This window comes from Siphateles boraxobius, unplaced genomic scaffold, assembly GCF_051911475.1.
Source record: "Siphateles boraxobius isolate OS27281-9 unplaced genomic scaffold, OSU_SipBor_1 15, whole genome shotgun sequence".
Classification (NCBI taxonomy): Eukaryota; Metazoa; Chordata; class Actinopteri; order Cypriniformes; family Leuciscidae; genus Siphateles; species Siphateles boraxobius.
The window spans coordinates 1992841-2115000 of NW_027508755.1; the positions used below are offsets into that span (position 1 = coordinate 1992841).

Below are 122160 nucleotides of genomic sequence, written 5' to 3' on the forward strand. Positions count from 1 at the left end.
ACTGGACAATCAGATAAATCTTCTTTCTGTTTACCGTCGCCTTTTGTTTCATTTGTCTGAGAACAAGTGATTTGTTTGTGACTCAGTGTTGGTTTGACGGATCCTCTCTTCCCGTTTAGAGTTGTTTTACTCCTGATTTCCAGCAGTCTGAAGAGAAAAGAGCTGCTCTGTTCTCTCAGTTATCCGAATAACATGCCAGTTTTTCCCTCTTATAGGCCTGTCAGTTCAATTTCCACCTGCTGAAGGTATAACCTGCTCGCCTCTCATCTGTCTCTATCTGTTCATCACAGAATATCACACTGATTATTTGTGTGGCTCAGGCTGCAACAAAGAAATCAGATTTACTAACAAAGATGCACTCCAACTTTCAGGTTTCTATTCGCTTTCACTTACACTAATCACACACACACTCTCTTGCTCTCTTTCTTTATTGTTCAAATGAAGATTCCCTCATATCTGACTTCGGATCACTGAAAGAGGTGACTTTAAAATGGTAATGATCGGCAATTTCTTAAGTGAACTGTTATAGGTACACACTGTAGGGGTGTAACGGTACACAGAAGTCACGGTTCGGTACCTACCTCGGATTTGGTGTTCGGTACAACAGAAAAAAAGCAGCTAATCCCCAATGCTAGGTTTCTTTTCATTTATTTTGAACAGACTGTAGTGCAAATTACAGTTTGTTCCACCTTGCATCATTTAGTCCCCTAGTTGGTACAGTACAGCCTCCTTTAGTGTATTAAGCACTAAACAATAAAGAGAATGCACTGTAAAAAAATAATAATAATAAGCTGTTAAATCTACGTTAAAAAAACGGCAGCTGTGGTTGCCAGAATTTTACTGTGAAAAATACGGTAGCAACGTTTTAGCTTTTACAGACTTACTTTAAATTTACTGTTCATTATCTGATATAATGTTAATTTACAGATCTATTGAAGTACTAATATCTGTTTTGTACCATTGTAATACACTGACAACCACCAATCGCAGCGGTGATGAGAGTCACATGATCAATCAAAGCTCATCACAAGCAACTTTTCCACACGCTGAGAAAGTTAATACTAATATATATAGAAGCTGCACAGTGTCATTCACACAAACACTAAACACCATCATGGAATAAACATTAATTTAACACTAATAAATGTAACATAAAACCCTAATGTTAATAACTGATTAGGAAAAAAATAGGAAAAAATATAGTTATTTCAAAGGAAATCCATCATACGTGAAGTGTCATGCTGGGAATTGTGGGAAGGTCAATTAACGTTTTTGTTTTTACTGTAAAAAATACAGTATTTTGTTCTTATTCCACTTCCAAAAACTGTAAATTTAATGGTATTTAACAGTAAAAAATACATTACATGTACAGTTAGATCTATCACAGTTATTCACCGTATATAGTACGGAAACTTTCTGTTAACCAATTAACTTTTTTTTTTACTGTACATTTTGACAGTTTAGTTGACAGTACAGTTTTTGACATTTTACTGGGATCTTTTACCGTTAAAATCACGATAATTATTTACAGTGCACTGTTGCAATGAGCCAAAATCACTCGGCATTGTGCCGAATTGTGTCGTTGAAGTCGCACTACTACAGTCTAGTGATGAATTATGCGTGTCCTGGAAATGGAAAGAGATGCTTTTCAGTTTTTTAGCTGATTGTGACCAACATTTTTTAGTTTTTTTATGACCCCTACAATAAAGTATGACAGCTCTGTCATTAATGGTCATACAGAAAAGAGTAAGACATCATTCAAAACTTTAAAAGGTACTTTTTTATTAGTGTACACTCACAAAACATTGTGCTTTTTCAAAAAATAAAGAAAACAAACAGGATGCCATCTCAGTTTCCTTTCCATAAAGGGTTATGGTTCCTGTAATGGCGGTTAGCAAACAGCATTGCATTACCGCGCGCGATTGGAGAGTGGATCGTCTGTGACTGACTGACTGTATTTGTCGTCTGACTGTATTCACCAAACCGTGACATCCATTGTGGGTTCCCAAGGGTTCGGGATCAATACATGCACTGTTACACCCCTATTAAATACCCATTATGTGGCAACAGTGATGAATGGGACATTCCAATTGGATGATAATGCAATGCAAAATTAATATTGTATTTTACATGTTATATTCCGTTATATTACACAACTAAAAAGCTAAATGTATCAAATAATAGTTAAATCTATTAAATAATCACGGGACCCCTATACAAACACACACACACACACTGCAGTTGTTAGTAAATAGGCAGAGCACAGGAGCTAAAGGACAGGTGCTGATCTTTTGGCTGTTTGTGATCTGCATCGGCCATCTATAGTTTATAGAAGGCTTTCTCACACGCTGACCCTGAGCATGTTTCATGTGCATCCTGAACGAATGACCACACAATAATCCTGCAATAAACAGCCTGTTCTTGCGTCACTGCTGATGTCCTGAAGTGCACTAGTGTTTGAGTTGCATGAGCTCACTTACACGAGATCTCCAATAGAGGGCACCACATCGTAACTCTTTTACTCGTTTACTCGTTTACTATCTCTCAAAGAGAAACATGCTAATGAAATGTCAATGTTCAGTCCTAAAATGTATGCATGTAAGAATAGATTAATAATAATGCATTATTGTTACTCTGGGCAATATATAGAGTCAAGAAATACTGAAAGTCGATTATATTTGTACAGACTTTACATAAATATGGTCCCACTTTATATTAGGTGTGTGTACGTAGGTTAAAATGTACTGAGTATGTATGTATTGTGTACATACATGTTATTATATTGTAATTACAATTGTAATTGAATCTGTAATGAGATTTTTAAAATAGACAACTGATAGATAGATAAATGGTAACTTTTCCTCTGTAAACACGGGATATTTATACGCTGTGTTTATTTGGAGTCTTATCCGACCTTGGTTTCTGTGAATATAAACGTTGTTATCATGTTGTTTCTCAGAACAATATGTAAAAGAAGTGCACTGTATCTGACACTATGCTTTAATACATAGAAATAACACTTTAGTTTAGTGACCAATTCTTACTATTAAGCAGTTGCTTATTAGCTTGCATATTACTAGCAGATTGGCTTTTTATTAGCACTTATAAAGCACATATCAATGCCTTATTATGCATGATCATATTCTACAGCTCTTAATGCTTCCCCATACTTAAAATAAACTACAACAACTGGCTTGCTAACTGTTATAAGCAGTAAATTAGGCGTTTATTGAGGCAAAAGTCAGAGATAATAGTGAATATGTGTGACAAAAGGTGTCCTTGATACGATGTAATTACACAAATACGTATTGAGTGATATTGATTAACATTACTACAGGGTTAGGGTTTGTTTTAGGGTTAGTTGCTTGTAATTATGCATACATTACTGTCATTATGTGCATGTAACAAGGACACTCTAAATCAAAGTGTAACACAGAAAATCTCATTTAAATTCAGGTGACAAAACAGATTTCACTATGTTATTATTTAGCAAAAAGAAACCCAGCATTTATTAATATCTATGAAAAAACAAAATTTCCATTTTTGAATTTTTTTTTTAGCACAGAATAGTTATTTGACAACTGTTTGATGTTTATGCTAATACACTGATTTCAGTTTCCAGAAAATATGACATTAGTTTTATAATTGCGGCTTCAGGTTTCATTTGTGAGGCTGGTAAACCTAAAATCAACCACACGATGGCTCTATTCATAAGTTTATGACCATGTAACAGACGCTTTTATCCATAGTCTTTACAAATGAGGAATAAAGCATAAAAGATTGATGCTAATGAGGCACTATTTTAGGAGTGTGATGATGTGTGTATATATATGCTGTATATATATATATATATAAACATCACTGCACTGATTCAGTTATTAATGCAGCTGCAAATTAGTCACATTCTTGTGTAACGTCTCATAATTGTGTAGGACATTAACCATGCTGCACACCTGCATATGACATGTTTGTCATCTCTAGAGGAAATCATTAACAATGTGGGGGGATTTATATCCGCAGCTGCAAATTAACTGGCATCTGAAAGCTTTGATTATTCTTTGGCATTTTTCCGTCATGGTGTCGGTCAGAGGACACACGGGTCTGAATGAGAGTGATAATGTTCCTCTGTTACATTTCCATTATGAAATGGTGATATTTAAAGAAGTGCATTTTATTAGGATTTTAGAGTGTGTGTTAATAAATGGCATTGTGCCAGTTCAAGCTAAAGGTATTGGATATTAATAAAAATGATTACAAAAATATTAAAAATAATATAAAAGAAAAAATATTTAATAATAACATTCCTCAAACTTTGTTTAGATTTTTTTTTTAAATATCTAATTGTCAAAGTCATTGTTTAGACATATGAAGAACACAAAAGCACCTGTTTTGTAGACTTAAGGCCATTGCACACTGAGTCCAAAATTCCCATCTTAAGTTTTCACACTTTAAAAAAAAACTTGACCTCACGTTATGTCAATCACGCTTGCACACTGTCTACGAAACTTTCGTCCGTCATAAAAAAATCGTATCGGGTTCGATTTTCTGCGTTTTTCGCATCCGTAGCAAGCAGTTTGAATGGTGTTTAAATAGTGTTTTGAAAATTCAGAGCCACCGAATCACGAATATGAAAAAACGCATATGAAAATTTCGAACTCAGTGTGCAATGGCCTTTAAGGTCCGGAAAAAATCAGACCGTGTTCGTTTTTCTGCGTTTTTCACATCAGTAGCACACGATTTGAGAGGTGTTTTGACAATTCAAAGCCACGAATGACGAATACGAAAAAACGCATGCGTTGCAAGGACCTTTACCTTTAAGGTAAAGTCTATCCACAACTGATCACACTGGACAGCTATAAATAGCAGACAGAAACAAAATAAAGAGTGCTTTAGTGCCCGAGATGCTGTCTGTCTAACAGGATGAAGTATATTGTGAAAGTAGAAAGCAAGAGTGAGAGTGTGAAAGAAGTCGGAGGTGTAATTGCAGGTTTTGAAGGAGGGAGACGACCCCTCATTATCACTGTGGACTGTTGAGCCATGAAGAGTCTCACTCAGATCCACTACAGACATACATACATACATCACGGTCTCCATGCCTCCAGTTAACACATCTCCTCAAACATCTGACAGTCCATACAGGAGACTTGTCATGATGAAAAACTGAAGGTACATGTATCGACCTCTCAGATCTTCATTTAGCAGACTTTTTCATTATTTGGAAGATCGGCAGGTAAATTCAGCATGAAACCTAAAGGGGTGTTCACACTGCCAGTGGATGCCTTTCACAAAAGAGTAATCACAGTCTCTTCCCCACAGCGAGGCATACAGATACAGTTTGTTAGGTATTTCGGCACTCTTCTTTTTTTCATTATTATTTTAGTATTGGATATTTTAGTATTTGGTACCGTGGTACACGGTATCGGCCCGTGACAGAAGGACTCCGTCAATGTATAGATCCAGCAGTTCGGGATTTCGTAACCCTCCTCCTATGAATGGGGGAGGAAGGGGACCACGGAGAGGAGGTTCGCAAACCTGGGAGGAAGCGCCCCGGTTAAACATCTTTCAATGTTTTTCTTTATGGGCCCTTCAGACTGAGGAAGCTGCGGCAGCAAGATCTCCAGTGACCACTTCCGTTAGAGATGGTGAGTCGTTCGAGGGGACTCGTCTGGCCAAGTTCTCCGGAACTAGGGGAGGTTGCAGGGGAGGAGGTGGTCGACAAATTCCACGACACCGTCCTCCGCCCTGCCATGTTCCTGATCCGGAGCCGCTGGTCTGGTCCAGCACAAGACCTTCGTCGCGGGTTCCGCCCAGCACGAGGCCATCACCGCGGGTTCCGTCCAGCCCAGAGCCCTCACCGCTGGCGCCGTCCAGCCCAGAGCCCTCACCGCTGGCGCCGTCAAGCCCAGAGCCCTCACCGCTGGCACCGTCCAGCCCAGCGCCCTCTCGCTCTCATAGGCGGAGGAGGAGGAAGAAAGAGACGTCTACCGTCACGTCTGCCCAGCGAGAGACGGTTCACGTCCCGTCTGCCCAGCGAGAGACTGTTCACGTCCCGTCTGCCCAGCGAGAGACTGTTCACTTCCCGTCTGCCCAGCGAGAGACTGTTCACGTCCCGTCTGCCCAGCGAGAGACGGTTCACGTCACGTCTGCCAAGCGAGAGACTGTTCACGTCACATCTGCCCAGTCAGAGACTGTTCACGTCACGTCTGCCCAGCGAGAGATTGTTCACGTCACGTCTGCACGGCGAGAGACTGTTCACGTCCAGTCTGCCCAGTCAGAGACTGTTCACGTCACGTCTGGCCAGTCAGAGACTGTTCATGTTCCGTCTGCCTTCATGGACCTGGACTATCTGAAGCGTCTGGCTCGGATCCTGGACATGCCCGTGTTTGCTGTTCCAGAGCCGGAGGCAGAGCCTGTGCCCGTTCCAGAGCCGGAGGCAGAGCCTGTGCCCGTTTCAGAGCCGGAGGCAGAGCCTGTGCTCGTTCCAAAGCCGGAGGCAGAGCCTGTTCCAGAGCCGGAGGCAGAGCCTGTGCCTGTTCCAGAGCCGGAGGCAGAGCCTGTGCCTGTTCCAGAGCCGGAGGCAGAGCCTGTGCCTGTTCCAGAGCCGGAGGCAGAGTCAGCGCCTGTTCCAGAGCCAGTGTTTGTTTCTGTGTTTGTGTCTGTCCTTGTGACCATTTCTGTTCTAGTGACTGTTCCTGAGCCGGTGTTTGCAGTTCCTGAGCCGGTGGCTGCTGCTCCAGAGGCAGAGCCAGTGCCTGTTCCAGAGCCGGAGACAGAGCCAGTGCCTGTTCCAGAGCCAGTGCCTGTTCCAGAGCCAGTGCCTGTTCCAGAGCCAGTGCCTGTTCCAGAGCCAGTGCCTGTTCCAGAGCCAGTGCCTGTTCCAGAGCCAGTGTCTGTTCCAGAGCCGGAGGCAGAGCCAATGCCTGTTCCAGAGCTGGAGGCAATGTCTGTTTCTAAGCCAGTGCCTGTTCCAGTGCATGAGCCGGTGTCTGTTCCTGAGCCGGTGTCTGTTCCTGAGCCGGTGTCTGTTCCTGAGCCGGTGTCTGTTCCTGAGCCGATGTCTGTTCCTGAGCCGGTGTCTGTTCCTGAGCCGGTGTCTGTTCCTGAGCCGGTGTCTGTTCCTGAGCCGGTGTCTGTTCCTGAGCCGGTGTCTGTTCCTGAGCCGTGGCTGCCCGAGGGGTCGTCACCGCCCTGGCCGCCCGAGGGGTCGTCACCGCCCTGGCCGCCCGAGGGGTCGTCACCGCCCTGGCCGCCCGAGGGGTCGTCACCGCCCTGGCCGCCCGAGGGGTCTTCACCGCCCTGGCCGCCCGAGGGGTCTTCCCCGCCCTGGCCGCCCGATGGATTGTCTGCTTCGGCCTGGCCGCCCGATGGACTGTCTGCTTCGCCCTGGCCGCCCGATGGACTGTCTGCTTCGCCCTGGCCGCCCGATGGACTGTCTGCTTCGCCCTGGCCTCCGGCTAAACCATCACCCCCTGTTTCTGTTCCCTTTCATGGACCTGGCCCCCCATCCCTCCCCCTGATCCTCCACCATTCCACCTCCCTCCTGAACTCTTGTGTTGTCCGTAGAGGGGGGGTTATGTCACAGTGTTGGGTTTGTGTTCCCCAGGTGTCCACTAGATGTCCTCCTTCCCCACGGTGTCATCCACTTTATGAACTGCATTTCCCACATCCTTGTCTGTACCCATCACCGCATCATTGCTCTCAGCTGTTCCCCATCATCATTGCACTCAGCTGTTCCCCATTATCATTGTTAGTTCTGTGTTATATATACCCTGCCTGTTTAGTGTTTGTTACGGAGTCCTTGTTATGTCTGACACTTCCTGGTCTGTTCCTGATTGTTCTTTGTGTTTTGTTATTTTTGTATTTGGATTGTTTACACGGTATTTGACCTTTGCCTGGACTGGATTTACGCTTTACGGATTACCCATTAAAGACATCTTTACTGCACTTGGATCTTCTGTCTATCTCCCGAGTGTGTCGTGACAGCCAGCCCTAGTAAAAACACTGATTCAGATTTTCTGAAAGTACAACTAGATCTACTCTTTTAGAAAAATAGGGTGTTAAAAAAGCTTAAAGCTGCAGTCGTTAAACTTTTTTGGGTTAAATATGATTTCAAATAGAATATTGAGCAAGTACATAACCAGTTTGTGTCCAAAACTCTCTGCTTGCCGTAGCTCGATTCAAAACGCTAAGCTTGTAATAATGTTTTTAATTCCAGTGGTACTGGTGGATTTCCGTGGGAATGTATTTGCGTCATTATGTCACATCTGTACACATAAAGACGAGTCTCGGCTAGTAGGCTACGAGTGTGAGGATGTTGGAGGTGGAGATTTGGCCTTTTCTCACAGCATTTGATATAATTAAACTTATCAATTTGATGGCGTTTCCAGAAAGGTTCAAACAACAATCATCAGTGACAACTGGAGATTCACCCGCTGTAAAATACAAAAGACTTCAGACTTCGGAGTGGCTACAGAAAAGAGACTAACCGGCCCATACGAAAACAAGGATAACATCGGAAGGGCATTACATATAGTCACGCAATGCTGATGTTGTTAAAATTACAATTTGAGAACAAATTCGCACGTTTTGACGTGATATGATAAGCGTTCATTAGATTTGATCAGCGCGATTTACTGCAATGCTTTTTTCCCCTTAGTTGGTCAGAATAAAAGTGGATGTTACTTGTTCAGATTACATTTTCCGGTAAAAATTCAGATACTCTGAATATCCGTATGTTGGTCATACTTCTAAAAAGTATAATTTGTGATTGCGAATGCCAGTATTCACACTGGTGGCGACTGACTGACAAAACATTGTGTTCATTGTGCCGTGCCGAGGCACAACCCACGTAAAGTTGATCATCCCGCGAATAACTATAATTGCAGATTTCGAACAGAGATGGCGACAAAGAGTAAAAACTACAGACTGCAGCTTTAAAGATGTATTTTCCCTCTACATGTTTGTAGCACAGCATCACCGAGACAGCAACATAGTGTCGGCCCAGACTCCACACGGCCCAGATGTGGGCCGGATATGGGCCGACACTATGCTGCTGTCTGGGTTACAATTAAAATCAAGGACATAAACACTAGTGCACAGGCAATCTGGTGAAATCATGATGTATAGAAGATCACGTGAGCAGTCGGATACAGCGATCGTCTAGCAATGCCTGTAACTAACAGTGACTGGTTGAACCACAGTTAGTATGAAAGGCCTTTACTTCAACCAGTACATTACAATCAAGCATGCTCAAGTTCACTATGATTCACTTTACAGCACACTTTTAAAAGCCTGGATATTTTTTCCAGCGGTTGTGATTTGTCAGATTGGCTGTACAGCTCAGGCCTGACCCAGACAGCAACATAGTGTCGGCCCAGATCCGGCCCACATCTGGTACGCGTTGAATCCACGCGTTTCTGTCTCTCCCATAATTATTGTCTAGTTGAGCACGTAAGACCCCAGGACTTTTGTCGCACTTGAACCACGAATACAAAAAAAATGAAATGGATTCGAGGAGTTTTGTTTGTTGAAATTTAAAAAAGTAACAAATCCTTTCATTGCAGGTCAATTTGACCCCCATAGGAATGAATGGGATGCGAGGAATGCTTCAGTACACACAGACAAACCTAAAAAATGCTCAAAATTCAAACTAAAATGATAAAACTTTACCAAAAACATTATTTTATAATGTCTATATGTGTATCTGAATGCATACTGAAGAGAAACAACAACAGAAGCTTCAGTGCCAGACGTGCGTGTGAGTCTCGTGTGTGTGTGTGTGTGTGTGTGTGTGTGTGTGTGTGTGTGTGTGTGTGTGTGTGTGTGTGTGTGTGTGTGTGTGTGTGTGTGTGTGTGTGTGTGTGTGTGTGTGTGTGTGTGTGTTTGGTTACTGATCACTCTCCATCACTCTTGTAGAAAGCCAGACTCGGTCCTGGGAAGAAAGTCATCACTCCCTCGGATCACCGGCGCTTCAGTTTACCATCCGGGAACATGGACAGAGTTCGGCTCAATGACTTCCATTTCTTGGCTCTTCTCGGCAAAGGCAGTTTTGGGAAGGTCAGTCCAAGTGTTTCTGACACTTACAGGCACTCATTAATAACCCAAAACACAGAACAGTTTTTAGACTAAGAATGCTTAGTAAGAAAGTCACACTTTTTTGCATTCCCAGACTGTAACATAGTGTCGGCCCAGATACGGCCCACATCTGGTACGCGTTGAAATCTCATGTACCGGATGTGGGCCGGATCTGGGCCGACACTGTGTTGCTGTCTGGGTTATGCCTCTTAGTTTTTGTGGTCAGAATATCCATCTGTCAGAAAGTGTAACATAACTCTGCTAGTAAACAATATACATGTGTGATCAATGATATGTCAACGTTTTATTAAGTGCCTCTAAAGATGCTTGAATATCTGTCAAAGATCAACTTTGCAAAATCCAGCAACTTCCTCAGAAATACTTTGTTTCTCAGGGGAGTGATTAAAACCTCAAACCCACGACTCCCTGAAGATAACATAACTTTAGCCAATAAGATTGGAGATCGCCATGTTTGGCCTGTCACTGTGGTTTATATTGATAAAGGTGTGCTCACAGATGTTGTGGGCATAAAAGGTCCATTGTCTCTTATCAATAGTGTAGTATATAAAGAAAAGCTTACTTCGACCTCATGCGGATTCAAATTGTAATGACTTAATTTCACTTGCAAAATTTGGCCATGCAACATTAAATATGACCACTCCTGAACCTTCATTTTTCCCTCGGGTCATTTTGACCCAGAAAATATTTGTGAAAAACAATGAAAAATTTAGTGTTCATTAGAGGGGTCCAAGACCCCAGGACTTTTGTCGCACTTGAACCACGAATACACAAAAATATTGAATGTATTTGGGGAGTTTTGTGGTTGAAATTTTCAAAAGTAACAATCCTTCGCTCACGGGTCAATTTGACCCCTTTATGAATGAATGTAATGCGAGGAATGCTTCAGTAAAATTAGAAAAATCTAAAAATGCTCAAAATTCAATCTAAACATGCTAAAACTTTACCAAAAAATTATTTTATAATGTCTACATGTGTATCTGAATGCATACTGAAGATTAACTGACTTTAGGACCCAGAGGACAAGCTCATTTGCTCCATATAGAGCTAAAAGCCCATCTAGAGTCATGAAATATCATGTTAAATTATTATTTTTCCACAAGAGGTCTGCAAAGACACCCGATGTAAGATATTTTGAGCTGAATAAAAATGTTTGTGCATGAAATTGTGAGTTATTTTGAATTTAAGTTGAAAGAATGCGCTTAAATTACTATTTATTTATTGATCAAATCTAGTAATTTAACGGTAAATAAAATAAAATATCCACCAAAAAAATCGCATTAATTTTTTTTATCAAAATGAAATAAAATAAGCAACAAAAAAAAAGAAGTGTAATTTTAATGCCAGACAGATATGTGTCAAATGATGCCAAATGACTAATTAACCAATCCCGAACAGAGTTTCCACTCACCGTGTGTGTGTGTGTGTGTGTGTGTGTGTGTGTGTGTGTGTGTGTGTGTGTGTGTGTGTGTGTGTGTGTGTGTGTGTGTGTGTGTGTGTGTGTGTGTGTGTGTGTGTGTGTGTGTGTGTGTGTGTGTGTGTGTTACCACAGGTGATGTTGGCCGAGATGAAGTCCACCGAGGAGCTGTACGCCATCAAGATCCTGAAGAAGGACGTGGTGATCCAGGATGATGATGTGGAGTGCACGATGGTGGAGAAGAGAGTGCTGGCCCAGAGAGAGAAGCCCCCGTTCCTCACACAACTGCACTCCTGCTTCCAGACCGTGGTGAGACACGCAGCTCACACACTTATACTTTACATCAGCGCTTTCAACACTAGAAGGCAGCACACTCAAACAAATCTCAATTCATTTTCTCATCCTCATTCTGAAAATCTAGGACTTGAAATTAAGTTGTAAAAGTGATTATATCGAGCTACGTTAAGCAACATTTCGGAAAATAAATTGATTATTTGTATGGTATTTTTAGGGGTTGCTTGTATAATCCTAATGATGAGAGATGCGTGACGCAGAATGAACGAACAAAACATTATATTTATCTGTCTCTTATGCAAAATGCAAAATCTTATTGCAAATATATATATATATATATATATATATATATATTATTATATTATATTCATAATATTATATTATATTTCTTTCAAACCTCATTTAATATTGACCAACCATATATTTCCCCAAAGTCAAAAACATTCATATAAAGTAAAAAGATAATTTATTATGAAGACCATTTAGCTGTCATATTTAAATTTTTGTTTAGTTTAAGTCATAGTTTTTGTGTTAAGTTTATGGATTGTGTTGTATTTTTGCTCTCTGTGTTTATTAAATGTGTGGGGGTTTTTTGGTTTGTTGATTCTGGGTCACACATTTCTCACAATTTGGATTATTCAAGCAACCCCTCACAATCCCATACAAATAATATATAAAAATATATTTTCCAAAATGTTACTTAATGTAGGTCGATATAATCATTATTTAACAACTTAATTTCACCATAAACAAAAGCTAAATTAGCTTTAATATGACAGTGGATTTTTTACTAAAGATAAAACAAAAAATATTTTGTACGTCAATGTTTCATTTAGTTTGCTTATTATACATAAAGACAGCTTTAAAAGACCTTAATGATTATGGTAATATTGTGATGCTTTAAAATATTAGCTTATTTTCTCCTACCTACTAAAAAAACACCAGAAAAGTTCATAAACCCCACAATATTTATTTATTTCTGCAGTCAGTAAAGTTTTCTGCACAAAAACACTCTGGTGTCAAGAAAATATACTATGTAAACAAAATCATTTATTTTAAGTTTTTTGTGGGCAGTGTTAGTCCAGTATAAACGTGCACTTCAAATAAGTTACACACTCTTTTCAATTTTTTCAGTGCATTTTTCATATCATGTGACCAAACATAACAGAATTATGACAAGATCTTCCAGTGCTATATTTGATTTCAGGGTCTGTTCCTATTGCATGGCTTCGGAAGTCTTGAAATAAGATAATTTATTTGAATATTTTATACTGCTTTAACTATGTTTTTTGGAGTGTAATGGTGAACTATCATTTTGTGGGAAAGGTCTGGCTGAATATTCTTCAAATTCTCTGTCTGTGTCTCATAGAAAAGTGCATGTAAACAAGGCAGATGTTGTGAATACCCTAACAACACCATAGATAGATAACAACCAACCAGAACACTCTTGCAACCACCTAGCAACACCATAGCAAACAATCAGAACACCCTTGCAATACCCTAGTTACCACCCAGAATACCCTAGCAACCACCTAGCAGCACCAAAGCAACCACCCAGAATACCCTAGCAACACCATAGCAACCAACCAGATCACCCTTGCAACCACCTAGCAACGCCCTAGCTACCACCCAGAACACCCTAGCAACCACCCAGAATACCCTAGCAACCACCTAGCAACACCATAGCAAACAATCAGAACACCCTTGCAACGCCCTAGTTACCACCCAGAATACCCTAGCAACACCAAAGCAACCACCCAGAATACCCTAGCAACACCATAGCAACCAACCAGATCACCCTTGCAACCACCTAGAACACCCTAGCAACCACCTAGCAACACCATAGCAACCACCTAGCACACCCTAGCAACCACCCAGAATACCTTAGCAACTGCCTAGAAACCACCCAGAATACCTTAGCAACCGCCTAGCAACACCTTAGCAAACACCCACGAACCGTGTGTGTGTGTGTGTTTGGGTTTTTGCATGCGAAGCTCCTCCAGGAGTCACAGCAGTCTCTCTGAGTATGGGGATCCTGCTGATGAATAATGCACCAGATCCCAGCTTGGCCTGTCTAAATATTCATGAGCTGAATGCAGACAGCAAACCAGCCATCATGTCCACTCGCATTTCACTCCAAACACTGTAGATCCCTGAGGGACTGTCACAATGCTCCTACAACACAACTGTCAGTGTGCGGTGCTGAAAACACCAGTGTGTGTTGTGCTAGTGTCCTTAACACACACATAAATCATTGCACTTACTCGCACAAATACCTTAGTCTATTACCCTGTGTGGGTAACACTTGAGATTACAATCAATAAATACACAGAAATAATTCAGTAACGTTCTAGTTACCACTATTAACTATTTGTATTAACTAACATTAACAAAGATTAATAAATACTGTAACACATGTTAGTTCATGTTAGTTAACTAATGAACCTTATTGTAAAGTGTTACCATGAATAAGTAAGTATGAATGAGGTAGTTCACTATTAGCTAATTAATAACTATTATTTTTTTCATACCTCAACGAGAACTACTATATACAGGTCCATAATTAATGAGAGTACTGCACAATGTGTAATTAACTCTAAAGTAAAGATCATGGTAAGACACTTGCTTGCACTGACTCAAGTTTAACCAAATCTAAAAATATATACGTATAATGTCGTTTTCAACACATTCCTGCTGATGCTTCCAAACCGATCAAAACCTCTTCCGTTAGAAAGATGCTATTATCTTAGTGACAAATAGAATTTGCAACAAAAATGTAGAATACATCACATTAAAACAATTTGCGAGACATGAAATGAATGTAATCCGTACTGTTGAGCCAAGAAACACTTCAGTCGTGTCATTTGAGTTAATGTATTAGTCAATATCTATCGTGTTTGTTTGCTAAAGTAATCAACTTTCTAATCTGAGAAAGAAAAGAGAAGGTCAAAGCATGATCTCCTGACACCGGTTATATGTCAATATGTCAATAACATCTGAGGTCAGGGCTGAAAACAGTTAATTTTCTGCTGCTGTACTATTGATATGATTTGTGTTTTGTCAGGATCGTTTGTACTTTGTGATGGAGTACATTAACGGTGGAGATCTGATGTATCACATCCAGCAAGTGGGCAAGTTTAAGGAGCCACAAGCTGTGTAAGACATGTACTATTAATCAATACACACACGAGCACAGACTAACGATGAGCTCATTAATCAAGCCAAACACACCGTTTAGATGTGATTGAACATGCTGGCGTGTCCTAACAGCGTTTGTGTGGATGTGTTCGCAGTGTAATGCTAGCTTAATGCATGCTAAGTAGTGCCTATAATACTGTATAATATACAGATACATTAAAAAACATCATATGAAGCTGTTAACATTTCAAATGACCATGTACACATGTATAATTCAGCAAGACGTGGCGTCTATTAGTATGGTTATTTTTCCATTTATAATTCAATTTAATGTGAAAAACACTTAAAAGTGTCCTTATGCTATTTTAAAAGTTCATCATTTTGTTTTGGAGGTCTAGTAAAGGTCTACATTTGAAATAAACTGAAAAAGATCTACTTACTTTCATAAAGTTATTCCAATTAAACTGTATTAGTTCAAATATCTAAATTTGTCAAGCTGAGAAAAATACTAAGTAAATTCAACTTAACTGAGTCCATGTAAAAAGATAACTCAAAAAGTTAAGTAAAACAAAAAAATTACAGAAAATAATAATTGATTTGCTTTAGATTCTTTAAATCTGAATAAATAAAATGCAATGCAGGAAATACCACCATGTTAAATACATAATTTAAATAATATATTTGTGTCACATCACATGTGATTATTTTTATTTTATTTTAACACATGAAAGCCTGTCAGCATGTTCATATTTCTAATGCCACGGACAGAAAGCTCTGAACATTTGCTCAATAAACACTCATGAATAAAACTGGACACATACTGTATAATGAGGAAACATACGATGCCTGTGTTCATGAAAGAGCTGCTCCTGAAATAGTTCATATTGTTGTTGTAATGTACGTCTGCGCTCACAACATCTGTACCTCTGGTCAACAGAGGCGAGAAATAAACCCTAACGCTCACAATAATGAACTGGTTTGAGTTGGACAAACTTAAATTAAACTAATTAGTTCAGTCAAATTAACTTTTATGAGTATTTAGCACTCTCTTTTTCTTTCAAGTTCACAGAACTGATATATTTTAAGTAAACTGAACTGTTTCATTGTTTTGAGTTGTATGAAATTATTTTAATTTAGACGAACTTAAGTTTGACTGAAACGGCTGAGATGTCTATTTCGCAGCATGCTTTGCAGATGACACTCGAGTTAAGGAGAGTAAATGATAAAGTGTGTGTGTGTGTGTGTGTGCGTGTGCGTGTGTGTGTGTGTGTGTGTTGACAGATTCTACGCAGCAGAGATTGCTGTGGGACTGTTCTTTCTTCATAGGAAGGGGATTGTTTACAGGTGAGTGGATTTACAGTATCTTCACTTCTTTTCTTTTTTTTTTTAAGTATTACATAGTCATTCCCGAGCACAGTAGATCTACATAGTCACACCTGGAAAAAACACTTGATTGGAGCAGATGTGACTCTTCACATGATCAAATTAGATTTGCTGAGAACGGAGCCAATAACAGCTGAGAAGGTGTCAAGACAATGCTATTAAAATCCCGTTTACAGCTGTTACAGCAGGGAAAAGAGAGAAGCAATTCACCATATAATTGCAGTAAATTCAGGACAAAGATGCACTGTATAGTATTTACTGAAAATTTAAAGACCCCATGAAATTACAGGCCCTGTTTACACCTGGTATTAAGATGTGTTTTGGTAAATCGAATCACAAGTAGACAAGGGAGACACAAGCCGTGTTTCCATTACCCTTCAAATTGCGCAAATTGAAATTGCGAATTAAAAATACGACCAAAGGAAACAAGTGAATTTCACAAAAACTCGCAAAAAAGTTTTTACGCTCGCATGAGGAGGTTTTTCAGGCAATTCGAAAAAGAAATATTTTGCAAAACTGCAATGGAAACCGTTTTTGCGCATTTACAGGTCACATGACCTAGATGTTTGGTGTGTTTGGACAGAATACGAGACAGAGTTCTTTATTAAACTCATAAAAGACAAAAGAATTACAGGAATACTGGATTCTAAACCTCAAAGAAATGCCATAATCAAGACTTGAAGCAGAAATGAGGGAGAAACACCCAGAAACTCCTCATATGAGCCGCTCACTGTATAAGGGTCTTTCCTCTCCATTAATGCTTGGATAACACACACACACACGTCTCCTTTGATTATTAATAATGGTCAGTGCAGTGGCTGGGATATACGTAAACCATACAAACCAACATCCGTCGCCATGATTTTGGGAATGACTTATCGCGAGAGTTTTAGTCGGATAACATCGGTTAATGGAAACGCTGTCATTTCGCATTAGTTTTTTGTCGACATTTAGAAAAAATCGCCAAAGTTTTGCGCAAATCTGTAATGGAAACGCGCCTACACACACCAGGTGTTTTAATCTGGCTCTTTTGTCCACTTTCAACCAGTTCTGTCCTGTTCCCTTTCGAAAGGGACCTCACGCTGCGTCCCCTGAAGCACGAGTCTAAACACTTGACATTGGCAGCAGCAGACGTTACCACTGGTGCGACCGTGAGTAAAACAGGCACCTGTGAAATACGTAATCCTCTTTCTTGTCTTCAGGAGACCGTCTGTTTGAGCGTGTGGCCAGCACTAGCACTATAAAGTGTGTTGTCCGTGTCGTTACACCTGATGACACACATGATATGTGTGTGTAATGTTTCTGGGCAAGGAGCATTTCCATAAGGAAGCTGTGCTCTCGATTGTCCCTTTTCTCAAAGGAATTGGGACCACGGATTTTGAGTCTCATTGGCCACTGCCTTTAGGACCATGGGCCATTAGAGAGTTATTCTGTGCTTCACCTGCATATGTTTGGAGTTGATCAGGCTCCACGATCTCGTTGAGAAGCTGTTCTGGGCTCTCTGAGGCTCCTTATCTGTTGCTTAGGTCTGGAGAGGTCATTATGAGAATCTTCTTCCTGTGAGGCCCCTGCTTTAAATAACATTTAAACAAAATGCATGGGCGTCGGAAGCAATGTATATGGGTGGTACAAGACCCACTCACTTTTAAGACCAATGATATTGAACCCACTCACTTCTACCGTGTCTAATTCAGCGCATTCAGAGCTCTGTCAGTCAAATCCAGTCCACTTGAGGAATGCCCTAATAAATTAAACTTAATTTCTGCTGAATCTTTATATTTCTCAACGAGCCGCAACTGACGAAAATAACCGCCTTCCAGTCAAATATTGCGTTGCAAACATCAATAACAGATTAAGTTGTCCATGCTGGCAAATGACCATGGTATCAGCAGCGGGATTTCCACGGATAGCTGTGCATTTAATGCATTAAATAGTTTACTTGTTTAATTTAAAAGCACCAGAGTACATCAAATGGCATTTACTCCAGTAACGTTTTTCTGGGGGAGGACCCACACACTTTTTTTTTTTCTTCCGATATGATAAAAATGTACATATGAAGGCGCACGGAGACGACTGAAAAACATGCGGAGAGCAGCAGCTTTCGTCAAAAGTATTCACATTCGTTACTCAGGTAGAAGTATGGATACTAGGGTTTAAAAGAAGTTGAAGTATCAACTCAAGCTTTTTACTCAAGTAATAGTGTAAAAGTAATGGTTTCAAAGCTACTTCAAGTAGAAAAGTAAAAGTAATGTAAGGGAAAAAATGCCATTAAGGACAAAAGCTTAGGCCGCGCCACAGGGGCCTATAGTGCACTACCACACCTCCTCAAAAACACATTTTTTTTGGTGGGGGTTAACGATGACAAGCCGGAATGAAATGGGAGTAGTGAGGCTATTTGTAGGAGTAGAAAGTACAGATAATTGCGTGAAAATGTAAGGAGTAGAAGTGAAAAGTCGGCTGAAAAATAATTACTCCAGTAAAGTATAGATACCCAAAATTTCTACTTAAGTAAGGTAACAAAGTATTAGTACTTTGTTACTTGACACCTCTGCGTTTCACAGTGAGTGTGTGTTAGAAAGCAGGAATGGTGAGAGAACATTGTGCTTGATATGTTTTTCATCTTCAAACTAAACGTGGGTCTTCACCGAACAGTTTAAATCCCGTCTGGCTAGCGTTCTTCCCATGATGTTCACGCATGAGGCCAGGAGACGGTGTTTAGTGGATGTTTGGACACAATCGAGCGCATGAGCGTTTTTACACTATGAAAGCAACCCGATCTAATGCGTTTTTAAAACCTCTGGAAGTGGACAAGCTTAAAACACTTTACACCGGTATTTAGTGTAGTCCACTTGTGATCCGATCGACCAAAACACATCTTAATACCAGGAGTAAAGGGGTGATGATGCTGTAATTCACTTATGTTGGAAGTCTATAGGGCAAGACATTTGGAGGGTTTAAGTCAAGTCAAGTCACCTTTATTTATATAGCGCTTTTTACAATACAGATTGGAGATAACAGGAAAATAATGTTGTAATTACATTGTTGAATATAAAATTAAATGTCCCCAACTAAGTAAGCCAAAGGCGAAAATGGTGACAAAGTGGTTTAAAATAAGTAATATTTTTTTCTCATAATATATGAATTCTTCATTAAAATTGTTTGATAGAGCTTAAGTTGTTTTAAACTGTCAGTTCCCCACTGTTATTTGCGATAGCTTACATATTCACGTTCTAGAGGAATGCTAGCCGAATATGATGACATTTATAGACACGTGGAGAACTCATTTGTATGCAGAAAGAAGCTCAAGTGTCACTGAAAACACACATTACTTGAGGTCCGAGACGCCTCAGAACCGCAGCGTGTTTTATTCCTGTTGAGAGAATGAGTCACTCTGAGGAAAGGCAGTTTTTCTGCAGAGCTGTCGTTCCCCGTCTCTGCAGGGCTTCAGCGCTCAGCTCGCATTAATCCTGCTCTCTGATGATGAAGGCTGAGGTCGCCCTGACCTCACACACACAGCGAAACACCACACACACACACTCTCTGAGGGACTTTCTTTTCCTCGGGCCTCATTTATAACCGTTGCGTCGCACAAAACAGGCCGTACTTCACTTCCCATGCATCAGTTGTGATTTATAAAAACAAACTTGACGGGAGAATTTGCGTACCTGTATGCAAACTCTGAATATATTATATATATATATATATATATATATATATATATATTCACTCTGAAACATACACTTGCAATGCACCATATTCTGGTGTGGTGGAAAACAATACAATAAATTCACTTAATGTTATTTTTACATGGAGGTGATTTCTTTCAAAAAATAGCCAAATCTATTTCTCTTTGCTTTTCCTATAGAAATGAGTCATAGCTAGGTTTGGTTGTCACCACACTATATGACTTTATTGAGGCTGCACTCAAAAAAATTATGATATGTTGGCTTTAATTAACTTTTTTTATGTCAACAGGTCCCACATAACTGGGTTATGTTAAACAAACATAATTTGTTCATGTAACTTCAACATCATGGAATTAAGTAATTTTAAGCCGACCAAATTAAACTCTGAGCAGAGTGTTAAATTTAAAGTTAATGAGATAATTAAGTGAATGATTGAGCATTATTGAAGACACCTGATGTTAACAAGCAGAATCACTGAAGGAGAAAACCGGAATTTTAGGTCACCATTATGGAGATCAGTGTTTGTTTTAGTTGGGCTCTTGATACTTAAATCATTAACTTTAAATTTTGTTTGGCTGCTGTACATGAGTTATAACAGCCAGATGAACAAATAGAAAAGATGATCTGATGGTGTTGGTTGTGTTTTAACTTGTGGTAAACTTAACTCAGAAATTGGGTTCTATATGAGCTCACTGATTCAGGTCAAATGATTGTGAAATAATGATTATGTTAAAACACAACCAGCACCATCAGATCGCCTTTTCTATTTGTTCATCTGGCTGTTATAACTCATATACAGCAGCCAAACAAAATCTAAAGTTAATATATGTCAGGGTCAAGAGCCCAACCAAAACAAACACTGATCACCATAATGATAAACCGTTTTTCTCCTTCAGTGATTCTGCTTGTTAACATCAGGTGTCTTCAATAATGCTCAATCATGACTCAATTATTCACTTAATTATCTCATTAACTTTAACACTGCTTCAGTGTGCATTTAACACTCAGCTCAGAGTTTAATTGGGTCGCTTAAAATGACTTTCTTCCATGATGTTGAAGTTACATGAACAAATTATGTTTGTTTAACGTAACCCAGTTATGTGGGACCTGTTGACATAAAAAAGCTAATTTATGGAACCTGTGACAAAAAGTTAATTAAAGCCAGCATATATTTTTTTTGAGTGTGGGCTCAATCATGTGAATTAAATGATTAAATTAGGTGATCTGTTAATATTAGTCGTCATTAATATTCATGAACTGTTTGTCGATGGGCCTCATTTATAACTGTTGCGTCGCACAAAACAGGCCCTGAAAGAGGCGTACGCAACTTCCCACGCTTGTGATTTATAAAAACAAACTTGCCGGGAGAATGAACACGCACTCTGAGCCAGGCGTACGAACGTTTTGGAGACGGAGCGGTTTGGCGACACCGGTGGTGATCTGAGGGACTGATGAAGGAAAACCACTTTAAATCTTCATTATGAGTCCTAATCATACATACAGATAGATAAATAAAAGTATTATTTAAACTATGTTTTACATCTGATATACACATTTAGATGAAATATGCCGTACTCATTAATGGAGTTAAGCACTTAAATTACATGAAATCATTACCAAGAAGTTACAACTTTTTTTATATTCTAATAAATAGAAATATTTGTAGTGGATGCGATGTTTTTCTTTTCTGCAGTGGATGCAGTTTTCCTGAGGCATGCTGTGTTTTCATGTTTTAACTACAGCGAGGATTGCTTAGCGCATGATAATAGCAGAACTCATAGTCTCAGGGAATATGTTCGCGTAAATAATAATGCGCAATAAGGCCCTATCTGTTTCCATTCAAAATATAAAGCAATTAAAAATACTATTTGGTCAGTGAAAAAAAGATTGAGAAAAATGTATTTGATTTATTTATTCAAAGACAAGGCAAGTTAATGTAATGTGACGCACATTCATATGTCATATTTTCTGGTTTTATAAGTCTGAATATTTTTGGCGTATGCCATATTTGGCTTTCGGTCGCACGTACACTTTTAGTAAGGATCCTACGCACAGTTTTTATACATGAGAGCCCTGGTTTATTCTGTCCTCAGAGATCTGAAGCTGGATAACGTGATGCTGGACGCCGAGGGCCACATTAAGATCGCAGACTTCGGCATGTGTAAGGAGAACATGTATGAGGGCATGACCACGCGCACCTTCTGCGGGACGCCGGATTACATCGCCCCAGAGGTGAGAGATGACCTAAACCAGCAGTGCTTACAAACAAACAAACAAACAAAAAATTTGACTCATCCTTAGTGATGTAGTCATTATATATCGCAATACAAAAATGCTACAATATGTATCATGGATAGTGACAATATGTGTTGTGTATAGTTCACCCAAAATAACATTTGTGTGTGAAAAAAAATCAAGTTTTATTGTCAGTACTAAATTAAACTGCTATATATAATGTTGAATATAATGAATAATAATGCAATAGTGGAATATTTGTGATAATGCCAAATGTTTTATGTTACCTGTAAAAAGTGGCCTACATTATTTTAAATATATGTAGTATATATATATATATATATATATATATATATATATATATATATATATATATGTCTGTGTGTGTGACCTTATATATGTGTTTATTCTGGTGTCTCTATTGTCCTGTGCTTTGGGTTTCCAGCACCAAGTCCAAGCCTATTCATTTACACACACAAAGTAATATCAAATTCAGTATTTTAATCAAAAATCAACATTTTCGTTAATTTTTTATCATTGCATCGTGAGTTCAGTATTGTGATATGTATCGAATCGTGACATGAGGGCATCGTTACACCCCCACTCATCCGTCGTGTGACCCCAGACATGTATGACTTACTTTCTTCTGTGGAAAACAAAAGGAGGTTTATCTTGGCTGTTCGTCAGTATAATGAAAGTCAATGAGGAGTGAAGTTGTCGAAGTCCAGCTGAAGAGTGAGTGATAGTAAAGATTTCTAGTCTTTTAATGGGTCTGGGGTGAGACTGTCTGGAAACATGTGACCCGTACCCAGTTGTGATGCGTGTGTCATATTGAGGCCTTGCTGACCTCTCAACCTCATCAACACACAATAATAGACAACACGGGCTCGCTGGAAAAATCTGCCTGTGTTGACGTTTCTGTAAAAATGTAAAAAAAAAAAAGAATAATAAAAAAATCATTGTTAAAACAGATTGACAACATATTTAATCAGTAACCACTGAAACCATGCAAATGCTTTTAATGGTTATTTAGGTAAATCTTTTATCTTTTTGTTGCTAAATCTAAAAAAAAAATTTGCCAGTTTTTGTTGCTAAATCTTTTAGTGTGTGTGTGTGTGTGTGTGTGTGTGTGTGTGTGTGTGTGTGTGTGTGTGTGTGTGTGTGTGTGTGTGTGTGTGTGTGTGTGTGTGTGTGTGTGTGTGTCTGCACGTGCGTGTGTGATTTGAGCAAACGTTCATCTCTTTATATCTTCAAATAGCTGCTCTCACCACCTTCAGTCACATGGAGCTCAGTCTGACTGATTGAGGTGTTTACGTGATGCTTTTCAGTCTCAATGACCCATCGATCCAAATATAAATGAGCTACTATAAAGTGAACTACTCACTTTAACTCACACATCGGTATTCAACGCCCGTGAGGAAAATCTCTATAGGTTAAATACAATAACACAGATGTAGAATAATGCTAAGGTTTAACACACTGCTGAAAAGCCCATAAACTGCAGAACGTCTGTGTCCTGACACACTCGTTTATTCAGACCCGCAACCAATCACACACAGCCTTTATCTGACTGCAGATGGGAGTGTATTTTTAGAAACACAATGACGTTTTTATTTTTGGCCATACTAAGACTTCAAAAGTGGCTGTTGATTTTTGGGAAAAAAACTTTTTTAAAAATATTGTGGTGCAATGATGATGTCATGTCCCAGACAGCAACATAGTGTCGGCCCAGATCTGGCCCACATCTGGTACACGTGGACTCCACACGGCCCAGATGTGGGCTGGATCTGGGCCGACACTATGTTGTTGTCTGGGATGGTAAAGGCCCGTTCACACCAAGAACGATAAATATATTTGCGTCCACACCAACGTATGATAACGTTCTATTTATTCTAATATTAACGGTCTCACGCCCTGCGGTTTCAACGTCATTGAACATGTTTTTGCTGTTCTTGTTGCATTTACACAATGGTAACTTGGGGTGGTAACTTACCAAATTATTACAAAATTCAAATCCATGGTACTTCAAATACAAAACCTAAAGTACTTTTTATTCTTTGCGCTCATTGTGTTGTCACACAACTTAATTAAACATGCTGACTTTAGACAAATGATAATAAAGAAACAATCAGATATATCGACCCTTCTGTTCTAAAAACAATTGTAGATCAATAGTTTAAATTTGCTCTTAGAAACAGGAGCTGGAGAAGACTCGATCGACAACTGCACGCTTTCTGATATTTTATTGGCACTGGACGGTCGAGAGATGATGTGGAAAAAGAGCTGGAAATGACATGAGACAGATCTAAAGTCGCTTGCATGACAACCACAGCTCAATATGTCGGATCATATGACATGTTGCATACATTTTTTTTTTTAAAACTACTTCCCAGACAGCAACATAGTGTCGGCCCAGATCCGGCCCACATCCGGTACATGTCTGGAAATTAGACTAATGGTACGTTTACACAACCTTTGAGTTTTCCACGTACAGACGACACCATTGACAAAAAATTATCCCCATTGGATTCCCGTAAGTGGGCCGGATCTGTATGGGATCAAATTCCCGCAAAATGTATGCGGCCACGGATCAAAATATAATAAGCGTGAATCAAAAAATAACAAGCATGAAAAAAAACTTTAAACACTTTAAAAAATAATTTTTACAAAACTTAAACTTGTGTTCATGCTTTCTTTAAAATTGTGTTTTCCTTGGTTTTATTACTCTGTACTTTGCGCTCCTTTTCATTTTTTGCTAATAATTTATTTTTTTGTACGCTTGTGCTGTTTTCCTCTTCGCTCTTCTTTCCATGTTCTGCGCTTGCTCTTCCAAATGTTGCAGTTCGAGTTTCATGTAAATTAGGGCGGGCTTAAGCGTCACCATTGGTCCACTAGTTCTAGATTGACAGCTCCTCCTCTAGCCAATCAATCGAACAGGGGCACTCCAGAAACGACGTTACCAATCCCTGATCTTTTCAATAATTTTCATGTTGCTGTATTAAAAATTGAAGCTATATTTAAAACATTAATCCTAAAGTAATATGCAATTATGTAGCTATGTAAATGAGCACAATAACTATAATAAATCACTGCATATCAAATCCATCTGGTTTCTGTAATCTCCTTGTACACTATCATTTTCATTAATCTATTGTCAAATGGTATATCTGGTCTAGAATTAATTTGTACAGGCTACCTAGGCTATATGATCGCTTAACAACAACAAGTAAGAAAATATTTGAGGATAGCGTATTTAACTGTAACGGATCACCAGGTAAGGCTGTGCGTTTTTCTTCTTTTACAAAGGCTACATGTTTATTTTAAATTTTAGTTGTTGTTGTTTTTTGTTTTACATACTCTGAACTGTACCACAAATGCCTTTGTATTTGTCTTGCACTTTTTGCACTGTATGCCTTGTCTGTAATGGAACTAAATAATATATATATACTGTATATAAAGGTAGGATGTGTGTAGCGTTGAAAGGTCAAAATCCTAAATTCTTCAGACAGGTAAAATGGCCGTTTTTAACTACATTTTTGCAAATACATGTAGTGTTTCAAAACTGCATGATGTTTTAGAGCGGCCTTAGCATATTAACATCATGAGCCATCATATTCTGACCACAAAAATTAAGAGGCACAACATAGTGTCGGCCCAGATCCGGCCCACATCCGGTACATGTGTATTCAAAGGTTACCAGATGTGGGCCGACACTATGTTGCTGTTTGGGTATTTTTAGACTAAATAGACGTCTCCATAAATTGGACGTGACAGATTAAATCTTGGTCATATATGCGCTCAAAAATAATGGTACCAAACCAGGACTCTTGTTTACCGTATCACAATCCTGAAGCGATTTCCACTCTTCTCATTTAATCTGAGTGATATACTGGTTTGACTCTATATCGCTTGTTTTCTGACGTCACAAACTACCTTGTAACCAATCAGATCAACTTGTGATCGTCAACGAGTGGATCTCTGAGCTGAGCGAGTGAGTGGAGGCGGGGCTCATTTGCATATTCATAGAACCACGCATACTAAATGAGGCAAGGGTGTCGTATTACATTCAAGATATTTTAAGGCATTTTAAGGAAAAAACATTTAAATATGTCCTTTTGGTGATCAAAGATGGGTTTTAAGGGATAAATTATTGACTACTAAGTAAAAGAATAATATAATATTATATAGACATTTTTCTCATAATGATTTTGGTAAGGGTTGAATGATTGTGCACTCTATTAGAAAACATAATGATATAAATATTTATAAATATCTTCCCTTTTTTTAAAAAAAAAACAGGGGGAAATTAAAAGAAAAAACACACAGGACACAGCCAAATTAATAAATATCAGGCATAATATTTTTATAATAGTAATTGTGGTGATTAAATAGGTTAAGAATTAGACTAAAAATATATAATTTTTTTCAATTTATATATTAAAATAATTGTTTTATGACTTGCAAAATGGTGTGACCGACATTTAGTGCACTTCAAACTAGATACTTTTCATGCTATGCTAATTTTATGTAACACATCTCTAGTCATCTCTCTAAAGAATATGGCATAAATGACCCTATTGCTTTTAAAAAAGTAACATGGCACCAATTTGTTCTCTATTTGTGAAAAGTGACACAACTACGCAGTCATTTCCAAAACACACATGAAGATGACGAGTGTGACATGAAACATACAGTCTCTATACTTAACAAAGCCCTCATTAACTTCCCCTGTGGTTATACACACTCGTTAGTGTGTGTGTGTGCTGAATATGTGGGCGGAAATGGACTGGTGAAGGGAGAAAAAGCAATTATTATACAGCAAATGGTAAAAAATAGCCGCTTGAGCAGTGATAAAACATGCATTGTGCTCTTGACAAATGAATGGAGATCCCAAGAGCCGTGAGAATTGAATGAATGACTGAACAGAAATGATACATGTTTATTTCCTCTTCCTCCGCAGATAATCGCCTATCAGCCGTACGGTAAATCGGTGGACTGGTGGGCGTACGGCGTGCTCCTCTACGAGATGCTGGCTGGACAGGTACAGACACATGTTCATGCCAATCATTTACTGTTCTCTATAGTCCTCAAATGAAAACTTGTGATTGCAGTCCTGCTGTGATCTGACAACGCCACTGAAATGACTTACGGCAAAACACACGGTCTCCGAGCAACGGAGAACCAACTGAGACTTTTTGCACAAAGTGCTTCTGGTGGAACAAAAATTGCTTTTTCAATTTACATTTTTGAAGCCGTGTTCAATACACATGTGCATCAATTAAAAAAAGTTACACATAGCTACATAGAGGACAAAAATATCCAGGTCAAAAAACTCATAAAAATGTGAATCTTGGGAGCACAGACTTAAGTTTGGTATAATTTTAAAGAAGACCCTTGGCAGATTATTACTGAAGTAAAAAATAATTTAATAAGTAAATCCCAAAAAAGTTATATAGGTTTAAGTTTATGAAAATTATTTATGAACATGGTTTTATATAAAATATATATTTTATGAAACATGTTGAACTCCAAATCTGATATAAATTCAAAGCCATACATTTAAATAAGTTGTGTTCCAAATTTGAGGTTGATATCTGAAAAAATGAGCTTTCGGTAAGAGTTTGTTTGGGCGCAGTAACAGATTTTCCCCATTGGTTTCCAGCAAAACTCCACTTGTCACAATGGATTGCATTTTAGATTTGCAGTTGAGTTTTTCTCTCCCAATATTACATACACACACACACATTTTTTTAAACACACATACTAACCACATTCAGACATCCATACCAACACACCCCCACAAATATCGTTGCATAATTTGTCCTATTGGCTCCATAATATGCCGAAGCAGAAAACAGAAATAAAGCGAGTATTTGCTTTATAGGCCAAAACTGAAAAAATGGCACCATCTGATAATTTTTTTTTTAAATTGTAATTTTGAAGCCTTGCCAACAGAATGAAAGCCTCTTAACAAAGATTGCATAATTTTATAGTTAAATGGCCCTGGGATAAAAAATTGCAGTTTTAATGGGTTTCAATTAGGCCATTTTTTTCCAGAAGGCGCTGAGTGTGAGTATTTTGTGTTCCTAGTGCAAAAAAAGTTTTTCAAAGGAAATGGCGGTGAAATAGTAAAATTCCAATAAAAACAAACACCTGTGCCAAATTTAATGCAGTTAGCATAAACACAGGCAAAGTGATAAAAAACAACAACTGAAAAAGCCAAAAATGTCCACCCTTGTTAAACGCATACCTCAACCCAGGATGACTTCTACTACCTTCATTGGGTTTTTTTTAAAAGTCAGACAATAATTCAATTCAACAACAACAAAAAATCAGTCCTCACAGACAATTTTTCATGATAAAATTAAAAAATATACATAATAACTGAAACAAATTTAGGCTGAAGCCTATGCTTATTATGCATACCGTTTATACATATCTAATGAGCATCACTTTTCTCACTGGATTTGATTCATAAAAGAAAAACTGGAAACACTGTTCAATAAGGTCCATTGGTTAACTTCCTTACTTGACATGAACTAAGAATGAACAATACTTCTACATCATTTATTAACCTTAGCTGATATTAATTTCAATATTTACTAATACGTTATTAAAATCATATTTGTATTTGTTAGCTTTAGTTAATGCACTGTGAACTAACATTAACAAACAATGACCAGCTGGATTTTTAACAAATGTTTTGTTCATTGTTAGTTCATGTTAGTTAATACAAAATACAGTAAATACAATTAAAACTTGAAATGTCTCAGCGATTTACTGAGCAAGAATCAAATATCAGTGTCACTGATGGAGAAGCAGTCAGAGATCAGAATATTGATTTTGTTTTTCCATATTTTCATGTGCATTTTTGTAGTCAATTTGTAGTTTTCCCATGAATGTCTGCAGGTGTGTGTTGTTAAGCTTACTTGTGTTTCTCTTGTTGCTTTGTCATTTGTGGCTTGTAATGGTTCTGTTTCTTTATTCCTTGTGTTTCCTGTTAATATTATTTTTTATTACTTTATTAATAACCCTGCACTTAGATCCTCGCCTCTGCCTGCTTTCTCCTGCTCATTACAGAAAGTCTATGAGGCAAAACATTGCAAAATAAAAATAAAGGTACACTGTTTTGAAAGTATAGCATCTTTGCATGAGACTTGTGTCATAAAATTGCTAAATATCAACATATTTTTGCATTAATTTATAATAATGCATCAATACCTTATATATCTGTTTTGTGATATGTGTTCTACTACAGTTCCAATCCTAAGAAAGAATCTGGAAGCTTTTACTCTCGCAAGGAGATTATTATTATTAAACAAAATTATTTAAATAAATGTTATATAATACAATATATTGCATGTTACTACATTATTATATTCATATCCATGATTTCACCAGCCTGATCTCATTGTTTATATGTAGGTATTAGTATAGTAAGATTTAGTAGTGACGTTTACATACGTAATTACTTCTGGTTTAAGATCCTGTCATGGATCAATATTGTTAATTTCATTGTGAATGCAAACACAAGGTAAAGTGTGTGTGTGGTAGAACCCACTTTACGTAAAATACACACAAATTCTCATGAGAACACAGAAAAGTTTGCAATCGCAGGATTGGTTTCATTCACAAAGACGTTTAATTTGCATTCATTGTTTGATTGATTTGCTTTCATAATTTGAATCTGTCTTTGTGAATGAAACCGCAATTAATGATACTGCAATTACAAACTGTATGTAAAATACACACGAATTCTCATGAGATCACGTTGTATTTCACTGAAAGGTTTGTAATTGCAGTATGGGGTTCATACACAAATATGTTTAATTTGCATTCGTACACTTCACTCTGCATTGGACATGATGAATAAACTGCTTTATTAGTCTCTTCTGGCATATTCTCTGTTTATTTCAGTGAGATTCATTAATACAGAGCCGTCTATACTTCCTGCCAGAACGGTTTCCAAGGTTACGGCGTTCACATCTCGTCTTTGTCTCATTGACTCCCGGGTCCAATTACCCAACAGAAGAAGCTTGTGTTTCACTTCAGATGCTTTTGTCTTAGGATTCCTGCTTATGTAATATATAGACCCACTGCTGTGAGAATACAAAAAGAAATGACTGGGGAATCATAGCTGTGCATCGGTCCTCTTCAGAAGCGATTGCATTGAGTTGTGCGGGTAATGATCCGTCAGCATGAGGAGGTCGTGGCTTTCAGCACTTCTGGAGCACTTAAAGAGGACTGAGAACGAGACACAGCATCAATGACTGCGTTTACATGCGCATTCTTAACCCGATAATGCTTAATAAGCTAACGTGAAAGCGGTAAAACATTTCCGTTATTGCCGTGAGATCATGAACAGCTAAGGAATAGACCGAGCGGTACTGCAATTATTGATTCATTATTGAAGTGCGCATTGTGTGATATGTGACAGCAGAGCATCCTTTTACGGCAGATTGAAGCACATCCAGCCACAACAAGGGTTTTGCGGTAGGGGAGAGAAATATATTGCAAACTGACACTTTGTCTTGACCCAAGAAATATAAAAAAATTGGTTCTCATCTCGTGCAGCCAAAAGACAAGAGGTAGAGTTGTAGAAACTTCAAATACGAGAGGAAAATGAGTTTCATACAGTACATGGATGCTTAGGTTATGACGTCAGCACCGGGCAATAGCCTGTTACTTGCATTGCCGGGTTATTGATTTGTTGTAAACCGGTAAATCTGGTTATTTCAATAAACTGATTTTTGGTAGTTATCAGCGTATTAGTGTACATGCAAAGGATCTCAATCTCAAGTTCATAAATAAATATTCATAATTGGGTTTGTTGAATCTCTGACTGCTCTGATACTAGACTGTAAATTTGACAATATTAGACGGTTGCCATATTAAAAGATATGAATGTAAAAAAGGTATGACTAAGAAAATTCTCAAGTGATCCTCTGATCTCTCTTGATAACTGATTACCAACATTTAGAATAAAACTTGAAAACTTTCAAGACACCCTTTGCACTTGTTTATTATTTGGTTGATATGTTTTTATCCTAGAACATATGGAAATGTAATCACACTGCGTTTTCTAACAGCCTCCCTTTGACGGCGAGGACGAGGACGAGTTGTTTCAGTCCATAATGGAGCACAATGTGTCCTATCCCAAATCCCTGTCCAAAGAGGCGGTGTCCATCTGTAAAGGGGTCAGTCCTGACATTTCTACACATTTATATATGCATGAGATGCCACCTGTGTGTATATATATATATATATATATATATATATATATGAAAAAAAGAATAATGCAGAGGCTATGGTGGAATAAAATTTTCAGCTTGGATTTATAACTGGCGTACTTGAATATTGCTGGCAGCTCAAGTCATGGAAATATCAGCCATGGAAGATAATAATATTTCATTTAATTTCCATTCTGCTTGATTATGTTCCCCTATGAGGCCAATAAGATTAATATGACTGATGGTGGCGATATAAAAGTGAGTAAAGGCAGTGATGACACTTTATGATAATGGCCAATAAAGATCATGATTATAATGTGGATCATTAGTTAATGTAGAATAGTTTCATATATCATTCAACTTTAAATGATGTGCATTTAAATTTGATCTTTTGGTCACACTGTAATATTTCTTCATGATTACAAATGAACATCATAAACAAGTGTTAATAAGACACTAATGTTATTTAGTTAGGAACATTAGGAAAATGTTTTGTTTTTATTGAAGTGATTTCAGTTTATATTTAGCACAGCCAAATTGGAAAATGTTTGTATTGTGTTGTACTTGATTGAAGTGAATCAATCAAAAAACTTTAACTTTAGCTGGACAATAACTTTATTCTAGAGCTGCTGTAAAGCCAAAACAATCTCTGTTACTGTAATTTCTTATTATCACTGTAAGCTGCTTTGAAATAATCCATATTGTTAAAAGCGCTCTATAAATGAAGGTGACTTGACTTTATAATGACAAATAAATGATTAATATAAATTAATATCCTTCCTATTTTTCTGAATGCACACAGATGCTCTTTCATTCTTGAGTCTGAGGTAGATGGTCTCAGGTTTAATAGTCTGTCTTCTCGTCCACACACACACACAGCTGATGACGAAGCATCCATCGAAGCGTCTCGGCTGCGGTCCGGAGGGGGAGAGGGATATAAAGGAGCAAGCTTTTTTCCGCAGAATTGACTGGGAGCGGCTGGCCAACAGAGAGATACAGCCTGTTTTCAAACCCAAAGTGGTGAGTGTGAATATGATGTCTGTCACCTTTGCCAAGGCTGTTGGTGTTGTTGGGTGACAGCTCACTCTCTCAGGTCACAGTAGACCACACTGCAGATGATTCAGTTACCTGCATAACTCCTCTTCTTTGATAATAGTATGCTGTGTCATAGTCTCAGCCTTACATGATCCTTGACCAAGAGTCAGTTAATACTCACAATAGTACTCCAGTACACCATTGACATACACTGTAAAACTTTGACCTAATGGTAGAATACTGGCAACACTGGATCAGCAACTACACAGTCTCCGCCTGTTAAATAAAGCAACATGCAGCAAATCATCAATGTTTCTTGGTCTTCTCCTGGACTGAAGCACAGACTCTACTCTTCAGCACAATGGTGACCCATAAAACTCAATTTTAAAAATATAATAAATAAATAAATAAATAAAATATGTTTCGTGGGTGTGTCTTTTTATCTTACAACTTTAAGGGTTAAAGTTGTAAGATAAAAAGACACACCCACGAAATATATTTTATTTATTTACTTATTTATTATATTTTAATAAAAATTAAAATATATATTAAAAAAGACCATTCAGCTGCATAATTTATTCAAAATAGTTGTTACAGTCTGTTTGTATAAGTCATGCTGGAGTTCAAAATGTTTTAATGCACTATATGATTTCAATATCCTTCGAAAAGGTTACTGAATCATTGCTGGATCACATGCTGTAGAATCACAGATATGCTATGATCAATAAATATAAAATACTCATAAAATCAAAGATTAGACACAGGATAAGATCAGTGAATCGTCTTGAATGAAGTTCAAGACGATTATGGCATCATCACAACATCCAAAAAAACACCTGATCAATTTCCTCTTGGCTTTTTCTTGCCATAACAAATGTGTTATATAAATTCAGTTACAACAGTCAGAGAAAAAACTAATGTTAATGGGTCAAGAGCCCAACTAAAGCAAACACTGATCACCATAATGGCGACTGCACACTTTATTATTTCCATTAAAATATCAACATCTAAATCTATGTTAATTCTCAACTAGACCATTTGTACATGTTTGAAAGAAATAATGTTAAACTGGTTTGTAAACTGGTTTCACACAGTGGAAGTCAGTTGTAGTTCTTGTGCTCCTTTTCGTCTCTTCTCTTTTTTCTGTTCTTGTCCTTCAGTGATTCTGCTTTTCAGGTATTAATCTGTGTCTGAATTCACTCACTTCTTTTCATTCACTCTGTCAAGTGGACTATATAGGTAAACTAATGTAGGGAATAGTGAATGAGGGTTTAGGGTGTTATTTGGTACACAGCCTATGAGTGTCAACTTTGAGCACTGTTATTCACGGTATATTCCGTTAGGCTATTTTCTCGAAAACAACACACATTACCCAGAATTGTTTTCTACAATATATCACTGTTTTTATGGAAAATGATATGTTACTGTCAGAATTTGACAGTAGCTTGAATTGTACCCTTCCTCAAACCAAGCAAAAGCTCCACTTTTCACCTCAATGGTAACCCAGTGTAATTGAAACAATTCTACATCCCAACATTAAACACAGCACAAACACAAGTATCTCTCTTTTCTCATCTTTCTCAAAAAACAGAAAAAGTTATACTTTACTTCAACATTTTTACTCTTGCGATTAAATCCTATGCAAAGCATGCTGGGAATTACACTTTCAGTTACATCACACTGTGAGTCTGGCAATCTATCAGATCATTGAGATGAATGAATATTTTTCTTTCTTTCACATGTTCAGTGCCTGACAGGAAGTTAACAATTGGCAAAGGGAGGCGTTGATGAACTGCCTAATGAAACAATGGGGGGTTGCGAGCTCACACTGTTACAGCTCAATGTTCTGATTATAGTCTTGACCAGCCAATGAGGTCACTGATGCAAGATCAGTCTGTCCTCAAAGTCAATATGAAACGTGTTCACGTCCCGTTTTAGTTTACATTGAAGTGAGACTCGATCTGATCCATCAGGAATTATTGGTTGATGCAAAATTGGCAATATATGGCAGGTGAATGGAGGAGTCGGGTTCAAAAGAAGAAGTTTCGTGATGTCAGCTAAAAGAGAAAGACATTTTAGAGCTGGTGGATTATGGATTGAAGACAAACATTTTTCCCTTTAGAATAATGTACACTGATCACCTGCATAATAAGAAGGAATGTGTATTACGAATATATTTTGATGATCCTTTAAACATATTCTGTTGACTATTAGTAAAATTGCATCTACATGTCTACTAACGCTCATTAGACTGTTAGTAGAGTATTAGTAGACTGGTAGGATTAGGGTTAGAATAAATTGAAATGTAGTTGCAAAGTTACTTATAGGCCCAGATTCAATGCGTACCAGATGTGGGCCGGATCTGGGCCGACACTATGTTGCTGTCTGGGCAGAGAGTTTACGTAAACAGAACGCTGTGCGACCTTTACATGCATTTGATAAAGATGATCCCAGTTTAATGTAAGAATCCCGGTGTGATCACATTAAAAAATTACATGTTGAGCATGACCACAAAAAGTTTTGGTGATTAGCTCTCTCACTTTTAGGATGATTTCTCAGTATTTGTTTTGGAACCTGGCATGTTTTCTCTCTTAGTTTGGTTAATTTAGGCATATATGAACACGGCAATCACACTCGAATCCCCACCAAAACAATCGGTCGAAGATCATCTGAACGCGGTGGTCTCGGTCTGATTGGTAACTCTGGAGTGGTTTGGCTGTGGTGATTCAAGTGTAATCTGACCAAAGATAGGACACTTTTACTCAAATTTTTGTACATTTGATACTTAGTCAACTTAGCTTAATAGTGGGATTGGGAATCGAAAATCAATTCCAATTCTGAAATCAGATCCATAAGGCGGAATCATATACTTGTTATAAAATTAAAATTTCAATTCCAATTATCCTATAATTCCTATTGTGATTTTACACCATTCAAGCTGTTCTTGACTGAATAACTTTTCTATTTGTAATGTATATTTTATTTATAAGGTGTAGTGTTATTTAACATTTGATTACAGTTTCTGTACCTGAATATCTTAAAATCTTAAAAAACTCACTTTTATACTTGTAAGCGTTCTTTAGCCTGCAGATTTTTGTTCATGGTATTCAGCTGCAATCAAATGCTTTGCAAATAGACTTTGAATAAATGTGAATGATATCTACATTTTTTTTACGTATTGGAATCAAAACTAGGAATGGATAAGAATAGGAATCGATAACCAGATTCGGAATAGAATATCGCTATAATTCAAACGATTCCCAACTCTACTTAATAGAGGAGCCCACATGATAGCCCACAAGGCCTGGACTATTTTAAGAGTCGTTTCATGTGTTTGCATCAAAACCACCCACCCTGTGTGCGGATCCTCCCTCACTGTGTATAAACTGTATGTGTCTTGAAGTTTTTAACGGGTATAATTTGATTCATCTCATACTGTGGCCACCCATGAGTGTTTGCAGAGCCCTGGGTTAAAAGAGCCCCCTCAAAGGACCCTATTTGTACGTCATTTCAACCTTCAACACAGCCCTGTATATTCCCCTTCCTGGACTTGTTAATGTTGCCGTGACGGAAGTCCTACGTCAAATACTTTTCTCTCATGCACACTGCCAGCTTTTCAATTGAATCTAATAATAACCCACGTCTTTCTTCTCGCCTTCCTTTCACAGAGCGGCAAAGCAGCGGAGAACTTCGACAAATTCTTCACCCGCACGCAACCAATGCTGACCCCTCCAGACCAACTGGTCATCGCCAACATCGACCAGAGCGAGTTTGCTGGATTCTCTTTCATAAACCCAGAGTTCATCCACCCATCGTCGCTTCACAGCGTGGTATGAGACGGCCCGATGAAGAAGAGGCTCAAACTAACAACTGCATCCATGTTATCAATGAACTCATCAAATCTTTGTAGATAGTTGAATACCCTTTATCTGAACATATCTGAACTGAGGGGGGACTGGAGAAGTGGTTGTGATGTATAAAAGCATGCGTCCACATTCAGACTTTGAGGGCAATATCTAATGGAGATGATTTATGATCTGTTCCAAAGCCTTTAAAAAAAAAAATGTGTTCTTTATTGGCATTGATGGTTCTATGAAGAATCTTTAACATCCATAGAACCTTTCCATTACACAAAAGGCTCTTTAGATTTTTAAAATGTTTAAAATTGTAAGAACTTTTCAACCAAAAAATGGTTATTTTATGTAATCACTGCAGAAAACCGCATTTTGAACTTTTGTTATTAAGAGTGTAGACTGACAAATTATTATTTTATGAGGTTTCATCTCGGTTAGAATGCCCTCATACTGTCCCAGACAACAACATATTGTTGGCCCGGATCCGGCCCACATCTGGCAGATCCAGTGGTTGAATCCACATGTACCAGATGTGGCCCGGATCTGTTTCTGTCTGGGGTAGTAACGACAGTTTATCTAATGCTTGGATGCAGATAGAAATTATCTTCAGGCCTAGTATATTTTAAAAAACCCACAGATATTTTTGATGGTGGAGATAGTGAACGATCCCCTTTTCCAGTCCTCAGATTATTGTGTGTGTGAAGCATGCTGACATGAAACAGGTTTTTGTGTCCTATTCCTGATGTCCTCTACTGCCATTTCTAATGTTCTTGAATTATATATTTGTAAATCTAAATCTTGTTATAGGAGTGCCAAAATATAACTGCATCAAAAAGGTTTTTATATCCAGCTCTATATATGCATATTGATTTCCTACTAGATGGTGGTGTCCCTTATCTTGGGCTGAAACTTGAACCCTTATCGCTCTTCGAGTTTTAGCATGACAACTTCCAATCCCGTCACTGCCTGCTCGCCTGGTTCCTACTTAGTCAACATATACAGGACTTTTTCTCTTGCTCTAAATGAGTGATTCTTCATTGATAATACACAGGCCCACGCACCCGCTTGCATGTTCATTTTTATTAAATGCGTAATTTATCATATTTTACGATGCTTAAGCCCATACTGCAGATTTTCCCACACAATCAGAAACGGTCGTTGGTTTAAATCTTGCATATTATGCTAAAGAAAACAAGCACTGCTACAACATAAAGAACATGTAACAAGACCAAATGAATGCTTACTGTAGAGGTTGGGTCTCCAAAACCAAATCAGGACATATTTCACTCAAGAAATTCTTTGCTTAAAGAAAATGAATCCTGTTTTTTTAGAACCATTAAGATTTTTTTGCATTGTGACATTGCAGCACTCACTGTTAACAGGGCTATATGTGAGAATTTTCATGTATTAATCAGTTTTTTATAGCTAGTGTGTAAACAGCTTGTGATGAAACGAGACCTTCCCCGACTTCCTAGGTTGTCTATGAAAGCCTGTAGACTGATTTCTATGTGAAGGACTATTTACGTTCTATGACACATGAAATTAATGCTTAAACAATGTTCAGGATAATGTCAAAAGAGTTATTCTGTTCTGTAATATCAATGTGTCATGCAAAGAAAAAGAGTTCATTCAAACTATAGTCTCACATTGCCAGATCTATATTTTGTCATTGCGGAGCTGGTCCAAACATATCCGCATAGTTATGATCCGATGCTTTCTGAACTGCTGTTTTCTCTGTTTACTTTATTATTGAGAGGAAAGCGAACAGCACATATTTACATATTCATCTAAACACCGCTCTCAGCAGCGTGGACGGATGTTCGTTAACAGTATATTACTGTAAAGGTATTTCCAACTTCTTTTTACTTTTAAGCAAAGAACAAAAGAACTTTGGCGTGAGTATATCGGGCGTTGGATCACGTTCAGTCTCTTGTTGTACGTTACGTGTGAGCAGTAAGTTGATGCTGCAGTTCACTTAACGGCCACCGGTATCGCTAATAACAAACGTGAATTCTACATATAGCCCCTTTAAGCTATTTTTCCCTAAATGCAAAAAAACAAAAACTTTATCCTTACTGTAATGTGGCAAAATGCGAAATAAAGGTTTTTACTGTAAAATTGACTGTACATTGTTCAAATCATGGTAGTGTTTGTTGTTTGTGTTGCCTTTTACTGTAATACTTCATGACAATAATGATAATCTAATGAAAATCATCCCTGAGAATAATGAGAACTACAAAAAAAACAGTAATGTAATGTGGATTCGAGGAGAAAGTGTGCATAACTGTTTTAACATTTTTGCCACAATGCAAAAATTCCTAATGGTCTTTAAATACAATATTTTTTTCTTTTAAATCATTACAATCTATGCTCAACATGATTTTGTGACTTATGTTTGAGGGGGATGAGAGGTCAGTTATGTATAACCTCTAATATAACCCTTTTTCTGGTAGTGTTTATGTCCTCTGGTGATAAATACTCTTTCGTGTTAAATTACATGTTCTGAAGTTCTTATCAAACAGAGCTATCCGGTATTTATCTTATATTTTTTAATCTGTTTAGTTTATGATTATCATGCATATTTGCTCTCTGAGTACTTTTAAGTAAAGCACTATGTTTACTGTCACACATAAAGTACACTATATTCCATGATTTTTGTAAATGCAGAGAAAGCATAGGCCTACATTGTCCTGCAGATTTTATACTAAGAACTGAATGTGCTTTTACTAACTTAGATGGTTTCTATGTTTAGATGATCCAAAAAGGCTAGTTTGCAAACCTTTGTTATATGTAACTCTATGCTGATAGTATACGTGTAGGAGCTGTGTGTAGACTGACTGGGCTATGTGGATGTTTGTGTGTTTGAACTGCAGCTGGTGTGTGCATGTGGCGTGTCGGCAAATCGGCGCATGCGAAACGTGTTGCATGTTGCAATCCGGAGTCCTCTAGCATGGGATGATTGAGTACGATACCTGTCCCACCTTGACTATCTTCCATCATGTTGTTGTTGCTTTCTTTCCTGTTTAGTTTCAGTCGGTGGATGAAGAATTAGACTTCCATATAGATTCCTGATTTACCTAAAAGACAACAAGGAAAAGATGGAAATTCAATTTTAGCATAGTTCACACGTAGTTTTTTGGATTCTCCTTGTAATCATTACCTCAGAAATGCTGTATTTACACATTAGATGGCTTGTTTTGGGCTCTTGTCTTGTGCCAAGCCCTCGGTGGAACCGTTGAATTTCACCACTGATTCTTCTCTGTGAGCACATGTGATCCGTTATTTTTCAGTATATAGCTATTTTTTAAATTTAATAGACCTGATGTTTTATGTGCAAGCCCCTGTAGATAGAAGAAAAACAAACAGGATCAATTAGATTTTCCAGGTGTTTATTTCTTCATCCTATGAAGTAAATGAATTCATGTTACGAGTGGAAATACGAGTGGAATTCATGTTACGAGTGGACCGCTCATGTTACGAGCGATAGAGAAAGTATCTTTAAAGTCGTTGTCTTGCCGGATGCAGGTTAACACAAGTGTCTCACATTGAGAGTATTTGGGAATGTAAAGTTAATGTGTTTGGTTGTGGTTTCTGCATGTGAGTTGGCATTACAGAATTGGCTTGACATATTAAGTATCGCATTCGAACATTCCACCCAGCCATTTCTTACCAGGAATTATACAAATATTTATTATTATTATTATTATTATTAAATTATAAATTCCAGGACATGGTTTTAGCTTGAAAAAGTGCTTTCACTCTTCTTTGTATTTCTTTACAGAATGCTGTCCCTCTGTAGTTTGTGAAGGATAATGTGTATAAATAAATGTATTACAAAATGGATAATGTCCAAGTTCTGGTTTTTCAACATCAGGAAGGTAATGGGGTTTAAATGGGGTTGTGCTTTTTCGGATGTAACTAGGGCTGCAACAACTAATCGATAAAATCGATTATAATCGATTATGAAAATCGTTGTCAACGAATGTCATTATCGATTAGTTGGTCTGCTTACGTCACGGGGAGCGTTTACTGGTACGCACACACACGCAAGGTCTCTCTCCCTCAGGCGCTCTGCCGAGCGCGCGCGCTACACGGTTTGGAGCAGTCTCTTATGTCTCGCATGCGCGCTCTTGCTTGCGCGCTCTAGATTTCGGGAGTTTGAACTAATTCGCGGGCATCAGGGAGCCGCAATCAATATGCGGGAGATTCCCGGGACTTCCGGGATCTTGGGATGTCTGTATTTTGTCTCGAGCATCAGGTTGCGCAATCAGTTCCCTCGCAACGTAAGTGATGGATTAAAATAGCGCTTAAGAAATAGGTTAAATTAAAACGGTCTTTACAAAGCGAAGCACTAAATATAAAGGCAGTTAATAACAGCAGCAGTAAAATATTGTTTTTTAGTCACTGTAATCAGTGGTTTTCAGCGAATGCTTGTGCACTAATGCATAATTTCTCCTGTCCTTTACTCAAGCCTGTTAGCTTGCTGGGTAACGTTACCTCCATTCCGTTCTCTTTTTATAGCATTTGTCTACTAAGTTTTAATTGTTTTTCAAACGCGATCTACTGCGGCTCTACATTCACACAATTGTTTTCAGTCTTTCTATATTTATTTAATAAATTTATCCTTATATTATTCTTTTATATATGATATATAATATATATTATATTCGTTATCCTTATATTCCTTATATATAATTAATTTTAAATAAAAATTAAATGAATTATATATTTTAGATGTTTTTAGTTTGTTTTTAGTTCAGATATTCACATCTGAACAACATGTCTGTGTAAATTTGTTTTAACAAAAATTGTGTTAAAACATAATATGTTGGATATCATTTTTTTAACAATAATCATGTTTGTCAACTTGCCATCAGCAATTATCATTAAAAACAATGCAAATATCGATATTAGTAAAACTCAATGTGTGGCTTTTGCACTTTTTAAAATACACTTTTACACATAAATACCCTGATTTACGGTTTTATTTAGTTATAAAAAAAAAAATCTAATTTAATTTCTATCCGATTAATCGATTAATCGAAAAAATAATCGTCCGATTAATCGATTATCAAAATAATCGTTAGTTGCAGCCCTAGATGTAACCTTTCATGTAGTGTGTAATAAAGCTGTTTGTAAATTTAAAAGATCTACACAGTTTTAAAGATCAAAGTGCAGTATAAATGGAGTTATTGTCTCCTAAAAGAAAGACCAATCACATCAGACTGGGTCATCTGACCAATCAGAGCAGAGTATACCAATCACAACAGACTGGGCCATCTGACCAATCAGGGCGGAGTAGACCAATCACAACAGACTGGGCCATCTGACCAATCAGAGCAGAGTAGACCAATCACAACAGACTGGGTCATCTGACCAATCAGAGCAGAGTAGACCAATCACAACAGACTGGGCCATCTGACCAATCAGAGCAGAGTAGACCAATCACAACAGACTGGGTCATCTGACCAATCAGAGCAGAGCAGACCAATCACAACAGACTGGGCCATCTGACCAATCAGAGCAGAGCAGACCAATCACAACAGACTGGGCCATCTGACCAATCAGAGCAGAGCAGACCAATCACAACAAACTGGGCCATCTGACCAATCAGAGCAGACCAATCACAACAAACTGGGCCATCTGACCAATCAGAGTAGACCAATCACAACAGACTGGGCCATCTGACCAATCAGAGCAGAGCAGACCAATCACAACAGACTGGGCCATCTGACCAATCAGAGCAGAGTAGACCAATCACAACAGACTGGGTCATCTGACCAATCAGAGGAGAGTAGACCAATCACAACAAACTGGGCCATCTGACCAATCAGAGTAGACCAATCACAAAATTCTTTTTGAGCGCATTATTCAGTCTGTGCCAGCGCTCATCAGTAAGTGCTATATAGTAAGTCCAGTTCATGAACTCATTGTTTTCCAGCTGGTTATGGTTTATTAAATAAACCCCACTAATCCTCCATTCATCCACACACTTCCCACAGTACTGACTCAAGCAGGGATCATGGGAATCATGAAGTATTTAAAGATTCGAATGCCTCCTAACTATTCTGGTTCCTTAAGAGTTCCATTAATGATTACGTATGTACATTTAAGAAATAAATATATGAAAAATGAAATGCAGCTCCACTCCCAAATTATAAGATGAGGTAAATAAATACATTTGAAGCAAATATAGCTGCAAGCAACAATGCAGGGCCAAAGTCCGAAGGCACTGCAAGAATTATAAACACAGCAAGCACAATGATATTAAATGGTTTAATTTGAAAATATACAGAATAATGTATTGTGTTAATATATTACAATGTATTGAATAATACATAAGGAATTGCCGTATTTCATATATTGAAAAATATGTGACAATATATTTACTAATATATCATAATGTATGTCATTTTATATTCAGTAATATCAGATATATTATATTCAGTGATCAGATATGGTACTTCACATGTAATATATTGCAGATATAAACACATTTATAGAGACATATATAATGTAATATATTTCTTATATATTTTACATTATAAGTTGTTTCATATTTTCATTGTAGTTGACAATAGCCATTCATGGTCAATGCATATATTGCAGTATATTGAAAAATATAAGCACTAGTTTCACATAATATATTGAAAGGTATTATGTAATTTATCATACCACGTCACATGAGGGCCAGATCATAATTCCACATGTGCCAGATGTGTGCCATATCTGGGCCTCACAATGTTGCTATGTGGGATGTCTGGGCTCAACAAACAAACAAACAAACCAGGACTCGAACCGGGAACCTTGCTGTAAGCTCCTCTGTCGAAGATCACATTGCTTTTTTGTGAGGTGGAGGACACAATGCCTATTGGAACAGAACATGTAAAAATGCCTACTGGTAGGCATAATAGCCTGTGTATAAAACTTAATCAATCAACAAACTATGATTAAGTTATAACTAAATTCAAATTAATAATACTGTCACTATTTGACAAAATCTTTGTTTTACCTTTAAAGGGTCACATAAAATAGAGCGGTGACGTCAGAAAAAATACTTGTGAGATGACTCCATGAACTGTGTGAAATATTTCATTTGAACGAACAGAATCGTTTAACGAATCAGTCACGTACACTCTCTCTCGCGCTCGCTAGTGTTCATCAGTCTCGTGCACAGACTGGACTGACTGTACGGAGCTGCTTCACTCTCTAGCTGGAATACACACACATTTACTCTCATCAAGAACATCTACAGGTAATTATCATCCTTTCAATGTGGATGAAGGAATTCATGCAACTGCTGTCGTCATACTTATACATGTCAACACAGAAGCATGCGTCTTAAATGTACTGATGATTTCATATCCTGAAGTCAGACATATGTGTTTGCTATAATTTATTTGTGTGCTTTGAATATTGGTATTGTTTATATTTAGAAACGTTTTTAAAATTGCTTAATTGTTTGCATGTGTTTATAATACCCTAATGATAACGCAGCTGTGCAGCACATAATTAATATTGCTCGTTATTTTTGCTGCAACATGTGCAGAGTAAAGAGACAAAAATGTTTAGTTATTAATGTTACACCAGTTAAAGCGGTGAACATGTAACATCGGTGGTTCTCCTGATAATTAAAAAATACACACAACTATAACTTATAGTATAACAACTATAAAATTGTGGTAAATAGTATTATTCATCCACCACTGTCATAAAAATAAACAAAAATTAGCTACAAAAAGATTGTGAAGTTTTCTGACGCTGTAGCTTAATGTACTCTCTGATTTTAGTGTGGTAATAATAAATAATATAATAAACATTGGAATTTTGGTGGAAAACAATTAACAATAATTAATAATTGGTTCTTCACCATAAAGCAATCTGTATCGGTCATAAAGAATATGATGCACAAAAATTCTAGGTTTTGAGACACTTACATTTTCTTTAAAAGTCGAGTCATGTCAAGTAAAATCTATTTCTATAGCGCTTTATACAAAAGCTTTTTTTAAAGCACCTTTCCTGTAATAGTAAAATAACTATTAATGTTGGCATATTCTTCAATTATGAAACAAATTCAATTTCCGCTGCTGCTCTACGGAGGCCATTAATTCATTAAGTTCGATGTTGATTCAGTTTAGCTCAGCAAAGTTTATCAGTTATGAAACAAACTGATATAAACTATAAAACAGCCCTACAGAAGACAATGGTGTCATTATTAAGCTAAAAAAGTGAAGGAGAGTTGTAATTCTTTATAAGCATTTAATGGTAGGATAGGCAATTTTCGGAGAGGCTAGCAATAGCGTGTTAGCTTTAAAGATCCCATCTCCCCATCCTCGCTCCAGAGCGTCTCCAAAGACACGCCTCCTTGAAAACACATGGGCTGTGTCCCAAAACTTAACAATGCTGCCTTCAAGGATACATTTCAAGGTAGGACTTAGGTAGCGATCAGGGCACGTCCGAATCTAATGTTAGCTCCCCTTCCAGTCTCCTGAGAAACCTTCATCTGATGGATTTTTGAAGACTGCACAGATCTATCATTCACTGCCTTTGATATCCCACAATCCTCAGCTTTCAATTCTGTGACAGTTAAAATAAAGATAACGTATGAAAGTTGTGGTTAGAAAAGCTCTCTCTATTTTGCTGTAGATCATCAAACCGTTACGCTGCCTCAGAAGTCTGTTCAAAATCAGTTTCGCAAGGTAATGCCGCCTGCAAAGTCATTGCCTATAAGGACTCAGCCATGAACGCGTACAGCAAGGAGCAAACAAAAGCGTCACGAGAGACGGCGTTTAACTACCTCATGTGTCAAAGCACATAACATTACTTACAATAATAATGAACATAAACAACTTAAAGAGCTCTAGTTGTGCCACCTGACTGCTGCAGATTCATTTCGCCATTGATAGTGTTTCCATAGAAACGCATAAATTAGAGTCACGAACCACTCCTAGTTTAACGTCACAGGTTTCCAAATTACAGTAGTTATGGCGTGAACATAGCATAGGCTGGTTTTGTTTTGGTTCAGGAGGAACTATAAAAAAACGGCTGCTGTTTCGTTTGCGGCTCTCTGTGACTGTCATCTGTCTACACTCACAGCATTAAACACGCTGATGGCGTGTGATGTCCTCGCTAGCAGATGCGCGGAGGTATGAAAATATTTACGCTGACAGGACATCATTAGACGAACATTTTATGGTCCTACGCCTTCCACAGGCAATATAAATACATTTAGACCACTTAATGATTTCTATCAGGATGTGAAGAGACTTTAAAACCAGCATAACAAAAAAATGTCTTTAAGTGAAGAGTTTTACATGTGCTGTTCATAGAAGACGGTAAACTCAAATTCGGATTGTGTGGATCTTCACCTGCTTAGTTGTAGAGCTGTTTGTGGCTAAGCTTGTTTAAAATGCACACAATCTCTGAACAGTACTGTAAATGTACATGTGTCATTAAATGTTGTGTGTTTTGGAGCTCATGAATGTGTCGGCCTTTAAACAGGTCCATCATCCCGGCAGCGATGGACACTCTGGCGTTCTGATCCAGTGACAGGTACTGCATTTTATATGAGAGCTTTGTGTGTGTGACAGATATTGGCATGATTGGTTGAAATATCACCTTTAATGCCATGCGCCAAGCCAAAAAAAATTTAAAACTGTTCTGAACCATCACGTTTCATTTTGCTTTGTGCGCACAACAGTTCAGAACAGTTTTGAGGTGTAACGATACCCTCATGTCACGATTTAATACAAATCACGATACAATATTATTGTGATACTCCAAGACATGGTAAAAGGTTAACAAAAAATAAACTTGACTAAAATGCTAAATTTGATATTACATTGTGTGTCTGAATGAATAGTCTTGGACTTGGTGCTGGAAACCCAAAGCACAGGACAATAGAGACACCAGAATAAACATATTCATGATTCTGAAGATGAAAACACAGAATTATTTTAGATGAATATGCGTGCACTCTTTCACTGACTAGATATATTTAAAATAATGTAGGCCACTTATAGCATTAACATTTGGCATTATCAGGACCCACAAATATTGCATTATTATACATTATTTTCAACCTTATATATAGTAGTTTAATGTAATACTGACACTAAAAATCAGTCATTTTCATTTTTGGTGAATTATACACAATACATATCACTATCCATGATAAACATATTATTGCATTTTTATATGTTGACGAAATATATTCTTACACCCCTAGCATAAACAGTTAGACAGTGACAGCTGCAGCTGCTCAAATGACAAACGTACAGATGTGAAAATTGCAGTGTGAAAGTGTATTTTTGTCTATTGAATGTGTTTTTTCTAACTACATCTGTGTGCTTGCGAAAACACTTGTTTCCATGAGGCGCTCCATTATGTCAGATTTCCTGGAGACGCTCTCACTGACAGTGTGTGTGTGTGCTTCCCTCAGGTTGTGTGTGAGTGTGTGAGCGCCCCCTGGTGGCATGAGCGCGTGCGGGAGGAAGGCTCTGGCTCTGCTCAGCAGTGTGTTTGCGGTCTGCAGTCTGGGTCTGCTGGGCATCGCTGTCAGCACTGACTACTGGCTCTATCTGGAGGAGGGCGTCATCATGCCTCTCAACCAGAGCACTGACACACACCTGTCCATACACTCCGGCCTCTGGAGAGTGTGTTTCCTGGCAGGTCAGTCACATTCCTCAGCTACTTAGCATACATTTATAAGTGTTAATGAGAACGCTTTACAATAAGGTTCATTAGTTAACATTATTTAGTTAACATGAACGAATTATCACAGACACACACACACAAGCTCTTGAACCTTCACCCTCTGTGCCAGGAGCAGCAGCTCATTTGCATTTAAAGCGACACACACACAAAAACTGCGTTTTTGTTCACCCTCAAAAACGTGACAATTTCAACATACTATAAAAGATATCTGTGGGGTATTTTGAGCTAAAAATTCACATACATACATACATGGGGACATCAGAGACTTACTTTATATCTTGTGAAAGGGCATTATAGGACCCATTTTTCCTTTGTTTCCCTGTTAGAGTCAGTGTCTTCTGTAAATAGCCGGTCCTTTGAGTTCATTCCAATGGACTTCACACATTCAAAGGGGTTTTAATGGTTTTATGCCATTATATTTGGCATTCTGTACTGATTACAAAGGTTTCAGCTGTATCCGTGTGTCCGCCTTTGGCCGTTGTTGTCTGGTATCATTAATGATGGGATGTGTCCTGCTGATCAACAAGCTCACACTCCTCTGAATGGGCAAACAACGGCCTGCTGTGGCACAAACACACACATTAGTCTCAGTGAAGGAATGCAGTGTGTGTGTGAAGATGTGGGCTTGTTCGATCCAAACCCACGCTGTTTATATCCGGTGAGCGTGACTGCGAACAGATGTGAGCCGTTGTTTGAGATCAGCCATGTGATTTAAACACCCCAAGCTTTCAGAAGTCTCACATTATTTTTGTGCTTTAAAGTGAGAGGGTTGCATTGCATTGGGTGTTACAGTGTTGAGCGTGTTAATGTGATATCCTGTAGGTCTCACCACATGATGAAAGTGTCAGTGACTTACGGTGACTAACACACACACACGGTTTCCCGTAAGACCTTCGTTCATCTTCGGAACACGAATTAAGATATTTTTGATGAAATCTGAGAGCTGGATCACTTCTCCATACTAGTCCATAGGCTTCTTCAGGGATTGAACTTACCGGCCTCGAAAAGTTATTAAATAATAATAATAAATAATACATAAGTCTTATATAGCGCTTTCCAAGGAACTCAAAGACGCGTTACAAATTAAACAAATAAACAAACAAACAACGATGAGAGTATTTTTCTCTCTCTCTCTGTGTGTGTGTGTGTGTGTGTGTGTGTCTCAGGTCAGGAGAGAGGCCGCTGCTTCACCATCGAATATGTGATGCCCATGAATGTTCAGCTGACCAGTGAGTCGACTGTCAACGTTCTGAGTAAGTCGCACACATCTTCATGACAAGCAGAAACTAGCTTTACTTATGTCTACAGAAGTCCTTCTCAACTGGGTTTGGTCCCAGACTGGACAAGAATCTTCAGTCGATTTCATCAGAGAATGTCGAATAAGGGGAGAACTGTCACTCTCAGTAACTTCCGGCTTCTGAACTGGTTGCAGTTCCACTCTGGCTCCATATGAGGGCGCTCACAGGACGAGTGCAGAATGAATGGAGGTCAATGAATGGATTTTTATACCCCTAAAAATCCACTTTTCTCAGGATATCATTTTTTGTCTAGTAATTTGAATGTTGTATTCGAAAGGAGATGCAAATAAATTACAGATTACTGGGTGTTAGATTTTTTAGAGTCACTTATTTGCTTTAAAAAGTCTTTTAAAATATCAGGGATGTCATACACATCGTACGACCAGTGAACTGCTTTTACGGCAATCCTTCAGTCACTTTGGTGCTTTCGCGCTCTGCACTTTCTTTTCTCTCGAGGCGTCAACAACACCGCTGACACAGGTAAATACACGTGCTAGAAGAGTTTTTGTTTTGTTGTTTTAAAAGACCACGCCGAAAATACTTTGGATGCCACGATGCCATCAAGCGGTATCTCTGGACGTAATCACTCTTTCACTGACCAATCAGCGTTCATTAGCAGAATGCTAGCGTGTAATGAGCAACAACAACTCAACCTGTAAGAAATCCAAAGGACATAAGTACTCGTTCATTCAACTTTCGACCTACAACCCATGTTGAACCTGCAAAACCTACAATCAAATCTGAGATTTCTCAACGGCAATCGGTGAAAGAGACAAATTAGAGTCTAGCTCCATAGACTCCCATTCATTCTGCACTCAGGGTGATCGTCCCCCAGTGGAACTCTGGTGGAACTACAACCAAAATTCGGTACAATAGGACTTAATAGGGAGTGGCCAGGCTCTCCGTAGACGGCTTTGATTTCATCTAAGGCTGTGGCTGAAGTCAGTTGTAGTTCTTGTGTTTCTCTTTCCTTCAGTGATTCTGCTTGTTAACAGCAGGTGTTCATCATTAATGCGAAATCATCACTTCAATTTGTCACTTAATTATTCAACAATTATCCAATTATCATGCTGGGATCTAGAAATGTTCTATAACTCATTCAGTTTGAGTTCTGTTTCAGTCATTGTGTCCTCATAACTTTTGGTAATATTTAAATTAAGTGAACTCAATTTTATTTAGTACATATAACTTATGTTTTACAGTGATTTTTTTGGTTTCTGAATGACTATTAAAATTTGGTAACACTTCCATTTGTGAACAATGTTTCTAAGTATAAAGTAATAAAGTACTCACAAATCATTAACAAACTATTAGTTTATAGTTAATGTGTAGTTTATAAATTGCATGTTAATATATTAATAGGTAATAGACAAATAATGAGTTCTTCATTCATTGTCACTGTAATTAACACAATTGTTATTAAGTAGCCTAGCTCATATATAAAGAGTTGATCATGTTTTTTATGCTTTGTTAACAACTTATTAACCATAAATAGTTCTATCTTTAGATTAAGTCACAGAAAATCATGAATTAAGTGCTTTAAACCAATATTTATTGGACATTAATTGAATTAGTATTAAGTATTTCTTAAAATGTTTACAAATACACTAAGCATATATGCAGTACTATGCAAAAGTTACTATTTTCACCCCCAAAAAAGTGTTTAAGCCAGTTATGCATATCTTTGGCTGTAGTGTGTCAGTAGGAAGTATCAGTTTACATTTCCAAACATTAATTTTGCCGTTAATTGTAATAATCCAGTGAGATATTTGAATGCACAAGGAGTCTGACAACAGTCGGTAAGATCAGATCTCATCCTCATCGAGTCTGTCTGTGAAAGTTTTAGGCACTTGTGTAAAAATGCTGTAAAGTGAGGATACTTTCAAAAATAATGTCGTCAATAAATGTTATTTATCAATAAACTTCAAATAACTAAATCAAATCAATATTTGGTGTGGCCACCCTTTGCGTTTCAAACAGATTTTCCCCAGATACAGTTTTTCAGGTAGTTTTTCAGGTTTGTTTCTTCAAGCGTCCTGGAGACAATCCTGCAGTTCTTCTGAATACAAAAAAGACAAATATTTACAGAGGAAGAGTGAGGAAGTCACAGCCACCACAGATGATCATATCACACACATTATGTATTTGGTTCAATATTCAATTAATTTCATCCAGTAATCCACAAATCTTTCTGAAAGTTCACACGAAATGTAATTTTCTCCATGATAAATATATTTTCTAAAACTTCTATCCGACCAGTTGAGTACCGTATATTCAAATCCAATCGCATATACAGTCCCATGATGCACAGTGCAGGACGGGTTATAAGCTGTGAGTTTTGACAGGTGTTTGAGAGTAATTACCCCGCTGATGGACAGTGAGCATCATGGCTGTCACGCTCGAGAGCCGCTCCACATTAGCAGGAATAGCGCTCTTCTCACGACCCAGCTGACAGCACACTTCACTCCGCTAGTTAGCATGCTGCTAAGCTATTGTGCAAAAAGCATTTGAATGAAATAAAACCGCTGTTTTACTGCATTTTTGGGGCTGCGCAACCTGAATGAATGACTCGTATGTAACGATAACAGTAACACTTTACAATATGGTTCATTAGTTAACTAACATGAACTAATCATGAGCAATACATTTGTTACAATATTTATTAATCTTTGTTAATGTTAGTTAATACAAATACAGCTGTTCATTGTTTGGTCATGTTAGTTCACAGTGCATTAACTAATGTTAACAAATACAAGCTTTGATTTTAATAATGTAGGTAGTTAACTAATGTTAACTAATGAACCTTATTGTTAAGTGTTACCGCTATAGCTAAAAGGACAACTGCATTAGCACTAGGGCTGCACGAGATATCGAAATTATCAAAATATTGCAAATGCATTTTGCAAGGCATTGCAATATCTGAACGATTTTAATAAGATACTTCAAAAAGTTGTCAAAAGTCAGTTTTAGGTTCCTAAACACATTGTGAAATTTTTAATTGGGTTTATATAATCCCTCTATATTTGTGGCAGTCTTGCAATTGATCATACAACCTGCAAAACACAACAATGGTAACAATTATATTTTATTTAAAGTAAATGATCAAGTACTCTCTACAGTTCTTTTTAAGTTACTAGAACTCTTGTGTAAGTGAACTATACTAACTAAGCATTTGTCAGTACAACATACTATTCCTATTTCACTTTACTTGTTTTTTTAAGGCAATCGGTTTGCATGATTTTTTTAAATAAGTCCAACTAATTTGATTTTTTTACAGTGTATCAAATGATCTCTTTGTTTTCCTGTGATGCTGTTTCTTTTCAGAGATGATTCGTTCGGCCACGCCGTTCCCGCTCGTCAGTTTGTTCTTTATGTTCATCGGTTTTGTGCTCAACAATATCGGGCACATTCGGCCCCACCGCACCATACTGGCGTTTGTCTCTGGGATCTTCTTCATCCTGTCAGGTACACTTCTTCCTCTTCCTCTTCCTCATCAGGTCTTGTCCCTTCATTTATAAAACGCTTTTTACAGTACAGATTGTTTCAAAACGCAGCTTTACAGAGATAACAGGAAAATAATGCAACAGAGTTAGTTTCTAGAAGAAAATAGTGTCACTGTCCAGCTTAAGTAAATTCAGTGATGGTTAATTTTTGTTGTAAAAAAGTTATTAATTTAGTTAATTTATATACATACACTGCCGTTCAAAAGTTTGGGGTCGGTGAGATTTTTAATGTTTTTAAAAGAAGTCTCTTCTGCTCACCAAGGCTGCATTTATTTGATTAAAAATACAAAACAAACCCAGTAATGTTGTGAAATATTATTGCAATGTTAAACAGCTGTTTTCTATGTGTATATATAGTAAAGTGTCATTTATTCCTGTGATCAAAGCTGAATTTTCAGTCTTCAGTGTCACATGATCCTTCAGAAATCAGTCTAATATGATGATTTGATGCTCAATAAACATTTATGATTATTATCAATGTTGAAAACAGTTATTTACATTTTTATTTCAGGATTCTTTGATGAATAGGATGTTCAAAACAATCATTTATTTGAAATAGAAGCTTTTGTAACATTAAACACTAACGTTCAAAAGTTTGGGGTCAGTAAGAATTTTTATTTTATTTTTTGTGGTGGAAATAAATAAAATAAATCAATACTTTTATTCATCAAGTAGGAATTAAATTGATCAAAAGTGACAGTAAATACATTTATAATGTTTCAAAAGATTATATTTCAGATAAATGCTGTTCTTTTTAACTTTCTGTTCATCAAAGAATCCTGAAAAAAAATGTTTACACAACTGTTTTCAACATTGATAATAATCATAAATGTTTCTTAAGCATCTAATCCTCACATTAGACTGATTTCTGAAGGATCATGTGACACTGAAGACTGGAGTAATGATGCTGAAAATTCAGCTTTGATCACAGGAATAAAATATATTTTAAAATATGTTAAAATCGAAAACAGTTATTTTAAACTGTAATAATATTTCACAATATTACAGTTTTTTGTTGTATTTTTATTTAAATAAATACAGCCTTGGTGTGAGCAGAAGTGACTTCTTTTAAAAACATAAAAAATTGTACCGACCCCAAACTTTTGAACGGCAGTGTCTATATATATATATATATAGCCACTCTATATATGTGCAACTATATACTGTGCGTCTCGGCTGATGTTTGTGTGTCACACAGGTCTGTCTCTGGTGGTGGGTCTGGTTCTCTACATCTCCAGCATTAATGACGAGATGTTCAGCAGGACTAAGAGTAATGAGGCGTATCTCAGCTATAAGTACGGCTGGTCGTTTGCGTTCGCTGCCGTCTCGTTCCTGCTCACTGAGGTGAGCACACTGTGTTATTCACACTTCTCCTTCTCTTCTCTGCTGTTAAATCAGCCTGTGTGTGTTATGTGTCGTGTCTCACTTTAAACATGTAATCCCAGCCAAACAGACTTTTGTTACAAGAACGTTCTCCAAAATATTCAGTGTTGGTTCCGGGAATGTAAAAAATTTCTAGTTTTTTCTTGACGTTAGAGGAACGTGTTTTAGAAGGTGTGATGTTCCTCAAATGTTCCTTTAACTTAATATTACTATTGATGAACAATGAAATATCATAGGAACGTTGATTTGTAACATTCCAAGAGCACAAAAATGTCTGAATGTTAATATAATGTTATCTAAAGGTTAGTATAATGTTCCTGAAACATTCTTTCAATCATTCAAACACCGGCTGTGAACAAGCACTGAGAGAAAGAGAAATAAGAACACAAACTACAACTTTCTTCAGACACAGCCTTCGATGAACTGAAGATAAAATACATTAAATCTCTGAAGATCTGATTAAACAACTCCACAAAAATTGGAGTTTAAAAATTACTATTACTATTAGTAATATTACTATTGGTAATAAGTGAAGCATTACCAGCTTCACTTATTACTAACCAGACTGACTATATTTCTGTCAGACGTCTACAGAAGCTCTTATTGAGAATTATCAGAGTCTTAGATGTTGATGTTTGGTTGTAAATGCTTAGTTTTTCAGTGTTTGCTTAATGCCTGGTTCAGATTACATGATTTTGGCTTGATCTGTTTTTCATAGTGTGTCGTGGGGATTCGTAAACGACAACGGGTGTCGGGACGCAAGATTCAATCGTTTCATCTCGTATAGCGTGTCATAGTGGACGACAACAGACGTCTGCGATGCTTCACGACATTACAATAAAAAGTCTAGCATGTTTAATTTTTTTTTCCAGTCCTCCACGACGGGTTCCGTCAAGAGTGAGTGTGTGTGTATGTGTGTGTGTGTGTGTGTGTGTACGTATGTGTAAGACGGCATGCGATGACTGATCGGGAAGCAACGTGTAGTCTGGCATGTTTCTTGTCCACGACACAAGATTTTAGGAGTCAAAATCGTGTAATCTGACACAGTGACTATCGTAACAGACAAAAAATAATCGTGCAATATTCTGAACCAGGCATTAGTTGGGCTCTTGACCCTTGACTTTTAGCAATCGCAGGTGTTTCCAGAAAACATTTCTGCATTGATAAAGCAGACCAACATGTCTGCATTAATGCTCAAACGACTGCATCATTACTCAATACAGTCTGCAGTGTCACATGATCCTTCGGATATCATTCTGATATGCTGAATCTTTCATAAACATAAGAATTTTGACAGTCTTTCCCACAATTGGAGCTCTATTCCATAAAATGACAGGAGATGTCAAGCCTCCTGAAGGGTCAAATACTATAACCACTAGAAAATCCCCATAAAAACAGTCCACATTCTGCAAGTCTGCTAATCTAATCTAGACCATTGCAGAGAATAGAGAGCCTAAGCCCCTCCCCTTTGCGCGTGCTCGCTGGGTCTACGAGTCCGTAGGCCGTCCCATTCATCATGTTAATGCTCTGAAGTGTGTGTGCTCAGCAGCGCCCCCTGTGTACCCTTGAAGCGCATGGATGCAGGCTCACACACTTTAACTACCCAGGAATCCTTGCGAAAGGCCAATCAGACAACAGATGTGAGGAGATTTTGCTCATGGACTATTGTTAACATGACTGAGAAGATAATATTTAAGTGCAAGTATCATTACGGTTTTTATGACCTAGGTGTACATTTGGCCAGTTATTACCTACAGTTTATACCAACATTCAGTGGTGGATGTCTCAAACATAGGCTAATAATAGCGCGCTGAATAATACGATCGCATTATGACTCATTAAATAAATAGAACCGAATGTCAGGGCTTTACTGAGTCATATGTAAACGTAGTATGAATATTTAAACCTGTAAATTCATCTGAAACTATAAAATGTAACATTATGTATTATTATGTACAATACATCATTTAAATAAGCATGTATCTATTGTCTAATGCCCAGGTGCCATACACAATATCAAAATGTAGCATTGTAAAAGCAGGCTGTGTAGTGGACATGTAGATGAGATTTGGGAAAAGAAAATAAATCCTGTTCTCGATCGATGCTAAATAGTATAACATTTGTATATGATATTTGTGGTATGGATAAGGCTTGATCGAGTCTGTCCCAAAAATACCTCTCAATGCGCCCTCGTGGACTCGTGCCAAGGGCCCTATAGGTCTCACTACATGACGTCACCAAAGTGTGGACTCTGAGGAAGTCCGCATATCCGGAGTGTGCCATTTGGGACAGGGCCAAAGTAGCTTAACGTTGAAGGATTTGAACTTGAGTGTACTGACTAGGTAGGGCTGGACAATAATTCAATATCAATATATATTGCGATATATTTTTTTCTTCCGATAACTGTGATATGATTTTTAAACACATTTTCGATATTTCGATATACAGCATTTGTCACTGACTGACGTTAGGCGCGCAGCCGTAAGAAAGAGCATAACACAATTGGCTACTTTCGTGATGACGTTCACCACAGACACGCGGACGCAGCCAGTGCTCAGCACTAGTAGGCTGATCTCCAACGCGGCAAGTTTCAGCTACAGAATGAGCGGCCCTGACCGCAATACAAATGTGACTTAACGAGCTTCCACAAGTGAGGAGAAAGCAGACTAATTCAGTGGTATAAATTCAGTGGTGTTTCAGCTGAGATCTCAAAACTTCTCAGCGCGCTGCAAAATGTGGCAGAGAGTGGTGCCGATTAGCAGCGGGAACACATCAAATCTGTTCCACCATCTGAAGCAGTTTCACCCGATAGAAGCAGCGCAAACAACACTTTAACCGGCACAAACAAACAAGACTTTTTTGCGTTAATTTGGAGCATGTGGGGATGCTGAGTGACCTCAGAATGACCAATACATATGATTTTAATATCTAAGAAAGCGAAACTTCACGCAGTGATTGACAGAGCGGGACGTGATCGGCTCCGAATGTATTTTCAATTTGCACATTGAATTTTATTGAAAATGCAATCGCATGTCTAACTGTGAGTGTAAATGCAATTAAGAAAAATTACATTTAAATGATCATTTTGCTGTAGTTTTTGCTTGAAAATGTTAAACATATCTAATCATATCTGTAATACATTGTAATTTTGCAACTTATAAAGCGTTAAAATATGTATTCAATTTACATATTAAAACTAGTGTATGAAATGGCAAATGTAAATTATATAATTCAATTTTAATTTTGCACCAAACGTTGCACAAATGTAATGGCAAATGTAAATTTAAAAACAGAAATGCATTGTCATTTTGCATATTACATTTCAAATTGAATATTGCTACCCATGTGCTTCCATAGTCTTGTAGCAGGTATTGAGAAGAGAATAATTGTTATGATGGGTTATTTCATTGGTTCATGTAGTTTGTTATGGTGCAGTACCAAAAGACTCCAGCAGGTTTCATAGACTTGGCCAATTAATTTTTCAAAAGATTGTAGATACAGACATCTGTTGTGTCAGTTTTTCTGAGGCTTTTATATTGTTCATATTGATATCGTTATTATATCGTATCGACCGAAATTAAGAAATATATCGTGATATAAAATTTGGCCATATCGTCCAGCCCTAGTACTGACGTCTCTCCGCGGTTAAAACAACATTCCTTCTTGTGTTTATTCATGTTTTATTTGATGCTATAAATGAACTAGAAGGAAGAGATGATCGGTTCACGAGCAGCTTTAACTGAGCGATCTGTCAGACACATTAAAGAGACACAAAACGGTATTTATTGTTTAAATTTCGTTAAAAAATGACCAAATTTGAAAGTTGAGACTTTGTTTCATATCGAAACTAAGCCTGTCTGTCCTGTTTGTCGGCGTGTTGTCAGTGTCCTCTGCTCTGTGATGTGTTTTTCACTGTGTGGCGTGAGAGGGGCGTGGCTTGTCGGACATAGCAACAGTAACTAAAGGGGGCGGGGCTTTGCAAACGGTCAATTGTGTGTGATGCAGTATATGGACTGATTTTATGGTAGGTATTGAACTTTTAAGTCCAGTCACCTTTATTTATATAGCGCTTTTACCAATATAGACTGTTTCAAAGCAGCTTTTTGAGAGCAGGAACAGCAGCTCTAGAATAAAATGATCGTCCAGCTAAAGCTATTGTCCGTCGCACATTGGATCCTGTTTCAAGGTTTGCGTTCTCGAGCCCCAAACACTGTTGCTGTGCGAATGAACGGCCAGGACACATTAAAAGTTTTCTGTTTTCTGTTAAAACGGTGCCGCTAACTTAACAACTAATAACCACACCAGAGGAGAAGGAGGAATGGATCAAATCCATCAAGTAGGATTTCCTATTGAACATATTGTTAAATAGTCTTGTTCAGTGATTTAATAACTGGGTGAAACCCATTTGCTGAAGAAACGCAGCATACAGTGATAAAACTAACTTTATTCTAGAGCTGCTGTAAAGCCCAAACAATCTCCGTTACTGTAATTTCCTATTATCACTGTAAAGCTACTTTGAAACGAGCTATATTGTTAAAAGCGCTGTATAAATGAAAGTGACTTGACTTGTTAATGCTGTGCAGCAACTACAGCCTCAGTGAAGCAGAGCATAATATCTCTTCCACCGGTTCTGGTAACTTGTGATACACCGTTCTCTACTGTTAAAAGCGCTGTATAAATGAAGGTGTCTGGATTTCTGTGTGTGTGTTCAGAGTGCAGGAGTGATGTCGGTGTACCTGTTTATGAAGCGCTACACCGCGGAGGAGATCTACCAGCCCCACCCGAGCTTCTACCGGCCCCGGCTGAGCAACGGCTCCGATTACTCGGGTCAGTTCCTCCACCCAGACCCCTGGAGACGGGGCCGGAGCCCGTCAGACCTGTCCAGCGACGCCTCGCTGCAGATGAACGCCAGCTACCCCGCTCTGCTCAAGTGTCCAGACTACCAGCGGGTGTCCTCCTCGCCCTGCTGAGCGCAGCATACGCCGGCTTCAGGTCAAGCACATCAGTTACACCAGAGAATGTCTATTAGGGGAGAGCGTCCACTCTCAGTAACTTCCGGCTTCTGAACTGGTTGCAGTTCCACTCTGGCTCCATATGAGGGCGCTCACAGGACGAGTGCAGAATGAATGGAGGTCTATGGAGCTATACCCATAGATATCTATAATAAAGGCGAGATGTCTTAAGGCGGAGTCTCTATCGCCATCACCGTCGGCCATCTTGTCACAGGCAAGCTATTCTGACGGGCTCTGTGGTACCTGATGTGCTGTAAGAGGAGTGATCAGCATGAACACAAATACTCTTATCTCGTTAAAATCTTGACGGATTTACAAACGGTTTGGTTTCTTACAAACGTTGTCAACGTGGCTATAATTCTGGATGATTATTTATTCATACACTTATTATTCATACACTTATTATTCATAAGTATACAGTGTGATAACTACATGTCTGACGTTTATAACGAACCAAACCGTTTGAAAATCGGTAGAAAATTGAGCAAGTTATGGTTATTTAAAAAGTGCATGCACCATTAAAACACAATGTTACGAGTGAGCGAGCTGCCTGTGACAAGATGGCCGCCAGGTGGGGACGTCGACCTCCATTGGCCAGAAGCGCGGACGAGACATCTAGCCTTTATTATGGATATCTATGGCTATACCCCTCAAAATCCACTTTTCTCAGGATATCATTTTTTGTCTAGTAATTTGAACGTTGTATTCGAAAGGAGATGCAAAGAAATTGCTGGGTGTTAGATTTTTTAGAGTCACTTATTTGCTTTAAAAAGTCTTTTAAAATGTCAATAACGTCATACACATCGTACGACCAGAGATACTGCTTTACGGCAATCCTTCAGTCACTTTGGCGTCTTTTCTCTCGAGGCGTCAACAACACCGCTGACACAGGTAAATACACGTGCTAGAAGAGTTTTTGTTTTGTTGTTTTAAAAGACCATGCCGAAAATACACACACACATTCTGGTCCCGCTTCGGAAGCCATGATGCCATCAAGCGGTATCTCTGGTCGTAATCAGTCTTTCACTGACCAATCAGCGTTCATTAGCAGAATGCTAGCGTGTAATGAGCAACAACAACTCAACCTGTAAGAAATCGAAAGGACATAAGTACTCGTGCATTCAACTTTCGACCTACAACCCATGCTGAACTTGCAAAATCTACAATCAAATCTGAGATTTCTCAACGGCAATCGGGTGAAAGAGACAAATTAGCGTCTAGCTTCATAGACTCCCATTCATTCTGCACTCAGGGCGATCGTCCCCCAGTGGAACTCTGGTGGAACTACAACCAAAATTTGGTACAATAGGACTTAATAGGGAGTGAACAGGCTCTCCGTAGACGGGCTCTGGTAACACCATACATTCATCCAAACCTAAATAATGTACAGGAACTGATGCGTCCACAACTGACGCTGCGTCTCACTTCGCATACTTATACTACGCCCTAAAAGTATGTACTCTTTTAGTGAATAAAAAGTACATAGTTTTGCGTGTGTAGCAGAGGAGTAGACTCTCAGAAACAAGGTCACTGGGACAATGCCCTTCAAAGGGGTGCTAATATGTACCATTTAGGTGCTAATATGTACACTTTTGGTACCAGTATGTACCTTTGAGGGACTTATATGCACTCTTTAGGTACAAAGGTGTACCTTTTGAAAAGGTACCGCCACAGTGACAGCTTTTGGACCTTTTTTTCTGAGAGTGTAGACATGCTTTGAGACAAACTATCACGTCATGCAATAGCGTCTTTAACCGTTGCTCTCTGTCACAGTAAACTGACCTGTCAATCATCTCGTCAAAGAGAAAATCTTCCACATTTCATGTAATTTCCTGCAGTACCGGAGAGAAATGCAGAAGCTCGTTGATCTGTCTTTCTCTCTCTTCCGTCTTTCATGACGAGACTCCTCATATTAATGCATAACGATGCACAAATCACATTTAAATAAATATTTTTTTTTATCAGGTTAAACTTTGATTATGCTTTGGGACACACTTATTTTAGTCTCACACACTGTTTAGATGCAGTGTGAGAGATTGCATGATTGTATGATGTTCTCGTTCCAGCAGGGGGCGGTATAGGATTATGATAAGACTTTACAATATGGTTCATTAGTTAACATGAACTAAATATGAACGAGACTTCTTCCACTTTTATTAATCTTAGTTAATATTAATTTCAAGATTTACCAATGCATTATTAAAATCAAAGGTTGTGTTTGTTAATGCACTGTGAACTAACATGAACGAACAATGAACAGCTGTATTTTATTAACTAACATTAACAAAGATTAATAAATACTGTAACTCATGTATTGCTCATTGTTAGTTCACGTCAGTTAATACATTAACTAATGAACCTTATTGTGAAGTGTCAGTCGTATTATTCTCTGGAGTGATTCACACACTTGTTATTATAATCATCCAGGTTTAATGTACAACTGTGTGTCCGTCCATGTAAATATTTATGGTGCTTAATTATACAAATATGAATTGTAGCCATTATGGATCACTACCCTCCTATTACATCAATCTGCTTTGAAGAAAAGTCCTATATTTGTGTAATGTGTGTATATATACTACTGTATGTATGTAATGCAATATAATATCTATTCATATCAAATTGTATTCTTATAAAGGTTGTTGTGACTAAATTATTCGTAAATAAGTGCAGAAATCGTCTTGGTATCAATTGAAAACAAAACTAATATAGATGAACAAATGTACCATGAATTTCACAAATATGTATTGTTGCACATCTGAAATTATGAACTGTCCGTTTTGAAATATTTGTGATGAGATATTATATAGTTGTCCACAGCTTCAAATTAATTTGCTTTCTGCTACATCCTCCTACTGTTAACATTGGATAAAATCTGCACCTTCATAAACCTTGTTTATTCATTTTTCAGTCGCCACACTCAAAACCAACGTCATGAGCTGCATATCATGAGGATATATACATATAATTATATATATCTGTCAGTATTATAGACTATCAATCTGCATTGCTGGCAAGGATTTTTCAGTTAGTGACAGTAGATGGTGACAGAGTTTGCTTTAGGAGTTATCATTCAATCTTTTTTATTTACAAATATTAGAGAATACCATATATTACAATAAAATTCATCATAAATGTTACACTAAGGGGGATTAATGTATATCTACATAGAGATATTGATACATTTACACATTTTTGCTTGATAGAAAATTGGATTTAGTCAATATAAAGCTCCATTTCTTTCTTGAATTATATAAAACGGTTTATTTTACAGGAAAACGTACATTTGTGAACATGTAATTTTGACATTAAAAGAATTAAATGTATTATATAAACCTGACTGCGCTTTGTTTCTAGATCTCCGAAATACCAAATAACAAATGTTCTTTATGATAAAATCACAAACAATTAGACAAAACGGTCCTATGAATGAGCAGCGCCTGATTAAACGAGCCTCAGTTTCAGGGCAACTGACACACAAATCTAAATCACAAACAATTTGATTAAAAGTCAAATTTTGTACACAGGATTTTATACAAGTAAATCCTGTACATAATTTTGAATGACGTCTCTTTGACTTTGTAATTTTTCCACACAATATTGTCTGTCAAACAAGTCCAATACGAGTAAATATCAGGTAAAAACAATGTTTGTTAGAAATAACGCTCTTCTGGATCAGTTTTGTGAGTTAAACAAATATTATAAGAACTTACAATAGTAGGTGAGGACAATTGTTGAATGTAAATTATTTTCTGATGTCTAAACAGCGTATGATTTCAAGCGATATTACACCAAAAACTTGCGTAGTCCCCCGTGTGTTACAGGAATATTATAATGTGCAAAAAAAAACAAAAAAACATTTAAATTAAATAACTAATCCACCAATATGATACTATAATCAAAGCAATGTTTCAGAGGGAAATTTATATTTTTATTTTTATTGTTCTGTATATAATACTTATGTGGTGAAAAGTTGCTTAAAAATCAAGGACCATGATAAAAAGAGAAGTTTTGCTGGTATTTTATCATTATTATAATTACAGCTAAGTAGAAAATGTTGGTTATTACCAAGGTTTGAAAGGGGAAAAAGTTCCAACTGCAATTAGGATTTTTTTTAGCCAATTAACTTTAAATATAATATTTTATGTTTCAAATTCCAAAACATTTAGTCCACCATTTTCATAAGAAGTGTAATAACCTGTCCCACTCTACGAATCAATGCTCTAACTGCAGTGATGACAGTAATAATGCACTGGTGATGACAGTGCCGTGTGGATCTTGTTTTGTTTGATTTTTAATGACATAAGTTCGCTTAGTAAAAAAGCTCACAGGAATAAGAACGCATTGACGACAACATAGTCAGTTATTACATTTTTCACTGGTTCTCGCTTGTTTTTACACGTGCTCATAATTTCTTAGCATGATTTTGCATGTTTCGTTGCATTATCACAAATAAAACAAAAGCGTAACTACACAATATGCTTACAAAATATTTAACGCATTTTAATATTTGGTTCATTGACTTTCCAGCTGATGTTCAAACCATGCAGCAAAATCAAGTCACTTTTATGAGGATTTCGGGCTTCCCTGGAGTTTGTGGTGTGCTTGTTATGTTTATGGACATGTAACTTATGTGTGCATCATTGCTCTAACTATAAATGAGGAGAAATATATCAATAGAAAAGGATTCTGTAGCATCAACACTAACGTTTAATGCTTTTATAAATGCATTAAATGATTGGTGTCATGTTGCAGGCTCACTATTGGCTGATTCAGTGGTTGAGTTCATTTGTGTGAGTGATTTGATCATTTTGATTTCATTGAAAAGGCTAAAAATGGTATGCTCTACAATGATGTATGCTATAATCCATAAGCTAAACTTAACTCAGAAATTGGGTTCTATTTGAGTTCAGTGATTCAGGTAAAATGATTGTGAAATAATGATTATGTTAAAACACAACCAACACCATCAGATCATCTTTTCTATTTGATCATCTGGCTGTTATAACTCATGTACAACAGCCAAACAAAATCTAAAGTTAATGATATGAGGGTCAAGAGCCCAACTAAAACAAACACTGATCACCATAATGGTGACTTTAAATTCCGGTTTTCTCCTTCAGTGATTCTGCTTGTTAACATCAGGTTCTTCAATAATGCTCAATCATCACTCAATTATTCACTTAATTATTTATTAATTATTTAACACTGGAGATTTTGCTGTGTAATTGGGTCGCTTAAAATTACTTAATTACATGATGTTGAAGTTACATGAACAAATTATGTTTGTTTAACGTAACCCAGTTATGTGGGACCTGTTGACATAAAGTTAATTAAAGCCAACATATAATTTTTTTGAGTGTACACCAGATTGGAAATTCGCTGATTAATTGAGTAGTCACAGAAATCTGGTTTTCATTTTAAATGAAGAGAGTATGGTCAACATGTGAGTGGGTTATTTTTATCTCTCTATCCAGACAGGAACATAGTTTCGACCCGGATGTGGCCTGGATCTGGGCCGACACTGTTGCTGTCTGGGTATCAACAATAGTGATACCTCTCATTACACTCGATTTGAATCATGCAATCAATCCTTTTGTTCAAAAACGTTGCGTCAGAAATCTGCACTGTACATGATCAAAGTTAGTTGGATCAAATTGCCCCGTGTGATGTGTGAAAAAAAAATAACTCGTGAAATCTTTAGCTTTATGAATGTTTTATGTATTCATAGTTCATGTACAGTTTGACCAATAGCTTATACAGACATATAAAAATTTATCTGGAGCCCCAAAGGGCATTAGAGATATTATTCCACCCTTGGAAAGGGCTTTTATTTTACAACCACATATAAATTGCTACTGGATTTTTTCTTCTTCTTAAAAAACAACTAAATTTTTCCAGAATTACAAGGTGATTTTTTTTTCCCTGACAGAAGTACATTAGTTTAAGGCTGCTGAGCGAAGAGCCCTAACAATAAAGAGCCAGTAGATTTATATATGCTACAGATTGTACTTACACACACACACACACAAAAGAGGACAAATGTTTACAGTATTTACACATAACTTAGATCTATAGTTTACCAATTATGAGTAGAATAAAAATCATTTCACAAAGAAAATAAATATAAAAGGAGATATTTAACTATACTTGTAAAGAGAACACAAAAGCTAGCAAATTCATTCGTATTACATCAAAACATCATATGTAACATTAGATCTAAGAGCAGAACGGAAAGGGTTAATGGACTGGTACCTCCTGATGGACAACAGAAACGGATGCTGAATTCAGAGTAAACTACTCTTCCCATACAGCAACATAGATCCCAGATCCGGCCCACAACCGGTATTCCACACGTACCAGATATGGGCCGACACTATATTGTGGTCTGGGTTACTATATACCATTTAAAGATACCCAGACAGTAATATAGTGTCGACCCAGATCTGGCCCACATCCGGTTTTCCACACGTACTAGATGTGGGCCGGATCTGGGCCGACACTATATTACTGTCTGGGTTACTATTCTATATACCATTGAAAGATACCCAAACAGTAATATAGTGTCGACCCAGATCCGGCCCACATCTGTACCGGATGTGGGCCGACACAATGTAAGAGTAAGAGTAGTATGCAGCTCCGAATTCAGGTAAAATCTCTCTCTCTCTCTCTCTCTCTCTCTCTCTCTCTCTCTCTCTCTCTCTATATATATATATATATATATATATATATATATGTTATATATTTGCTGTTTCTAACTCTAACAACATGAAATCAGTCCAGCTGACTCCAGAGCGCCACCTAGCGTTAGCACTGGATCACATGCACACACGAAGTCTTCTAGCACCGTAAGAGGTAATGGCCATGAAGGATTACTGTCGATCACACCGGCCGTCCAAATAGGGCTCGTCTCTTCCGAAATAAATGGCTTTTCTGCAGTGAGAGTTCATAAACGAGTTCATATCGCCCAGGTATACATACCAACATCCATGCAAATACAAACATGTCAGGACAGCTGTGTTTTCATATGAATAGAAACCCCAGACTGCAACATAGTGTCGGCCCGGATCCGAGCCACATCCGGTACATCCGTGTGTTCAACGCGGCCCAGATGTGGGCCGGATCTGGGCCGACACTATGTTGCTGTCTGGGACTCAAGAAAGGAACTATAAACATTGAATTCTTCAGCCGATGGGCTCCTTTAACCCATCATCATCAAACACACATCTGCACAAAGTGTGTTCCAGGAGGCAGTGTGTGTTGCTGTGAACAGGCTTTGAGGAAAGGGTTTGGATGGAGATTTCACTTCTTGTTGGCGATGCGTCTTTTCCTGGTGGCCAGCATGTCATAGAAAGGGTCTCGGCTGATGCTCGCTCTGAAGGAACCAATTAAAAGGAGATGTGAGAGACTTTGATATGGAAATAAAGCATATAGCCTATATATGTTTGCACACACACTCCTGTCTTAACGACATCATAGGAAATAGTTTGTTCAGTGACCTAGTTTGGTTTCCATGGTTTCTGAGGACACACCCCACCCATGTTTGACTCCACCTCTCAGGGATTTTCTGCGTTTGAGTGGCGTTTCGGGATTGTCCAGTGTAAAGTGACTGCTAAGATTAAAGGCTGGTTTTATACTGATATGAACAGTCAACAATGCTCTGCTGCTGTTGCCACAGTTTTCACGCTAGAAATCTTGTTAGTGTGGCGCATAGTGTGAAACTCATCCTCCAGAAAGTGCTTCTTTTCTTATAGGGTGACTACATCTATAGTGTGTTGCCTATGTAGACAGCATTTCAAGGTCTCACAAGTGAGATCCAGAGACGAAGGCAAATTTAAATTGTTACGCTGCTCAAAATATTGGGGTATAATTCATGGATTAGGCAACATCCGGCTCACATCTGGGCCGTGTGGATTCAACGTGTGCCAGATGTGGGCCGGATCTGGGCCGACAGTATGTTTTTCTGTCTGATGCACTGCGATAAGAAAAAGTTGATGCAGTGCAGAGTGAGTGCTCTTCGTATTTTTTATTATTGCAAAGGCTGCTGGGAAATGTGTTGTTCTGAATACTATTGGCTATGTTGGACTATATTCTACCCTGCAATTTAGTATTTCTTCAAAGTTTTTGATTGGACTGTCAACCATAAAATTAAAAAATGCAACTAATTACATTTTGCAAAAACGCTAACAGGATGCCTCTTACATACAATATGATTTATAATACAGGATACACTGCACAGATAGGGTGTGACAATATATCGTGTCAATATATGGCAATATAAAAAATATGTATAACAATATGTATCGTGGATACATAAATAAAAATTATTGTGTGAGAAAAAATTCAAGTTTACAGAGTTGTAAACTCTTGTGTCAGTAAAACAATAAACTACTATATATAGCCTAATGTTGAATATAATGTATAATAATGCAATATATGTGGTTCCTAAAAATGCCAAATGTTACCAGTAAAAAGTGGCGTACATTATTTTAAAAGTATCTAGTCAGTGAAAGAGTGCAAGCATATTCATATAAAATAATTCTGTGTTTTCATCTTCATAATCATAAATATGTTTAATCTGGTGTCTCTATTGTGGTTTCCAGCAACAAGACTATTCATTTACACACACAATGTAAAACATATTTACCATTTTAATCAACAGTTTATTTTTTGTTAACTTTTTATCATATGTCTTGTAAGTATCGCAATAATATTGTATCGTGAGTTCAGTATCGTGATATGTATCGAATCGTGACATGAGGGTATTGTTACACCCCTATTAGTAATGCATTTTGAACATAGCCTTCACAATTTCTACACTGATTCTATCATATTAAGAATATTTGAGAATAAACAGAGAGTTCTAAATTCTAAATTCTGTCGGCTCACATTCTGCACTGGCAAAACCATCCGCTTCAACTCACGAGTTAAAACCTCTGAGAAGAACTTGTTTTTGTTTCCAAAGCGTGACTGAATGGTCCAATATCCCGAGCGTATAAAGCATGATTACAGATAAGCAGATAAGGATAGTGGGTCATAACTGTGCCGACTATGCAAAAAGTGCTTGTGATAAAGCCTCTCATCCTCCATACGAGGCGCCTGGATTAGCGGAGACACGAGGACCGCAACAGGTCCTGTGGAGTTGATGGTTTGTGTGTGTGTGTGTGTGTGTGTGTGTGTGTGTGGTGGGGGGTTAAGCTCTGACTAATCTCCACATGAAAACACAGGGTCGAGGATGAGACTAAACACCATCATGACTAGTGCTGTTAAAATCCACCCACATGAAAAAATACTATAGTATATTATGGTAAAATTCCTCTAGTATATTATAGTACTTTTAAGAATTAATTTTACTATAATATACAATAGTATTGTTTCTTGTGGGTATGGTTGAAAAACTCTATAGTATTTACTATAGTATTTTTTCATGTGGACACTGCTGTCCCAATCCGGACCAAACCACAGTTAACAAGATCCGTCCCAAAAGCTAGTGAGGTGAAATTCACAAAGCATGTCAGTAACATGGCTGGGAACATTGGGATTCTTTGCATTGTGAGATTATTTTCATGAAAATTAAGTAATCCCCCCATTCTCATTACTGTAATGCAACAATAAATATATAAATGATTAAATAATCCCATTTTCATTACAGTAAAATACAGTAAAACAACATCAAAAATTACGGTAAATAATGTCAAAATCACATTGTATTGCAGTAATGAGAATCTTATTCTAATTTGTATTTAAATAAACTTGGCTTAATTAAAATCACCATTAAGAGTAATGGCAAAAATAAAATTTGGTGATGAGATTGTGTATTTGCACACTTTTTGTTGATGATAATTTGATGGGAAATATGTTTAATTATAATAAAAAGAACCTCGAAAGCAAAAAATAATGGTCCTTTATTTTCTTTATGCATAAATATAGTAATATATATAATATAAAATATAGTCATATTTTTTACATTTGACTTTTGATTGTAATATGACCGTGAGCTAATCACTGTACTGAAGCGGTCCGGAGATGAATTGAGTCTCAGAAGTGTTTGGAAGATGTTTCAATGAGAGTAAAAGCAGCAAAGGTCAATAGAGGTCAATTGTAAATTGATTATTGGCTAACATACACAAATTTGAAGATTGATGCGTTTGAATCGGCAGGATGTTTTCATTGATACATCAAGAAAACGAGTGCATTTTTACACCATTAGTAATTACCAACATGTGCTCATTGGAAAAACGTCCTTCTACCGACATCTTTGCAAAACTCCAAACACTAACCTAAACATTTCATACAGATTAACACTACATGAGCAGATTATGGATTAATAAAGATATATTTCCTTGTACAATACTACACAGTTTCATTTTTAAAAATTCACAGTTTTATTAAAAAAATTAAGATTCAGAATGTTTGTTCTGTTGCAATAAATGATCATTGGTGAATATAATCTGTTAATAACAAATATTCACTTTTGGTCAGGATTAAGATTATATGAATTATTCTATTTTATGATGCTGAAAAATATATCACCAGTACATCTTTGTTTCTGGCTTCCTTTGAAACAAATTATGTGTTTTGGTAAACAGTGTTATAAAGACTTCAAACTCACGTAAAAGGCCAAGAGTCAAACTGACCAACTAAAGCAAACACCGATCATCATAATGGTAACCAAACTTTTTTTTTATATAAAAAAAGTGTCTCTAAACCTTGGTCCTTTGTCTAACACACCTATTTCAGGTCTTGGTGTCTCTCTAATCAAACAGGCTTGATTCAAGTCATCAGCTCATTAGTAAAGACATTGAAAATGTGAACTGTTGAGGGTTGAGAATCACATTCATTTCAAGAGCATTAACCTTTAAGCCCCACTCCCTGGACGTTTCACTTTGAAAGTGTAGTGAAACGTGCAAGAATCAACGTAATATTTAGCAGAGGCTCGTTTTTCTAATGAGCTTGGCTTGTTAGTTACTTTAGCTATGCTTGTTCTTGATGTTGACTGTGGCAGCTCATTAGGTTTTGTTATAGAGTTAAAGTCAAGTTACATCTATTTATATAGCGCTTTTAACAATATATATTTTTTCAAAGCAACTTTACAGTGATAACGGGGAATTAAAGTAACAAAGATTGTTTTGGCTTTACAGAAGCTCTAGAATAAAGTTAGTTTTATCACTGTATGCTGCATTTCTTCAGCAAATGGGTGTCAGCCAGTTATTAAATCACTGAACAAGACTATTTAACAATATGTTCAATAGGAAATCCTACTTAATGGATTTGATCCATTCCTCCTTCTCCTCTGGTGTGGGAGCTGATATCCTGTAGACGACGTGGTTTCCCTCCACCACCCTCCCATCGGCCTCCGTCTTGCACGCCTTGATCACCTGTCCTTTATGGTTGGGATTGTACAGCTCAAAGCAGTTCTACACGAGGAGACACAACATACTATAAGGCATGAGGTTTCCATGATCCCATACGGCTCTGACGTTGACGTTTGCTCGGGCACTTACAGGTTTCCTGGGTTCCTCCACCTCTCTGATGCTGAGGTTCTCCAGAGGGATAATTCCACGTGGTTCCTTGTCCTTAAGTCAGAAGAAACCCATTAAAAAATGCATCTGGGACAAGAATAACCCCTCAGACCCTCAGACAGGACAAGCTGTAGCTCAAAATCCTGAAATTATGCTGAAAACCAATCTACTTACTGTTGTGTACTCAAAATAGTACAAGCAGTTGTCGGTGAGAATAAACCATCTCCTCTTCCAAGTTTTTACTCGTCCACCTGCAAAGAAAAAGGAGAACCATCAATGCCAGAGACCCAATTTCTGAGCAGTAACAGACGATCACAAATAGCTCCAGTTTCTCATTTCAGGAATATCAGCGACAATATCTTCTGCTGTACACTCGTTTATTTGCAAATGATCTGTACTACAAAAAACACAACTTGAAAAAAGTTGAAATGACTGTAGCATTGTTCAGCAAAACCAACACAACAAGATCAAAGACCACAAACTCACACAAAAAGACAAGAGTCAACCAAAGGAAACACTCATCACCAAAATGGTTACCAAATGATTTTCAATAAAAAAAATCAACATCTAAACCTGTTAATTCTTAAGAACTTCTGTTTCCAATAGACAAAAATGTTTTGAATTGGCTCAACTACAAAAGATTTGTCACAGAATAGTTGCATCTCTCCAGAAAACAAATAATGTCAATTTGACTCAACTAAACTTTTTTTTATTTTTTTTGTCACAGCTTTTGTCAGTTCATATAACTGTTATTTACAAAAGTTGAGTCAACAAGAAAAAGCTAGGGGAAATTAGTACCAAGATTTTTTTTCTACATTGTTTTACAGTGTGGTTCAAGTTCTCCATTAGTTCTCCATAATCACAGTGTAAGGTTTTTCGATGTTATAATATCTTCTCTTATCTATTTTAATGTGCAGAGACATCTCTCTGTAAACATCAGTTGGTTGAGTTCCTGAAGAGTCTGAGACTGTGGCCCTGTCCTAAATACCAGCCTCATTACAGTGGCATCCCAGACAGCAACATAGCGTCGGCCCAGATCCGGCCCACATCTGGTACATGTGGATTTAAGTAAATTGTACTTTGTAATGTCCAATTAAAAGTTTGCTGTTCAAGTGCATTTTGAATCATACTTTTTTGTCATGTTTTAAAGAAGTAGACTTATTTTAATGTGTTTACCAACATATAACGCCGGATGATTCTGTCAGCTAACATCATCAACTTTAAAGACTTTTAAAATCATTTACCTCAAAACTCACTTTCATGTTTGAATGCCTTCTGTTTGTGATCTGATGTGGATTCTGATCACTGTATAGGGTAGAAATATTTATACGCGATGCAAATGACTATTCTATTAGTAAACATGGTCAATATGAACGCTTGAAGAAATCAGACAAATCATAATGGCTATCACAATCATGTTTTTATTCTATCTGTCAGTAGCCTACGTCTCTTTATACGTTATACGTCTCTATAACTTTTTCTCTGTTTCTCTGACTGTAAATATAACTGTAGCCTACTGGGAGAAAGTGCTAAAGCTCATCAGCTCGTATTTTTGGTGGCATATTTGTAGAAATGATCATTCTTTCTAAATGTGATGTAACTACCAAATAAACAGAAACATACGCGACTGAATAAGCGATCTGTCCTCTTTCTTTTGTGAAATAGACCTAACGGTAAACCACTTTATTTCTGTGTGACTAATGTGCAATTTTGACACAAATTAATTCATTATGATCAATGTATCACTTTTTATTGTAAACCTGTGGTAAAACATCGATTCCTGGCTTTTCAAGTATACAACAAAATGGCAGCAAACGGTCGCTTTTATCATGTTTGTTTTGCGATCTCGCTAGTTTCCAGTGATTTCTTTCTGATTAATTTTCTGATGAAGGGTTAGTGTGCCGTTGTTGCGGGGAGGTGTGTTGCAGGCGTGCTTTAGTAAAGCCCCGCCTCGCACTGGCCCGACAGTGGAAACATGGCTATTGTTGTATTGAAAGTAAATATATCTAAAATGCACTAAATTGCAACTTTATCTTTACAAATGTGTAATTATAAATATATTTAAATGTAATGTAGTTTCAATAGAAACACATACAATTTTAGTAGCTTGTCAGTATGTTCAGAAGCACACTTTAACCACATTTCAAATACATTAAATATAAAGATGTACTTATGAAGTCCCTCTCTAGTCTTTTATTTTATACATTAAAACTCATCTTTGATCACTAAAATTACATATTTAAATGTTCTTTCCTTCTTCATGCCTTAAAAATATCTTGAATGTAACTCGACACCCTTGCCTCATTTAGTATGCGTGGTTCTATGAATATGCAAATGGCCCCCGCCTCCACTCACTCACTCACTCACTCAGAGATCCACTCGTTGACGATCACACGTTGATCTGATTGGTTACAAGGTCGTTTGTGACGTCAGAAACACCAGCGATTTCAAACCGTGTTTTTGAGACTGTCTTTGGTTCACTGCAGTTTTAAGCAGAAAATACTCAGCAATGCTGTCGACTTATGAATTTACACATGGTTTGTCTTAAAGCATATTAAAAACACCACATAGACATATAAACAACATTAAAAACTTGATTTTCACCACAGGGAGACTTTAAATCCTACTTAAGTGGTTCAAAAAAAGCACTCTTAAATTCAACCGTTTATACAAAAAAATGAATGGTATAGTAAAAAGTGCAGACAATTAGTATTTTGTTAGAAGAGTAGATCTACTTTAGTGACCTCATGTCTTCTTTAATGCGAGAAAATGGCCTGACGGTGCAACACTGCTTTGTTTTATATGCAAAGTTGAACGGTTCATAAAAAAGAATGATACAACTACTTGCATTTAATATAAATTTAACCTATAATATATCTTTGTTCATTAGCAGATAACATGAAATTAAGTATCCAAAAACATTACACTCTTTAATAAGAGTGCTTATAACGGGAATAATATAGTGCAGTTCTTTTTCACAAGAAGCAGCGCACACAACCCTAACTCGATCTCAACTCCTGACCATAAGCAAAGCAAAAAACAGAAATGTCCGGGAGCAACGCTGCAATAACTGAGAGAAGTTATTTCTATTCGAGACAGATGTCAAAGAGAGCTTGGATCACAGTGCTACCCTTATTTGGGTTATTCCTCACAAACAATCTTTCACAAAAAAAAAAAAAAAACACACACCTTACAAGAGATTGCATTTTGCAATGAAATTAAATGAAATATCTCATTGCAAACGTACAAACGCCATTATCATGCTTTAGAAATGGTGCAAAAATACAGTCTCTCTCGCACACCCCCACACACTCACACACATGAAAGCCTCTGACTCATTTGCAGTCGTTCCCCTGCTGTATGGTGTGCTGTTTTTGGCAGTAATAACGCGGTGTATCGAGCACAGCGCTGTAGGCTTATCCACCCCCTCTCCCGACTCCAGCACGTCCCACAGATGCTGAACGCACATCCGCTGGAAGCGCACGCATCGGGAGAGATTGAAGCCGTGCTTTCTGCACTTCCCTATTCCCATGATTTACTTTCACCACTCTGACGCCACCTCAGTCTCAAAAGATGGCAGAGACACAGTCAAAGCACTGATGAAAGAAGGACACACACATGATGGGAACAAGTGTTATTCAGAGAGATCATAATGACAGAGGGACATTGACACAATCCCAATGACACAGGCCAAAGATCAGGGTCTTTCGGACAGCACGTAGTTATTGATTACAGTGAGATTTACAGGTATGGGGATATAATTGCTAATACAATATTTGTGAATTCTTTACATAAAACCATAAAGTTAGTTTAAAGTGCTTTTTCAGATATCGGGCCCTATCACACACCCGGCACGACGCAAGTGTGTTTTGCTAGTTTCAGCCCTTGACACTATTAAAAAAAATGTTTACGTCCTGCGCCACGTTGTTTAAATAGCAAATGCATTTGCACCCATTTTGCAGTGCTCAAGTATTTTTTCAAGGCAAGTTTATATATGAAAGATAAGTAATGTATGTAGACATTAAATTCGTGGCTACAAAAACGCTGAATTTCACCTCTGTTCTGTCTTAACTAATCTATTTTTTTCACTAAACCTGGTACTGTGTACTTTTAATATTAGAGACTCTACGACAGATGGTTTGTGATCTTCCTCATTTGTACGGTAAGTCACTTCGATTAAAAAAAAAAAAGTCGGCTAAATTAATAGAACATGAATGCAATGAACGAATGTAAACCATTGTTCTGGTCAACAGAAATTGTAATGAATAAACTTTAATAACATTTCAAACATATTTGTTTTTCCTTGGAATATTTACCCAGCCACACTTTTGTGGGTTATACAGAATCATACATTCTAAATTTAGCTTTTTTATTATTAAAATAGCGTTTTTAAAATGAGCACTTTCTGTTCAGGGTAACCACATGATTCAAAATTATGGTTATGCTTATAAAACTTAAAGTTATTACAGATTTTGTTCAGTGAACAGTAACGTATTCAGTGATTTTGGCCATGCCATTTTGAACATAGAGAAATAAGATTTTTTTGGTTTAGAAGTTTAGAAGTTTATTTAAACTTTTTAAATAAACACACTAACAAATAAATGAATACTGTTCTTAAATAAGTGCATGTTTGTTTAATCTGATTTAATTTCTGGAGTCCTGGAGAACAAACATTTTCCAGTGTACATTTCCACAGATCCAACCCAGGGATAGTTGTAGTGAGAAAAAGCATTATAATTTGAGTTGTAAAAAGCTTCCCACCGCGTACAGCTGAGGGAAACATATAAAAATGTGTACCGTTATTATTAGACAGTATATAGGTCTACCGGGACATTACATAGAAAACAAGGAATTTGTGTGTCCAGAGCCAATACGCCAAATCCAGCCATGTGCACTAAACCTTAATGTTGATAATCGTTATTTTACATCGGCATCTGCTTGTTTAGTGATCTACTTATTTTATTATTATTTCTTACTTTATAGTAGCTAGCAGCATAAATAATTGCTATAAATTGCACTTGCAACGCCAAGGTCATGGGTTCGATTCCCTGGGAAACCAAGAACTGACAAGAGTGTAAATGTGTACCTTGAAATGCAATGCAAAGTCGCTTTGGATAAAAGCATCTGCCAAATGCATAAATGTATGACCTTGTTTTTAAGTGGAACTATAGCAATCTGACCTCTGACCCCAGAAGCAGCCTAACAATAAGCCTACACACCGGACCTTGAGTGACAGTCAGGAGAGGATCACATGAAGGTTAAAGGAGATGAAAAGAGGGAACGATGTCCTGGTTATGTTACGTACCTCTTGTAGAGAACGCCAGACAGTCACGGGACAGAAAATGCACTGCAAACTTACATTCTTACTTAGTATTCTTGTCTTGTTTCTAGTCCAAACATCAAAAAATTCTTAAATCAAGATGCATTTACTAAAGTATTAAAAGGCCATAAGATATTATGTCTTGTTTTCCGGGGAAATAAATCAAAATGAAGTGAGTTGTTACTTAAAAATAGTAAAATGATAGACCATAGCTACTTTTGCGTCATCGAAGGGTAACGCCCCTTTTTTGGGGAAAACAAACGGATTTCTCTGAGAACAGAACTCGCTCTAGATCTGCAAAGTTTCTTGACAGCAAAAATGGCACAAACATACTTTGCCTGCCGAGGACTGTGAGCGGTATTTAAAGAAGCTACTGGATACGGGGTTACAGAGGTGTCCCTTTGAAATGGTCGAAAACTGGATTAATGACCCCACGCAGTGGCCAAATATGGACTATTCAGACATCTACACACATATTCAGTCATTAACACACTCACAGAATGACAAACTAGACGATGAGGCAATGTCACTTGGATCATATTTAACTTGATTTAAACTATTGACATAGTTTTGTTGTCGACTAGCTATACTAGTTAGCTGCTAGCAGCTACGTGATTAGCTCCCACTAGGCACGCTACCTTGGCTAGTAACTGATTTTACTGTTGAAATAGTGGCAGGCTAGGACTAAAGTGGACTTGGCTGGTTTCTGCTTGTGTCTAGAGTGCTAGGACTCTGAAAGTTGTAAAAAGGTTTAGATTGTACCGCAAAATATGTAGCGTTGGTCTATATGATCCTAACAAATTAACGTTATATCTCTATTCTACGTTCACTTTTGAATTGCCCGAGAAAGTTTTATTCGGTCATAAAATTTCTACGAAAAATTGCCCCAGAGAAACTTTGGAGAATGAAATAAAGAGCTGGGAGGAAATATGTGGCCTATATAGCTAACACAAAAGTTATGCAAGTAAACGCAAAAACTATTATAGCCTAATCTTTCCTGGCATTTCATCTTTTCCCATCACTTTAGGTTTGGTTAACATCTTTAATATATCATTTCACAAGCTATCTTGAACAAACAGAGGCATGGTCTGAGATAATAGTGTATTTACCGGTGTTAAATTCTCGGAAGATGAAGAAAATCATTTCTTCACCAAAATACAAATAGCCACAATGGAACATCCCTCATGGCCTCATCGTCTAGTTTGTCATACTGTGATTGTGTTAATGACAAAAAAAGGCAACATTTTGGTGATTCCACGAGATAGTGGTTGATGTCTGAATAGTCCATATTTGGCCACTGCGTGGGGTTTTTAATCCAATTTTCGACCCTTTCAAAGGGACACCTCTGTAACCCCGGATCGGTTTGTTTTCCCCCAAAAAGGGGCGTTACCCTTCGATGACGCAAAAGTAGCGTTGGTCTATCTGCCAATGGGGTAAGAAAAATTATCTTTTTTCTGTTTGAATTTTTTTTTTTAAGCAACAACTCACTTCATTTTGATTTATTTACCCAGAAAACAAGACATAATATCTTATGGCCTTCAACTACTTTAGTAAATGCATGTTGATTTAATAATTCTTAGATTTTTTTGATACATAGGAAACACAGCAGACTCTGTATATCTGACATCCCTGCAGGGCTTCATTTGAGGATCACAACCGGCACTTCCGGGATTTTGCTCCCATGCAAAGCCAGACACTTGACTCTCGGCATAAAGTCTGGTTCCCACCGCCGCTTATTCAATAACGACACACATAGAAGACAGGAAGAAAGCATCTGAATGAGAGGTCAAGAGACCTAGTTTTTGCATGCCATGGGTTTATCTGAAATAGATTATAGCACAGTAATAAAAATATGCTTTTAAAGTAATGATGGAGCGTCTCTGCAAAGGGTTTTACAGAAAAAAGTACTGACATAACTCAGAAACAAAGCTAAACACAGTTCTGCTAGTCTAGTTTGCGCTCTAATAATTGCGAAACGGAGTGTGTTTTTACACTAATTGCAAATATGTTGGCAGAGGCTATGTACACTAACGTCTGATTGGGACAGACACAGTTAGGGAATTAAAGTTATTATCAACCGTTGCAATCGTGTAGGGGTAAAAGCGTGTGGCAGAAAGTTTTGACGCAAATCGACACGAGATCGAATCCTCTGTTTGCCGAACTCACTCTACATCGTTTCCCCATCTCATATCAGATCGGAAAGGCATTTATTTTCAATTAAAATGAAGAAAATATTTAATAAGTGTAAATAAGGTGTTTAATGTGTGTTTAATAATAAAGCGTTTAGGGTTAGGTGTAGGGAGGGCATTATTGTCCCAATAAGGCGGCATCCATTTAATAACTTTAATAAATATATTAATTTACACTACGTTATTATTGCATACTGTTTAATGTAAAACAACACTTGAGGCGTAAATAGTATCTGCCACTATTTATAAGTATAAATAGCATCTGACGGTTTACACTGAGCCTGGGTTCTCCCAAGGTTTTTCCTGCCTCCATTGACACCATCATGGTTTAGTCCAGAGCCGCTATATATATATATATATATATAATTGATCTAAATTAATATTTTTTTACAACAAAAATGAACCATCACTGTATGTATTTAAGCTGGACTGCGACACTATTTTCTTCTGGAAACAAACTTTGTTGCAAACTTTGATAACATTTCCTGTTATCTCTGTAAAGCTGCTTTGAAAGAATCTGTACTGTAAAAAGCGCTGTATAAATAAATTAAGGTGACTTTGCTTGTAATATTGCTATTTTTACATAATGTAAATAGAATCTATCGCTATTTTAAAAAGTGTAAATAGCATATCACAAAGGAAATGATGCTATTTTCACTTAGTGTAAACAAAGACTATAGATATAGAAAGACGGTTCACACCTATTACTCATGAATGGGAGAAACTGCAACGCGCAATAATGCGGAATAAGTCCCGCCTTCTAAAGTGAATGAGCCAATCACTGATTGGAAAAATCATTGTGTCACTGCATCTCCAGTTAGAAACCTGAGACTTGCTCTTATGAATGCACATGCGCATTGACTCGTCTAGCCTTAAAAATACGTATAAAAAGCATAAAACAACATTTAAAGGATTCCCCCTTCAAGACAGGACTTGGTCTTGTATGTCCAGAATAGCATGCTAATATGGCCGCCGAGTGTACAGACTTTCCTTGAAGCGGATTTGGTGGTAATAGCCATTGCAAAATCACACTCTCAAACCATCTTTTTCAAACCTTAAAACTCTTTTCAAATCTTTTAAAGATCTGAGGCAAGTAACCTGGCAAAAATGGCAAAATACAGTAATTATTTTTTTCCCTCAGAAACACTTACTGTAAAACACAACTCTGTACCCAAAAGGACTGAAACAAGCTTAATGTTATCCAATCAGATTAGAGCCCGCCAGATTCTCTTTACATCAGATTACCGAGTGAAATGGCTCGTACACAGTGTTTCAGTAGTTTACATGCTGCTTGCTTAAAGTTACAATCGGGCGTAACAGACTTTTTCCTTAATTCTGCAGATCCGTCAAGAGCCTCAAAATGTACAAAATAAAGTCTGTGAGAGCTGACATTTAAAAAAGTAAATTGACTTGTTACAGATTTCATGTACATGTACAGCATCCAGCTTCATCTGACACTTGCACACTTTTCACGATTGCTGCGTCTTAATTCGCCTACTTATACGCCCTAAAAGTTTTTACTCTTTTTGTGAATAAAAAGTGCATACTTTTGAGTGTGTACCCACTAAGCAAAATTATGTCTTTTCAACGTCTTTGTCCGGAGAAAACCGGAATTGCAGGTCACCATTATGGAGATGAGTGTTTGTTTTAGTTGGGCTCTTGACCCCCACATTATTAACTTAATATTATGTTTGGCTGCTGTACATGAGTTATAACAGCCAGATAATCAAATAGAAAAGGTGATTTGATGATGTCGGTTGTGTTTTAACATAATCATTGTATCACAATCATTTGACCTGAATCACTGAACTCATATAGAACCAAAATTCTGAGTTAAGTTTACCTTATGGATTATTGCAGCACTGCTGTTGTAGAGCATACCATTTTATTAGCCTTTTCAAAGAAATCCAAATGATCAGATCAAAATAAAATAAAAATCTACAAAAAAACTTTCAAATAAACATTTGTATGCAGGCACGCACAGACATCAATATTTAGCGTATGAATCTCAGCAATGGTGACAAACAGATCACCTCTGAACATAAGCTCATTATTTATTCTTGCAGAAATGCATGATGGGAGCCATGAATGAGTTTTGATTGGTGGCACCCAGAATGCACTGCAACATGCTTTATAATTGTCACCATTGTTGAGATTCACAGGCTGATTCTTGATGTCTGTGTGTGCCTACATAAACAACATTTTTTAAAGTTTCTTTTTCATTCTTTTTTGTTGATTTGATCATTTGGTTTTCTTTGAAAAGGCTAATAAAATGGTATGCTCTACAACAGCAGTGCTGCAATAATCCATAAGGTAAACTTAACTCAGAATTTTGGTTCTATATGAGTTCAGTGATTCAGGTCAAATGATTGTGATACAATGATTATGTTAAAACACAACCAACATCATCAGATCACCTTCTCTATTTGTAAGAGTAATTTTTAAAAGTAAGAGTAAGAGTATTACAGTAAGAGTATAAGAGTAAGAGTATAACAGTAAGAGTATAAGAGTAAGAGTATAACAGTAAGAGTATAGCAGTAAGAGTAAGAGTATAATAGTAAGAGTATAAGAGTAAGAGTATAACAGTAAGAATAAGAGTATAACAGTAAGAGTATAAGAGTAAGAGTATAACAGTAAGAGTATAGCAGTAAGAGTAAGAGTATAACAGTAAGAGTATAACAGTAAGAGTATAAGAGTAAGAGTATAAGAGTAAGAGTATAAGAGTAAGAGTATAACAGTAAGAGTATAGCAGTAAGAGTAAGAGTATAACAGTAAGAGTATAGCAGTAAGAGTAAGGGTATAATAGTAAGAGTATAAGAGTAAGAGTATAACAGTAAGAATAAGAGTATAACAGTAAGAGTATAAGAGTAAGAGTATAAGAGTAAGAGTATAACAGTAAGAGTATAGCAGTAAGAGTAAGAGTATAACAGTAAGAGTATAACAGTAAGAGTATAGCAGTAAGAGTAAGAGTATAACAGTAAGAGTATAGCAGTAAGAGTAAGAGTGTAACAGTAAGAGTATAACAGTAAGAGTATAGCAGTAAGAGTAAGAGTATAACAGTAAGAGTATAACAGTAAGAGTATAGCAGTAAGAGTAAGAGTATAACAGTAAGAGTATAGCAGTAAGAGTAAGAGTATAACAGTAAGAGTATAACAGTAAGAGTATAAGAGTAAGAGTATAGCAGTAAGAGTAAGAGTATAACAGTAAGAGTATAACAGTAAGAGTATAACAGTAAGAGTATAAGAGTAAGAGTATAACAGTAAGAGTAAGAGTATAACAGTAAGAGTATAACAGTAAGAGTATAAGAGTAAGAGTATAAGAGTTCAACAGTAAAAGTAAGAGTTCAACAGTAAGAGTAAGAGTCTGTTTCTGACCTAACTTCAGGAGCCAGCCTTCTCGGTCCGGGTTGAAGAACGTGTGTGTGAGGTCGTTGCCGTCGTCCTCTGGTATTTTGAAGGGTTCGCTCTTGATGCTCTCGTACAGGTTCTGCAGAGACATTAGTGCTGTTAATATATGCAGATTCAGTACATTTACACGCATGCCTCTGTAAAATATTTAAGACGGTCCTATGGCTGCTACTGCATTAATCATGACTGGCTCAGAGATTTAAAGGCATTCATATGGAAACTGACCCAAATGAGACAGGAGAGTAAATATAGTTAGTGTTGTTGTTAGTGTTAGCGGACTCGATTGACCTCGTTAAAGGATTAGTTCACTTCAGAATTAAAAATTCCTGATAATTTAATAATTAAGGTTTTTGAGGAAAACATTCCAGGCTTTTTTCTCCATATAGTGACTTCAATGGGGTTCAACGGGTTGAAGGTCCAAATGTGAGTTTCAGTGCAGCTTCAAAGTCTCGACACGATCCCAGACGAGGAATATGAGTCTTATCTCGACAAACCATCCGCCATTTTATAAAAACATAAACATTTATACACTTTTTCACCAGAAAAGCTGGTCAGCATGATTACCCTGAGCAGGTCCTCTGGCAGGTCTCCTCCCTCATTAATGCCTCTGTTCATGGAGATGAAGCGCTCTACGGCCGGTTTGTCCCTGACGTTGGGGTTGTGAAGGCTGGTGTTCAGCATGATGATGGCGAAGGACAGGACATAACATGTGTCTGCAACATAAACAGACGCATAATTCATGACACATGTTTTATTATGATGATTTTATGTATATTAGAGTTTTAATAGGTTTACATGTTGTCATTTTAGTCCATTTTATTCCTCTTATCAGTTTTAATGTGTGTGTGTCTTTAAACCATTCTGGGTCTACAGGAAATAGACAGTATTAAGGAGGCAGCATGTCAAACAAAGGAGGTCGTTGCTCACACTACGACCAATGGATGATCACCAGCAAACTGGCCTGTGGACTCACATTCACTTTGGGACTAGCAATACGCCAGGATTCTTATGGACTGTTTTAGGGTACTGTTTTAGGGTAGGATTCTTATGGACTGTTTTATGGACTGTAGTAGGCCGGTTGTTACACAATAACCACACACACACACACACACACACACACACACACACACACACACACACACACACACACACACACACACACACACACACACACACACACACACACACACACACACACACACACACACACACACACACACATACCATAAACCATATAATCCAATGCACAGTAAAAAGCCCTGTAAGCATTTTCTGTACAGTAACTGGAATTGAAAAAGTTGTGAGTGACTCTGTGAACAGCAATAATATTTGTGGTCTACTATTAAAATTAATAGGCTAATAATAATGTGAAAATAATATTGTGACACGACCACAATGCCACTGTGTCGCCCTTTTCCACATTTGTTGCCATTGGCTTGGCTTGCTTAGTTGGGTACATTAAATTTAACATTTGAATTAAATTAATCACTTTTTTTAAAAACAAAAATGAAACATCACTGAACTTACTCAAGCTGGACTGTGACTCTATTTTCTTCTGGAAACAAACTTTTTGCATTATTTTCCTGTTATCTCTGTAAAGCTGCTTTGAAATATATATATATATATATATATATATATATAATGCGCTATATAAATACTGTAAATGTGACTTGACTTGTGAAATATAATTACAATTTAAACAGCTGTTTTCTATGTGAATATATAAAGTATAATTTATTCCTGTGATCAAAGCTGAATTTTCAGCATCATTACTCCAGTCTTCAGTGTCACATGATCCTTCAGAAATCATTCTGATGTTCAAGAAACATTAATACTTGATTAACTAACTGTATTTTTCTATGTACATTTCCGAAATGCAATTTCTGTAAAGCTGCTTTGAGACAATGTGTATTGTGAAAAGCGCTATACAAATAAATTTGAATTGAATTGAATTGAATTGAATTATTTGAAATAGACATATTTTGTAAAATGTACTTACTGACACTTTTGATCAATACTGAATAAAATTATTTATTTCTTTTTCTTTTCTTTTTTAAATCTTACTCACCCCAAACTTTTGAATGATAGTGTTTCACGATTTTCACAGAAATCTGAAGCAGCACAACTGTTTTCAACATTGATGATAATAATAAATGTTTCTTGAGCATCAAATAATCATAGAGTGATTTCTGAAGGATCATGTGACACTGAAGACTGGAGTAATGATGCTGATCACAGGAATAAATTACATTTTTTATATTCACATATTTCACTGTTTTTACTGTATTTCTAATAAAATAAATGCAGCTTTGGTGAGCAGAAGAGACTTCTTTCAAAAATATTATTCCAAACTTTTGACTGCTAGTATAATTTATATCCACATAGGGAAGCTTTGTTTTGATTTAAGGGCTCGTCACGGAGAAAATTGGCATAAATAAACCTTCAAATTGAAAAAGGCCCATTTTCTCTGCCAGACTGAGCTGTTTTCTAACGGTTTACTCTCTAAACACATCATGACATGAGCTCTCAACTTGTTTCATTACCATAAACAATCAGTTACAACATATTTTAAGGTGACGAAGTTACACCAAGATGAACTTACTATAGTAATAATAGTAAATTATGCATAATTACAAGTAAACTAACCAAAACCAAACCCGACATCACATGCAGGTGGTGGAGAAATAACTTCTGCTATTGAATCGATTCCAGATCACAATTAGTCTAATATTATTATAGTTGGTTTGCATAAACGACAGAAAGCCCTTCAACACGTAAGCACACTCCTGTAACGAACTGAGGACTACCCCACTGTTTTTGTTTTGCTTTATTTGTTGTTTGATTAATTGTAGGTTCCTTCATACGTCACACTACGGGGTTCTCTGACGCGTTTATGCACATGCATACTCGTCAAAAACAATAACATATATAGAATAAATTTAAATGGGGTGAAAGCTATATATTGTTAGCTTGTTTTTGTGCCCGAGAGCATGATCTATTTAAGCCTACATGTAATTTTAACAAGAAACTATGTATATAAAAAGTAATTCAGGGGGCCTGTTATCACAACTTAAATAAATGCATGATTGCAAGTTAAAAAAATTAAAATGTATTGTTTTAATAAAACCTTTTAAGTTGAAAAAATTATTTTTTTTATTTTTTTGTTGAGTATTTAGAGTTCTGTTGACATAACAATGTTACATCAACTAAATATCGTCTGTAATTTAAACTCAAATTTCTGCGTTAATTTGCTTTTTTTATTTTATAGGTTGTAGTAACTTAATGAAATTGTGTTGATAACTTTGGAAATTAGGCAATGTATTTCTAGTTCCCAGCATGCTTTGCATAGGACTGGATAAGTTGATAATGTTGAAATTAAGTGTTAATTTATTTGTTTTTACTAAAGGAAAACCCCTGTTAGTGTTTAATGCTGTTATGTTTGACATAACAGTTTGAGTTTCTGTAAGAGTAGATCATGAAGGTAAACACTACATTGAATCTATAAGCAATGATTGTGCTAATGTAATATCTTGCTTGTTCATTAAAAATACATGTTAAATAAGTTATGTTAGCATGTGCTATGATAGCTCATGAAATAGATGAGATTAATGGGTTCCAGGGCTACAACTCTGATAGTCGGAGCAACTTAATATTTGTGAGTAATCAACTTAAAAATTTGTGCTTATGCTTCAAATTATTAAGTTGCTCTTACTCGATGTAGCTTGTTGTCACTCAAAAATGCAACATTGATGCAAACTGTTGCCTTAATTTTTTGTTTGGTTTTGTTGAGCCAACACATAATTTTTTATAGTGTATGCATCTTATCACAACTTGAGAACTGAAGTTCCAACCACGCAATGTTTGCAACGCTGTTTGCGAATGTTTGTTGGATTTATGATTTCGGGAAAAACGCCAGCTGGTTTAACTATGTTGGTAATGAAGGAACCTGCGTGCATATTTGGCTGACGATGCTTTTGGGAAAAGCGCCCCTGAAAGAGAAAACGTTATGCTAATGTCCTTGCAGCAATGCTGATAATGCATCAAGGATGCACAAAAACAATCTTGCGAGATGCATTTCGATTGGGTGTGTTTTGGGCCTAAACTGATGTTTTTTTGACCATCATCTCTCTGAAACGAAGCGGGACAGAAGCAAGCATTAGTATGGACACTGGCTGTTTTGCTCATGTCTGACCTGTGGACTGAAAGACTCCCGGGTTGCACTGACAGTACCGGGACGCAAACGCCTCCATCATTCGGTCAATTTTCTGGGCCTCGCCGGGAAGTCTGAAACTCCAGAGGAACTGCCTGTGTGGAGACAGCAAGTAAGTCCAGGACACCCTTTCTTTGAGTAGGGTCAACTTAAATTAAACTAATCAGTTCAATCAAATCAACTTTTATGAGTATTTAGAGCTTTCTTTTTCTTTCGAGTTCACAAAACTGACACATTTTAAGTAATATGAATTGTTGAGTTTTGAGTTTGAGAGAATTTGGGTTTTATGAACTTGTTTCTTTTAATTTAGACAAACTTAAATTTGACTAAACCTGGGCTGGAATTTCTGTTTCACAGCATGCTTTGCCAGGACACATTCGAACGGGAGAGTAAAGGCTAAAATTAAGTGTAATGTTTCTGTACTTTTGAGGGGTTTTTTTCTGATTCTGAATCAGAATTAATTGGTTTGAGAACAGGTATGCTGTTTTATACTCATTCACCAATTGCTCTTCTAATGCGACCAATTTAAAGGAAACGTGTGCATGTTTTGTTAAGTAGCTTTTGTTGTCATTTTATGAGTGCTGGGTAAAATTTTATGTAAAATTCTTAGTTTTATGTTTGTATGTCGTTTATGTGAAATTTTTTGTGCTTCCATTTTGACCAGGACTCCCTGGAAGAAGATATTTTATATCTCAATAGGACCATCCTGGTTAAATAAAGGATAAATAAAAAAATGCTATCAAAGCATTGTGTTACCTTTTAGCAAGTTAGCATTTACTGAATTATTTGGCTAGTTAAAGCTAGCCAAATTTACACCACTAAAATATTTGAGTTGAGATTACATGATCATTTTATTTTAAATGTATGAATTAGTTTACTCAGATATTTTAAGTTAAGAGCAATTTAAATGTATGAGTACAAAATAGAAATCTGCCAGTTCTGCTTAGTTTGAATTTCTTAACTTAAAAAAAATATGTAACCGATTCTTTCAAAATTATTGAGTTTAATATATTATTATAGTTAATTGTCATGAAAATAATTTCACACTGCAAAATAAATAAATATTAATGGTCAAGTTTGACAAGTTTAACGCGATTTACCGTCATACTATAAAAAGGGGGAATTTTTGAGCAAAGTAGAAACCAATTCATTATGATATTATTGTAGTAATTCTAAGCCAAATAGTCTAGAAACGAGGCATTCCCGCAGAAAAGCTGTTCCCACCTCAGAGCCTGAACGAGGTTGAGGTCGGCAAACTCATGGAGCTCGACAAAAGCCTGGAGAACTTTGATGTTGAAATCATCCCTACAAGAAAACAACAACCACACACAAAAGAAACGGTTACTTTCTGCAAAGAAAGGTCAATTGTTTGTCATTAAAAAGTAGATTTTTAAGATCATTTGTGATGTTTAGCAGCCTTCCACTGTTGAATCTAAGCTATGCTTCATGAAATCCTGTTGTTTTGACAAGTCGCATCCTAAGAGGTGGTCCGTTTCCTTCAGAGGTGTTTAAGGCAAGACACTACAGGTGAATAGGGTAAAATTTTTAACTAGCCAATATCACCATGACACTTTCCCAGTTTATTACCTACATCAAGATGAGAAAAAAAAATATTACAAGTTTTCTGTAATTTAATATTTAAATACGCAAATTAGGCATTATCTAATTAAATATGCGCTAATTTGCATATATTTAAAAAAAAAATATCTGAGTATTGGACAAAGCCAGGTTCAAAATTATTTTTTCATTGTGTTCACATATTAGATGGGGAAAAAATTACAGAAGGATTTATGGATATCTACTTTTGTTATCCTGTAAATCAGAATATACTGTCAATAGCCTTAAAAAAATGATTTTCGCCATATTTTTTGGAATAAAATGATACATAAATCAAGCTATGAATAATATATTTAGAAATCCCTCTGTAAATGTGTTCATAATATAATAGGTACGAGACTGGAAAGTTTAATGTATATAGGTGCTACTGAAGTGGAGATTTCGGACTTAGAGTATGAGAGAAAAGTCATTTTGAGAATACGGGCTTTAAAGATTTATATTGTAAAACGAGATTGCGCATTTAGAGTTAATCCCCCCTTTCACTTCAACTTTTGGTTGCTGATAAAAAGGAAATGACCAAATTTGGATCTGACAGCATTGTACAGGAGAGAGAGAGCTTTCTAACGGTGTGTGTGATGACAGGGTGCAGTTCGCGGATCAGCGGGATGATTTAAAACGTCAACTTTTGTTGAATTTAGGCGAAATCTACACACGCAAATGGACAATGTGTAGTAAAATAAAGACGTAAATTTGTATTTCAGACTTTTTTTCAGCACAAGTCTGCAAAAAGAGATGTTATTGCAGACAAATATCCCAAAATCTCAAAATTGACCAGTGAAAAAAAACATGATGTTTTTGCCTGCCGTGTCTCGCCTTAACTGCTGCTGTTTTACTCCCAAACAATCAATTTCTGGAGGTTTTTTGTGATGAATCAGGCCCACATCTCATGGACATACACTGAATAAAGCAGTGTAAGAGACTGAAGGAATGAAGCGAAGGTTTACCGTTCTCCCAGGTAATCCCCAATGACGGTTTTGTTCAAGCCTTCTCCTTTATAGAGGAACTGAGAGATGTCTTCAGGCGTCTGCTGCAGGAGGTCGTTCTCCAGAAGAAACTGGATCCCCTGCAAGATAGTTGATTTTAAAAAAGGATTTTAGGATCAACCCTATATATATGTCAGGAAAAGTATGTGGAAAATGTCTGAATGTAATATACTGTCAGGGAAAATGTCACAACGTTGATCGCTCAGTAATAGCCTACTATAAAGAAAAGGCTTTAAAAGTATTCAAACATTTAGGAACGAATGCAAATACATAATATCTGACTATACAATAACTTACTTTTTTGGGGTCCATGTTGAATTTCTTTCTTCCCATTGCAATTTGTTTGTTTCTCTGTGTTGTTTTGCTGCGAATGGAAGTAAATATGTCTTAACAAAGATCTCCTAATAAGACTGAAGGCGGACAAAGAACCTCTTGTGTGATACAATGTGCCAAACAACACTTTCATAACTATCAAACAGTCCTGATTACAGAAATCCTGTAGATTTAAGAGCCTTATTAAGAGTCCCTTTGAGGCAAGTGGTTTCACTGACAACAACTGTCCCATAAATATTGTTTCTTATGATCAAATAGATTTAAAAAAGCGTATTTTTCAGGCTGTATATATATAATGCATTTATCATTCTGATTCAACTATTAATGAACTGCATGTAATTAGTTTGTAAGAAAATTAATTGCAATTCTGGAAATTACAGGCTTTGATGTTATCTGTTTGTATGATGGTTCTTAGCGAAGACCTGCAAAAAAAACTCTACTTTTCATTTATTTATTTTTAAGAAGAGTCTTAACAAGAATTTGAATTAGTCTAGTTTAGTCTATATAATAGTTTTGTCTTAAGAAAACATGTTCTGTTTATGGACTTTTAGTTTGTATTTCATTGTTTCCCAGTGTTCTGTTCATGCTGCCTTTTGTGCCCCATTTTATCGCTTCTTTTCTGTTTCCTAGGTTACTGATGATTATTCCCTCGTTGGTTGCCATGGTTACTGGTTGCTTTGTGCACCTGTTTCTTGTTCAATGTAGTTTGTTTAGGGGCAGTTTACACGACACCATTTTCAACAGAAACAGAAAAATGTTTATGCGTTTTGGTCATTCATTTACACAACAACAGCCTTTTAGGGGCCTGAAAATGAAAATGTTCAAAATGCAAGTTTTTCAAAACAATGCCGATGTGTGAACTTCAAAAACATGAATTTGTGAAAAACGGTGACTTCACGCACATGTGCATTACGTATATTTAGTCTATAGGCACGTAGTGTTTCTTAACAAAGTGACAGCGCCAACTACTGGCCCGACATGAATAATACAGCATGTTTAGTCGTTTTCATGGATTCGTGTGAATGGGGATCGTTTTAACAACGTTGCCGTCATCTGTACGTGAACAATGCAAGGAAAAACGTTTCTGTTTTAAGTACATCATGGTTAAATAAACGAACCCTGAGTTCTCCTCACTTTCTGTTTGTGTTGATTATTCTCTTCTGGTTTGGCTTCTAAGCATTAGTTTTTTGTAAATAAACTAAAACCACTCTAATTAATTTTACTCCACTACCTTTTTTATTGGCACCATGACAGATCTTTAGAAAATATCATTTTTAAGAAGTATTTTTGGGAATACTAAATATATTTACCTTTTTTTTCAAAAGAGAAAACAGTTTTAAATGGTAACTTTATTTTTATTTAGTTATTTTGGTGAATATTTTGGTGTTTAGGTATATAGGCTACACCTTCCTATAGTATCTAAGTTTGAACACCCAAGATACCTCAATTGGTTGTTTAAATGTATTCATCTGGCTGAAAATTAGTGCCGCTTATTTTCAATAAATGGTCTTTTTGGACACAGAAAGGAACGTTTTGAGTTCTGTTACATTATGCTTACATTATTTCAATCTCAGATAAACCAGAAAAAAACTGATTCCTTACCACATGGTTTAACTAAAAACTAAACTAACAATTTGGGTTATTAAATGTAAGATATTCAACATCCGTTTCCTCGCACTGAGTCAATCTATATTCCTGTTTAAAGCTCAATAAAAGACATAAGCGTGTAAAGCACACATCTCCTGCAGGTGACCTGTCAACCAAACCACACAGTCTGAATAGAGCGCTTATGAATGTTTAGAAGAGGACAGATCAGCAAGGACAAAAGACCAACAGGTGCAAATCTGCATGAGCTTCAGTTGAGCTGCAATGAAAAGGAAACATTTCCCATCTCTCATATCTCACCTCTCGCCCACACACGTGAGCTGCTCGATTTCTGTCATCACTTCAGCGATCTCAAACTTCAAGCGCTGGAAAACAGAGGTTCATATCAAACAGAAGTCTCTACATGATATTCAAACACTAGAGCCCAAGATCATGGCGGTGACTCCCCGGAAATGTGAAATGCGCACCTTGAATACAATGCAAGTTGCTTTAGATAAAAAATGCCTAATACAATGTTCTAAAGCTGTTTAACCAACAGAGAAACAAGGTACTTTTTATGTTGCATTCAATTAGGAAAAATAGGTTATGTTCAGAATGCAACAGCAGCTCACTATAGATGAATTATGCAAAGCAATAAATACATGATACACACAACTTCAACTATTCTACAATTTCTACAACTTTATTTTCGACTGCATTCTCACCTCAATATCATCAAGCAGTTCTTTTTTCCTGCGCCGTATGTTGGACAGCTCGTCTCGCTCCTCTAAGGACAGGTCTTCTGGTACTGTAACCAAACACACACACGGGGAAGCATGTTTAGATGAGCACTGGTCGTCTTAATAGAGCAGAAGAGCATAGCAGGACATATTCAAATCAGCAATAATGTGGATCAAACGTTTCCCTCGGCTTTCAAACTCAATTCATACTGTCTCCAGACACGTGTGGATTACTGAGAAGTGTTTTTGCCATAACGTCAAGTCGCCTTTGCTTACATAGTGCTTTATACAATACAGATTGTTTCAAAGCAGATTCACAGTAAAATAATGAATCCATACAAACTTTATAATCAAATATGAGACAAATTCAAATTCTCCAAAAAATTATTTGTCATTATTCAGCTGAAGTCAGTTCAGTGTTGATTCAGTTCAGATCAATAACTGTCTAATGTTCATACATTATTAAATTAATTCAATTCAACTATAAAGCATTTGTTAACTTTACTTGAAAAAAAAATCTTGCAAACTTATTACCTCAGAAATTAAATATAGAAAAGTTGTCAATATATTCAAGTTTTCATAACTTTCGTTCGAATGTGTTTGTTAAAGTGTGCATGCAATTAATTTTTAGTAGGTCATCCGAATACTTTTCTTCTAATGTTTTATAAATATTGTGAATTAGGGATGCACCGATAAGAGCATTTTGGCTGATACCGATAATCATAATACTTTATATTTGAAAGCCGATAATCGATATATTGGCCGATACATCCAATTTCAAAATTTTTATATATTTTTTGAGACCATTAAAATACATGTCCCAAGCACACAATTATGTTCTCATGATAATTTTATGTAGTCGATATGAGAGAATTGCACTGCACATGTTGCACTAAACTATTTTTGAAGTGATTCCAATCATATTTAAAGCAATTCAAAACCATCATGTTGACCAGTGCACATCTGAAGTACATAATACATTACTATTGGCTTTAATATATCGCCCACATTTTCTTATCGGACCGATAACGATAACATTAAAAATGAGCATATATCGATATGGTGGCCGATATATCGTGCATCCCTACTGTGAATCCAGACATACTAATTATTTCACATACTGATTATCATCCCTTCCATATACGTATATTAGGGAATAAGGCATGTGTAGATGTGGGTTTGCTGGTCTGATAAAGCTGTGCACCCATACTAGCGCTAGCCAATCAGATTGGACCTTTCTATTTCAGCAACATCTTGCCATTGAAGTGTTCAAAATACATCAGAACAGTCTGTGATGTGCCATCAAGACTTGAATACTGCACATCTAGTAAAATGAACATCATGTTTTCAGAGTCTGTCACTGATAACTGATAAATTAGCTGCAGACCGACCGTGTCTCCCTTTCAAATGATTTCACGGGCAATTGGATGCTATAAATAAACCACAATAAACAAGTAAACAGGTCTTTCAAACAGAACTGTGTTCATTGTTAATCTCGTCAACAAAACTGCTGATGAATACAGTATGTTGAAAAAACATTTATCTTTTTCATCAATGATAATGAAGGCAGGATGAAAAAGAAATGTGAATCATCATGATGACTGATTTTAATTAAACATACTGTGCATGAAAATAAAATATTAACAATGCAGAAGACAAATGTAGAAATAATTGATTTAAAAAATCAAAGCTATTTGAGCTGCAGGAAACTAGCTTAACCTCTTTATAAATCAACTCACTCGAAAACAAAACTTGTACTGAACTGAACTGAATAATGACCCTATTGTCTTCTGTCGAGTTGCTTTATAGCTGAATCATAATTGACACATTTGGCAATATCGGCACTGTTGTGGAACTGAATTGAATCCACGCTAAACTGACTCGAGCCAAATAACGACACTATTGTAATTAACAATCTAAGTTACATGACAGTCAGTACTGTGTAATTTAAAAAAAAATTAAGTCCAGGCACAGGGACATGTAGGCGAATCCAAACACGGAGCAAGGCATGCAAAGCAGAACTGAAAACACCTCACGTGTAACATCCACTAAGCACAACATACATCCTGTGAATACACAGGATACTAACAAGGAACAGGTGTGGCTAATGAATCGCTATGGAAACTAATAAGGGTAACTGTGGAAAACTAACTAAACAACAGGTAACAACAGGAAAAGAAAATACACTTCAAAATAAGAGTCCGTAAACACAAAACTGGGGAAACGAGACAGGAATTGTGACATGTAATGTAATATCTTATAAAGTCTTTAAAACACTGACAATCAATAACAGTCTCTAAAGCATGATTGATTATTAGAATAGCTAAGCTTATAAAAAAAAGCAGTTTTCAGTGTTCTTGTTATATTTTGTTTATATTGAGTTTGAACTGTTACAGTTTGACACATCTTTGTTATTTTGTACATTATTGTCAACTAACAAAATGATATGGCAATTCCAGTACATGTTTAACAGGGAGAAGAGCTTGCACACATAACAGTAGATTTCCTACATTTTATTAGAGGACAATGCAAAGACATTCCCATCGATTCACATAACGTTTTGTAAAATGAACTAAAATAGCATAGTCTCAACTAAGTTGAAAGGACATCATTTAGTCAAAAACGAAGATGTGTGAAAGACTCAGGTTCTGCGTGAAGATGTCTGTGATTGATCCAGCATCCAGAAGAAGTAGGTCACTCCTGTATTTGCAGATTTCAGCCCTCCTCCGCTCTCTCTGCCAGATCCATTGCTTGGGAAGAGAAATCCCATCTGCATCACTCCACTATAAGCTGCTTTCAATTTCATCTCCCATTTTCACTTCCTACTCTGTTGTCAACTGTAAAACCCCTTTTGGGCCAAAAAAAAAAAAATGATAGTGAGCTTTCTGATGGCCTGGGACGTCTATAGAAGGGTGACTGCAGCTTCTGGGAACTCAAGGGTTCAAGGAAACAATGAATGTTTTCCATAAAGACAGAAATGATGACACTAACCACGTCCTTGGCTGCACACAATGGTTTCTGGGCTCTCTTTGACACAGTGCATAAAGAGGCATTTATGGAGCGATTCCCCACAGGCAAACCTACGTCTACAGCACAGAAATCCTGCATCATCTGAGAGAATTCCCATGGAGGAATAAAGAGGCAAATGTCTTGGATAGTTGGGCTTTCGGGCTCGGTGTCAAACGCTCGCTGTGTGTTGGTGAGTGCACACACAGGAAGCACATGGTTATTTGATATCATCACTGAGGCTCTAATGCATTAAACATGAACTACAAGGGAGGGGAAAAGGAAACTTGTGTGCAAAAAGAATAGTTTTTTCATTGTGACTGGTGTGTGAGTTTATAGGTCAGTTCAATATCGTTTGAATTTTAACGATTCCGATTTTGTTTATCGATTCCGATTCTTTTCAATTCCTAATTTCGATTCCAATCAGGGTTAATAAAAAAAAAAATATCTTAGATATCATTCACATTTATTTTAAGTCTTATTGCAAAACATTTAATTGTAGCTGAAAACCATGAACAAAAATTAACAGGATGAAGAACACTTACACAAGGAACGTAGTATAAAAATACCATAGAAAAACAACTATAGCCTAACTAATGTAAATTTCACGCATTATCAAAGACAGGTAAACATTCAGTAATTAAAAAAGAACATAAAAAATAAGCAAACGCAACAAATAGATACAACTGAACAAAGATACGACTGAAATAAACAGTGTTTAAAGATTTTCAGGTATTCAGATACAGAAACTGTAATGAAATGTAAAATAACACTACACTTTATAAATAAAACATACATTACAAATATAGTTACAAAAGTTATTCAGTAATTATTGTCTTGCTTCGCAGTACAGATCGATTTGGATCTGGCGACATGCAGGGAACAATGAGGTTAGATGGGTCCCAATAGAACAACATGAGATGAAGTCGATGCCTTTAAAGGATATTCCATTCATAGGCACAAAAAAATGTTTGGCCACACTCACAAACAACTCAATAATACTGAACACATTTGCTGCTTGGCAAGAATCTCACTCACTTATAGATACAAATATTTCTTTTCTTAGAAGGGCACCTTTGTGGGGTAATCCCAACCTCTCACACCACATAGCTGATTCAGTGTTGCGAAATCCAAACAGTTGCTGACTTATACGTTGATGATACATTTGCTAACTTCCAACAACTAAATGAAAAGTGCCTTTCCAAAAATAGTTTATTCAAATTCCTACAATTAGAGACTGGGTTAAGGAGAAATCCAAAGAAACATTTCCATATATCCCAAAAGAAACTCCTCTTGAAACCCACCGATGTAACAAATTACGCGGATCAGCAAAAGGAATAATATCTCCTATATACGGTATCATCAATGGAAAGCTACCGGTTTATGATAAAACATCTACTAAAGGGAAATGGGAAAAAGATCTAGACTGTACTTATGAGGAGGCAGATTGGCGTCATCTATTAGAACAAGCACAGACTGTGCTAACCTCCACAAAACGCAGGCAAATTCAATTTAATATATTCCATAGGACATACTACACTTCCTACAGGTTACATAAAATTGACAGCAGCATTTCCTCCAAATTTCAGAGATGTAAAGTGACTGATGGTGATCTTATACACATGCTATGGAGTTGCCCAATGATAGAAGAATTATGGAAACGTGTCATTGAATTAACCTCAAGGATAATAGGAAGTCAAATTGAACTGGACCCTAAACTATGGATCCTGGGGGACACAAGTTCTATTAATGCGATCTACTACAAGAAATACTTTATCTTACTTGCGAGCACTGCAGTAAAAAAGTGTATTCTGATTAACTGGAAATCTGAAAATTCACCATCAGTAAGACATTAGATTAATGAGCTTATATCTTAGTGCATACCCGAAAATATATTATATAATGTGAGAGAGAAGCATGCAGCCTTTAGAGAAATCTGGGGCCCCTTCATAGACATTCTGCTTTCTCTGGAAACTTCCTCATTGATGGATTTGTTGTGAGTAATGTGTAGATTTACATAGGTATGTATGTATACAAATGGGGGTATGTATAAACTATATATAGACTGTTTAGATATATATAAATGAAAGGACACTGAGAACCATATGTGGGAAGAGGGTGGGGGGTGGGATGGGTAAAGTTCGTGCAATATTTGTGTTTTTTGTTTTGTATAGATTTTATTTACTTAGTGTTTTTTTGTTTTTTTGATGTTTAAAATTGAAAATCATCATCCTTGTAAGGTGTGTTTGTAGGGTTATACATGTGTATAATCCTTTTGTTAAATACCACTCTCAATGTATCAATGTGGATCTTTCCTATACACAATTAACATCTTGTAAGAGCTTCGGTTAATAAAATATATATATATAAAAAATAAAAAAAATTTATTCAGTCAAGAACGAGTGAATTTTCTCTCTGTGTTTTGTTGTTTGATTAGTGTTGTTATAGAGACGCCAGCAGGAATATTAGTGCTGTCACTTTAAGAGCTGCACGGATCCAATATACTGATACACACGCATGCAGTCGTCTCACGCTTGAATGGTTTAAAGTCATATTGAAATGCTCACAAAGGAATCAATAAGGGGAATCAAAATTTTCATTTTATAACAAGTATTCGTTTCCAATTCCGGAATTGGAATTGATTTTCAATTCCCAACCCTACAGTTCAACCAGACATAACTCAGCAAGAGAATCACTACGACCTGCACTTATTAGTGGTGTTTACTAAGGCCAGCATCACTGCACTGTAACCTTTGCTCATATTTAGGGGTAGTGACTTGAACAAACCCAACACTAAATGAAACTTGACCTTCAACTGTTTGTGCTACGGAACACTGTAACCAGACACCCTAACAACCATCTAGCTTTACCCTAGCAACTAAAGAATGCAACAAAAACTAGATTTTTAATGATAACTTATAAAACTTTAAAGACAGCCCTAGTGTGAGCTACGAGGTGGTAAAGCGATTGTTTTGCTTCTGCTGAAGCCGTCATCCCGCATTATTTTGGCTTAGTTTTAAAATGATTAACAGTGGAATTTGTGTACAGAAAATTCCACCAATCAGAGAGTCGAAACAAGCTCCGCCCACTCCCATAAAGCACTGTGAATGACCTAATCGAGTCGATCTCCCTATTCTTTAAAAATACTGAAATGTTTGTCAAGTCAAGTCGCCTTCATTTATATAGCGCTTTTAACAATATAGATTGTTTCAAAGCAGCTTTTCAGTGATAATAGGAAATTACAGTAAAATATATATGGCGTTTATATATATATGTGCGCAGGAGTGTAGTCTTTCTTTACAAATCAACCCTCAACAAACTACTTGTCTTGCCTTAAAAATTTATAAAGAATTATTTATCGTTTCAGCGTATCCACGTGAACCGGAATTATCCCGACAACGTTTTATATGTACAGACAGATAAATTGTGTATGTATATATATTGTATGCATATTTTGCAGTAAACTTAAAATATATTGTTTTTATATGCTACATTTAATCAACATTTGTAAATGAGTAGTTTTAGATTTGTTTTTTTTATTAGATTATGCTGTTGCCAAAGCTTCATGGGATTGTAGTTCTTTCCCTCACTAAAGCCATTTAGTTCACAGTCTTGTACCTTTTTACTTTTACAGCTGAAATAGTAGACTAATTGGAATCAAATTGAATTTTCCAAAGCTTCGTGCAATTATCAAATTGCAAATGCTGTGATTTAATTAAACACATATAAGTGCTGCATGTTTCAGAGGAAACCTGCACTGTGCCACACATTTCACCAGATTTTTAATGAGAAACATTTATAAACCTGTTGCCAGCAAATGAAAAAACGTTTTCAACCCCCCAGCTCTACAAACAAGCACAGCAAACCTGTAAAAAAAATGTTTTGAAATAAATGAAAAATAAATTGCATTTTAAAATGACAATGACAAACATGTTCTACACTTTTCCTTGTTTTTCACTAGATAGTAATATGTGAGCTGGTCTCCATTTCTTCATACGCGTTCCCATCCTCCATTTCATTCCCGTCTCTCTTGAACAACACCACGAACAAGGGATCAAAAGGTGAAACAAATCAGCAGCCCATAGTTTAATCTAAACCTCGCTCAAGAATTCCCATCGCTTCCTGACTCAGTCTTGTGACTGCTAAGACTGCTTAAAGCCTGTATAATGCTGCGCTCCTCTGAAATCCAAGCACAAAACACATAAAAACACAATTTCTACATATTGTCCATGAAGCATCACCCAAAATTCACTTCACACTGTTTACCATTTTTAGGGGAAACGACCTACAAGTGGGTTATTACAGTTGTCTCTACTGGGATATGAAAAAATATTTTTACATCTAATATAAGGTTGCTTATTGCTCATGTTTTGGCCTGCCATGTGAACAAAAAAAAATCATGGACATGATTTGAAAAGGTTAAATGGTCCTGTAAAAAATAGTCACACTTTGTGCTTCTCGTGGTCAAAAATGAGCGCATTGGAAATGAATATGAGACTTTTGGTACTGCGGCCAAACTAAATCTCACTGAAAGCAAATGTTTTTGAGAATCAAGCTCAAATTTGTAACACAGCTTGTTTAGATTTAGGGCTTTGATTTTCTTGCAGTTTAAGAGTAAAACGTGATTTTGAAAATATAGCCTATTTCATAACAATAAACGTAAAATTCTGTAACTTTTTTTAAGTTCACTTTATACAACTTTTTTCACTTCTGCACTAATCTGTCAAGTCTCGTCTTCAAAAAGAGATCAAACTTCAGTCTGTTGCTCTAAGCATTCAAGTATTACCACAGCTTAAGGTGGAAATGTAATTTTCATGCTCAAAAAGTGAATAAATGGATTATAAACACAGCGTAAATATCATTTAATACCATAAGATCCCTTAAAAATATATCATATAAAATAAAAAAACATTATAAAACTAAAATACATTCATTTCATTGACAAAAACTAAAACAGTCATTTTTGACTGACACGCTAAGAGCACAAAGATAAATGTTTAGATCAGAGCCTCTGCGGGCCGTTGCAGAGACTGGGATCTAATGAAGAAAAGTCTGGGATAGACATCCTGATATTGTCCAGGACTGCCTCGGGACAATGGAGAGGATATCACTGCCCGTCTGCCGTGCCGATTAGACAACTTAGGTCACGTAACCACACCAACACAAAAACACTGAGCTGCCTTATCATGGTGAAACCCACTTACACCACACATTTACACATTAAAAGGGTCATGTCTCCATGAGTCATGAGTCCAGTCTCACAATAACTACATAGCATATGGCATTTTCACAGTACGTACCATCACTCTCGGCCCATATGTGTTGTTCTTTATGTGGCATGGTAGACGTTCCACAAACTGGACCGCATTGGAAAGTGTGTGAAGAATGATTTCCCCAAGAAAACTGAAGAGTCGGATAGACTCCACACACACTGCTCTCACAGCGTGCACATAGTTTGCATATTTATGCCAACCAACTGTTCAGGTAAAACCAGTTTAACCACTTCTGCCATGAAGTGATATCAGTCTCTAGTGAACTCTGTCATCATGAGTGTTTGGTCTGACGCTGAAACTCACCATATATTCAGCGAGCTCAAGTTTCATTGTGAAGTGTGGAGTTAAGTTTGTGTAAATTTTGATGTAGATGTGACACGACCACCAAATCAATAAAATATCACAGCCAATCAGAATAGTGTGTGGGCGGAGTCATGCAGAACAGGGGTGGGGCTAAACATGTAGCTCCGACCCATACTTACTCTGATTGGCTCGGTCGTCTTTCATAGGCAAACATTATAGGAAATGTTGTCTTCACTATAATGCAAAGACAATACAACATACATCCCGGAATGGCAAGAGAAGTTAATTATTAAATGTTATAAACACAAACTCTGTTATTAAGTTAAAGTAGAGAAACACTAATAAAATATTACTACAGTAAAAGAGAGGTTTCTAAAGCGACCCAAATAAGTCCTTAAAGCTCGGTCTGATATTACTATGCATTATTAGGAGCACAATTGATCTGAGAATATCATATTATCCCGGGTCTTGGCTCGTTTGACAAGGGACAAGATACAATCATGTGTTTGTTGACTCGCTTGTGAAATTGCTGCCAGTTTAATCTTCTGGATCAGTCAAATTCACAAATTATCAATGTGATGTTATTTGTGAACCAGTAGATTGTATGTGAGTAAAGTTGGATATACTTAGGGTGCGTTTACACAACAACGATATGCTTAAAACTGAGAAGTTATTCCTTTGAGTTTTACGTGTACGGACGACACCGTTGTCAAAATGATCCCCATTCACACGGATCCGTGAAAACGGCTAAAAACACTGTATTCTGCTGCCAGGCCAGTAGATGGCGATGAAACTCTAGACTGAACACGTAATACCATGTGCATGACGTCATCGTCTTCAGAGATTCACGTTTTTACTGTTTACACGGAGACCGTTTTCAAAAAAACGTTTGCGTTTTCAGGCGCCCAAAACGCTGTTGTCATGTAAACGAACGGCCAAAATGCATAAAAAGAATTATGTTTTTAGATGGAAACCCTTAGAGTAGTTGTAGGTCGGCGTTGTTAATTAGAGGATTAAGAAACCTGTAGGGTTTTTGTTCAATTTATAACCATTCGATGTAGTGACAAGCTTAATTACTTTTTGGTGACGTGGATCACTACATTAGCAACATAGCAAAACCATCCTACAACACTGCTCCAATGCCTACATACTATAACAAAAAATTATGTCCTGTTTTAATTTTGACAATGTGACCTCATTGGCTTATTTGTCTGAAAGTGACAGCTGTTTGCTATGGATATCATCAATATAACCTGACACATTGAGCTTGTTTACAGTGAGCTGGGAGTGGCTGAGTCTGTTTAGGTGAGCTGTTTCAATGATGACTCACAATCTTTATTTATGGCCACAAAAAGCAGGACAAGTTGAGTTGGTTTCCAAATCTGCAGCATGAACTTACTAGACGTTTACACAACAACAATGTACTAAAATCAGAAAAGTTTTTCCTTTTAGTTTTTCCACGTACAGACGTTTGAAAACAACTAAAACAACGCTGTAGTATTCATGCCAGGGCAGCAGATGGCGATATCACTTTATAAAGACACTTTGTCGTGTACATGAACGACTAAAACGCACAAAAAGTGTTTAGTTGAAAACAGTATCGTGTTAACGCCCCCTCAAGTCTCATTTACCAGGTTTCTGTCTTGATCAAAATGATAATGGTTGCTTTCACGGGCCATTATTGGGATCAAACCAGGAAGCAACCGTTCACAAGCCCAAAAGCCTTATCCACTAAATCTGCTAAACCTCATGTAAGGATCTGGAGTTTTGTTCATTCTGCTGATGATACTCAAGCCTCTGTGTTATTGCCATATGTGAGTCTGCACAGATCATTAGTCTGGGAAAGGCATCTGACACAAAAGAAAACATGTTATTGTGTTCTTCTGACTTCTGTTCTGAGGGAAACGTTTCAGATCTACTTTAAGATGGAGGATAAAGGTTTATATTCTGACAGCTGCCTTCACAAAATAAAAATTTCTTTGATGTGTTAACATTCCTGCAACTAAACTTACATTTTCTGAAAAAAAGTTTTTTTATTAATCTTAATTCAGTGTATTTCTATTGAATATTTTGCCTACTTATTCATCCACAAGGCAACAATTCAAGTCTTATCACTTGAAAAAGCAATAGCAAAATATTAGACCCCCTGACTGTACAAGAAATGTTAGATCGATAACTAGGCACACGGCACACGGCATAATCATGCACAAATGGTGTAGGGCGGCTGAAGTCTAATACTTAACTTAGGCCTAGAGTTTGTTCAAAACTACTAACAATTGTGACAGCGATGCTTGACTAAAGGCGGGTATACACTGTGTGATGTCTGTGTGATTTTTACTCACACTGAACGAGTAGATCGCATGCGATGTAAAGCCAAATCACACGTTTTATGTGCTCGCACTATACGCTCCGATCATCGACTGCTCACACTATACGCGTGAAATATGTGCGATAAACCCCCGTGCCGGGTTGCACCAATAAACCATGACATCATGTATCCAGAGATATTGTCAAAACAAGCATCAGCTATCAATATCAATAGTATTTAGCATTTCCAATGTATGCATTACATTATTATTAGTATTATTGTATTATTATTAGGGAAGGTCTACTTTTATTATTAAATTTATAGGCTATTATAATTAATTTGCCGCGCAATAATTGTATAGCGCATCCCCGCATAACCGACATGCTGTGAAGATTAGATAGAAGCTTACTCCTCATCATTGACAGTTGTCTAAAAACATTTAGGTCGATTACAATGAATTATAGGCCTGAAAATTATAAATAGCTTTTTTTTAAAACAGTATGTTTAACATGAGCATTTAACAAATTAATAAAAGAGGCACGAGAGCTACATCGCAGGTGGCTTGGGAGACGTGGGTATTATATGCTTTATCCATTTTGCAACATGAACTGGAGGTAAACAACAGTAATTTGTAGCTAATTTGATATCTATAGAACTTAAAGATTTCGTTTTCTTTCTTGCTGCATTAAAGATGAAATGGTTAAACTCTGTTTTCGTGCAGGCGCAGTGAGGGGAAAAGCACTGAGTTTAGGGCAATCGGTTCGTAGGTCTGCTTCAACTGTGCGATAAAGTCACGAGGAACGACCAACATTTCTGACATGCCAGAAATTCATGCGATCGTCCGATTCCCTGTCGGGAGAGGTTTATCGCTCTCGTTTCTCCCTGTACACTTCACGAACACTGCACGACAAACAACGCACGACAAGGCTGAAATCGTCCCGACACGAAAAAGAGTCGCACGAGTCAGAATTCGCCTCAAAATCGGACCGAAATCGCACAGTGTATGCCCGCCTTTAGTGAACACAACTAACTGCTATCCTTCTACTTATTTGACTTTACAATCTGCATATCTATTCTGTAATTAGGGATGCAACAATATGAAAATTTCGGCCGATATGGATAACCGATAACACTATATGTGAAAGCCGATAACCGATATATTGGCCGATAAATCTAAATCCAAAACTAACAAAAGTCTCCCCAGAAAAATCTATGTCCCAAACACACAATTATAATGTTAACATTATAATTTTATGTAGCCGATATGAGAGACTGTCGCACTTTTCTGTATTTTCCTTTTTTGAAGTGATTTCAATCATATTTCAAGTAATTAAAAACCATCATGTTGAACAGTGCGCATCTGAAGTGTATCAGCTGAAGGAAATTATACATTATTTATCGGCTTTAAGATATCAGCCAAATTTTATTATCGGGCCGATAACATTAAAAATGAACATATATCGGCCGATATGTCGTGCTTTACTAGTATTAATATTCCTTTAAGTTTTTTTTCCCCACAGTAGTACACCACAAGCTTAAGAATGAAACCAAAAACAAAGGCACAAAGTTGATTTAATTCACTCCACGTAACTCAATAAAACCTCACAGCTGAAGAAACCTCGCACCCTCACAATGCCTTATTCATATCATAGACCACATGTCACGCTGACATCTCCAGTCCATTTCCAAAATGATTTTAAAGAGAAAGCTTCCTTTTCCTTTAGCAGAAAAGAAAATATCCTGACGCCCCTATTTTTAGCTCATCCTGTGTCATGCTCCCATTCACAAATTAGATTTGTATTTTTGGCAGAGGCTCTGTGCTGTTTCTCATGTAATTACTGGTTTGCCTGCGATTTGTCATGCTGGTTTCGCTCTCGCCTGGGTTAATAATGCGACTCAAGTTAAAGCTCAGTACAGCTGCATTTAAAACATCAGCACTGACTCCACGTCTATGCATAAGTATGCATAAACAATATATTTTAAGTTTATTGTAAAATATGCATATGCATTATCCATTATGTCATTCGCAGTGATTCATGGGAGTGGGTGGAGCTAACAAGATCTTTTAGCACGTTTTGCTTGTTTCGACTCTCTGATTGGTGTAATTTTCTGTAAAGCATCATGGGTAATGTAGTTTTTCAACACGAATTCCACAGTTTCACACGATTATTTAAAAAAATAAGTTGAAATGCAGGCTAACGGCTTCAGCAGAAGCAAAACTATCGGTTAACCTCGCAGCTCACAGAAGGGCTGTCTTTAAAGGTTTACAAGTTATCATTACAAAATCAATTTCCGTACATAGAAAATGAATGGAGTTTTGGCAGAACCCGACTGTTACACTCTATAGTTGCTAGGGTAATACTAGGTGGTTGCTAGGGTGTCTGGTTACAGTGTTCTGTTGAGTTTCATTTGTTCCATTGCTGAAATCAGCTGCTATTCTCAACTTGTTGTTTATGTCATATGCTTCTTGACATGCAGCCAAAGTTTATTTTAAGAAAAAAAACACAAAAACCACATTGTTTACCCCTGTTTGCAACTGTAAAGCCTCTGTTACACATTTTGTTCTTTGTTATTTTCAGCGTAATTACCTCGACTGTCCGACTTCTTGATACTTGAGTACATTTCCCCTTGTAATTTCACCATTTTCTCATCTTCTACCATTAGGCTATATTTAGTGTTTCAACATAACAACATGATATAAAAGCGTGTGCTTACTGATTTTTAGGATCAAAATCATCATAACAAAGTACCAGACTGCAGCAAAAAACTGATATATCTATCAGTTTATCCATACTGTTTTAAAATGGATATCTGATTTCAGGTTTAGTCCACTTCCAGACTAGAGTTTATGCTACATCGGAGAGAGTAAACTGTGAATGATGTGAAGGGGATGCTTTGTTGCAATGAGGATGTAGGCGAAAAGCACAAAGGTTTGCAGGCTAAGAAAATAAGGTTGTTTCTAGAGCAAAGACATCTGTCTGGTTGTGCTTTCAGATATCTAATTCACTGGGCCCTTTCATAAACCCGGCACAATGCGGCGCCAAGCGCGATGCAAGTGTTTTTTGCTAGTTTCAGCCCGACGCAGTTTTCATTTTCACATCCTGCACCACGTTGTTTAAATAGCAAATGCATCTGTGGACCATGGGCTGCTGGTCAGAGAACCAGGTGTGTGTTCAGGCGCATTGTTGGAGCGTTGCTATTTTGAGGAACTGAAATAGAAACCAACTGAAACCTGGTCTAAACATGGCACAGTATTTTTTTGTTTGTTTTTAAAGAGCGCGTTAGTAATGTGAGCCTATAGGCGGCTACACTTTGTCAGATGGTCTCGCTTTAACTTCACACACACACACACACACACACACGCACACACAGCTTTAACCTCGTGCACGAGCAAATTAGTTTCTTCGCTAGAGAAGTTCAGTTTTTACGCTTGCAAATTCCTCCATGTAAATAGCGAATCCGCCATGGACGAGCGCAACTGGCTTTTAAAGGGAATGGGAGATGAGGCTCTGATTGGTTTATTGCACGTTACGCCCAAAACACACCCATTTCTCATTAAGAGAATAGAGACAAAACACACCCATTACTCATTAAAATAATCTGGTCAACCGTTTTGGACCATGTGCCGGGAGCGCCGACCATTTTTCCCATCGTTAAACTAGCAAAAGTGAATTTCGGACACGCACTTGTGCACAAGTTTGCGTCATGGGCTTTAGTGCTTAGATCCTTAAAATAGGGCCCTAGGTGTTCCCATTACCTGCCGCTAAACCTCACAAACAAAAAATTAACTGTGGTTGGTTGCTTTACATATCAAACGGTCTGTTCCTATTCTAGTAGGCTCTTTTTGACCAGAATAAATTTTCATCAAATTTTAATCTGTTTAATAGAGTGGCTCTGAATGATGATAGCGTTTCTGCGTGGCAGGATCATCTGGATTTCATCACTCATCTCCTTCTAGTAATGGAATGAATTCAATCAAAAATAAAATCTCCTTGTCAATCAAGGTGTAGCTCTCCATTCCCAGCAAGCAATTTTGCATTTAAAAGACGTCTAATAGCCGTCCGAACACAGCCCTCACATCTAGGCTAAAACTAGGCAAAAATCTGGGTTGACAATGAAAATTTAATAGACGTCTAGCCATAGCCCTAGAATAGAGTCATCAATTGCATAACATGTCAAAGAAATTAAACCCAACACCTTGTAATCACTGTTGACTTTGCTTACATGATGGAACATCATACATCTCAAGTTATTTTGGTAAAAACGACAAGTTTATGTCAAGTCAAGTCACCTTCGTTTCAAAGCAGCTTTACAGTGATAACAGGAAATTAAAGTAACAAAGATTGTTTTGGCTTTGCAGCAGCTCTAGAATAAAGTTATTGTCCAGCTAAAGTTAGTTTTGATTGATTCACTTCTGTTGTAAAGATCATTAGTTATTAACTTGGGGGCCGCTAACACGACAGCGTTTTAACCGAAAACCCTTAATGCGATCCGGCCGCTCATTCGCACAACAACAGTGTTTGGTGCTCAAGAACGCAAACCTAGAAACAGGTTCAAAGAAAATTGAAAAACGTTATCATCTCCACGTAAACTTCAAAAACATTAATCTGAGTATATGTGCGCAGGCGTGTAGTCTTTCTTTGCAAATTGACCTCAATAAATTACTTGTCTGGCCTTAAAGAGTCATAATACAGAATTTGTTTGTCACTTCCGCATATCCATGTGACACGTAATCAAATCCAAGGTTATTTTTGCTAGAAGCGGGTTACTCATAGCCGGACTATATCAGGTCTATAGTTAACCTAGACTGTGAAATGACGGCTATTGCTTGCTGGGTTAGCATGGGGAATCAGTGTCTCCTATGAGATGGGACAGTGCGATCTTGTTTCTGAAATCCCCGAGGCCTTCAGTGACTCAGTCAGGAAATGAGTTTCGATTCCAGCCGTCTGATATAGCCACGAATGAGACAAACTGGACACCTAGCAGGCCTGTTTATATTGGCCCCGTCTGTCCAGACAGCACATCTGGATCTGAGGAATCCGAGCTCTGTTGTGTGAGACGGGTCGCACTATTATTGCTGAAACGTGGGCGACGAGGGCTGAGCGTCCGGTCCTGGCAGATCTTTATTGCTTCATGAGACATTCTTCAGTCGCTGGTGTTTTATTCAGTCCTTACGAACTGAATTCCTTGTGACTTTGGGGTTTAATTATAAACTATGGAGGGGTCGTTGTTAGTTTAAGTCCAGCTGTGGAGATGTAGAGGAAGAGAGCTGGCCCAAGTGTTTAAATGAAGATAATCTGAGACACATGTTAAACTCTGGGACAACAGCTGTTGTGTGGGTATTCATCTAATTAACATTACATTTTTTATTTAATCGCATCATTACTTTACTAAGATTCATTCGATTGAGGTTTTACTTTTATCTGAACTTTTATGCCCCCATAATCAGCATTACAATTTAATAGGTTATTAAATGCTCCATAAAGAGTCTAATCAATTGCTTGAGCAAACTTTTCAATATTTATTCACTTAAATGTTTTCTGTATTTTATGAGAATATGCAGGATTTGTCTGAAATCGCTGGTGTTTCTGACGTCACGAACTACCTTGTAACCAATCAGATCGTCAACGAGTGACTGAGTGGGCGAGTGGAGGCGGGGCTCATTTGCATATTCATAGAACCGCGCATACTAAATTAGGCAAAGGTGTCAAATTACATTCAAGCTATTTTAAGTCATGAAGAATGTTTTTTCAAGAAAAAAAAAGCTTAAATATGTAATTTTGGTAATCAAAGATGAGTTTTAAGGGATAATTGGGGGAGGATTGACTACAGGGGGACTTTAAAAAAAGACCTTGTGACCATCTTTGTGCTTGTGGTGGGAAAATATATCAATATATAATCAAATCGCATTAGAAAAATAGCATAGTTTTCTCACTGTAACCTATAGGGTCATACTCTTTCATAAAAACACCCAAAATCATTTAGCCATTTAGAAAAGGTTTTGAAATAAAGGGAAATCTTTTAGTCTATGAAGAAACCTAGAAATCTTAGTTTGAAATTGCTTCACTTTCTGCTTCAAACTTCAACAAAAATGTGTTCTTTGAAGTAAAAGACCAACGGTTGTAATGGATTCAAGTCATATAAACTCATACAAAAAAGTGTTTTGTCACTAGCTCTGGAATAAACAGTAAACTATTCATATCAAGCCTAGCAATTAGTGATTTCCACCCACAGCAGATTGTTGATAGTAATGAGGTGTTGGTGGTGAAATAACACAGGTGAAGCCCTCAATTGCTGATTCAGTCTTACTCACACTACAGCAGCTGTCAGGAATATGAGCTGTGACCCATTTAACCAGCTACACTTTACAAATGATGTCAAACCTGCGTTTGCCACACGTCCACAGGCAATTATGCACAGAGATGCTAGTTTGGGCTTGTTGTTGAACACATTCATTCATTTCCTAACCAGACACGTTCAAGGTACTTTGCCTGTCTGGACTATACGTAAAATAATGCACAGTTAATGAGAACATTTTTGACATTTCCGTGTCTTTGGAGACGCAAATACTGCAGAAAAAGAAATCAAATGACAAAAAACCCACCTTTAAATGACTCACTTGTATAAGAACAGCAGCCAGTTAAAGCAATACACAGGTCGTTCCAAGCCCGTAAGACCTCCGTTCAGCTTCGTAACACAGTTTAAGATATTTTAGATTTAGTCCGAGAGTTTTCTGTCCCTCCATTGAAAATGTATGAACGGTATACTGTCCTTGTCCAGAAAGGAAATAAAGACATCATCAAAGTAGTCCATGTGACATCAGTGGGTTAGTTAGAATTTTTTGAAGCATCGAAAATACATTTTGCTCCAAAAATAACAAAAACGATGACTTTATTCAGCATTGTATTCTCTTCCGGTTCTGTTGTCAATCCGCGTTCACGAGTCCGCAGTGACGCTGATGACGTAAGACGCTGCTGACGTGTATCTGGTGCGTCCGTGTTAATCGGGTTCAAATAAATATGTCTGGTTAAAAAAAATGCAAGTCTTCCCCTGTGTCGAAATCCTTAGACATGTTTGCAAAGATTGTTTTGTTTACAGCGTGCGTCTCCCTCAGACTGTAAACGAAGCTCGGGCGCACCAGACACACGTCAGCTCGTCTTACGTCAGCGGACTCGTGAACGCGGATCCCCAACAGAACCGGAAGACAATACAATGCTGAATAAAGTCATCGTTTTTGTTATTTTTGGAACAAAATGTATTTTCGATGCTTCAAAAAATTCTAACTAACCCACTGAGGTCACCTGGACTACTTTGATGATGTCTTTATTGCCTTTCTGGACAAAGACAGTATACCGTACATACATTTTCAATGGAGGGACAAAAAGCTCTCGGACTAAATCTAAAATATCTTAAACTGTGTTCCGAAGATGAACGGAGGTCTTTCGGGCTTGGAGCGACATGAGGGTGAGTCATTAATGACATAATTTTCATTTTTGGGTGAACTAACCCTTTAAGGTTACCATTCATCAACATGGACGATTCTTACTGTTTTATGGAATATTGCATGGTTTATTATAAATTATTTATCCGTGCACATCATTATCGCCCTACATTTGTTCTAGTTCCAGACGCCGCTTCACTCAGATATACGTCACAATAGGGAAGAAAAGACAATCGCAATTTCCGTTTCGTGACGACTTTAAGAAAACCCTTAGTGATAATATGTTTAAAATTAGGTTTTCTTGGCTTAAGGGGTTTGTTGCAACCAGGGCAAGAATTCCATTGAGCTGTTAACTCAAGAATTGTCAATGTGTTGAACTCATTTTGAGTTTGATTTGTGAAAGACAATCCATTCTCTGCTTCTTGAGTTCAGTTCACTGGAGGGGAAGATTAGCCTATCAGTGGCATATTTTATTTGCGTCCTCTGACAAAGCACGTGGAATATACACTAACACAACTAACACAGACTACTAGTTTATGGTGATTTCTTTCTTTGCCATTTTTGGTGTTTAACACTGGTCACCATGAACTCGTTGTGGAAGAAGATGATTTGTTTCAAAAAATGATTTGTTTCAAAAAATGTCTGTAAAGTGGTTGATGAAGGATTGTTCTGTTGGTCTAGGCTACTTCATCAAACGGATAATGTACTATAAAGTGACCCATATAGGCCAAACGTGACTAACCCCAACCACACACACACACACACACACACATCTCTGTGGACCTGCGTGTCAAACAGTATGAATTTTGAATGATGCAGCATCTTAAAAGTGCATCGCTAACAAAAATCCCACATAAATCAGGAAAGCAGCACGTCGATGCATACAGTTATTTGCAAAGGAAATGATCCACACACACACACACACACACACACAAAGGATTCTGTTGTTTAATTAACTATTGACAAACAATAATCATTAACCAGAATAACTTGCATACAGATAAACAGAATGCAACTGAATTACAGTACATTCAAAACTGTATTTTCCGAAGATAATGTCAGTGCTGTTGCTCCAAAAAAATCAATGCATTCTGGTTGGTTAATAGTTGGTTATTACTTATAGTTTGCGATGTACACACGCTAAAGTTAATTTTCATTCTTCGCTTGGGGTAAAAAGGAGTTGGAAATACCTTTGCAGAGATACCATATAATGAACACCAAACGAACTTCGTTTTGGCCTGATTTTGTTAAAAACTTTGTCACATCAGTTTGTTTTTAAATTTCACTTGAAGAATATTATGGCCACAAGTATCTTTAACATTCTGATCATAGATATGGTCTAGGTCCCTCTCTCCTTTAGTGTAAGTCTATAGGATCTGTCTGTTTCAGCATAGACAAACAGTACATTTGATTATTTAGAAAAGTATCAGTGCACGTCTCCATTTTGAGGTATTAAGTGAATAATATCTTTTATGAAATATACCTTTTTGGACAGGTTAATCTTATAGTGATGCTTGCTTAAGCCAGAACTGCCAAATATTGAAGAAATTCTGTGAAAGAAGATTTTTTGTTGCGTCATGCATTTGACGAATCAAATGATAAAATTATAACTCTCAAAGGTTTACGAAAAAGAACATTTTGTTCCTCAAGAAAATCTCTGTTCAATAACCTCTTTCTGAGGACACACACTGAAGAGAAGAACGCCATGCTAGAAGAAGGAGAGAATGAGACCCGACCACTGGATACACCTTTTCCTGATCCAAACAATCCACGATCTCTTACATAATCTAATCCCCTTCACCTCTACTGCTCACATCCCATTCCATCAGTGAAAAATACTGCTCTTCAAAAGAGTTGCTCTCTTTCCAAGGAATGCAATCAGCCACATGCTCCAACACTCCAGAGACTCGTCTGCAGTCTGCTTTCCTTTAAGAGGGGGTGAAAGAGCCTTCAGTTTTCCCTGCGCCAACCTAAATTCCCGAAACTGCCGTATTGTTTGTGCAAATGTGTTTCTAATTTTTGCATTCTTAAATTTTAAACCCTGTACTATGTGCTAATGTTAGAGTCAGAGTCAACTATTTTTACAATCTCTGGACCAATTTAATGCACAGCGAGGTCCCAGTAAAAATTGGTTAAAAAAAATGGTGAAGAAAACTCTTTGTTAATTTGGAGGGCATAAAATTGGTTTCTGTGCACAGTCTCTATTTATAACAATGAATACTGCATTAGATAACAGTATTTGCTGATGTCAAAGCTGAGGGTTTTAGTAACATGCATTAATCTCACATTGAAACCTAGGGTGAGAGGTGTTTGTTCCTGAGCTCCCAGGCTGCATTTTACAGTTTTCATATGCATGCTGCCTTCTAAGATAGATACCTCGCTTTGGCCAAATTCTTAGGCAGCTTCACATGCATCCTTTACAAAGAAGCCAGGGTCACAATACTTTGCAAATAGCTCCGCAGAAATAATCATGCAAGATGGCAGATGTGTCCAAAAGGATTGTTAATATAGGTGGTTAGCATACAACGTGTCCATGATTAGTTTGTTACATAAGATACATTTTAGTCTAAAAAGAATATTTATATACAGGAGAGTATCTTAGGTCCTGAATCTGATCACCAATTTAGAGCCTGAGCACCGATAGTGTGAGGACCCTCTTGAAACCGCTCTGTTTATTAATCACTATTTTCCTTTACTAGAGCCCCTTTCACACAGCAAAACTGCCATAAAATTAATAGAGTGCCTTCTGTGTGAACGCAAACACGTTGTAGTGATGACGCACACGCCATCGCAATGACGTAGTTATCGTGCGACTCTGTTGCTCTTAGAAAAAAGTTTGTGTTCATCATAGACAAAGAAAGAACGAAAACATTTCTGCAAACTGGAATGTGGCAGAGACCAAGGAGTAGGGTTGGGCGGTATCTCGGTAATATCGTATACCGCGGGGTCTTAAAATAGCAACGGTAATAGTTTCAATACCGTCATTACCGGCACTTATATATAATATATAAATATAATTTATTCAATGCCTAAAAATGCTTATGTAGTTGTCATCAAGTGACAGTGTGGAGGAGAAAGAGAGAGAGAGAGAAGGGAGAGGCGGTAAATACTGACGAGGCAATTTGTAAATGTTGCAATAAAAAAGGTGACCGCGAGAGATGGAAACACCTCTAACCTAATGTCGCATCTCCGAAACAACCACCCACTCACTGCTGAGAGGATGCATTTTGCCCAGAGTTCATTAAATAAGCACATTAGTTTATATTTGTTAAAATATTATAATGTTTTTTTTTTTACGTTGATAATGAAAACTAAACAGCACGAGTAAGATGGGATGCATCGGGAGTCAGACATTGACCACTTAATTAAGTTTCATTTTGTAAAAGGCCTTTCTTTAAAGTGAATTTCATTTTTGTATAAATTGTATCTTAATTTTAATATTTTTTTATCAACCAATTGCCTGGATTTAATAAATAAGAATCAAATATAGCAGACAACGTAATCATGAAATGATCGTTCGCCGGCGCGCCGCGGTCACTTGCATTGAAATCTCATCATAAATTAACCGAAACTCAGTGTATGTCTCACAGACATGACAGATAGGCCTATATCTAAATAAAGCTTGAAATTTCATTAAACTAAACAATTCAAAACGAAAAGAAATAGGCTAGCCTACTCTCTGATTATGTAATCCATGATGTGCATTTCTCTCTATCGTTCACTATGGAGATGGCGATTCGTCAATTTCTTTAAACGAAACAATTCAAAAGGAAAAGAAATATAGGCAGCATACTCTCTGATTAATCCATGATTTCTCTCTATAGGCGCGTTCGCTACGGAGATATCAATCGTCAATTTCTTTAAACGAAACAATTCAAAACGAAAAGAAAAAGGCTAGCCTATACCTTCTGATTATGTAATCCATGATTTGCATTTCTCTCTATATATGCGCGTTCACTAGGAGATGGCGATCGTCAACTTAATCTTTGCAGCACTGACAGAAAAGTTGTATTAATAAAAATCAATGGACGCGTGTCACCGGATTTACAAATGCACTTCTTGCTTGTTGCTTGTTAATTTAATTTAAATTAATTAATAAAATGAATACAATTGTCATAATTGTCATAATTAAATATTATTAATTGTCCCATTTTTGCTCATTTATAAATAGTATTTATATCTCCACCCCCTCAGCACCTGGGTTAAAAAATTATTTGGCGCCACCATATTATAACGGCCCACGTATTAAAAATAGTCGCGTCTAAATAGGACTCCGGCTCATATTACATTTAATGCCGTCAGCCGGGATCAGACACAACGTGCACGGGTTGGCCTTGAATTTTTTTTTTTTGCCCGATCTGGTATTCAGTTTCTGAACGGTGTAGGCACAAGCCAACAGTTTGGTGACGCTGTCTGAGCCTTATGTCACAATTTTTAATTAGTCACGGTAATACCGTATACCCCGGTAAAATAGGGAGGAGGTTTGACGGTATCAAAATTTGGATACCGCCCAAACCTACCAAGGAGCTCCTTACTATCAGCGCTGAAGCTGAGATCGTTCGACGTATACATTACACGTCACATCCTGACCTCACGTGTCTTTACAGGATGTGTGTCAGAATGCCCTCACAGATTCGGGAAAATCACTGGCAGTGTGAATGAACCAAAATCAAATCCCGGGACACATTATCCGTGTATTTTTCGGAATCTCTGTGTGAAAGGGGCTTAGGTAATTTTAAATGGTTCTCTACGGTGAAAAATCAGTTTTTGGAAGTACTGCGATTCCATGTGATCAATTAATTTGAGGCCATGAAAACTGCATGTATTATAGTAATAGAAAACGTTTTTAAACAGTTTTAGATAATTTAGCCTATAGTATCGTCACGGGGTTACTTGTATAAAGATCCAAGGACGATGCGTGATGCAGAAAGAACGAGAGTATAACTTTAATAGGAACTAGGAGCGAGAATTCTATCCAATGGAATATAACATAAGCACAAGACCAAGAACTGAGAAAGACTGAAGGCTTAAATACACAGAGGAAGGTAATCAACAGAACAGGGAACAGGTGTGGACTAATTTAGAAACCATGAAAACAGATTAATGACTAGAACAGGAGAAACAGAAAATAAAAACTACGACTAAAACTGAAAAAGACAGTGAAACAGAACAAAACTGTCACAGAACTCCCTCTTCCTGGAAAGCGCACCCTGTGCTGTAAAAAACAGTTCAAACTGAGGAGGGAAGGATGGGATTCAGGAGGAGGATGAGGAGCAGGCAGAGGAAGAAACCAAAGGGACGATGACCAGGGAGGAGCCATGGTGAAGACAGAAGGAACCAGACCAGAGCTGTGAGGAGCACGAAGATGACACAGAGTCATGACAGGAAGAAGGACCCCAGAGGAGCCGATGGAGTTAGGAGCCATGGTGGAGCCTGGACAGAACCATGGTGATGGCTGACTGAGATGGAGGCGGTAGAGGTGGAGACCAAGGCGGAGAAGAAGAGTTGAAGAGCCAGGGGGATGCCGAAAGTAGGGCTGTCGCGGTGAAGGAATTTCCTTTTTGGTTATTTTGAGCGGCTCAATAGCGCGATATGCGATGTTATCATCATTTATTTATTTTTATTTATTTGTTGCTATATAAATAAGTGTTACGATGTGGTCAGCATTCACAAAAACAAGGACATTTTAAGTAACCAATGTAACCGAAACTAAACAGCGTCTCTGTGCATTGAAAGGCTGTCACTCAGCGCATCGTTACGGCAAAAGACTGTCTTTGAGTCGTTAAACCATTCATTCAACGAACACGTTCAAATACGCTGATTCATTAAAAGATAGATGTAATGAAACAAGGTGTTCATTATTTTTAACTTTGACCTCCACTTTTCAAGGCTCAGCTGACCAGCAATGCGTCGCATGGGTAACGCTGAAGCTGATGCTTCACTTAATAGCATTGATTCAATGCGTGACTCGCTGACTTTTTTCCCCGCGGCTTCGGGTGGTGGGTGAGGTGCCGAGGTGAGCTGAGGAAGTTGAGACAAGGTGGAGCTGATGGGTCGGAGGGCCAAGGTGGAGTCTAGGGCTTGGAGGTCTGAGGTGGAGCCAAGGGAGCATTGAGACAACGTGGAGCTGATGGGTCGGAGGTCGGAGGTCTGAGGTGGAGCTGAGAGATCCACGATCCAAGGCGGAGCTGATGACTGGGAAGTCTTAAGCAGATCCGTGCAGCAGAGCAGAACCACTGGAGGAGCTGAGGAGCTGAGTGGAGACATCAGAGACGAGGCAGATGAACTAAATGGCCCATGCAGTGGAGGAGGGAGAGGGAGGCTGGGAAGGACCATCAACAACAAAGGAGACTTGGAGCTGGGCAACAAAGACTTGAAACTGGGCTTAACCAGCCACAACAGATTGAGAAAGTCCCTTGTGTGATCCTCGATCCTTGATCCCCCTGCTCCACTTGGAGGAGATGAACTGTGGGAATATCCATTTTAAATCTTCTATGAAAATCTTGTCTCAGTCTTGTGTTCTGTCATAAGTTGCTTGTAGCAAAATCCAAAGGATGATGCATGACGATAATTTAACTTAACTTTAATAGACACTAGTAACGAGAACTCTACCCAAGGGAATGAGAAAGTTAACAGAACAGGAAACAGGTGTGGACTAATTAGGAACCATGACAACAGATTAATGACCAGAATTTAAAACAGACAATAAAAAACTATGACTAGTAGTGCCCCTTTACACAAATGGAAGACGCAAATATTTCCCTGCGGTTTGGCCTCTCATTTACATTTCTCATTTATTTTTATCACAGAAAACGATTATTTCTAAAAACTCCGGCCAAAGTGGAGATTTCTGATAACGCCGGTTATGTGTTGCCATGTCAACTGGGAGAAACGGGGTTTTAGGTTCTCAAAAGTCACATTATGCGCCAGAAAATGCTTAACGTCATGTGAGCGCCCAGTTTAGCATAGTTATGATGGCGTATTTATGCGGGTTGATGTAAATGACAACTTTTTTGAAAACGATGTTGTGTGCACAATGTTATTATTGAAACGGAGGGGGGAGGGGGGGATATTCGTTTCTCTAAATACCTGGCTATGTGTAAATGTGGCCTAAAACTAAACAAGACAGAAACAGAACATTACTAAGACAAGTATTGCTAGACACAGCTAAAGCTTATTGAAATTTCTTTCCAAAACTGAAAAACTCCCGCCCCCCCAAAAAACACTAATTTTCTCTCTTTCACAACTCACAATGTCAGGCAGTGACTTGGAAAATCACACCCAAAATATAGGTGAGCTCAAAACAAGTCCACGTTCAAAGTCAGCAGTGAATCACTAGACTGAATATTAATTGATGGTGTTGTTTCGTGGTGGTTTTCCTGCTGACGTCATGTGGTTTAATGAAAAATACATCATGCCTAGAGAAACACCCCAATGCCCTGCAGCACAAACACTCACTGTTTTCCTCATAAAACAATCCTTCCATAGTTCTAATATGACTGTGTCACTGCAAATGCCATATTATGACATTAGCTGGCATAAGCACTACATTTTGATTCAAGACTTAAATCTCTTTTTGGCATAAAGGCAAATTCAGCTGCATCAAGATCAAACATCGGAGCGGTTCAGGAATCCAACTCAACAGACAAGAACGTGAACGCATATGAAAGCTCAGTAACCAGAGCTACATCAGAAAACAAACTGGCCTGACAGCTTTCTTTGTATTTGCCAAGATGTTCTGCGTGGTTTCTAGCGCGTTGTTAAAGTGCTCTTGGTTGCTAGGGCACGAGCACATAAATCGCAATCAATTTAAAGGTAGGGTAGGCAATGTTTTTCATAAAAACGTTTGTTATTCTGGTTGAAACTCTCTTCACATCCTGATAGCAATCAATAGTAGAAATTATCTTAATATTATTATTTTTTTTCTTCTCTGGAAGAATTAGAACCAAAAAATGTTCATCCAATCATTGCATTTGGTCTGAATGCAATAATAAGATGTCCTACCTGCCTGTCAACATATTTATTTTCATACCTCCGCACACATGCTTGCGCAGACATCACACGTCATCAGTGCGTTTAATGAGGCTATGCAGAGTTGTAGACAGACAGTCACAGAGCGCCACAAACAAACAGCAGCCGCCTACAGTTTCTCCTTTCACGCCATGTTGTAACTAGGGCTGGGCGGTATATCGAGTTTGTACAATATATCGATATTTTTTTTCCCCCCGATACAGAATGAGGCAATAGCGTTTATATCGATACAGTAGTTTGATACGAGCACATCTGAAAAATAGTGGAGTACGCAGTGTGAGCTCCTGCAGTGAAAGAACAGTACAATTTGTCCTAAACATGACACAAGCTTATTAAGCGCTTCAAAATAACTGGTAAGATAGTTAACAAGTTTAAAGCAGCTTGCCCTGTCAGATGCTCGGACAGATAGCCTACTGTTAGTGACTGAAAGATAAATACTGGCACTGTTTAATGCGTTTGAGACGTGGTGCTTTCCTCAGTGCTTAACTTACATTTCACAAGTATATTCTCCATCTGTAAATGTTCAAACAAATCAATCAAATATGTCCATTTCACTGTCAGGAGAGGACGAGCTTCTGCAAATGAATCTCCGCTAAAATTCAAGCTTCCGTGAATGAGCGCCTCCACGAGCACAATAGAACAGTAGCGCAATAATTCTGACTAAAATACATATTACTAAAATATTTGTTGTTGGAGACAATAAATGTGGAATTTTAAATCTACAAGTATATTTTTATGAATTATAATGGGGTAATCAAATGCAGGCTAATATAATTAGTTTGTGCTTTTGTTTTTATTTTCATTTTTACTTTAGCCTTTAGTCATTTTTAAAAACAAAAGCATTATTTTTGTTTTTAGTTTGTAATGTTACAAAGTTAGAATGTAATGTGATTTGAACCACCTTTTTGCACATAATATATTGCATAGCCTACATTACATTCCCTATTTGTTTCCATATCCTTCAATATATCATTGTTTGGATATCATTGAGCAGGATGTGAAATAATTTTTTTTTTTAAAATAAATACATTTTCTTTATCCAAATAGAAAAACATAGAAAGTACCGAAATATATATCGTATATCGCCATTTAACCAAAAAAAAAAAACGAGATATGATTTTTTGGCCATATCGCCCAGCCCTAGTCGTAACCGTAATAACCCGTGACGTTCAATCCAGAGCTGTTCACGTCCTCAGACTCGGATTTATGCATTTCTATATCAACACCATCAACGGCGAAAATAACCTGCAGCAGTCATGTGGTCTGTAAGGTGTTTACATTCATCATTATTGTAATGTTATGTGCTTTGAGATATACGGCAGTTTAACGTCGTTTCTCGTTACGATTTGCAGACTCTGCTTTGTGTGTTTTGAAGGAGGCGTGGCTTTGGAGACGCTCTGGAGGGAGGGTGGGATCTCATGCTTTCAGAGCTAGCTTGTCATGCTAGCATCTCCAAAAACGTCAACCCCACCTTTAACTAACAATTAAAGCAACAAAACCGTTTGATGACCATTATTAAGGATTCTAGATCTTTTAGCGTGAATGTGATTGGTTGCTTACTGGACCAAAACTCAAGTATTTTTGATATTCTGGTATCTAGATATGACTCTAGATGAGCCAAACAAACATCGCAAATAAGATCCATCATGGCACTTTTTTATGATATGGTACACTTTGGTGTCCCATTATATTATATATTTTAAAGCCTTATAGACACAAAACCAGAACCATTAGATATACAACTGAAATGAACCATTATAACAATTGAATAACATAATATTAACATCCAAGAAGTAACATCATTTGGACCTTTTCTACAGTATAGTGGGACGATGTGTATTTGTTCTGTCTATTTTTTCTCACAATAATTTGTGTCAAAGTGTTGAATGTTTGAGCGTGATTAAAGGAAATTTACTTGTCAAAAGTTTGAAATAATTATTCTAAATAAGTCTCTCCTGCATGTATTTAATAAGAAAAATACTGTAAAGACAGCAATATTGTAAAATGTATTAGTTTAAAAATAACTGTTTTCTATTGTAATATATTTAAAATGTAATTTACTCCTGTGATTATCAGGTTTTATCAGGATTATTTGATGAATAAAAAAAATTAAATCAACAGCAATTATTTGAAACAGAAATCTATTGTAACATTATAAATGTCTTTACTTACATGTCTTTTTTGACCAATTCAATGCATCCTTGCTCAAAAAAGTATGATTTCTTTCTTTCTTTCTTCATTTTTTAAACCTTACTCACCCCAAACTTTTGAATGACCTGAACCAGGGTTTCCACAAAACCATGAAGCAACACAACAGTTCTCAACATTGATAATAATCAGAAACGTTTCTTGAGCATCTAATCATCATATTAGAAGATTTCTGAAGGATCATTTGACACTGAAGACTGGAGTAATGATGCTTTTACATCAAGTATGTAATAAATTGTAATAGTATTATAGTATTTTTCGCATCAAATAAATACAGCCTTGGTCAGCAGAAGAGACTTCTGTCAAAAACATTAAAGAAAATCTTAATTATTTCACACTTTAGACCGGTAGTGTATTTCTCCTAGATACTCAATATCTACACATTTTGGAATGTTTATAAACCGTTTTTTTTTTTTTTTTTAAGAGGGTTAAGACTTTTAATTTGTTACGAAATCCAATATTTTGCTTGCGATTTGTATTAATGTTCCACAGTCATCCTTCCTTACAGTGTCCATACGGCGGTTCACTGGGACTCGCAGAGTGAGATCTCCCACAGCTTTGACTACTGTTACCCAGCAGGAGCCCAGCGTTAGCAGAAGAGCTGAGAGATCAGACCAGACGCTAATCTGACTGAACCACCAAACCACTGTCAAAACACACCAGTCGGACTCTCATCAACTCCTCAGTGTGAACATAAGAGAACCATCTCTTAAAATATAACAACACATGCACTAATATACATGGATTAGCTCCTTTATGAAAAAAAAAAAACACTTCACGAATCATTTAAAAAGGCCTCAAATCATGTAACTTTTGCCTCAGGTTTGCCTTTTAGGCTTTTCTGATTCGATTTCTGATCCAAGCAATATCTAGAGACCAGAATATATATACACACACATATCACAAAATTTGATGATAGATGCAACTAATTGGGATTAATCGATTTGACAGCACTAATACAGTCAAACCAAAAATATTTTTTTTAGTAGTGGGTGCAGGACACTATAGTTCATTTATGTAAGTGACGAGAGCAAAATAACATAAACTGTGACATATTATACACAAAAATTCTTCATTCAGTGACTAACTGACAGTAACATTTATACAAATTTGGGACTAAAAATTATTCTGGCACTTTGACCTGACCATGTTCTGCTGAAGTGTTTTTTCTTTAATTGCTAATGCGACCTTTTTACACCACAGACTGAACAGAATTAAGCATTGCTTGCTAATTGTTTGATCTAAACTGGTATTATCTAATTGTGTAGTTAAATTTAACAGCTGACAGATATTCAACATAATTCATCTGTGAGACAGTCTAACAGAAGGACGGACAAAACCAGTGAAATATCAACTGATTTGATAACTCTTGTTATATTTTATTACCATTTTCTAAACTATAGTGAATAAACTGTGATAATGTGAGAAAGGTGTTTGAATAAATGTTGGTTTGACTGTAAATGAACCCATCATTAATGCATCACTAAACATACCCTGCTGTATTAAAGTTAAAACAACTGAGGGTGATACTCGAAAAGCTGGAGCATGGGGAATGGTGTTGAGTAAATTAAATCAATACTCAAATCAGCTCACAGTCTCTCTGGACAAACACTGGCAGGCTGACATGTAGGTCATCCCATGCTGTCTGAAATCTGCAAGTTTCTCATTTGACTGGGAAAAACAGAGCATTGTTTAAAGCTGATCCAGTGTCAAATGTGCAGTTGACTTCTGTGAGTGTGTGAGTGTGCAGTTCTCAAAACATCAATGTTTACTGCACAGTTTAATGTCTATTACAGATAAGTTATACCTGTCCAGTTACAAGAGACACACTTTATTAGGCCTTAAAATGAAAATGACTAATAAAGGTATTGTGCAGAATCATTAAGTGGGATTTTTGGATAGTCTTTAAACACAAACGGAATTTTAATGGGTTTTAGATTTGGGTTTTTAATGGCTAAGTAAATGCACATAAATAATAAATGCAATGCTCTTCGTTCCTAATGATGATACAACACATCTGTGTCTAATGCCATATTGAAACATAATATGATCGTGTGTACACATATATCCACACATTTGTAAACCCGATGGTCTTACCTTGATTGTCTTCGTCCATATTTGCAGATTAATGCAAAATATTGAAATGTTGTGATGAGAACGCGCTCCAGACACAGATGTGTTCCTTATAATGAAGGGTTTATCTGCTGCATTTACAATAAATGTCCTGTTTTGTGTGGAATATACGGCATAAACTGATGTTATTTATCTCAGTCCTCGTTCAAATCCGTAACCCGGTGTGTTTATGAACAGAGGAAGGGTGTTCAGCTCGCGTGGATCAATAACATCCAGCGGAATAAGCGCTTCACACACACACGAGCATCTGCGTTTCACGGCGACCGTCACACGTCATCACACTCGCCCCGCCTCTTACACGCGAATTTACCAATCCTACTACGACGAAGGCTCAACGTGTGAATATTAATTAGCTAATGCTGACGTTGCTTAGTAACCATTCTGAAGCAGGTCTTTAATATTCATGAGCCACCAAAAGTCAATTTCAAAGTACTTTACTGGCAAGATTGTTTTGCATATAATATTGACCAAACATAATGACACACAAAAAAAAAGCGACACAAAAAAAATGATGCCAGGAGCCTACTTGTAACCAAAAAAAAAAGAATAATAAAAACAATGTACAATGAAACTTAATTCATTAAAAAATAACTGAGTTGTCTTTACTTTCACAATTCTTCACCTTACAAGCGTCTTCCTTATAGCCAATCAGCACAAGCATTACATAGCGTAATTAATATTCATAAGCGAAGCCTTCACGTTAGTAGGAATCGCCACAACATTTATTGTATTGTAGCCCTAATACTGAGGCAGAAGCAGGATTATATGGATTATATATAGACTCTAGATTTAACATGGGCTAATTATTCATGTATTCTGAAGAAAACCAAAAAAGTGGGCCCCTAAAAGTGTCATAAGAATAAATAAAAATAATTTAAAAATATATTTTTATAATCAATATATCGTTTAGGCTATTATAGACACACTCATGAGTATATGGTTTTAAAATGTGTGTACATTTTAAATCAATAAGATAGTACTCAAAAATGTTCATCCAGTCCTTCCAGTTGCATAGTTTCGCCGGTGCTAGGCTAGGGCGAGACAACGGTATCTGCTAGCCTGCCACTAAAAACAGCTTTATATTTGACCCAAAATTGGGTTGAAACAACGAGTGTACAGACCTGAACTGACTCAAAGCAAGTGTGTGTGAATGTGATTAAAGCTTCATCAGCTGAGAGGAGAAGAACATGAACTAATATCTCATGTAACGTGTGATGAGAGTGTGTGAACTGAAGGGGCGGTGGACGTTCACACACACTACGCCTGCATGTTTCTC

At 37.2% G+C, this 122160-nt stretch overlaps 3 protein-coding genes across 11 annotated transcripts in view; 2 read left to right on the top strand and 1 right to left on the bottom strand.

Annotated features, from left to right (window-relative positions):
* Positions 1 to 40203, top strand: part of prkcab (protein kinase C, alpha, b) — a 190551-nt gene extending 150348 nt beyond the window's left edge. The window contains exons 9-19 of one of the 4 annotated variants that reach the window (XR_013203921.1): positions 216 to 245; positions 9916 to 10056; positions 11645 to 11818; positions 14868 to 14959; positions 16223 to 16285; positions 22104 to 22242; positions 27206 to 27286; positions 31335 to 31442; positions 32355 to 32495; positions 36179 to 36836; positions 36895 to 40203. Coding sequence is in view for 2 of the 4 variants with exons in the window: in XM_077230621.1 (XP_077086736.1) it covers positions 216 to 245; positions 9916 to 10056; positions 11645 to 11818; positions 14868 to 14959; positions 16223 to 16285; positions 22104 to 22242; positions 27206 to 27286; positions 31335 to 31442; positions 32355 to 32495; positions 36179 to 36346 (1137 nt within the window). In the remaining 2 variants the exon portion in view is untranslated. Of the gene's footprint in view, positions 1 to 215; positions 246 to 9915; positions 10057 to 11644; positions 11819 to 14867; positions 14960 to 16222; positions 16286 to 22103; positions 22243 to 27205; positions 27287 to 31334; positions 31443 to 32354; positions 32496 to 36178 lie in introns of all 4 variants that reach the window. The other 3 variants (XR_013203922.1, XM_077230621.1, XM_077230622.1) reach the window with 3 other exon arrangements.
* Positions 40204 to 43467: 3264 nt separating this feature from the next.
* cacng5b (calcium channel, voltage-dependent, gamma subunit 5b) lies at positions 43468 to 71434 on the top strand. 4 transcript variants are annotated; one of them, XR_013203924.1, is made up of 9 exons: positions 43468 to 43619; positions 45866 to 45916; positions 46806 to 47035; positions 48247 to 48333; positions 51703 to 51843; positions 53080 to 53225; positions 57977 to 58256; positions 68866 to 68943; positions 69529 to 71434. XR_013203924.1 is itself a non-coding variant. In XM_077230634.1 (8 exons), exons 3-7 carry the CDS (start codon positions 46840 to 46842, stop codon positions 58232 to 58234), a joined length of 828 nt encoding a protein of 275 aa, XP_077086749.1. In that variant the 5' UTR covers positions 43468 to 43619; positions 45866 to 45916; positions 46806 to 46839; the 3' UTR covers positions 58235 to 58256; positions 69529 to 71434. The 4 variants fall into 4 exon arrangements, 2 of the variants coding, with proteins under 2 accessions (XP_077086749.1, XP_077086748.1); XR_013203923.1 differs by lacking the exons at positions 68866 to 68943; positions 69529 to 71434 and adding an exon at positions 58837 to 61611 and having other exon boundaries at positions 57977 to 58440; XM_077230634.1 differs by lacking the exon at positions 68866 to 68943.
* Positions 64972 to 121154, bottom strand: cyth3b (cytohesin 3b). 3 transcript variants are annotated; one of them, XM_077230628.1, is made up of 13 exons: positions 120849 to 121154; positions 90167 to 90249; positions 89763 to 89827; positions 87822 to 87888; positions 87486 to 87604; positions 86149 to 86229; positions 84907 to 85019; positions 81279 to 81427; positions 80682 to 80793; positions 69973 to 70049; positions 69781 to 69852; positions 69539 to 69693; positions 64972 to 65651 (listed from the first exon to the last, which is right to left on the bottom strand). In XM_077230628.1, the coding sequence occupies exons 1-13, from the start codon at positions 120865 to 120867 to the stop codon at positions 65579 to 65581; spliced, it is 1185 nt and encodes a 394-aa protein (XP_077086743.1). In that variant the 5' UTR covers positions 120868 to 121154; the 3' UTR covers positions 64972 to 65578. The 3 variants fall into 3 exon arrangements, with proteins under 3 accessions (XP_077086743.1, XP_077086744.1, XP_077086742.1); XM_077230629.1 differs by lacking the exon at positions 120849 to 121154 and adding an exon at positions 120345 to 120416; XM_077230627.1 differs by lacking the exon at positions 120849 to 121154 and adding an exon at positions 98488 to 98566.
* Between the last annotated feature and the right edge of the window lie 1006 nt (positions 121155 to 122160).

What these genes read in the sequence shown, in the direction of transcription:
- cyth3b (XM_077230627.1), bottom strand. Translation starts at nt 98,527, where the DNA reads ATGCCACATAAAGAACAACACATATGGGCCGAGAGTGATG. An exon ending in TCAACATGGACCCCAAAAAA is followed by an intron (nt 87,605 to 87,821) that starts GTAAGTTATTGT and finishes ACTATCTTGCAG; the next exon opens with GGGATCCAGTTTCTTCTGGA. An exon ending in ACTATTTTGAGTACACAACA is followed by an intron (nt 69,853 to 69,972) that starts GTAAGTAGATTG and finishes TTCTGACTTAAG; the next exon opens with GACAAGGAACCACGTGGAAT.
- cacng5b (XM_077230634.1), top strand. Translation starts at nt 46,840, where the DNA reads ATGAGCGCGTGCGGGAGGAAGGCTCTGGCTCTGCTCAGCAGTGTGTTT. An exon ending in GTCGACTGTCAACGTTCTGA is followed by an intron (nt 48,334 to 51,702) that starts GTAAGTCGCACA and finishes GTTTCTTTTCAG; the next exon opens with AGATGATTCGTTCGGCCACG. An exon ending in GATCTTCTTCATCCTGTCAG is followed by an intron (nt 51,844 to 53,079) that starts GTACACTTCTTC and finishes TGTGTCACACAG; the next exon opens with GTCTGTCTCTGGTGGTGGGT.